Genomic DNA, 144,179 nt, shown 5'->3' with positions numbered 1-144,179 from the left:
AAACACAGATATATAAGAGTGCTTACAGTGTCTGTAAAAAGAAAAACAGTGTGTTAACCTTAGACAGGGAAAAAGAAACATATGAAAAGAAAACAGAAAATAAGAATTAAAAAGTACAAGACAAGTTAATTTAAAAAAAACAAAATATAAACGAATGGAAATCATCTGCAACAGCTGGTACAGTAAAAAAAAAAAGAAATAATATAAGAATAATAAAATAAGAAAAACAGAATAGCATATACAATAATGAAAGAGTTGTAAAATAATAAGTCATGGAGCAGGAGCAGTACACCGGGGGTTCCCAATTATTACACTAGTCAACGACTCTAAGCACAGGCCATCTCTCAACCCAGATCCTAGTAAACTTCCTCAAACATTCGAAATTCACACTGTTAGAAACAAGATCGGTGTTCCACACCGGTCTAATGGGGACATTCAGACCGTCTATCATTTCGTCTCTGGCATCCTTCAAAATCTCGCAGTGCCACAGAATGTGCTCGGCCGACTGGTAAGTATTGCCACAAGCGCAATTGGGGTGGGTGGACAGGGCAAGGCTGTGAAGCCTTCCCCTGAATTCCCCATGTCCTGAAAGGAGCTGCGTAACGTGATGGTCCAGTTTGAGGAAGGCCCCTTCCATTCTGAGTTTAACTGAAGGGAAGAAGGAGAAGGTCCATCTTCCCTTGCTCGACCTATCCCAACGGACCTGCCACTCTTTGAGCGACAGGTCCCTCATCGTTCGGAGCAGTCCTGGGAGAGTTCCTGGTCCACCCGGTGTCAGGACGACACCAAGGTGGTTGGCCGGGGATCCACGGATTAATCGCTGCTTCGTTAACACCTCCCTAATTTCTAGATCGATTGGTAATATACCAGCCAAAATTGGCAAAGCGTCCGAAGCAACGGTTCGATATGCCCCAGATAGTGCCAGCAGGGGAGTGCGCTGACCCCTAGTGAGAGCAAGAAGTATTAAACAGTTATCCAGGCGATGCTCCCAAACAGAGGCGGCATATGCGACTTGCGCAACATATACCCCCTTGTAGAGAGCGTGCAAAGCCGGTCTGCGAAGTCCCCACTCTGCCGTTTAGATTCTTCGAAGCTTCAGAAACAGCGACTGAGCCCTGCAGGATACATCTTTGACATGAGCCAGAAAGGAGGACGATCGATCTAGAGTGACACCTAAATATTTAACGTTATCCACAAATTTGATATTAGTGTCTCCCATACGGATGGTAGGGTTTCTTGTCTTATTGAAAGAACCCTTCATCAGGAGGCCCATAGTCTTCTGGGGAGCGAAGGTCATTTTATTCCTCTCCCCCCATTTAAGGAGGGTGTCCAAACCTTCACCAGCCTTACATTCGACTTCTCTTCTACTGTCCCCAGAGACAAGATACATACTCGTTCCAGACTGGAAGATACTCCCAGTATCGCCCTGATGTAAGACAAACATTCACTGACTAGATCTGAATTGTCAGGCACTTCCCCACTACCTGCAGCCTCACAATATACACCAATCGGGGAAGCCATAGTCTCACTGTCTCCAGATGTCATATTTTCCATGTGATATCGATGATATTTTTAAATGACCTTTCAATGGGTTATCTTTCATTCTCGAGCAGACTCGAGCTGCTGGAGATAATGTATTTGCCAAACGAAAACTACGTGCACACAATATTATGAAATCAATCGACATTTTAGTAATTTTAGATTGTATTTCACTATCAAATAAGAGAAAACTGAGTCAAACGCCGCCTAGCGTTAGTAAGAACCTCAAGGGCACTGTGTTAGATGCTAGGTATTATCAACTTGACAAGTCAGCGCCTGGAGCGGATTGCTCCTATCGCGCCTGTCCAGGACCGGCTCTATCACTATAATGTATAGGTATAAATATGGGTTTATATATTTTTTAAATATTCAACATTTTTGTAAAAAAACGTTTGGTTAACATCTGTGTGTAACGTTTTATGTATTTATTTTTCTTGCCAAGCTGCTTCAATTTTAAACCCATTTTAGACTTATAAAAGTGATGTATGTTGGTCTCCTTCTTTAGCCAACGTTTTGGAGAGTATTACGTGTAATCTGGGTATAACTAAATAGGTATTTAAAAACTTTCTTAAACGATTCTGGGCAGCAAAGTTCATAAACGAAACGAAAGCAACTAAATATTATTGCTACGGTCTTATTATTGTTTCTCTATCTACACAGACCGATTGAGCCACAGCAACGCGTTGTGGAGTACAACTAGTTTACAAATAAATATCACCTATAGTTTATTTCAAAACATGTATGAATTATTCATGACGGGTGAAGCTTTGAAAGATAATTAATTTAGTATAAATGTATATACTGTAATAACATTCAGACGATAGTTGACGATAGACGGAAAGACTGATAAGAACATTGAGCTATGAAGCCAGACTAGCAGTGCACTATGTAGTGTAGTATCAGACCAACTCTGCAGTGGGGCTGGCAGAGGAACTGGTAGAGGAAGGATCAAATTAGACCGAATGCTGCACAAATGGAACAATCACCTTTGACCGGCTCACTCATTTGGAGATTGAAAAGTGCTGAGTAAGATAAAGAAAGGGACGCTTAGATGCTTTGGACTTGTGGAGAGGGAGAAAGGAGTAGGGACCCGACCGAGTGAATCAATACTAGAGTTGGGTAGTGTGGGTTAGGCTCTCGACTAACAAGTTGAAATCCCGGCGTTGGGAGCAGTTGAGACTCTTGTAGGTTTGACATTAAGAACATGTTGGAATAACGGAAGAGTGTGTAAGAGAGGTTGTATGAATGTGAATGAAGCAAAGAGAGTGTTTGATGTAAGACAGTTGGTGTTGTCCACCCTCTCTGCCTGATGGTGAGTTGGATTCTAAGTGAGTTGACTGTTGAATTTCCCGCTAAGGCCGGCTGAGCAGCGGCGCACTTGTCTTGGGGGGGCCGACTTCAAACAATGACAATACATGAAACAGCTTTTACAGGTGATCTTCCAACGAGTCCATTTCAAAAAATTATAAACATTTATAAGAAAGCTTTTATAGAGGTTCTTACGTGCTTGTGAACAAGTCTCTTTCAAAAAGTAACACACGTGTTATCGATAGGTTTTACAGGGGTTCTTACGTAAGTGTGAACAAGTCAATTTAAAAAAATTACAAACATGTATAAGATAGTATTTACAGGGGTTCTTGCATAAGTGTAAACAAGTCTATTGCAAAAGTTAAAAACATTCATAAGATAGCTTTTTCAAGGGTTTTTACGTATTTGTGAATAAGTCAAATTTAAAAATTACAATAATATACAAGATAGCTTTTACAGGGTTTTTTGCGTAACTGTGAACAAGTCAATTTGAAATAATTAAAAACATTTATAAGATAGATTTACCAGGGGTTCGTACGTACGTGTGAACAAAACAATTACAAAAAGTTACAACCATTTATTAGATATATTTAACAGGGGTTCTTACGTACGTGTGAACATGAAAAATTCAAATGGGTTTTTACGTGTGAACGAGACAATTACAAAAGTTACAAACATGTTAATGATAGCGTTTATATGAGTTCTTACGTACGTGTGAATAAGTTAATTTCAAAAAGCTAAAAACATGTATAAGATAACTTCTACAGTGGTACTTACGTACTTGTGAACAAGACAATTACAAAAAAATTAAAACAGGTATAAGATAGCTTATACAGGGGTTATTATGTACGTGTGAACAAGACAATTAAAAAAATTACAAACTTGATATCGATAGCTTTTACAGGAGTTCTTACGTACGTCTGAATAAGTTAATTAAAAGTTACAAACATGTATAAGATAGCTTCTACATGGGTAATTATGTACGTGTGAACAAGACAATTACGAAAAAATTCTAACATATTATCAATAGCTTTAACAGGGTTTCAAACGTAAGTGTCAACAAGTCAAATTCAAAAAAATTACAAACATGTATAAGACAGCTTTTACAAGGTTTTTTGCGAAAGTGTGAACAAGTCAATTTCAAAATGTTAAAAAGATTTATAAGACAGCTTTTACAGAGGTTCTCACGTGCTTTGTGAACAAATCTCTTTCAAAAAGTAACTCACATGCTTACGATAGCTTTTGCAGGGTATCTTACGTAAGTGTGAACAAGTCAATTTTAAAAAATTACAAACATTTAATAGATTTATTTAAGAGGGGTTTTTACGCACGTGTGAACAAGAAAATAACAAAAAGTTACAAACATGTTAACGATATTGTTTACATGAGTTCTACACACAAGTATCAGATAACTTCTACAGTGTACTTACGTAAGGTACTTATGTACTTGTGAACAAGACAATTACAAAAAGTTACAAACGGGTATAAGATAGCTTATACAGGGGTTATTATGTACGTGTGAACAAGACAATTACAAAAAATTACAAGCTTGTTATCGATAGCTTTTAAAGGGGTTCTTACGTTAGTGTGAAAAAGTCAAATTCAAAAAATTACAAACATGTTTAAGATAGCTTTTACAGGGGTTCTTGTTTAAGTGTGAACAAGTCTATTACAAAAATTTAAAAACATTTATAAGATAGCTTTTTCGAGGGTTTTTACGTAGGTACATGTGAACAAGTCAATTTCAATAAGTTAAAAAGATGTATAAGATAGCTTTTACAGGGGTTCTTAGGTACGTGTGAACAAGACGATTACAAAAAGTTACAAGCATTTACACGATAGCTTTTACAGGGGTTCTTACGTAAGTGTGAACAAGTCAATTACAAAAAAAAAACCAAACATGATATCGATAGCCTTTACAGGGTTTCTAACGTAAGTGTGAACAAGAAAATTACAAAAGGGGTTTTTACGTAAGTGTGAACAAGTCAATTACAAAAAAATTCAAACATGTTATCGATAGCTTTTACAGGGGTTCTAACGTTAGTATCAACAAGTCAAATTCAAAGAAATATAAACATTTACAAGATAGCTTTTACGGGGTTTTTGCGTACTCGTGAACAAGACAATTATAAAAAGTTACAAACATATTAACGATAGTGTTTACAGGAGTTCTTACGTTCGTGTGAATAGGTTTATTTTTTAAAGTTACACACATGCATAAGATCTTTTTCGATGGTTTTTACGTAGGTACGTGTGAACAAGTCAATTTCAAAAAGTTAAAAATATGTATAAGATAGCTTCTACAGGGGTTATTATGTACGTGTGGACAATTACAAACATGTTAACGATAGCTTTTACAGGAGTTCTAAAGTACTTGTGAATAAGTTAATTTAAAAAAGTTACAAACATGTATAAGATAGCTTCTACATTGGTTCTTACGTACGTGTGAACAAGACAATTACAAAAAGTTCCAAACATGTTAACGATAGCTTTTACAGTGGTTTTTACGTTCTTGTGAACACGACAATTACAAAAAGTTCCAAACATGTTAACGATATATTTTACAGTAGGTCTTACGTAATTGTGATCAAGACAATTACAAAAAGTTACAAACATCTTAAAGATAACTTTTACAGGGGTTCTTGTGTACGTGTGAACAATACAATTACAAAAAGTTACAAACATTTTAACGATATCTTTTACAGGAGTTCGTACGTACTTGTGATCAAGACAATTACAAAATGTTACAATCATCCAAAATATAGCTTTTACAGGGGTTCTTGTGTACGTGTAAACAAATCAATTTCAAAAAGTAACAAACATGTATAATATAGCTTTTACAGGAGTTCTTGCATATATATTCCTCCTTAAATGTTCCCCATTACTTCACTTATCCCACACTCCCCTCCCCAACCTCTCTCCCACAACTGACGCACTGTCCCAGTCAAGTATACTATCCCTTTCGTTCTTGATAATATGTGTATATAAATGTGTGTACTTCTGTATTTGAAAGCATTACTTTTATAACAGTCCTGATGATGGTACGGCGGTACCGAAACCGGTAAACAGTAAAAATATACCAATATAGTGACTTAAAACCAAGAATTTTCTTTTCATTTATTTAAAATGTCTAATCAAAATATTATGGTTTCTTTTTTAAAAAATATATTATTTATTCATTCAAACGCTCTGATGGGCTTTTATGTGATACATATTTTATAGGATTTACTGCATAATACAGTGCCAACAGAAGGTTTTTTTTATTTAAAAAACAACAACGAAAATAACAATATATAAATTATGTATGTTCGTACATGCATACATTCATTAATATGTGCGTTAAAAACAAAATAAAACTAAAATGGAGTATACGATGTAACCGTAGGAAGTGTCTTTGCTTAGATTCTGTCTGGCAGGTACATTCATATAAATCAATGCCAAAATTCAGGGCTGTCAATTGTAGATTTAATAATTTTAAATAAAAATAATATATCAGTCAAATAACTTCTATCTGATAGTTTGAGAATTCTGGTTTCGGTACGTACGAGTAAGTTAGTATAATTTATAAATTCGATGGAAATATTCATTTGAAATTTATATACCGAAACAGGGATTATTGAGGTATGTTCTTGTTGTAACTATATTTCATGCAGTTGAACACATCTACAATTTCTGCGAAATTATTACCAACTACATGAAATCTAGGTACAAGTGTGGACCTAAATGACTCAGTTCTGATATTGTTGTTGTAATTAGAAAAGAAAATTGATCGAGTAGTTCTAGTTGGTATGTTGTAGGTAATTAGGCTTAATAAATCAGGACTGTCTATAATACCATTAAAAAAATGATATAAGTCAAGTCGGAAACGAGTCTTCTATCTGCGAGTTTTAATTGTTTTAATTTTTTCATTAAGTGGTTGTAATTTATAGTTATCTATTGGCAAACTAAATTTAAATTTAATATATCTTATAAATGTATGTTGATTTTTTTCAATGGAATCGGAATGGATTTTAAAGTGAGAGGACCAGATAGAAAAAGTACTCGTATATTCGACTTGACTCCGAACTAGATAAGAATATAAGGTCTCTGCCATTGCGGAGAATGAGGCCAATCATTTTCAATCCTTTATTTGTCACTGTATTGATTTGAAAGAAAATTAAATTTGGTTAAAGAAATATTGTTAAGAGGTAGCTTACAAGCTAAAAATGTGTATATTCTTGGTATACCTTATATTGTAGGTAATAGGCATTACAATCGCTGGAAAAACGGAGTCTATAAACGATTGATTTTAAACAAAAAACTGGTTTTTATTTATTTTGTGAATAATTTTGACTTTTAGGGTCAAGCAACAGATAATTAACAGTAAAATACAAGCTAAAAATGTGTATATTCTTGGTATACCTTATATTGCAGGTAATAGGCATTCAAATCACCTGATAAATTGAGCCTAGAAACGTTCGATTTCAAGCACATAACTGGTTTTAATTTATTTTGTAAATAATTTTATAAGAAAGCAAAAAAGTTAATCAAGTGAAACTGTCTTAAGATAATCTTAGCTATAATACTGTACTTTTACAAAAGTTGTTTTCTTTACGTGTTCATACATTTCTATTGAAAAAAATAGTAATTTATTTTTTTATTTGTATTCTACTCAAGGGAAACGGTATGAAAACCTTCAAATTATCTAAAACATATTTTTTGGTATTCATAATGTACACTTATTCGTTATAAAGATTAATCAATATAGTGATTTAGCACTAAGCATCTCCTCAATTTAATATTAAAAGATTGATTTAATCTAAAAAATCTGATTACGTGACATTTACTAATGTTTAAATAAAGTTGGTGAAGTTTGCACCAAATTTTGCAAGTTATTTGAATACAATCATAGAGCTTTAGATCATCGGCGAAAAGCAGCATATTATCATCAAAAATAGTAACGATATCATTCATAAACAGTAAAATAGTAACGATATCATTCATAAACAGTAAAATAGTAACGATATCATTCATAAACAGTAAAATAGTAACGATATCATTCATAAACAGTAAAATAGTAACGATATCATTCATAAACAGTAAAATAGTAACGATATCATTCATAAACAGTAAAATAGTGACGATATCATTCATAAACAGTAAAATAGTAACGATATCATTCATAAACAGTAAAATAGTAACGATATCATTCATAAACAGTAAAAAAAAGTATTGGACGTAAATGCGACCCTTGAGGGACACCACTTGTGGCCATGAATTTGTATGAAAGGTTAGAACTGACGCAAATGGGTCGGTAATTTGTATGAAAGGTTAGAACTGACGCAAATGGGTCGGTAATTTGTATGAAAGGTTAGAACTGACGCAAATGGGTCGGTAATTTGTATGAAAGGTTAGAACTGACGCAAATGGGTCGGTAATTTGTATGAAAGGTTAGAACTGACGCAAATGGGTCGGTAATTTGTATGAAAGGTTAGAACTGACGCAAATGGGTCGGTAATTTGTATGAAAGGTTAGAATTGACGCAAATGGGTCGGTAATTTGTATGAAAGGTTAGAACTGACGCAAATGGGTCGGTAATTTGTATAAAAGGTAAGAACTGACGCAAATGGGTCGGTAATTTGTATGAAAGGTTAGAACTGACGCAAATGGGTCGATAATTTGTATGAAAGGTTAGAACTGACGCAAATGGGTCGGTAATTTGTATGAAAGGTTAGAACTGACGCAAATGGGTCGGTAATTTGTATGAAAGGTTAGAACTGACGCAAATGGGTCGGTAATTTGTATGAAAGGTTAGAACTGACGCAAATGGGTCGGTAATTTGTATGAAAGGTTAGAATTGACGCAAATGGGTCGGTAATTTGTATGAAAGGTTAGAACTGACGCAAATGGGTCGGTAATTTGTATAAAAGGTTAGAACTGACGCAAATGGGTCGGTAATTTGTATGAAAGGTTAGAACTGACGCAAATGGGTCGGTAATTTGTATGAAAGGTTAGAACTGACGCAAATGGGTCGGTAATTTGTATGAAAGGTTAGAACTGACGCAAATGGGTCGGTAATTTGTATGAAAGGTTAGAACTGACACAAATGGGTCGGTAATTTGTATGAAAGGTTAGAACTGACGCAAATGGGTCGGTAATTTGTATGAAAGGTTAGAACTGTCGCAAATGGGTGGGTAATTTGTATGAAAGGTTAGAACTGACGCAAATGGGTCGGTAATTTGTATGAAAGGTTAGAACTGACGCAAATGGGTCGGTAATTTGTATGAAAGGTTAGAACTGACGCAAATGGGTCGGTAATTTGTATGAAAGGTTAGAACTGACGCAAACGGGTCGGTAATTTGTATGAAAGGTTAGAACTGACGCAAATGGGTCGGTAATTTGTATGAAAGGTTAGAACTGACGCAAATGGGTCGGTAATTTGTATGAAAGGTTAGAATTGACGCAAATGGGTCGGTAATTTGTATGAAAGGTTAGAACTGACGCAAATGGGTCGGTAATTTGTATGAAAGGTTAGAACTGACGCAAATGGGTCGGTAATTTGTATGAAAGGTTAGAACTGACGCAAATGGGTCGGTAGTTTGTATGAAAGGTTAGAACTGACGCAAATGGGTCGGTAATTTGTATGAAAGGTTAGAACTGACGCAAATGGGTCGGTAATTTGTATGAAAGGTTAGAACTGACGCAAATGGGTCGGTAATTTGTAGTATTGAGTATTTTTAAATACAGATTTTAAATAACAGTTTTTTTTCAATATGTAAATCAGGGAAACAGTTATGTAGAATACAGTGATTGGTTAAATATTCGACATAGTGGTTTTGCTATTGATACACAGTTAATGAATAGCCCTACTTTTTCTGTATGTCAAGTGATTTTATTTTGCGTATAACATCAGAAACATTAATATGAAAAGCAGGAATATGAACTCATTCCTTTGGGTGGAAGGGAGTAATTTGATCATTCGTGTTGTCCTCTTCGTGAACACATTTTTGAAGAAATCAGCAAAGAAGTAAAAAAACTACTATGACTTACCACTGTGATTTTATGACTGCATCTGTAAGTACATGCCGAACACGAAAATGGTTTCTTTCGAATGTGGGATCTTAAATTATTTACCATGAAATATTAGTTTTGTTACTACACCTGTTGGAATAAGTAGGGCGGGAAAACGATTTCTTTCCTGTGAATGATTATTTTGCTTTCTGGTCTTTCTTGCAAGCAATAGACGATTTGGACAAAACGAATTCGGTAATAACAAAATAAACATTTTGAATGGCATAGAGGATATTTGACAGACAACGGCAAGTCAGTTTTCACACAAAACGTGATGAACAAGTTACAATTGTTTTTAAATAAAAAAAAGTGTATGCATTTTAGTTTCCAGAATGGTAAACACCTTGGATTCCACTATTGAACCTGTGAGTTCGAGTTTCGGATGATATACCCTATAATTATTTGTATCGTTGCACCTATAAGCGATCGCTTATTAACAGAAGAAAATAAGTAAACTTCAGTTTGAAAACCAAATTAAACTCAAGTTACGTTCGCAAGTGAAGCTTTTACCTTTTTTTCCTGTAAAATATAAGTGGGATCAGGAAGGATCACTGTTATAGAGGCTACAAAAATGTGGATCTACACATCATACTTAACACCTTGGAAAAATGTGGATCTACATACATCATACTTGAAACCTTGGAAAAATGTGGAACTACACACATCATACTTAAAACCTTGGAAAAATGTGGATCTACACACATCATACTTAAAACCTTGGAAAAATGTGGATCTACACACATCATACTTAAAACCTTGGAAAAATGTGTATCTACACACATCATACTTAAAACCTTGGAAAATGTGGATCTACGCACATCATACTTAAAACCTTGGAAAAATGTGGATCTACACACATCATACTTAAAACCTTGGAAAATGTGGATCTACACACATCATACTTAAAACTTTGGAAAAATGTGGATCTACGCACATCATACTTAAAACCTTGGAAAAATGTGGATCTACACACATCATACTTAAAACCTTGGAAAATGTGGATCTACGCACATCATACTTAAAACCTTGGAAAAATGTGGATCTACACACATCATACTTAAAACCTTGGAAAATGTGGATCTAAACACATCATACTTAAAACCTTGGAAAAATGTGGATCTACACACATCATACTTAAAACCTTGGAAAAATGTGGATCTACACACATCATACTTAAAACCTTGGAAAAATGTGGATCTACACACATCATACTTAAAACCTTGGAAAAATGTGGATGTACACACATCATACTTAAAACCTTGGAAAAATGTGGATCTACACACATCATAATTAAAACCTTGGAAAATGTGGATCTACACACATCATACTTAAAACCTTGGAAAATGTGGATCTACACACATCATTCTTAAAACCTTGGAAAAATGTGGATCTACACACATCATACTTAAAACCTTGGAAAAATGTGGATCTACACACATCATACTTAAAACCTTGGAAAATGTGGATCTACACACATCATACTTAAAACCTTGGAAAAATGTGGATCTACACACATCATACTTAAAACCTTGGAAAATGTGGATCTACACACATCATACTTAAAACCTTGGAAAAATTTGGATCTACACACATCATACTTAAAACCTTGGAAAAATGTGGATCTACACACATCATACTTAAAACCTTGGAAAAATGTGGATCTACGCACATCATACTTAAAACCTTGGAATATGTGGATCTACGCACATCATACTTAAAACCTTGGAAAAATGTGGATCTACACACATCATACTTAAAACCTTGGAAAATGTGGATCTACACACATCATACTTAAAACCTTGGAAAAATGTGGATCTACACACATCATACTTAAAACCTTGGAAAAATGTGGATCTACACACATCATACTTAAAACCTTGGAAAATGTGGATCTATGCACATCATACTTAAAACCTTGGAAAAATGTGGATCTACACACATCACACTTAAAACCTTGGAAAAATGTGAATCTACACACATCATACTTAAAACCTTGGAAAAATGTGGATGTACACACATCATACTTAAAACCTTGGAAAAATGTGGATGTACACACATCATACTTAAAACCTTGGAAAATGTGGATCTACACACATCATACTTAAAACCTTGGAAAAATGTGGATCTACACACATCACACTTAAAACCTTGGAAAATGTGGATCTACACACATCATACTTAAAACCTTGGAAAAATGTGGATGTACATACACACATCATACTTAAACCCTTGGAAAAATGTGGATCTACACACATCATACTTAAAACCTTGGAAAATGTGGATCTACACACATCATACTTAAAACCTTGGAAAAATGTGGATCTACACACATCATACTTAAAACCTTGGAAAAATGTGGATGTACACACATCATACTTAAAACCTTGGAAAAATGTGGATCTACACACATCATAATTAAAACCTTGGAAAATGTGGATCTACACACATCATACTTAAAACCTTGGAAAATGTGGATCTACACACATCATACTTAAAACCTTGGAAAATGTGGATCTACACACATCATACTTAAAACCTTGGAAAAATGTGGATCTACACACATCACACTTAAAACCTTGGAAAATGTGGATCTACACACATCATACTTAAAACCTTGGAAAAATGTGGATGTACCTACACACATCATACTTAAAACCTTGGAAAAATGTGGATCTACACACATCATACTTAAAACCTTGGAAAATGTGGATCTACACACATCATACTTAAAACCTTGGAAAAATGTGGATCTACACACATCATACTTAAAACCTTGGAAATTGTGGATCTACACAAATCATACTTAAAACCTTGGAAAAATGTAGATGTACCTACACACATCATACTTAAAACCTTGGAAAAATGTGGATCTACACACATCATACTTAAAACCTTGGAAAATGTGGATCTAAACACATCATACTTAAAACCTTGGAAAAATGTGGATCTACACACATCATACTTAAAACCTTGGAAAATGTGGATCTACACACATCATACTTAAAACCTTGGAAAATATGGATCTACACACATCATACTTAAAACCTTGGAAAAATGTGGATCTACACACATCATACTTAAAACCTTGGAAAATGTGGATCTACACACATCATACTTAAAACCTTGGAAAATGTGGATCTACACACATCATACTTAAAACCTTGGAAAATGTGGATCTACGCACATCATACTTAAAACCTTGGAATATGTGGATCTACGCACATCATACTTAAAACCTTGGAAAAATGTGGATCTACACACATCATACTTAAAACCTTGGAAAATGTGGATCTACACACATCATACTTAAAACCTTGGAAAAATGTGGATCTACACACATCATACTTAAAACCTTGGAAAAATGTGGATCTACACACATCATACTTAAAACCTTGGAAAATGTGGATCTATGCACATCATACTTAAAACCTTGGAAAAATGTGGATCTACACACATCACACTTAAAACCTTGGAAAAATGTGAATCTACACACATCATACTTAAAACCTTGGAAAAATGTGGATCTACACACATCATACTTAAAACCTTGGAAAAATGTGGATGTACACACATCATACTTAAAACCTTGGAAAAATGTGGTTCTACACACACCATACTTAAAACCTTGGAAAATGTGGATCTACACACATCATACTTAAAACCTTGGAAAAATGTGGATGTACACACATCATACTTAAAACCTTGGAAAAATGTGGATCTACACACATCATACTTAAAACCTTGGAAAATGTGGATCTACACACATCATACTTAAAACCTTGGAAAAATGTGGATCTACACACATCACACTTAAAACCTTGGAAAATGTGGATCTTCACACATCATACTTAAAACCTTGGAAAAATGTGGATGTACCTACACACATCATACTTAAAACCTTGGAAAAATGTGGATCTACACACATCATACTTAAAACCTTGGAAAATGTGGATCTACACACATCATACTTAAAACCTTGGAAAAATGTGGATCTACACACATCATACTTAAAACCTTGGAAAAATGTGGATGTACACACATCATACTTAAAACCTTGGAAAAATGTGGATCTACACACATCATAATTAAAACCTTGGAAAATGTGGATCTACACACATCATACTTAAAACCTTGGAAAATGTGGATCTACACACATCATACTTAAAACCTTGGAAAATGTGGATCTACACACATCATACTTAAAACCTTGGAAAAAACCTTGACCTAAATAATAATGGGGCATATTTAGTAGTGATGGACAAAAATGAAACATTTACATTTACATCTTTTGATCAAAACATCAAAAGAATCGAGCGATTAATCGATTTAATTGCTTAGAGTTCAACGGGAGCAGTAGCTGCGGAAAGAGACAGACTATTGTATTATGTTGAGGTGGGAAGAGGGGAGCGGCACTTGGAAAAAGCATGTTACTTTGGTACGTAAGTATTGCATTTCCAAAAAATGTACTAAACCAGTGTTTTTATACTGGCAATGATGTTTATTGTTTATTTGCAGATAGCAACGAGATGATAGTCATATTATTATTATTATGTAAATGATTACGAATTTTACTTTGACGTTAAATTTATTATATCTACATTTAACTGAATAAATAATACAAATAATGTTCGTACCTACTTCCAATTGAAAGGATATAAACTTGAATATTCCTGCTGGAGGTTTGAAATCTCCTCCCGTTTCTCGTTATTCATTCTTCAATAGAATAAATAATTCAATTATTCCTTTCCCACGGACATAAAAACCTGGCTACTAAAACAATATCGGGCCGATTGAATCTTTCACAAAAAATTACGAACATAACCTTAAAATACATTCAACCTTAAGAATCTTTATAGAGCGCCCTCGAGGTGATTTTTCACAAAAACGGCACTTTAAAAATAACCAATTAATGTTTATTAATAACCTTATCAACTAATTATAAGTCAGAATGATGTTTTTACACTAAATGCACGGACGTCATAAATCCCAACCTAAAATATGTTCACGTACTCGTAGCTTCTTTGGTTGGTAGATAAAATCATAATTAAACATTTGTCAATTAGCAAGGAATAATTGCGTAATCTCAGTTCTCAGTTCCTAGTGGATATCAAATCATATTAGTAACACAATGTACCACGGGAAAAATATCTAATTTGTCAAGCAATCAGCGGCGTAGCTACCTAGGGGCTACGCGGGGCAGTGCCCCGGGGCCCTCGAATCTTTACCAGAAATCTCGATCGAACTGATCGAACTTTTGGAAATTTCTCCCATTTTCAAAATAAATATCACAGGTTGCAACTTGCAACCCCACTTTAATCTAGACAACTCAGTTGAGAGATATTCAAAAGTAATGACTAGGGAATTCCCCTAAATTCTTTCTGTAGGTTGGCAGTGTTGTCAATTTGACGGATGTGTGCGTCATTCCCCAACGACACTTGTAGCGTATTAAAATATGGATAAAAAGAAGAAACCCAGTGGTGCATTTAAACGCAAACAACGCCAAGAAAAAGAAGATAGTAAACAAAAATTGCCCAAAATTGACAAGTTTTTTAGTCAGCCTTCTGCAAGTACATCTGGCCAAAATATTTCTATTGATAGTGACTCAAATAATGTGGTAACTGCAGTGTTGGTTGAGAAGCCTACTGAAGAAGATTCGACAATTATTGCAGTTGGAGATACCTCCGCCGCCGATCTTGTGAACGTGGATGATGTTTGCATGACACACATAAGAGCGGAGGGTTTGGAGGAACCACAGACTAGAGGTGGGTCCTATGAGTACTTTTCGTTACTGGGTACAATGAGTACAAGTACAAAAAATACCGGTGACAAAATACTCAAAAGTTTTTAATATACCGACCTGAGGATTGATTCAGAATAAGTAATTCTAATGAACTCGAAAAATATTCTACGGGAGCTTGATTCCCCGTTTTATTATTTGAAATCCATGGGGGGGGGGTTGTTAATTCGAAAAAATTACCCACATTTTTCCCGTCACTAAATATCAGATCAAATACCAGTCACAAATACTACCCGTCAAGAAAATAACTACTAAAAAATACCCAACAAAAATACTCATCAGAAATACCCATCGAAAATACCTATCAAAAATACCTACTGAAAATACCCATCAAAAATACCCATCGAAAATACCTGTGGGGGCAAGAACTGTCTGCCAGCCTAAAATAATATTTTAATACGGAAACACTGTTTCACGGATGGCAACCCGACGTGAAACAGAGCTCGCTGCCAATTCATTACCGACGAGCATTCCTGTTTCTCTGATCTTCCTTGGCGGTCGACATTTCTTGATTCCTACTAAATCCTTCTGATATTCAAATCGTGTAATAGTGTAACGTGTTAACAATAAACTTAAATTATCAATTACATCTGTTTCACTTTATCACAACCTACACTATACACATTTATTGGCCGTTATACAGGTAAGTACGCCACAATCACCAAATTGGTGACCCTTCGACTCAGAACAATATATCGACTTAGTATTTTAAAATCATTTTGCAACATTCCGTCACTGCCAAGGATCAGAAAAGAGAAACAGCAATCCCGGGCAAGATCAGTAAGTAAAATCCAATTCATATATCTCTTACAAATCAATTTTTTAATATAAATGCTAGTAAATGTCCCGGTAATTTAAGGAAATATACACGTGGTATAGTTCCCATCAATACCCTATTTTGTCAATCAATCCCTAGCTTGAAATGTTTTACTATTTTTATGAAAATTAAGTGCGTGTTAAAATTAATTTCAGTGAGAACGATCCTGAAATCAGGCTGTCAACAACGTGGCTAACCATGGCATCATAATCTTGCGATGAATTACAACCTACCCACTACAACGGCAGCATCTACTCCCCGGACAAGGAAGATGACGCAACAATCCACGTGGACAACCTGCAGTTGAACAAGCCAACCTACCCACATATCTCAATCAAGTAACCTATATCACGATTTCTTATTGCCATTTCGCAAAACAATGAATTGTTCAGCATACCTACATAATCATGTTTTAGATATACATTATTATAGTGATATTAAGGTTATTGTCCAATAATTGCCAAACCTTACTTTGAGGTAATTTAACATCATACTATTTTGTAATAACAAATTTAAATTATTATTGCACTATATAATAATAGCGCCATATTTGCATATCGGTATTTCACAATAGCTTACGTGACGCGGTTTGCGTCTTCTCTAAAATACAATACAAACGCGAACTCGCTAATAACTTGCTAAGATATCCGGTAGATGGAATAGATTCTTACACAGTATTCTCTAGTTTTTTTTTTGGATTTTTTATGTCTTGCATAACGTATTACGTAACATATTATTGGAAATGACCTCATCGGAAGAAACAAACATACCTTCATCGTTTCAAGAACCTGTAACAATTTCTCAAGATAAGTTGAACAATATGGAAGACCAACGCGCAGCACATTCGGAAGCAGATGTACATCATGTATTTTACCTACAAAAACAAATACTAAAGCTGCCCCTTCAAATGAAACAAATCAAACCAGTCATCAATCAGCCGTCTACAATTAGAGAGAAACACAAGCAATAACCCGCGCATCTTCATCGCGCGAAGGACAATATTCCCGGCTCTGCTCATGGACTCCATCGGGACATCATTGTAGCGCCCAGGTCCCGGGAATCATCCCTGGCCAGCCTACATCGGATCTGAACGCCCTGGTTCCAGCAATCTGACCAGCGCTTCATCCATACATCGCGACCACCACGAGGACACGCAACACCCTCACTGGTCCAAACAACTCCCGCTCAATCGCCTGCAAGGTCCACTGTACCTTCGGCCTTTCCGTCAGCACTGGCGTACTTGAAGAACCACGTTCTTCCCCAGTGCCTGATCATCATCGAGTCCGGTCACCAGCGCCCGGCGTCGACACACTGACCCGCGCTTGACCAACAAACCGCAAAGCAAACCATCGCCCGCACCCGGAGAATTCTATATATGTCACATCATCTCTCAGCACGACTACCGCGTATTACCCACAAGCAATAACCAGTTTAAAAGCATCTTTCATGGCAAGTGGTGAGCAAAACTGGATGGAAACCCTCCCACTTATATTACCAGCCTGAGATCTACTGTTCGCGAGGAATTGAAATGTTCGCCAGCCGAACTAACTAATGGAAGACTTCCTTGCGATAATCACACATCTGTTCCAGACCCACCTGAATCAAAGACAACTACAAGATCAGGTCGTCAAGTCCACTTTCCAATAAGATACGGTACATACTAATGCATAAAAGACACAACTTTCTTACATATAAATTTTCTGCAACTCATGATAGAAACATTGATTAAGAATCTACTCTTGCTATCGATTTAAAGATTGAATTCCATATACCAACATTTATATTCTCTAAATTAATGTTACATACATAATATTTAAGTGTACAGGTTCTTGATGAAAACCTGACCTTTATATTATAATTACTTTGCAAATTACCACGTTTTTTACAATTTTATAAAAAACCTTATTACGGTGAATACTTTCATCCTTTAAAACCATGAAGTGATACCATGTAATCGCACAAAGTTACCTAGCTAACTTTTAACTTACCATATTATAGTGCAAACTCATATACATATATTTTCTAGGATAATTATCCATTTCGCTATATGCGACAACTTCTGTATAAATCTTGTTTAGAAATAACTTACCACTATATGTGATGACTCTGTTATAAATATAAATGCTTTTAACCATGTTAAATCAAATGTACTGATCACGCATCTGATGTAACATGTCGTTGAGACCTATATGTATATTTTTTTACAGAATTGAACCATTGTCATTTGTTCGTAAGAAAACATAGCCATTTGATAATATTATCAATACAAACACATTCTACGAACATATGACAGTTGTTTTTTGTTATATTTTTAGTTATCTTGTAACCTCCAAAATAAAGATTTAGATTTATGTACTCACAGCCATGCTATTGCTAAATGTACTTTTACAAAAACATTTAAATATGTATTTTTTTTTTCTTTTTTTACACCTTTTTTTCCATAACACGGATATAAATAATTTTATAATATAGAGACATTAATAGTCGTTTCACTTTGTTCAAAGATTGAAGAAACACTTATGTTCATACTTTATACATTGATATCATGTTCCTATATTATAAGACAAATTTGTAGTTATTTAAATATGTAATAAATAATATTTAGAATAATCAACTTTAAAATAACTCAATAATTGACAACTCATGCTCCGAACACTGTTTGTAGACGCATTATTAAAAATATATACAAATGGAAATAGATTCCTACTTTTTATTTTATAATTAACTTATGCTTAATTTCATAATATGCTCCGACAACACTGTTCGTAGATGCATTACCATATAAAAAGGTTTAGATAAGTTAAATAATAACCACTTGTGTCAAATGTTGTAATACCATTTATTGTTTTCAAACATTAAAGTATTAAATGCACTCTGTTTGCAACTTTTGGTTTTGAAAATAAATACAAAACATACAATTGTCGATGCAGTAAATGCTCCAATTATAAATATAAAATTTTGTCGATGCAGTAAATGCTCCAATTATAAATGTAAACTTTTGTCGATGCAGTAAATGCTCCAAGAAAAACATACAGTTCGTAGATGCAGTACATGCTCCGAACATGTAATTATATCAACACATTTTTAAAAAAGGATTTAACTTTCAAATAATGTTATTACTAGGAATTTGTTCATGACTATGCGTTCACAAACATATAAATGTATTGTTCATAAAGTAACTTCACCATTTAAGAGATATCTTTCTGAACGCATAGGCTTATGTTATTTTGCGATGACGTCACACACCGAATTTGTTTATATTATGTAACCGACGTCATGCAAATTTTGTGATATGTATATATTTTTTCTAGAACCCCTAATTTTTTCTTTTATGTATCGTTGACACTGGGGGGAAGGTATGTGGGGGCAAGAACTGTCTGCCAGCCTAAAATAATATTTTAATACGGAAACACTGTTTCACGGATGGCAACCCGACGTGAAACAGAGCTCGCTGCCAATTCATTACCGACGAGCATTCCTGTTTCTCTGATCTTCCTTGGCGGTCGACATTTCTTGATTCCTACTAAATCCTTCTGATATTCAAATCGTGTAATAGTGTAACGTGTTAACAATAAACTTAAATTATCAATTACATCTGTTTCACTTTATCACAACCTACACTATACACATTTATTGGCCGTTATACAGGTAAGTACACGCCGCACACGCTAGCCAAATACCTATCGAAAATACCTACTGAAAATACCCATCAAAAATACCTACTAAAAATACCCATCAAAAATACCTATTAAAAATACTTGTCAAAAATACCTGGAAAAAGTACCCTATTAAAAATATTTAAGTATTTATTTATTTATTTATTTATTTATTTTAGGAACATTAACAGTCTTAGTAATATAATATACATAAGAGAATAACAAAAAACAGACCAATTATTAATGTTCACAGATATATATAGAAACATAAAACTAACCTGCAAACGATAAACCTATAATATGCCTACCATAAACAGCAATAAATAAAAGTGATTTTAACTATACTTAAATAGACTTGGGTTGGAACGGGAAAGGGGAGGAGAGGGATGAGGAAAAGTTGCCACGCAGGTAATATTAAAATATTAGGTACAATCATTTTAACAGTGGTTAATATGAGTTAGAATGTGATACAATGAAATTCTGTAGTGATAGTAACTAGCAGTGAATATGTCAGCACGAGTGTCTATATTTGCAAATTTATTATTATAGTAGTTACATGTCCTTTGCATAAATTCATTTTGGTTGGAATTGGTATTGCATCTATCAATGTAGAAAAGGGTATTTTGTCTGCTGTATCGAATTGGCGCATGGAAATTTATTTTGTTCAGCAACTCCGGGCAGTCAACTTTAGAGTTAATAATTTTATACAAGAGCATCTGATCAGCGACAATCCTCCTGTTGAGTAGTTTCGTGATTCGAAAATGTTTCTCGATTTCGTCGTAAGAGTTGTATATGTTAAATGATTTAAAATTGAGGAATTTGAGAAATCGTTCCTGAACTCTTTCTAACCTGTTAACATAAACAATATAGCGCGGGTTCCAAACCGGTGAACAGTACTCCAGGTGAGGACGAACATGTGAATTGTAGAGAGTCAGATATGTCTTAGTATTTTTGAAAAATTTGCATGTTCTCAGTACAAAACCTAGACTTTTTGATGCTTTGGTGACAATGTTATCAACGTGTTTATCAAAGGTAAGTTTAGAGTCCAAGAAAACCCCGAGATCACGCACATAGTCTTTATTTGTTAAAATCGATCCAGAAATGGTGTAATCATGCAGTATTTTCACACGGTTACGTGTGAATGTGACTTTGCAACATTTAGAAATATTGATAAAAAGCTTATTTCTGAGACAGTAATCCGTCAGTCGATCAAGATCTGCTTGTAAACGCGCAGAACAGTCCGGGGAGCTTATAGGAAGGTATATCTTCATATCGTCAGCAAATAGTAAAATTTGAGCGTTGTGAAAACATGTCGTAATATCATTAATATAGATAGAGAAAAGCAAAGGACCCAAAATGGACCCCTGAGGCACACCGGAAGTAATGATTTTCCAGACCGAGGAAAATCCACCCACTGTCACAGCCTGGGATCTGTTTGTTACGTATGAGGATAACCAACGAAGGAGATCTCCATGAATACCATGATTAGCAAGTTTTCTAAGCAGAATGTTGTGGTTGATCTTGTCAAAAGCCTTGCTATAGTCGGTATAGATTGTATCAACTTGCACACGTTTATCCATGGAGGCAGACAAGAAGTTTGTAAAAGTTATAAGATTAGTAGCAACAGAGCGACCTGCAAAGAATCCATGCTGAAATTCGTTGATCGAATTCTTTACCACAGGGAATAACTGGTCATGGACTATGTTTTCGAACACCTTTGAAAAAATGCAAAGCTTGGAAATGGGTCTATAATTATCTGCTTCACACTTAGTTCCCGATTTATGAATTGGTGTGATGTAGGCTCTTTTCCATATATCTGGAAATGTACCAGTCTTGATCGATATATTAAACAGTATTGATAGCGGGAGTGACAAATGATTTGCGCACTCGGTAATGAACAGTGGTGGGATACCATCCGGCCCAGCTCCCTTGCTAGAATCGAGCCGTTTTAAATATTTGGACACGAGGTCAGCATCGATAAAAACTGATCCCATCGCACAAACCTGCTTAACTACAGAGTCATCGCAGGAAATCCCCAGAGGGTCAGCCGGTTCGTAGACAGAATGAAAGTAACCAGAAAATAAATCACAGACTGCCTGTCCACCCTCGGCTGTTACATCCTTAAGATTTAATACGCTAGGAATAGATGCTGATAGTTTTTTTGATTTAACATATGACCAGAATGCCTTGGGATCTTTGGCGATATTCTCTTCAGCATTATTAATAAAGTCTTCGTGACACTTTTTTGCCATTTTTTTCTGTCTGGTGCGTAGCCTTGAAAAAGTAATGTAATCGGAAGGGTTCTTGTAGGTTGTATATAGTCTGTGAAATTTCTGCTTTTCACGAATAAGTTTTATTAATGATGAGCTATACCACGGGGGGTAGGAATATTTACCAGTACGCCTCAATGGAACCTTATCAGCGATCAAATTATTAATAATATTGTAAAAATGCGATACTGCAGGATTGACGGAATCGGTAAGGTTAAGTGCGTTCCAATCTTCTTGTGCCAGGCTATCTCTTATGTCATCATAATTAGCCTTGTGGAATGAGGGCCGTTTAATTGAGTTTTCCTTTATGACCGGGGGTTCAACCAACTCAGCAGTGATAATGATGGATTTATGATGAGCATCCTCAGGAACCAACGGATCGTTCGCGGGAGCTACGCGTACCAAAAAATTACAGAGAACGAGATCAAGAATTCTTCCTAATGTATTTTGAATACCATTATATTGGTGGAGGTTACAGTAATTAATATTGTCGATAAATGTTGAGCTTATTGTAGAAGTGTAGTTGCTAGGAATCAGGTTAACCTCACCCACAGGAAGAGTCCAGGTAATATCGGGTAGGTTAAAGTCTCCCATGATAAGAAACTTGCCGTCTGGTTGATTCAAAAGCTTAATACCTAGATCATTCGAGAAGGCGGTGATTCGAGCATTGAAGTTGAAACTTTTTGACAGGTATGTACAACAGAGATGAACGTTAGTGAATCCAGTTGCACGTGGGATGCGAAGAGTAACCCATATGTCCTCATCCGTAGAACACCATGAGTAATTACAAATTGCATTGAGTTCCTTTTTGACAGCCAGGAGCACACCACCACCCATGGTTACACCTTCGATACTTCTGTCGCGTCGGAATACGTTGTATCTTGAGTCAAAAAGCTCACCATCTGAAATAGTATCTGTAAGCCAAGTCTCTGTTATGCCGATAACGTCATAATCACCGCTCGTAACACTACGAAGAAATGTGTCAGTTTTAGTCCTCAGACCGCGTACGTTCTGATGAAAAATACTTAAAGGCAGTGACTCTTTTTCAGTTGAGTGTCAATAACAGAGAATGCGTGAATAGAATGTGAGGTACAATATAGTATTATCTGCAGAAAATAAAATAATAGTAATATCTCTAAGTAATTGTTCGTTACGAAAAGGAGTGGATCCTATAGAAGCATAATACATTGTGAGTAACATGTGCACATTACAGAATTCCGAGTTAAATTATCGAGTGACATTTGAAATATGAAGTACATAATAATATGATGTGTACAGAAAGTGAGAACATCTTGCAGTTGACAGGAGTTGTGAACATGATGATATAATAAGGTAATGTTGTGAGAGTATAATAAATATAATAGTAATGCAGTTGCAACATGAGAGGGAGGGTAGCGGGCGTGTGGAGGGAGAGGAAGGGTAGCGGGCGTGTGGAGGGGGAGGGAGGATAGCGGGCGTGTGGAGGGAGAGGGAGAGGGAAGAGTAAACAATAGTAATAGAATGAGCAGTATTTTCTTATGAAATTTTCTGGAGGTCGTCTTCCCTCCTGACTAAAAAAGCTGGTGAATTATCGTTTTTTCTCACTAAGATCTTACAGTCCTTTACCCATACAAATCTGTAGCCTGCTTCCCGTGCCTTGCTTTTAACTTTGGAGAGCAGAATCTTATTGTTGATTGTTAAGTGGTTGTTAACATAAATTATTGCTTCTGGTCCGGAATATTTCAGGTCGGTACTGGTGATCTTCCTGGCCTTCTTAGATAGTGCAAGAAATTCCTCCTTTCTCCGTTTGCTTGCAAAACGGATGATTATCGGCTTAACCTGGGCGGACTTGGTAGCCACTCGCGTCACTGTGTCCACATCTTCTGGTTGTAGTTCAAAGCCAATCTGTTCGCCTATTTTCTTGGCTATGCAGAGTAAGTTTTCTCCCTTCGTCATTGGCACGTTCTTGATTTCTAGGTTTTTCACACGGGAGAGCTGATCGCGCTCGTCCAGTTCGTATCTGAAGATTTCCATGTTCTTCTTGATGGATGCAACCTCCGAAACTAACTTTTCGACAGTCTCCAGTCTCTTCTCAACCGCCTCCACCCTTTTTTCCGTATCGGACATAGCTGCTAGAGCAAACTCGAGGCTCTTCTTTATGTCAGATATCTCTCCCCACATGGGCTTGATGCGAGTGAGCTCGACATCGATTTTGTTGAGCTTCTCCATTATTTCGGCTAGAGAACTAGCCGGTACCGTTTGTGAGGACGCTGCTGGAGTTACAATTGGAGACCCACTGCGGGCTGCATTACGCGTACACGGCTTCATAATGTTGTTATAGTCGGTTCACTTATGTTGACTGGTCCAAATTGTGTTTATTTTATACACAGATAAACACTGGATATTACAGCAACTGTCACTTGATCGAAAATAGTGTTGATAAGTAGATAAGTTACTCCTGTCAGACTAGCGCCTGTTTGCCGCAATCCGTAGGGCACAGTTCAAAATCAGACACTTTCGGCCAATAGCGAGATAGATGACGACATTTACGACCAATGGCGATATAATGACAACACTTGATCTTAGCGCCTGCGTGTTTAGTCTGTTTACGATCTAAGAAATGTTTTTATAATTTTTGCTTTTTTTTTTAATCACCACACAGGTCACTACACACTTTGTTTCACAAATCTAACTGACTGTAATCGTCGAACACCAAGTGATTTCAATTATTAAAAACGTTGTACTAGATTAACTTGTAAATCCTTATCGTTTAGGCAATTTTAATGCGGAGTGTATTTCGATGTATTCTAGACGGTATGTCTGTATGTACTGTATTTATGTATGTTTATTTAAGTATAAAATACTCATGAGTATTTTGGAACCAGGTATTTTAGAGATCTGTCACAAATACAAAGTATCGCATGGAAATACCCGGTACTTTTACTGGGTACGATAAAAATACGCCTCACACCACAGACCTCAATTTTTCTTATGACTTGGGAAACTTCACGAACAAAATATTAAGTGATAACGAAAAACGTCAAATTCTTGATATGGGGCCTTTACAGCCTTCAGGACCTTTTCCAACAGACATCAACCAGAACAAAAGGTGTTTTTCAAAATCGTACTACTTTTCGTGTTCTAAATATGGGCCAGTTAATCGTTTTTGGTTGTGTTATTCCAAAATACTAGACGCTGCCTTTTGTCAACCCTGCTGGTTATTTGCTTCACAAAGGAATAATGTTTGGTGTACGGGAATTCGAGATTAGAAGCATTTATCAGAAAGAATTAAACAACACAGTTGTTCGAGTGGCCATTTGGAAGCATATGCTGTGTATGAATTTTGGAAAAAAAACGATACTAATACTATCGACAAGAAACTTGAAAATGAAATTCGCAAAGAAGCATCATTTTGGAAAATGATTTTTTTATTTTTATTTATTTTTTATTATTTAACTTTCAAACCTGCTAAACTACTTATGTAGTTTGTCAGCAGGTACATAATGACAACATTTTTGCATAACATGGTACAATGGTAAACAGTATGTAGGTATGTATAATGTTGATGATAAATTAACAATAAATGACAAGTTGGTTAAATTACAGAATTGTATAAATATAAATATGTAAGAAGCATTATAAGCCTCATATAACAACACAAGCACAAATGAATTTAATATGAACAAATGAATATAATCAACAAGTACTTCTATGGTTTTGATATACATAAGATAATACAAATTTATAAAGATTTTCCATTTCCCTAGAATGTGAATTCCAATTAGGAAAAAAAGGTCTTCAGTAGTGCATCAATATAAATCCTCATTATCTAATAGCCATTTCCTTAGATTATATTTGACTTTGGCTGTAAAAACGTTTATATTTTTAATTGACATTCGTAGTTTATTAAATATTCTGCGTACAATAAAGTTTAGGGTTCTTTCACCGTATTTATTGGTACCTACATTTCGGGACCACCAGTCCTTCATTTTGGGTGAATCTTGTATTATGTTTATGGAAACCCGTATTGATTTTCTGAGATCTGTTTTTTGTCACACGAGGAATCTTACTAGCTGTGAGTTGATGACTTTTTCACATACTTTTGATAGGCTTGTTGGTAGGTTTATTGGTCGGTAATTATTTATATCTGTCTTGTTTCCTTTTTTATGTATAGGAATAACGATACCTTGTTTAAGGTTTGAGGGGAAGTGGCCCTGAGTGATACAAAGGTTTATAAAATGTTCTAGGGGCAATGCAATTTCCGTAGACAGCGTTTTCAAGATCTTGGTTGTTGTTGGATCATCAACCCCGGTTGAGTGATTTTTAGGGAATTGATAATTTTGAGAATCTCTTCTTCTGACACCGTTTGGAAATTGAGTCTTCTGTTGGAGTATTGAAGTCCTGCTTCAGTAGGTTGAACATTCCCATAATTTGGTAGACGAGAAGCAAGATTTGAACCAATATTAATAAAGAAATTATTGATGTAATCCGCAACGAGCTTAGGATTTTTTGAGGTGTCAATAATTTTTCCATCAATGCAGAGTTTTTGTATGTCCTGTTTGTCTTTGGCATTTTGAGTATTTGTGGCTTCTCTTAGAATTTGCCATATTTTGTTGGGATCGTTATTGCTTCCTTTGATTTTGTCTCCATAGTAGATTTCTTTTGCCTTTTTAATGACTTCCCAGCACGTATTTCTGTATCTTTTATAGATGTTTAATGAGATTATGTCGTAAGGATTGTCTTTCACTTTTTAGTGAGGTGCATTTCTTCTGCGAATGCAGTTGATGATTGAATGACTTATCCATGATTTCAAGGGTTTAATTTTGTTTGGAATTTTTTTTGACAAAATTGTGGTATTATTACTTAATTAATTTTTCAAAAAGTCAACAAAATGTTTCCATGCATCATCATATTCCATTAGAGGCTCTGAAGGACATATCTGGCAACAAACATCATATTCCATTAGATACTCTGAAGGAAAAATTCCATTAGAGGATCTGAAGGACAGATCTAGCCACAAACATCATATTCCATTAAAGGCTCTGAAGGACAGATCTGTCCACAAATATCATATTCCATTAGAGGATCTGAAGGACAGATCGGGCCACAAACATCATATTCCATTAAAGGCTCTGAAGGACAGATCTGTCCACAAATATCATATTCCATTAGAGGATCTGAAGGACAGATCGGGCCACAAACATCATATTCCATTAAAGGCTCTGAAGGACAGATCTGTCCACAAATATCATATTCCATTAAAGGCTCTGAAGGACAGATCTGGCCACAAATATCATAATATTCTATTAGAGGATCTGAAGGACAGATCGGGCCACAAACATCATATTCCATTAAAGGCTCTGAAGGACAGATCTGTCCACAAATATCATATTCCATTAGAGGATCTGAAGGACAGATCGGGCCACAAACATCATATTCCATTAAAGGCTCTGAAGGACAGATCTGTCCACAAATATCATATTCCATTAGAGGATCTGAAGGACAGATCTGGCCACAAATATTATATTCCATTAGAGGATCTGAAGGACAGATCTGGCCACAAATATCATATTCCATTAAAGGCTCTGAAGGACAGATCTGGCCACAAGTATAAAATTTAAAAAAAAATAAATCTATGAATAGTTTTGCCAAAATCGTATGTCTCCTGTAGGAGACGCGGGGTATCTAGCATGTAAAACTTGTTTAATTTTTTTTATTTGATATTAGTTCACAAATCTAATAAAAGAACATTATTATGAATTTGCAAAACGTTTATTAAAGTTGAGGAACATATTATAAGTATGTTATATTTAAAAAAAAAAGTTTTTAATTAGTTATTCTAGTGAATACCTACCTTCCTAAGCAAAGTTACGTAATACATTTGAAGAGTAAAAATAATGTAAATTTCATGGTACAGTTGGTAACAATTTATTTTATCCTGCAAACATAAAAAACTTTGCATGTTGAACACTGTACGCGGGCTGCATTATTGCTACATCCCGGGGAAGCGACACCGAGTTTTGGTTGGTGGATGCGGGAAAATTGACATGTGAAGTACATGTCAATTTTCATGAGTCATGAGTGAAGTACATGTCAATCCTCAGAGAATCTGGCGGGTGTGGAACAGTAGCTTTGGAACGCTTTGGTGCAGGTTCATGCTCCCATTCGGAATCAGAGTTAGGATCAGGTGCTTGTGAATGATTGTGGATTAGATGCTTTTCGATTTGAACTCTGAAATCTAAATTATCCAAAATTTCCTTCTTCGGGGTTTTCAATGCTATCTGATGTCGTCTGTATTCTATCCGAGATTCAGCTATGGAAAAATCAAATAAATGCATCAATAATCAGACTGTCCATTTTTTAACATGTCAACATCGCCCATGTTTGTGTTGTAGGCTTTCACGAGTGCTGGTCTATTGACCATTATATATCCTTTTGTCGACCACCGGCGACATAGATCGGTAGGAATTTTCCCCTTTTTACTAGAAATCAATGTAACTGGGCGGTTGTCAAACCATTTAATAATAGCTATTTGGCCATCATATCTCACGGACTGGTCAATGGACCCTCGATTTTCTTTTTTCATTTCATTGTCTGTTTTTAATTTGCAGTCTTTTGGAATTCTGTTCACCTGAATAGTACCAGTACCTTAACGTAACGGTCCATGTATAGTATATGGTAACTCCTGGTGGAAGAGTCTCAGAAAGGAGTATAACCGTCTTGCCTCCTATATACAATTTCTCATATTCATTGGATTGAATCTCCTTTACCTTGATAAATAAAAAAATCAAATGGTAGACCATCAGGAGCAGTTACCACCATATTTTTCAAACCACATGAGTTCGGTTTATTTCTCACAAACTGCCTTGCTGATGTGTGGCCCCAAAACGGTATCATCTGTTCATCAATGGATACCACTGATGAGCTGATTTAATTAATGGTTGAACTTTCCAATATTTATTACTTTCCTTTTCTTCTGGCAACGCTAAAGCGTCATCACGTATTTTTAAATTATTTAGGATATTAAAATACCTAATCCTCGTCATGTTATCGGCTATAATTGGAACTCTAGTCTTAGCTGCCCAATACATTCTAATTCTGGGATATTTTAGGTATGACATTATTAAGGTTACCCCAAAAAATGTTTTCATTTCAGCCAGAGAGCAATTCAATGGTCGTCCCCTTTCAGCCAAAAACCGTTGATTTGTATTTGCAAGTCAATATACATATTGTGGGGAATGTACTTACTGAAGTATTCGAATGGAGGCAAATTTACAGCATTGGAAGGCAATTATTCGTACTCTGGTGCTGGAGGAAGCGGAAAAAAATCTTCAGATTTCTTTCAAAATTCACGCCTGTTTTGGGTCGTGGATTCCGTTAAATTAATTTCCTCAATATTGTTGACTAACTATCAGTGGCGGTTCGTGGTCTTTTTAACAGGGGGTTCAGAAATTCAAGAGAAGATAAACATATCTATTTAAAATTTACTTACTGTTGTCCTTCGTCAAATAGTCGAATACGGCAGCAGTCACACAACTTAAATAAAGTTAGTGGGAGGGGTACCTACATAATATTATTGTTTTTAAATCACTTTACACTAGACACAATTATTAGATAATGAGAAAAGTTTTATAGGAATTAAATTATATTTATAATTATTAATAAAGGAAAGATCGTTTACTCCAATTTTAAACCACGATGGGTCGCCTCCAAAAACTAAACAGGGGAAGCAAAATAACCGATTGGTTTCCTCGCAACCACATAACCAAGTACACCTCGCGTACCACTCACGTTTAAAAACTCGAGTGAATTTCTCGGTTTTCGCGGCACAAACCTGGTTTAATGAGAGGTCAGGACGCGGAATCCCTTTATTTTTAATTTCCAACCTTTTTTCATAAGCATTGGCATTATTTTTTATATAGACAACACTGTATTCCGCCATTGTATAAAAAAATTATGACAAAATATTCGCGACAATCAATAAACGCAAACGCATAAATAAACATATACGCAAACGCTTTCAATTTGAAATCCGAAAGAATACTGGAGAAGACAAAACACAAAATTGCATAACTAGCGACGACAATGGGGCGTTTGCCGAAACTTTCGCAAATATAATTAAGGAATATAACGACCTATCTAAAAAAAAAAATACGAAAACAGAAATCAAAATCGGTCTACTTCAATAGGTAGTAGATTTACAAATGCCATAAGCAAACGGTTGGAGAAATGCAGAAACAAGAAAACAAAAATATGTACAAAAATGACTAAAAAGTTAAATACCATAAATATAACATAATAATATAACATAAAAAATAACACTTGCTTCCCTATGGTTCAAAGGTCAAACGTCGGCCAGTCATTCCGCGAAGTTCTCGGGTTTCTTCGGTTACATTCGTCAATGTTCGGAGGTCACGTGATATCATACCGCGTGATCGACGCACACAATTTGTCTTAGTTTTGGAAAGAAAGACCAAATTTTGTATAAGTCACCGTCATAGGGTCTGTACCGGCTAAAATTCTTTTGTATGAAGAGTTTGGCGCGGATTTCAACTCGCACAAACTTGGAATATGTATCGTATTTTTTGGTGGCGCGGGTTTTGAAGGCGAAATTTTAATAGCATGCTATCTATAATGTGCTTATATTATTATGAAACAAGTTTGTTTTATTTTCTCATCTTTTTAATGGGGATTCGCCGCACAAACGCACTTTAGAGAAAACCGCCACTGCTAACTATTCATCATTAGATATCATCACGTCATCCGCAGTAGTTTCATTGCAGTCAGGGTCGTTACTCTCATCATCACTGAGGTCACATTCAGTAATATTTCCATCCACCTCTAAGTTGCCAAAATTAATAAATGCATCAGAATCTGGAAATAGAAAACATTGTATGAATTAGCATACGAAAATGTGTTTAAAAACGTATTATCTGAATTGTTTTCTCAACTAACTTGTAAAAGTTATTAAATATTTATGAAGGAAATGCATGAATAATACCAAATATACCTACATGGAATCTAGATCTGAAAACTTCTATCTGAAAAATTTTGACACTAAGACTCGATATCTCCTCCTGGAGACATACAACTTTGGCCATTTTTACAGACATGAATGACAAAACATTGAAAATCTATCAATTCGATGTTATAAAATAAACATAATAGAACACCAAAAAGTTCACAGAGTAAAAGTTGAGCTGAAAATATAGTAAATATAACAAACTTACCAATTTCTGAACCAGCGAAAAGTCCTTTCCCCAAACCTGCCATTTTTAAACTGTCAAAAAACCGTTGTGTAAACATTTATTTGAAAAATATGTCAATTTAAAACAGTTAATGACATTTATGAGCAACACTGCAAACTCGAAATTAGTTTGCAATTGATATAGACCCTTGGAATCACACCACTTTTATGGACCTTTTTTATGTCGCCCACAGGAGACGCGGGGACTGAGGAGGTTAATTAAGCTAAATATTCTACATGTTTTTCATGAATATTATAACGGATGGATTTCAAGTGGTTGAGTTAAATTCTAACTGGCTTTTCTGACAAGGGTATATAATATTAATACTTTTCTTAAATCTTCATTTATCTAAAACTTCAAAAATCTGATTACGTAACTTGTTTTTCCAATTTCTTATCTTATTTTTTAATATTGCTTATCTTACGTTTAAATTTTATATCTTTGCAACTGTATATATTTATATCATCACGCATTACGCTATTATATAATGTTCGAATATCATTTATATTCTTAGACTTTTTTGAAGGTCATAATAAATAAATAAAAGATAATACTAAAAATATTAACAATTACTTACGAGGTAAAATTTTCAATTCTGATTTTTGAATAAGAGATCATAACAAGTTTGTTCTTATTAATGGTCGAGTGGATTAAAACATTGTCCCGGTAAAAAAGAGACCCTGGGTTCGATTCCCAGTTGAGACTGTTATCTTTCTCATTTTCTGTGTCTTGTTCTGTTTCATGTTCCGCTTAGATTTGTTAGTATTATCTTCTTGTACGTTTCCTCTCCAATATAATATAATGTGCCCATCTGTTTTGGCAGAAGCTATCAGGTTCAATTCCTAATTGCTAATTCATTGAATTCAGCTTTGATTTAGTAAAAAAGAAGAAACATCGACAAAATGACTTTACCTATGTTTTATTTTATTTTGTGAAGTTCAATCACAAATATGAATTATTTTCCGATCATAATCTGAAGAACTTCTTTTGTAACATTATATCTATAATAAAATCATATCCGAAAAGGGGTTCCTAAGTAGGAGAAGTTGCACAGTCCCAATATATCGGGACGGATGGCAAGCCGATTTAAGTTGATCGTTTGTCTGGAGCCAGTGAGACTATGGCATCTTGAATTGGGGCATGTTGTGAGGATGAAGGTATTAGGAAGGATAAGGAGTTGGGGAGGAGGAAGGTGAGGAAGTACCTAACTATTCAGATCTGATCTCCAAATATGGCAAAAGCCATTTCAAGCAACGGTTAAATACTGAATGATGGTCTTACACCAGGGCGATACTGAGAGTATCTTCCACTCTGGAACGTAGATATACCTTGAACGGGATTTGAAACCGCGACCTCCGGATTCATTCTCCACTCGACCGCGAAACGCATTTCTACAAATTATTTTGGTCGTTCCGTTTCCTTTTCAAGATTCTGCCAGAGTTCACATTAGCGTGGATCCTTCTAGGAGATGTCAAAGAGAATTAATTTCTATTGTGGTACCTACTTACCAACCTGAAGACAGTTGATAAAATAATAGTCATTGCGATAGTGACGTTTCCTTTTCAAGATTCTGCCAGAGTTCACATTAGCGTGGATCCTTCTACGAGATGTCAAAGAGAATTAATTTCTATTGTGGTACCCCTACTAACCAACCTGAAGACAGTTGATAAAATAATAGTCATTGCGATAGTGATGTTTTTTGGTCATAATTGTATAAATCTTTTTTTTAAATTGTACAAATGTTATTTGAAATGTTTAAAGGATTATAATTAATGATTAGTACTTATTTACAAAACTTTGATTTTTATTAATTTTTCTATGTTCTCTAATAACCCTAAATTAAAATCCGTTGCGTAGGTTAGAAGAACTAAGCGCACAAACAGGCAGACGCGGATAATAATAAGTAATAAAATTCGAATGCGTATTTCATTTCGTTTCAAAAACAATTTTTAGTTTTCGGTAACGTTCAGAAATATTCCATTTAAGATATTTAGTGTTAAATAAGTGATTTTAAATCAGTTATTTTAGTTCAGCATTTAGACGTCAGCTAGTGTTCACAACCCCTAGCAACGCCGGGTACACGTCAGCTAGTGTTCACAACCCCTAGCAACGCCGGGTACACGTCAGCTAGTGTTCACAACCCCTAGCAACGCCGGGTACACGTCAGCTAGTGTTCACAACCCCTAGCAACGCCGGGTACACGTCAGCTAGTGTTCACAACCCCTAGCAACGCCGGGTACACGTCAGCTAGTGTTCACATCCCCTAGCAACGCCGAGTACACGTCAGCTAGTGTTCACAACCCCTAGCAACGCCGGGTACACGTCAGCTAGTGTTCACAGCCCCTAGCAACGCCGGGTACACGTCAGCTAGTGTTCACAACCCCTAGCAACGCCGGGTACACGTCAGCTAGTGTTCACAACCCCTAGCAACGCCGGGTACACGTCAGCTAGTGTTCAGAACCCCTAGCAACGCCGGGTACACGTCAGCTAGTGTTCACAACCCCTAGCAACGCCGGGTACACGTCAGCTAGTGTTCACAACCCCTAGCAACGCCGGGTACACGTCAGCTAGTGTTCACAACCCCTAGCAACGCCGGGTACACGTCAGCTAGTGTTCACAACCCCTAGCAACGCCGGGTACACGTCAGCTAGTGTTCACAACCCCTAGCAACGCCGGGTACACGTCAGCTAGTGTTCACAACCCCTAGCAACGCCGGGTACACGTCAGCTAGTGTTCACAACCCCTAGCAACGCCGGGTACACGTCAGCTAGTGTTCACATCCCCTAGCAACGCCGAGTACACGTCAGCTAGTGTTCACAACCCCTAGCAACGCCGGGTACACGTCAGCTAGTGTTCACAGCCCCTAGCAACGCCGGGTACACGTCAGCTAGTGTTCACAACCCCTAGCAACGCCGGGTACACGTCAGCTAGTGTTCACAACCCCTAGCAACGCCGGGTACACGTCAGCTAGTGTTCAGAACCCCTAGCAACGCCGGGTACACGTCAGCTAGTGTTCACAACCCCTAGCAACGCCGGGTACACGTCAGCTAGTGTTCACAACCCCTAGCAACGCCGGGTACACGTCAGCTAGTGTTCACAACCCCTAGCAACGCCGGGTACACGTCAGCTAGTGTTCACAACCCCTAGCAACGCCGGGTACACGTCAGCTAGTGTTCACAACCCCTAGCAACGCCGGGTACACGTCAGCTAGTGTTCACATCCCCTAGCAACGCCGGGTACACGTCAGCTAGTGTTCACAACCCCTAGCAACGCCGGGTACACGTCAGCTAGTGTTCACAACCCCTAGCAACGCCGGGTACACGTCAGCTAGTGTTCACAACCCCTAGCAACGCCGGGTACACGTCAGCTAGTGTTCACATCCCCTAGCAACGCCGGGTACACGTCAGCTAGTGTTCACAACCCCTAGCAACGCCGGGTACACGTCAGCTAGTGTTCACAACCCCTAGCAACGCCGGGTACACGTCAGCTAGTGTTCACATCCCCTAGCAACGCCGGGTACACGTCAGCTAGTGTTCACAACCCCTAGCAACGCCGGGTACACGTCAGCTAGTGTTCACAACCCCTAGCAACGCCGGGTACACGTCAGCTAGTGTTCACAACCCCTAGCAACGCCGGGTACACGTCAGCTAGTGTTCACATCCCCTAGTTACGCCGGGTACACGTCAGCTAGTGTTCACATCCCCTAGTTACGCCGGGTACACGTCAGCTAGTGTTCACATCCCCTAGCAACGCCGGGTACACGTCAGATAGTGTTCACATCCCCTAGCAACGCCGGGTACTCGTCAGCTAGTGTTCACAACCCCTAGCAACGCCGGGTACACGTCAGCTAGTGTTCACAACCCCTAGCAACGCCGGGTACACGTCAGCTAGTGTTCACAACCCCTAGCAACGCCGGGTACACGTCAGCTAGTGTTCAGAACCCCTAGCAACGCCGGGTACACGTCAGCTAGTGTTCACAACCCCTAGCAACGCCGGGTACACGTCAGCTAGTGTTCACAACCCCTTGCAACGCCGGGTACACGTCAGCTAGTGTTCACAACCCCTAGCAACGCCGGGTACACGTCAGCTAGTGTTCACAACCCCTAGCAACGCCGGGTACACGTCAGATAGTGTTCACATCCCCTAGCAACGCCGGGTACACGTCAGATAGTGTTCACATCCCCTAGCAACGCCGGGTACTCGTCAGCTAGTGTTCACAACCCCTAGCAACGCCGGGTACACGTCAGCTAGTGTTCACAACCCCTAGCAACGCCGGGTACACGTCAGCTAGTGTTCACAACCCCTAGCAACGCCGGGTACACGTCAGCTAGTGTTCAGAACCCCTAGCAACGCCGGGTACACGTCAGCTAGTGTTCACAACCCCTAGCAACGCCGGGTACACGTCAGCTAGTGTTCACAACCCCTTGCAACGCCGGGTACACGTCAGCTAGTGTTCACAACCCCTAGCAACGCCGGGTACACGTCAGCTAGTGTTCACAACCCCTAGCAACGCCGGGTACACGTCAGCTAGTGTTCACATCCCCTAGCAACGCCGGGTACTCGTCAGCTCGTGTTCACAACCCCTAGCAACACCGGGTACACGTCAGATAGTGTTCACATCCCCTAGCAACGCCGGAGTCCATAATGTTGAATACCAATAATACAAGTATATTTTAAAGGGGATATTATATTATAGAAATATTAATGTTTGGTTGAATTCTTGTTATTTATTTACGGCGGAAGGGTTGATTTTGATTACAAACCGTCATTGAAAAATTAACACTTTGAAATTTAAAATAATTCAAACTACTGATATTAATGTGAATACTCCTAAATGTAAATAATGTATTGGATTTCCTTATCATGTCTTAAAGTCGTTTTTATCTGTTAACATGTTCATGAACTTTGATCCCGACTCTGTTCTTGGATTTACTTAAAAAATACAAACCGCTATCGTAAAACTAATATATTTATATATAATGCTTGCCACAACTAATATCTATATATATAGACAAAGAAGCGATTGACAACTGCTATTGTTTTGTTAGAAGGATATACTTACAATTAAAGCACTTCTCTGGTTCCTTACCATTATTAACAACTGGGGAGAAAGTAAGTATATAAACCCCTAGTGAACAATAGGATGGAGTGACTTTGCAAAAATCAAAAGTCAGTATAATTTTAACAATAAAAACGCCTTATATCATCAATATTGTCGTAAAAATACTTTAACATTTATATAAATATATAAGTTTTTTTCAAAAGAAGCAAACACATTGTGACTTGACATTTTAAATAGTAAAAAGGAAAACACTGTGTTTAAAGTCACTTTATTGAAATTTTTAAAGTCTACCGGTTTCGGTACCTCCGTACCATCATCAGGACTGTTATAAAAATACAATAGTATGTTACCTGTTATTCATGAATTTTAATATGTAACTTGTTGATTTAGGAATGGCTTTGAAAGACTCCAAGAAAATGGAAAATTTAACGTCAAGTTCAATTCTTTTGGAATGAAATCAACTAGAAATTATCCAACATTACTACTAAAGTAGTAAAATTTTATCACGTGTGCCTGTGAAAAAATGGCGCATGTTGCAACCTCCAAAGTATAACCTTTCCTTCAAGTCTAAAGAACTTCAAGAAAAGTAGTGGTGGAAGTAAGGTATATCTTTTTACCTGAAAGTAGTGGTGGGAGTAAGGTATATCGTTTCACCTAAAAAAAACAACAAAGCAAAGCTCATCGACAAATTAATCTCTTGTAACTTCAAAGGTTAGGTTGTATAAAAAATAACGAGAACTAGCCGTTATTCTTTATTATAAAACGACTAGGTAGTTCACGTGTCCTCAGCCAGTCTTCTTCTAATAGAACGACTAGGTAGTTCACGTGGCCTCCGCAAGTCTTCTTCTAATAGAAGACTAGGTAGTTCACGTAGCCTCCGCCAGACTTCTTCTAATAGAACGACTAGGTAGTTAACGTGTCCTCAGCCAGTCTTCTTCTAATAGAACGACTAGGTTGTTCACGTGGCCTCCGCCAGTCTTCTTCTAATAAAACGACTAGGTTGTTCACGTGGCCTCAGACAGTTCTTCTAATAGAACGACTAGGTTGTTCACGTGGCCTCCGCCAGTCTTCTACTAATAGAACGACTAGGTAGTTCACTTGGCCTTCGCCAGTCTTCTTCTAATAGAACGACTAGGTTGTTCACGTGACCTCCGCCAGTAATCTTCTAATAGAACGATTAGATAGTTCACGTGACCTCCGCAAGTCTTCTTCTAATAGAACGTCCAGGTAGTTCACGTGGCCTCCGCCAGTCTTCTTCTAATAGAACGACTACGTAGTTCACGTGGCCTCCGCAAGTCTTCTTCTAATAGAACGACTATGTAGTTCACTTGGCCTCCGCCAGTCTTCTTCTAATAGAACGACTAGGTAGTTCACGTGGCCTTCTAATAGAACGACTAGGTTGTTCACGTGGCCTCCGCCAATCTTCTTCTAATAGAACGACTAGGTAGTTCACGTGGCCTCCGCCAGTTTTCTTCGAATAGAACGACTAGGTAGTTCACGTGGCCTCCGACAGTCTTCTTCTAATAGAACGACTAGGTAGTTCACAGAGCCTCCGCAAGTCTTCTTCTAATAGAACGACTAGGTAGTTCACGTGGCCTCAGCCAGTCTTCTTCTTATTTCAAAGTAATGTGGTCCTTATTTATATAAACATTTTGTTTTATAAATGTAAATGCAAATCAATCAGTTTTATTAATGTTCCTTTTAATCATTAAATTTAAATGAAATAAAGAACCAACAAAGTAAATAGGATGCCTGGGTCGGCTCTGGTGGCACGAGAGCACAAAGCCGTCCCAATATGAGATGCAATCTCCTCCGAGTTTGTCGGCAGTTAATGTATTTTCTACTGATTCCGTGCATTCAGATGTCCGAATACGGAAAACGAATTCGGAAATCGAATACGAAAAACGTATGTATGCGGCCAGCCTAAGATTCAGTTTGTCAGCGCTGAAAAAGACGTCCCAAAGTTGTATGTGAAACAGCAGCTTGCAGGCAGTTCGGCTCGACTATGTATATATATATATATATATCCACAATGTGGCGTAATGTGTCTAAGGCCTAAGGTGTGTGGATTTAAAACCCAATTATCTAATAGAAATATGGCAAACACACGCATTACCTACTTAAACGATTTACAAATAATACAAAATAATGTTTAAAAAAACTCTTCAATTGTATATAATATAGATACGAAAAATATATACCAAGAGTTGGACTTACTGAGTATTGTACGAATATAACACGTAACGCATTTGAATCTACAAAATACAAAATGGAATACAACATAAATGGTGCACTAACACAGTAAAGACTGAAAGTGTTAAGATTAGCATAGGCCATGAGGTTAAACACATTTACAATCTCTTTCACGATAGCCTCAAAACGGAGAATCGAATATACTTTTTAAACTGTTCAATCGGTATGTATTATTGTTTTATTATTTGTATCTGTCAACACCGCGTTGTTTAGCGCTCTATCCTCTCTGCCTACCCCTGCGGAGAAACTGTCTGATGGTATTATAGTCCGTTGCCACGACTGACATAGTAGGACTTGTATGTATGATGGTATTATAGTCCGTTGCCACGACTGACATAGTAGGACATAGTAGGTAGAATAAGGCTAACAAGTACGAGCAAGTAAGCGATCATTGAATATGTAATACAAATGTGGACATCTTTAGCATCCAATCCTAGGAAACACTTCCTGGCAAATAGAGTAGTGGAAGCACGGAACTAACTAATCCATTTCATTCTTCAACCGTTCTCCTCCACATCTCCTTCCCTACCCCACAGCTGTAGGAGTTTGGGAGCAGTTGGGACTCTCAGTGTCACTATTTATATTTGTAAAGTTGCTTGAAATGACTTTATTCTATTTGGTGGCCAGATCTGAATAACCAGGTACTTCACAATCTTTCTCTCCCACATGCCCTTCCCTTCCCCACGGCTGTAGACGTTTGGGAGCAGTCGGGACTCTCAGTGTCACCATTTATATTTGTAAAGTTGCTTGAAATGACTTTATTCTATTTGGTGGCCAGATCTGAATAACCAGGTACTTCACAATCTTTCTCTCCCACATCCCCTTCCCTTCCCCACGGCTGTAGACGTATGGGAGCAGTTGGATCTTTTCTGCGGTACCTCATCACATTAATAAATAAAATAAAATGATAACGAGAAAATGAATTCAACATTTCAGATAGCGTAAGCATTCATTTTTAACCGCTAATTTAATGTAACAGGCCAGCGTTATCATTAAATGTATTTATTTAGTAGGATGTGGGAAACATTAGCAAGTTGCTATCTGAAGTTAAAATGTTATCATTTTCTGCACAAACATTGATTGCAAATAAAGTACAGGGAATCATGATTTATTTACAAATTGCTGAAGTCCCCAGCGTTACCCACGTGGCCTCTTCTTCTAATAGAACGACTAGGTAGTTCACGTGTCCTCAGCCATTTTTCTTCTAATAGAACGACTAGGTAGTTCACGTGTCCTCAGCCATTTTTCTTCTAATAGAACGACTAGGTAGTTCACGTGGCTTCAGCCAGTCTTCTTCAAATAGAACGACTAGGTAGTACACGTGGCCTCAGCCAGTCTTCTTCAAATAGAACGACTAGGTAGTTCACGTGGCCTCCACCAGTCTTCTTATAATAGATCGACTAGGTAGTTCACGTGGCCTCAGCCAGTTCTTCTAATTGAACGACTAGGTAGTTCACATGGCCTCCGCCAGTCTTCTTCTAATAGAACGACTAGGTAGTTCACGTGGCCTCAGCCAGTCTTCTTCTAATAGAACGACTAGGTTTTTTCACGTGGCCTCAGCCAGTCTTCTTCAAATAGAACGACTAGGTAGTTCACGTGGCCTCCACCAGTCTTATAATAGATTGACTAGGTAGTTCACGTGGCCTCAGCCAGTCTTCTTCTAATTGAACGACTAGGTAGTTCACATGGCCTCCGCCAGTCTTCTTCTAATAGAACGACTAGGTAGTTCACGTGGCCTCAGCCAGTCTTATTCTAATAGAACGACTAGGTTTTTTCACGTGGCCTCAGCCAGTCTTCTTCAAATAGAACGACTAGGTAGTTCACGTGGCCTCCACCAGTCTTCTTATAATAGATCGAATAGGTAGTTCACGTGGCCTCAGCCAGTCTTCTTCTAATAGAACGACTAGGTAGTTTACGTGGCCTCAGCCAGTCTTCTTCTAATATAACGACTAGGTTTTTCACGTGGCCTCAGCCAGTTTCTTCAAATAGAACGACTAGGTAGTTCATGTGGCCTCCACCAGTCTTCTTATAATAGATCGACTAGGTAGTTCACGTGGCCCCAGCCAGTCTTCTTATAATAGATCGAATAGGTAGTTCACGTGGCCTCAGCCAGTCTTCTTCTAATTGAACGACTAGGTAGTTCACATGGCCTCAGCCAGTCTTCTTCAAATAGAACGACTAGGTAGTTCACATGGCCTCCGCCAGTCTTCTTCTGATAAAACGACTTGGTAGATCACGCTGGTTTGCTCTCTGTGGAAGCTTTAGAAATCATCACGCTGGTTTTCTCTCGGTGGAAGCTTTAGAAATCATCACGCTGGTTTTCTCTCGGTGGAAGCTTTAGAAATCATCACGCTGGTTTTCTCTCGGTGGAAGCTTTAGAAATCATCACGCTGGTTTGCTCTCGGTGGAAGCTTTAGAAATCATCACGCTGGTTTTCTCTCGGTGGAAGCTTTAGAAATCATCACGCTGGTTTTCTCTCGGTGGAAGCCTAAGCAAAAAGCAATCGAACGATGTTAGCCGGTCGGCCTCCCCTGTGCTAAGAAATTCTCGTTTAATCCAATATTTTGACAAAAATCTCGCTTCGGCCTACTGATAACTTACTGTTAATGCATAGTTCCCTGCAATGTCGCTCGGGCCTAATGTTTTCTTACTGTTAATGCATAGTTCCCTGCAATATCGCTTCGGCCTAATGATTACTTACTGTTAATGCATAGTTCCCTGCTATGTCGTTCCGGCCTAATAATTACTCAGTGTATGCATAGTTCCCTGCAATGTCGCTCCGGCCTAATGATTACTTACTGTTAATGCATTTTAATTATCGATCCACGTCGTTTTTTTTAAATACTTGAATTCATTAAAAACAAAACATGCTCTGTGGTTTTTATAGGAATTCACAACAATTTATCTCATTGTGATAAAATATCTTTTTTTAATTCGAGAAATAATTATAATGATAATACTCAAACAATATAAGTTAACAGATGACGGGATTTCAAAATGCGTTTGCCTTTCAAGTCACGTATTCGTACCATATTAATAGCCTTAATGATAAGATAAGTCATTTCTATCAACTTATTTAAGAAATGCCGGGCGCGTGCAAAATGATAATGTTCCTTTCCTTCATTATTTGTAATATTATCTGCAAAGTTTTATTTCTGACGCAATAAATGGCCGTAAGTCCATAAGCCATATGTTCACATAACTATTAAATGTTTGTTAACCTTTTTCCAGAAACGCTAATTTGATTAACAAACCAATTATTTCGTGAACCGCTGCGATTTCACTATTGAAGTAAAATAAGATAGAAAAGTAAAATATCTATTTACTTAGGAAATCAAATCTCAAATGTGTCCACAATGTAATCTTTAATCAGCTCTACTGTAGAGTTAACAGAGACCACTGAGGAGATAACCGCTACAAGTGTGTCAGTGTGCCGGGAGTAAGGTCGATTTGCCCTTACTTTGTGTAATCTTTAATCGGCTCTACTGTAAAGTTAACAGAGACCACTGAGGAGATAACCGCTACAAGTGTGTCTGTGTGCCGGGAGTAAGGTCGATTTGCCCTTACTTTGTGTAATCTTTAATCAGCTCTACTGTAAAGTTAACAGAGACCACTGAGGAGATAACCGCTACAAGTGTGTCTGTGTGCCGGGAGTAAGGTCGATTTGCCCTTACTTTGTGTAATCTTTAATCAGCTCTACTGTAAAGTTAACAGAGACCACTGAGGAGATAACCGCTACAAGTGTGTCTGTGTGCCGGGAGTAAGGTCGATTTGCCCTTACTTTGTGTAATCTTTAATCAGCTCTACTGTAGAGTTAACAGAGACCACTGAGGAGATAACCGCTACAAGTGTGTCAGTGTGCCGGGAGTAAGGTCGATTTGCCCTTACTTTGTGTAATCTTTAATCGGCTCTACTGTAAAGTTGACAGAGACCACTGAGGAGATAACCGCTACAAGTGTGTCTGTGTGCCGGGAGTAAGGTCGATTTGCCCTTACTTTGTGTAATCTTTAATCGGCTCTACTGTAAAGTTGACAGAGACCACTGAGGAGATAACCGCTACAAGTGTGTCTGTGTGCCGGGAGTAAGGTCGATTTGCCCTTACTTTGTGTAATCTTTAATCGGCTCTACTGTAAAGTTGACAGAGACCACTGAGGAGATAACCGCTACAAGTGTGTCTGTGTGCCGGGAGTAAGGTCGATTTGCCCTTACTTTGTGTAATCTTTAATCGGCTCTACTGTAAAGTTGACAGAGACCACTGAGGAGATAACCGCTACAAGTGTGTCTGTGTGCCGGGAGTAAGGTCGATTTGCCCTTACTTTGTGTAATCTTTAATCGGCTCTACTGTAAAGTTGACAGAGACCACTGAGGAGATAACCGCTACAAGTGTGTCTGTGTGCCGGGAGTAAGGTCGATTTGCCCTTACTTTGTGTAATCTTTAATCGGCTCTACTGTAAAGTTGACAGAGACCACTGAGGAGATAACCGCTACAAGTGTGTCTGTGTGCCGGGAGTAAGGTCGATTTGCCCTTACTTTGTGTAATCTTTAATCGGCTCTACTGTAAAGTTGACAGAGACCACTGAGGAGATAACCGCTACAAGTGTGTCTGTGTGCCGGGAGTAAGGTCGATTTGCCCTTACTTTGTGTAATCTTTAATCGGCTCTACTGTAAAGTTGACAGAGACCACTGAGGAGATAACCGCTACAAGTGTGTCTGTGTGCCGGGAGTAAGGTCGATTTGCCCTTACTTTGTGTAATCTTTAATCGGCTCTACTGTAAAGTTGACAGAGACCACTGAGGAGATAACCGCTACAAGTGTGTCTGTGTGCCGGGAGTAAGGTCGATTTGCCCTTACTTTGTGTAATCTTTAATCGGCTCTACTGTAAAGTTGACAGAGACCACTGAGGAGATAACCGCTACAAGTGTGTCTGTGTGCCGGGAGTAAGGTCGATTTGCCCTTACTTTGTGTAATCTTTAATCGGCTCTACTGTAAAGTTGACAGAGACCACTGAGGAGATAACCGCTACAAGTGTGTCTGTGTGCCGGGAGTAAGGTCGATTTGCCCTTACTTTGTGTAATCTTTAATCGGCTCTACTGTAAAGTTGACAGAGACCACTGAGGAGATAACCGCTACAAGTGTGTCTGTGTGCCGGGAGTAAGGTCGATTTGCCCTTACTTTGTGTAATCTTTAATCGGCTCTACTGTAAAGTTAACAGAGACCACTGAGGAGATAACCGCTACAAGTGTGTCTGTGTGCCGGGAGTAAGGTCGATTTGCCCTTACTTTGTGTAATCTTTAATCAGCTCTACTGTAAAGTTAACAGAGACCACTGAGGAGATAACCGCTACAAGTGTGTCTGTGTGCCGGGAGTAAGGTCGATTTGCCCTTACTTTGTGTAATCTTTAATCAGCTCTACTGTAAAGTTAACAGAGACCACTGAGGAGATAACCGCTACAAGTGTGTCTGTGTGCCGGGAGTAAGGTCGATTTGCCCTTACTTTGTGTAATCTTTAATCGGCTCTACTGTAAAGTTAACAGAGACCACTGAGGAGATAACCGCTACAAGTGTGTCTGTGTGCCGGGAGTAAGGTCGATTTGCCCTTACTTTGTGTAATCTTTAATCGGCTCTACTGTAAAGTTAACAGAGACCACTGAGGAGATAACCGCTACAAGTGTGTCTGTGTGCCGGGAGTAAGGTCGATTTGCCCTTACTTTGTGTAATCTTTAATCAGCTCTACTGTAAAGTTAACAGAGACCACTGAGGAGATAACCGCTACAAGTGTGTCTGTGTGCCGGGAGTAAGGTCGATTTGCCCTTACTTTGTGTAATCTTTAATCAGCTCTACTGTAAAGTTAACAGAGACCACTGAGGAGATAACCGCTACAAGTGTGTCTGTGTGCCGGGAGTAAGGTCGATTTGCCCTTACTTTGTGTAATCTTTAATCAGCTCTACTGTAAAGTTAACAGAGACCACTGAGGAGATAACCGCTACAAGTGTGTCTGTGTGCCGGGAGTAAGGTCGATTTGCCCTTACTTTGTGTAATCTTTAATCAGCTCTACTGTAGAGTTAACAGAGACCACTGAGGAGATAACCGCTACAAGTGTGTCAGTGTGCCGGGAGTAAGGTCGATTTGCCCTTACTTTGTGTAATCTTTAATCGGCTCTACTGTAAAGTTGACAGAGACCACTGAGGAGATAACCGCTACAAGTGTGTCTGTGTGCCGGGAATAAGGTCGATTTGCCCTTACTTTGTGTAATCTTTAATCAGCTCTACTGTAGAGTTAACAGAGACCACTGAGGAGATAACCGCTACAAGTGTGTCAGTGTGCCGGGAGTAAGGTCGATTTGCCCTTACTTTGTGTAATCTTTAATCGGCTCTACTGTAAAGTTGACAGAGACCACTGAGGAGATAACCGCTACAAGTGTGTCTGTGTGCCGGGAGTAAGGTCGATTTGCCCTTACTTTGTGTAATCTTTAATCGCCTCTACTGTAAAGTTGACAGAGACCACTGAGGAGATAACCGCTACAAGTGTGTCTGTGTGCCGGGAGTAAGGTCGATTTGCCCTTACTTTGTGTAATCTTTAATCGGCTCTACTGTAAAGTTGACAGAGACCACTGAGGAGATAACCGCTACAAGTGTGTCTGTGTGCCGGGAGTAAGGTCGATTTGCCCTTACTTTGTGTAATCTTTAATCGGCTCTACTGTAAAGTTGACAGAGACCACTGAGGAGATAACCGCTACAAGTGTGTCTGTGTGCCGGGAGTAAGGTCGATTTGCCCTTACTTTGTGTAATCTTTAATCGGCTCCACTGTAAAGTTGACAGAGACCACTGAGGAGATAACCGCTACAAGTGTGTCTGTGTGCCCTGAGTAAGGTCGATTTTCCCTTACTTTGTGTTATCTTTAATCGGCTCTACTGTAAAGTTGACAGAGACCACTGAGGAGATAACCGCTACAAGTGTGTCTGTGTGCCGGGAGTAAGGTCGATTTGCCCTTACTTTGTGTAATCTTTAATCGGCTCTACTGTAAAGTTGACAGAGACCACTGAGGAGATAACCGCTACAAGTGTGTCTGTGTGCCGGGAGTAAGGTCGATTTGCCCTTACTTTGTGTAATCTTTAATCGGCTCCACTGTAAAGTTGACAGAGACCACTGAGGAGATAACCGCTACAAGTGTGTCTGTGTGCCCTGAGTAAGGTCGATTTTCCCTTACTTTGTGTTATCTTTAATCGGCTCTACTGTAAAGTTGACAGAGACCACTGAGGAGATAACCGCTACAAGTGTGTCTGTGTGCCGGGAGTAAGGTCGATTTGCCCTTACTTTGTGTAATCTTTAATCGGCTCTACTGTAAAGTTGACAGAGACCACTGAGGAGATAACCGCCACAAGTGTGTCAGTGTGCTACGCGCAATGATTCTACGCAATCAATTGCTATGAGCAATGAGTGCTATTGTGGGGTAGGTAATATACCCGTTGTAGGTAATATAAGGTATGGTACATAGATGGAATCAATTTTCACAGTGAACAGCTTCATTTCCTGTGACGGAAACTTCGACGCCAAACTATGCCAGTGAAGATAAAGTATGCTGAACAGTGTGGTAGAGTTTGAGAATCATCATCAGAGATGGGCACTGTTTTTTTACATTAATTAGAGCTTTGGAATCATAATAAATAAAATAGATGTGGATTGATATTAAAGGTTTTTTAATTAATATACCTGAACATACCTGTAGACCAATTCTACACCTGAGCTATATATCTAGATCTAGAACCTAAGATCACTCGATGCGACGATTCGGGTTCTTGGAAACGGGATGGAGACTCCACGGGCCTGAGGAGCCCTCCATCTCCCTCCTCGTGGCATCAGCGTCTGGTCTGGTAGCTCTTTCCTCCCTCTGGCTGGTGTGCGCGTGGACCTTCAACAAGAGCTCGGTGGAATCCCCAAACTCCACAAATAAGCGGACACGAAGATACGGTAGTGCGATGTGTCGTTTATTCAGCCGCTGTGTAGCTCGAACTTAGTCGGATGACTTTAATATCCAGCGGATATGAATGTTACATTGACGGTATCACCGCCCGCCATTATAGCCGGAATTCCGAACTAGAATTTCCCGATAAGACAATTAAATCAGTGCGGTCGCTCCTCGACCGGCTGTAAACTTAACGATCACATGATACTGTTAAATAGCACACCGATCCGTTACACTTTATTAATAAATAATCCACATTTTGGTGACCAGTCGGTAACGTGCCGTGGCCTGTCGGCGCGTTCCCAAAAAGTGACCCGAACGACCAAGTTGGAGTTCAAAACTATTCCCGGAGAAAAGGTGTAACTGTATATAGCCAGTCAATTATAATGAAGTGACTGCAATTTACCCATGGTATTATGAAACATTACTAACTTTAGTTAGGAACATAATTATTTATAAAACAAAAGTAATTATTTTCATAACAAGTGTGCCGGGAGTAAAGTCGATTTGTCTTTATTTTATAATTTGGAATACAATTCTTTATCAATGGTTGCTAAACCTTTTCATTTAAAATAATAATCACCCAGTTTGGGTCAACTATCAAGTATTTGGAACATAAATCCAAAATGAGCTCAGTTGTCCAGAGCACCTGACCGGACATTAGAAGTTGCGGGTCCAAAATGAGCTCAGTTGTCCAGAGCACCTGACCGGACATTAGAAGTTGCGGGTCCAAAATGAGCTCAGTTGTCCAGAGCACCTGACCGGACATTAGAAGTTTCGGGTCCAATTCCCGTCGGCGACATTTCTTTTTACTCGGGAGATATTTTCAATTTGTATGGATATTTCAGGCGAGTAATTATCGCTTATAATCATTTTTTTATCGTTTGTGCTACGCATTAAAAAACCTTGTCTTATAAATATTAGTTTATCATTAAAAAATACCAATCACATAATGTTGGAAAATACATAATCATTTATTATTGTATCAATCAAATAAAAATATAAAGATAATAAATCTACAGAACATTGTGGATTAGATCACATTTTGTGATTCAGTTTGTCAGTTTTCACCTTGGCAAGTCAACTTGCTTGTAGCCATTTTCACGAGTAACGTATTACGTAATAAGTTCATTATTTACCTTTATTTCCATAATCTTATCGTACATATGTTATTGAATATGAAACTTGGATTTAAGTCTGAAAAATAATATAAACAAGCTATGAAAATATAAACACACGGTGAGAATAATATATAACATACAGGTTGTTGGGGGGAAAAGTGCACTAACTTCGGGGGGTGATTCTATATTTTTTTTTTTTTTTTTTTTTTTTTTTTTAAGTACATAAAACAGGCATGGAATGCCCAAGAATTTACATACATGGATATTTAAATACATAATAACAACTTTAAATTTACATACATGGATGTTTAAATACGTAATAACATCAAAAATAGTAACAAAATGAAAAAGCTAAATATGCAGAAGTAAATAACAAATAAGAATGAGTAAAAGGTAAATACAAATATGTTCATAAACGATTTGTTATTGTCCCACCTGTACTGGTGAGACAATGATTAGGTAGGTACAATGTTGCTTCTCATTAAATAAAGGGTTTCATCACAATATCAGCTTAATATGATTAAAGGTAAGGTGAGTTGGGGTAAGAGCACTGTATAAAATGAATAGATGAAGTTTAAAGTAATCCCATACGTCACAGCATTATCCCATCGCATTTAAATTTTTACACAAGGAATATTAACTATTCCTTAATCAAATTGTTTTATCGCAAGAAGTTAATCTGCTGTTTTTATTAGATTTATAAGTATTTAAAAAAAAAAGATCTTGATAGATCCACTTACCCCGGAGGCGGGGTAAGTGGATCTAACTTCAATATTTTGATTTTTGGCTAAATGAATAAAAATGTTTGGTTGCCAATCCAATCAAACGCACTAAACACACAATTTCGCCATTTAAAAATTTTGAATATAGTGGCATATATATCATAAATCAAACATTATTTGGCAGATTGGGGTAAGTGCAACATTTTATGACTAGTGATGGGGCAACGAAAACAAACTTTTTTTTTATGTATTAGTATTATTTTTCACAATAGTTACTAACAATGTAATTATAATAATATGTATTTACTACTAATAATTGAACTTAATATGTTTTTATAGGAACTAATTTTTTGGTTACTAGATTTAAAAAAATTACACAATATGTGGAAATAATAACGCCTTTGCCGAACCTTTTGTTTCCGACATTAAAATGATAAAAAATAAAAATATAACATTTCTTTTACAGGTAAGAGTTTATCTCATACAACATCCCTTATTGAATATTAAAACCATTAAAGGACATTTTGAAAACGAATTCTCCTCTTCTCCCAGTTAAGGGGTTTGGCAAAACAGATATAATATCTGCGTTATAAATATCGGATACGTCATCAACTTTCGGGAATGAAAATACGTTACGATTTTCTCTGGTTAAATGTGAAACCCTTCGTACATATTTGACTGTCTTCTTATATTCATCATTTTTTATAATATCTCCTTTGTAATGTTTGAGGCTCTTCTTCGCTATAAATTTAGTAAGTATCCAATCACCAACTTTTGTCTTAACGTTTAAATTTAGTTGTACATCCAGTTCTTGCAAAATGCCATTAATGTCAATAGACAGAACATCATCTACAGGTACGTTATTTTTATTGTCTTCCACGTCTTCCATTAATATATTTTGGAAATAGTCGCTTTCATCTTCAGAACTAGACTTCCTTAGGCGTTTTTTTTTAGATTTTTTTTTTATTCAATTTTTTATTAATCACTTTAGACTTCTTGCTTGAACAAATTTTCTTCTTCGAATCATTTAGTTTATTTTTTAAACGCTCTACGACATCATCATATGTTATGACCACCGCACCATGTGCAACTTTCGTCTTTTTTACTTTAGCAGGTTCGTATTTTTGTATAGATCTCAGCATAAGCTCTTCAAATGATTGTTTGACCTTTACAGAACACAGAAAATCTGAATTAGCTGTTTTAATTATTCGGTCTTCTAAAATTGTAATCTTCTTCAACGGGTTAAGGGAGTGATTTTTGGTAGTATAAGTAGAAGACTCGGAATACTGAATTGGGTCTTCCAACATGTGATACAAATTGTTCTTTAAAAGGTTTGACTTCTTTAGTAATTTAGTAAAGCTACATTAATTTACTTACAAACATGGGTTATTTTTGTTAATCTTTGTCATATTTCTAATGGTACTAATTAAGCTTGTGTTTCGTTTTTTTTTAAGTAGTATGCACATCACTAGTAACATTTGCGTCCATACAAAAATATCAGGGGGAAGTGGATCTACAGTTTAGTAGCACTTACCCCAGCTTGATAATTTATGGGGGAAGTGAATCTAGTCTCATAAATCACAATTCTTTAAGATATTTATAATGCAAATATATACACATCAAACCTCAATTCAATTATAGAGTACTCACTAATTTGTAACTTCCTAGAACAAGTTTTTGTCAAGTTATAGATAAATGAAGGCAGGGCTCACAACTCGCACGCAGACTAAAACCAACTGCCAAAATTTGAAGCTCTCTAACAACTCTCTGTGTTTATGAAGCAGCTCTATCTATATGTCAGAATGAGGATTTAGCTAATTATATTATATTCTCATAGATGGCAGAACTTGAATATTGTATTCAAAGAAGTTAGAAGGCCTGGATGAACTTCCCCCAAAAATTCACTTACCCCAACTCACCTTAATACATTTTTTTTGAAGTGTTTAAATTGGTCATTAAAAATGTCTATTACATTATTAGAGCCATGTATAATGTTATAGTTTCTTAATGTTCGCGGTACAGGGGAAAAATATCCTGTATTTGTGTGGTAGGCTTTAATATAGAAAATGTCGTTTATCCTCCTTGTTGATTTTCTTGATGGAATATTGATGTTAATTTGGGATAAAATGTTTGGTGTATCAACTGATGCATGTATAATTTTGTGTAGGAGCAGTACATCAGAAAGTTTACGTCTGTCGGTCAGTGAGTGTAGTTTGTAGTGTAAAATTCGGTCATTATAAGTTCCAAATTGATCAGATAAACCTTCACGATAAGCAATTACACGGGTTAGTTTCCTTTGTATGGATTCAATCCTATAATATTATGAATCTCGTAATTGGGAGACCAAATAGTTGATGCATATTCGAGAATACTTCGCACAATTGATTTATATAATGTCAAAGTTAATTCTGTGCTTTTAACAATTTGTAATTCTTAGCGTTAATCCTAATACTTGTGATGCACTTTTTGAAATTGTATCTACATGTTTATTGAAGCTAAGTGACGAGTCGAAAGTCACGCCTAAGTCTTTGATTGAAGTTGTGTTTAGTAAAGGGATATTGTTAATGTGATGTGTTTGAGAATTTATTAATGTTCTTTGTGAATGAAATTACGGCAAATTTGTTTTCATTAAAATATAAATCACATTGAAGAGGAAGATTAGAAGTACCAAAAATTAGACACTTTTTACAAAATTCGAACGTTTTAAGATAGTTTTTAGGATAAAAGAGGTGAATTGTTTATATGGGAAAATAAATATTGTTCAATTTACAAATATTTTAGTATGGGAAAAAGATGAAATTTATAAAAATTTATTTTTCTTTTTTACTTCTACCATCATGTGGAATCACCTCCCGAAGTTAGTGCACTTTACCCCCGGACACCCTGTATAATCGATTCAAATATAAACACACCATCTCGTATGATATTAAGAACCTTTGAAAATATAAACAAACTATGAGAATAATATAAACAAGCCATGAAAATATATAACATAATAACCTAACCTAACCTGACCTATAGTAACGTAACTTAACCTAACCTTTAATAACCTAACCTAACCTAACCTTACCTAACCGGACCTATAATTACCTAAGCTAACCTCACCTATAATAACCTATCCCAAACTTACATTTAAAAACCTATCCTAACCTAACTTAACCTATAATAACCCAACCTAACCTAACCTATAATAACCTAACCTGAACTTACCTTAAAAACGTAACCTAACCTATAGTAAACTAACCCAACCTCACCTATAAAGGTATGCTGTCCCTGTTCTACTGGTATTACAATGGAAGATGTTCCGAGGAACTAGCGTCATCCTGATCCTTTCGGCACCGGTGCATGGTCGGAAAACACGACAAACGCGCGCCCAACATATGTAATTTGTCACATGAGAACGGGTCTTGAATTCAGTTGCTCGGCTGTGGCACGTTTCTTCATGCTCACTGCTTCATCTCCTCTAAAAGATTCAATTCTGTCGACTGAGAGTATCTTCCACTATGCATATTATACGAAAATAAATGTTAAATCTCTGTTAACACATTGTCGTCGTGACACGGCATTTGCCGTTTTTCGCGGACTGTCGGTCAACTGAGTCAACTTTTGTCGAGTGTCGGTTTTTGGCGGTAAACGGCATTATACGGGTTTGTTATCATCGTGAAATAAAACGCCTTGAAGGGTAATTTGCTACCTGGCTGCTAGGCGACAGTCTGTCCACGTTATTTGAGATGCCTTGTCCGGATTGGCTAGTGCACAAATTTAGAGCTTTTATGCAATCTCAATCTCCAGTTTAGTTTGAGTCATTTCACGTATTGGACTATTTTTCATACCGCTCGCACTGTTTTGTTTACTGTTTGGTATTTTATTATTTGAATATATTATCATTGTATAGGACTTTATCCCTACACAAATGTCTTTACAAGCACTTATGGTGTGTGATGGATTATCAACATATGAAGTGTACTGATTCCTTGAAAGAATAAATACTATAATTCATAAGTGGAATGGGCTCTTCAATTCTTCATTAGGCGGAGCAACCGCCAAAGACTCTTTTTTGATAAGAAACAATTAAACTTATGAGTTATTGAGTGTTCGCCTTCGGCCTTAGGTGACACTGTTCAATACGCGATCAGATTTCACACATCCAGCGATTGTAAAATTGCGGGCATGGCAAATGTATATTATTATTTATTATATAACTATATGATATAAATAAACATGTTTTCTTTTACATGGAATTTTCAAATATTGAATATTCAATGCTATTTATTGAATTGATATCAGATTTTTATATTCAGCTTTGAAATGTGGTGTAATTATGATTTAATCAAAGCAATTATAATTTATTTTTGACGATCAAATGTCATCATATATGATTTCTTTGAAAATTTCAATCGAAAATATTATTTGGTTTAGAAATTGTATCAATTTTAAGAAAGCGATATATTTTTGCGCTAATCGCGAAAAATACAAGCGAAAGGCTAGAGTCTATTGTTTGAAGCGCCCGACTACAATGTGTTAAAAATGTATTAAAAACATATTCATATCTCAAATAAACCCAAGTACAAAATATATTATGGTGTAACTCTTGTTGTAATTATAGATATATAATATGTAAAATCTACGCCGTTAAATTGTTAAATACATAATTGGTTTATCAGTAAATATGCATAAACCAACATTATTGTTATCCCTAAATTAAAATAAATCGACTAGACTTTGGTAAAAACACAGTCCTTGAAGGTAGTATGCTTATTGCTTATCTATTGATGCTAGCGGACTTAATCTGATAACAGACTTGACATTGCCTAATATGTGATATACCTACTGTTGAACTTTGTTCTGCGTTTGTTGCGATAACCCGATGCGAGTCGACTAATTCAGGAGAGGCAAACCAGTTATTGTTTATTTTTAGGGTAACTCTCTCGACTAGCGAGCTTCCTCTCAGGTGTAAGACCACCATTCACAATTGAAACGGCTTTGGCCATGTTTGGTGATTAGCCAGGTACTTCCGCGCTTTATTACCTACATCGTCGCTGAAATGATGTCGTTCATACCTGGTTCGTCGCTGGAATGACGTCGTTCATACCTGGTTCGTCGCTGGAATGACGTCGTTCATACCTGGTTCGTCGCTGGAATGACGTCGTTCATACCTGGTTCGTCGCTGGAATGACGTCGTTCATACCTGGTTCCTCACTAGAATGACTTCCAGCTAACCCAACAAATACACATTATATTACATAACCCAACAATTACATGTTAACAAATATATGTAAATAAAAAATAAAAACAGAGGTATTTAATTTATGTAAGGTATTCATTTAAGGTGTAGTGACATTTGTTTAAAAGAAATGTTTTTAGTGATGATTTAAATTTAAGTATGTCGGTTATTTGTTTGATGCTACGTGGAAGGTTGTTATATACTTTAATGGCCATGTAGTGTGGTCCTTTTTGAAATATAGTTTTGTTTGCTTTTGGGATTAATAAGTTTTCTGTGAACCTTGTAGCGTGTTTATGTGTTGAGTTTTTCTGTGGGAACTTTTCTGGAGATGATCGAACTAACAGGCATAACTCCATTATATATTATGTCCATCACTGTCAGAAGTTTGAGATTTTTAAAAATTGGTCTACATGAATCCCGGTGATCAGAGTTTGGCACCTCTTTTGGATGATAAAAACATCTTTGGCGTTTACTGAGTTTCCCCAAAAAACTATTCCGTATTTTATCATTGAGTATACGTATCCATAGTATGCGGTGATTACTGACTCGATGTCTAAGATATTTTTAAGGGTGCCTAGAGCAAAAGAAAAGCTACTGATTTTTGCTACAACTTTAGATACATGTTCTTTCCAGTTGATATTTGCATAATAATAATAATAATAACATAGCATTTATATAGCGCAGTTTTGTGTTGTTTCACTTCAAGTGCGCTTAACTATAATAAACTTAAAAATAAAATTTCCTATTGTGTTCCTTTAAAAAAAAAAAAAATTATAACATAATATGAAATAAAGAATAAACGGTTTACACAAAAGCAGAGAATAAAATTTAACAATAACAGTGCTATTTTAGTAGAGGACAACAATAAAAGACAGTGACAGTGCACGAAAAATAAGAACTTTAAAATTAAAATATTATATAAAACAGGAAAACATTAAAATATTATATAATAGGTGGACATTAAAAATAAAAGTACAATATGGAGGAAACAGAAACCAAACAATTACCGGAAAACTTCAAAACCTGGTTTTTTATAGTATATTAAAAAAGAAGCTTCATGAGAATATAAATGATTTTTATATTATTAAATATGATTTTTTGAATAATTTTGTTTTTAAAACCCGTTTAAATTCAGCCAAATTTAGTATATTGGTAAGGGCTGGGGGAAGTTTATTCCAAATGAGTGGGCCAGCTACACGAAAAGAGCGATCATAGTAAACAGCTCGATTTGACCGAGAAAGTTCGATTAAACGATTGGTAACATCTAGATCTAGACGGTGCAAATTATATTTTACCTTGTCGCTTATTTCGTAAGCTCCCGGTTTATAAGATTTATAACAGTGAAATAGTGTGCAAATCGTAGAGATTTTGTTGTTGAAGTGCAGTATTCTTCTTGGGCTATCGCCCGGCGTGTTTGTCTTCCCGGTATCCACCGGGAAATGCACAAAAAGTGATTTTTATGAAAAATTTGACATTAAGTGTACCTAGGATATTATAATCTGAATAACTAAATATTATGAAGTTTTTTTGTCAATTCGTACAAAAGTAAATTCTAAACAAATTTTAATGTGAATTTTAAATCAGTTTTTTATTTGTGAATTAAGAACAGTTAAATTTTATTAATAAAAAATATCTACTACATACAATTGTCATCTACTAGCTACCGCTACTCGTCAATAGATGGCAATAAGTGCTACATTCTAAAACAGAATACTTTCTGTAGCTACTAGTCAACAGATGGCAATTAAGTGCATAAATTTAAAATAAAAGTAAAATTTAAATTATTCGAATAAAATGAAAGATTAATAAATAATTTTCGTGAGTGTGCAAAAAAAAATATATTTAAATATTTTTTTTTTTCTATATTAATGCATCCGACAAAAAAACGCCCGCTGGACACAACGATGTTTCCTAATACTGAGGAACATGGAGGAAAGTGTGTACAAATTGAGGATTTAGAAGAGGACATATTATCCGATACGTCATCCCATTGCTCGGACAGCAATGAAACAAAGTTTCCAAGCGCCTCTGGAGTGGACGTGCTCAACGAAGCCCAAGCTCATCTGACAGCTCTTCAGGAAGTTTTAGCAGAGAAACAGTCGAAGGTCTCGAAAGAACAGCAGTTGAAGATCTCCAGGAATGTCTCCGAAGTTTTCAGAACAATTTCCCAGCTTTTGTTAGAGCGCGAGACGATGCGTGCTGATTTAGCCACAGTGACTACCCAACTAAAAATGGCGGAAATCAAAATTCGCCATGAAAAAGAAGAAAAAACGCACTTGGAACAGAAAATTACCCAGCTGGAGTCTGACCTCGGACCTGTCATGCGAAGAGTGGCTGTAGCAACGGAGGCCAGCCTTTCTTTTGCTGACATTGTCCGAAAGCAGTCAAATATTGCCCACCAACCCCCGCCAATCACAAAATCTGGACAGCACGTTGGAGCACCAAGGCCCGCAATCTGCATCTTCCCAAAAGACGCAGATGCCACCAAGGACAGCGAGGAAACAAAGAAAAAAATCCAGAACTTAATTCGGCCATATGAATTAGGAGTACGAATTACAGGGATTAGAAAGATTCGGAATAAAGGTGTCTTGCTTAATACAGAAACATTAGCTGAACAGGATAAATTGCTAAAAGCACCGTGTTTTGACAATTCGGGTTCCCTTAAAGCTCGACTTCCCACAAAACGACTCCCGAGAGTAATTTTCTTTAATGTCCCGCGGGAATTGACGGACGATGAATTCTTGAGGATTGCCCTGACGGGTATTCCTAATGTACAAGACATCGAGGGATCTTTATTGACCTGCAAGCTAAGTCACCTGGCCGGCGCTCGCACTGGAACTACCTGTCATCGTGTTTACGAGATGCCCGCAACATTAAGGAAAATGCTGGTGGAACAAGAGAAAGTCTTCGTAAACTGGACTGTGTGTCACGTCAGGGATTTTATTGGACTTACTGTCTGTACTAAGTGCCACATGATAGGGCACTCTTACAAATATTGTAAAGAAACGAAATCTACATGTGGTCACTGTGCTCAACAAAACCACACCCGTGAGTCTTGCCCAAATGACACCGCAAAACCAGTTTGCGCGACATGCACTAAATTTGGTAGACCTGCTGATCACTCAACTGGTGACAGGGATAACTGCCCGGCGTACATAGCGGCCCTCAAGAAAGACCTTGCTACAATAAACTATGGGGTGTAATATACATGAACGAATCGAAAATGAAATGCAAAATATTATTGACATAGACACACTTAATTTTCTCGACGCCTCAAAAGTATCCACGCATTTTAAAGGCAATTACTGCTTGAAAATACTAAATCAAAATATCAGAAGTGTTACCAAAAATATTGATAATTTATTAGTTGCCTTAGAACAAATAAAAATAAATTTTGATGTCATCATCCTTACCGAATGCTGGATTAATGACGACTTCATTGCGCCCAACATACAAGGCTACGATGTTTTCTCATCAAAAAAACCACAAAAACCGTAGTGATGGAGTGATAGTTTACACAAAATATTCTATTTTTGGCTCAATGATTCCCACTACTATATTAGAAGCAAACAGTGTGTGCATACAATGTCTTGATTCTGTTGTCATCATCGCTATCTATCGGTCTCCTTCATATAGTAACATATCAAAATTCCTTATTTCACTGAACGAAAACCTTCAAAAACATAACAAATTCACTAACTGCATCATAGCTGGAGATCTGAACATTAATATAATTGGAGACAGGCACCACCAAGCTGATGACTATGAATGTCTTCTTGCAAGCTACGGTCTTCGTTCTGCTATCAACTTGCCTACCAGAGTCACGCCTATATCGCAAACATGTATAGACCATATTTATGTCAGGACAAAATTTAATATCTTTGCAACTATAATAAATACAACAGTAACTGACCACTTTGCTACAATGATAGCCTTTTCCAAGAAAAATAACGACAAAAACGAAAATCAACAAAAGAAAAGGCAACTGAAATACACAGATTATGACTCTATCAGATCATCTCTTGATTCCATAACCTGGGAAAATATTTTAAATGAAACAGATGTTAATGTAGCAATGAAAATTTTCACCGAACAAATAAATGTGAATGTCAAAAATACACAACCTTCCGAACGCTGGTCCACAAAAATAAAAAAATTAAACCTTGGATCAACGACAACCTGGTGAAATGTTTACATAAGCGCGATAAACTACATAAACAGGCATCAAACTCGCCGAATAACATAAGGCTCCAAAATTACTACAAAAAATACAGGAATATCTGCCGATCGATAGTAAAACGAACCAAAGAAGAATATTATAGACGAAAAATTGAAGAAAACAAAGAAGACCCGAAGGTATTATGGAACGCTGTAAAGGAAATTAACAACACAAATAGGAAACCAGCAGAACAAATCAAACAAATAAAAGTTAATGATACAATAATAAATAACCAGACTGATATTGCTAACACATTAAATAATTACTTTGCAGACATTGGTCAAACATTTGCCGAAAACTATTGAATAAAATGAACACTGATGAACATACACTTGCTGACAAATACAACACGATTGCCCCAGATATCAATACATTTAGAATTAAAACATTACAAACCAAAGACATAATACATCATATAAACAAACTGAGAAACGATTGTGCGACTGGACTCGACAAACTTGACACGAAACTTATAAAAGAAATAAAATATCAAATTGCTCTTCCCTTCACATACATCTGTAATCTCAGTATCACTAGCGGTATATTCCCCAGCCATTTTAAAAGTGCAAACATAGTGCCTATTTTTAAATCTGGAGACAAAAATAATCCCACAAACTACAGGCCTATCTCACTTTTAAATGTGCTCACTAAAGTACTCGAAAATCTAGTAAAAATCCAACTTGTAGACTACTTAGACAAACATAAAATCTTATCAGAAAACCAGTATGGTTTTCGAAAGAATATGGGAGCACAAGATGCAATATTAAAAGTAACAGAGACCATTCTAAAAAATGTTGACCAAAAAAAAAGTTGCATTGCGGTATTTCTGGATCTGAGCAAAGCTTTTGATACAGTGTCCCACAAAATCCTCCTTAAAAAACTGGAAAACATAGGTATTAAAAATTCAGCTTATAACTGGTTCAAATCATATATAACTGACCGCAGCCACTCACTAAAAGTAGACAATATAACAAGCCAAAATAGATACATAACTTACGGAGTTCCCCAAGGAAGTACATTAGGACCCATCCTGTTCTTACTATATATTAATTCCTTATGTCAGCTTGACATAAGTGGAGATATTATATGCTTTGCGGATGACACTGTTCTTGTTTTTACTTCGGATTCTTGGACAAGTGTATATAAAAATGCAACTGAAGGAATAAACAAGATTAAATATTGGTTGGACAATAATCTGCTGACACTTAATATAGATAAAACAAAGTACATGACATTTAGCATAGATCCCAGACGACAACCAAGACTCGATGAAAACTTAACCATTCATGACTGCACATCTAAAAACAACTGCCTATGCAACCCATTAACACGAACCCAGGTAATTAAATACTTAGGCATTTACATTGACAACTATTTCAGATGGACAGAACAAATAAATAAAACAGCGGGCAAAGTTAGAAAACTGATATATTTCTTTAAGAACATACGAAACATAATGCAAACGAAGACTCTAAAAACAATATATTACGCACTAGCCCAATCAATTATCACTCACGGTATGATTGGTTGGGGTGGTGCTGCTAAAACTAATATGGACCCTCTTGTCAAAGCGCAAAAAGCCTTAATTAAAGTTATCACAAAAAAACCTTACAGATTCTCGACAATACAGTTATTTAAGGACTTCACCGTACTGAACATACAGCAACTATACATAAAAATTATAACTCTATATTACCAAAAAGACAAACTTAACCATCATACTATACAACACAATTACGAAACAAGAAACAGACATCAACACATGACCCCGAAGATAAATACCACCTATGGACAAAGACATTTTCATAATCTGGCCCCAAAAATTTTCAATTTAATGGAAAAAGATATTAAAGACCTGGCAACAAGTGTAAATATAAGACACAAAATCCACACATGGATAGTCAACAAAGGCATTGTATACTGCGGACAGATAACATCTACAATACCATAAATTGTGGCACTCCACGCCTGAATTTTTCTCTTCTGTTCTCACTCTTTTTTTTTTTTAACTTCCGATTTAGTTGTCCGGGTTAAGTCTTCCCCAAAGGAAAAACTTAACCCTTCCACTCACTTTTCCACAAATGATCAGCTAGTCAATCAACACTATGTAAGTGCATTATATAAGTAAAATAAATACAAAACAATACAAGAACAACAACACGTCAAATCACCAGATATCAAATGGGAAAAAAAATTCACCGTCTCCAGATATTTTCATATCAGAGGGTTCGGCTCGGTAGAACTTCTAACAGGGCCTATAAATCCTACTGATCCCTCAACATAAATATTTAAAAAATCTTTTGTTATCCTACATGTATTCAAAATGACCGACTTTTGCATCTTTATATATAAATTTTTTGATAGATCTAATACGCCTAAATTTTTAATTAGAGAGCTAGGTATAATGCCAGTAGCCGAAATAACGAATGGTAATATTTTTATAGTCTGAGAATGCCAAATTCTTTTTATTTCATTTCCTAAATCTGTGTATTTTCTTATTTTTTCACTAACAGATTTTTGAATATTACAGGAATTTGGAATAGCAACATCAATGATATAAGTTATTTTTTTAATTTTGTCATGTAAAACTATATCGGGTCTATTATGACTAATCGCTCGGTCTGTTAGTATAGTTTTATCATAATATATTTTATAAAATTCGTTTTTATCATAATATATGTATTTTCATTATTTCTTATGTTTTTCTTTTTCTTTTTAAAATTCTTATCTTTCTAATTATTATATATCTTTTTTTATTTATATTTTATGTATATCTTTTTATCTACATCTTTGATTCTATGTAAATTCGCATTATCTAAAATTAAATCAAACTCCCGCCACCTCAGAACAGGCTCAGCCTAGTGAGGTGGATTATACCAAAAAAAATGTATGTTAATTTATTGGTTAATAAATAATAAAAATAAAAAATAAAAAAAAGATCTGCTGACCTCAGAGTAAGCTGTCTATCGCTTAGGTTTTGTCGGACACATAATTCCGATATATAGGCTGGCGCCATTCCCTGCAATGCTTTGAAGGTCATTAAGCAGATCTTGAACTCTATTCTTTCAGGGCATCGAAGCCAATGAAGACGATCCCTTAGAAGCGGGGTTATAGGACAATGCTTAGATTCACCAAAAATCATTCTCGCCGCAGCATCGAAAACGGACTGGATTCTGTTGAATTGTTTCTTAGGTAGGCCAGCATATGCACTATTACAATAGTCTACTAGTACAACACTATTACAATAGTCTACTAGTACAACACTATTACAATGGTCCATACGTGCATCTAGTTGTATTCCCAGCAGTGAACAAGATTGGGAAGGTTTGATATGATTGTTATCAACATTTATGTTTATAGGTGTAGCTTATACTGGACAAAATTTTAGGAGTTCAGTTTTGTTTGTGTTAAGCGACAGATTTTAGCCAGTTTGCTATTGAATGCTATCTTTTTCTGTTTCGCGGCATCTGACGAAATAAAAATACAATAGCTTTATTAAAATCTCGATAAGACTTCAAAAACTTAATAATTGTTTTTGAACAAGCATACATAAAGCGAGAAGGGTTTGGACAAAATGTTACGAACGGACACGCACTTGAGATCATAAGACTTAGGAGCTGTAGCTCACAGAGCACGGGGTCAATTGTACCGGTACAATCATCACCCGATAAATCGGTACAACTATACCCCAACAGTCATTTCAAATAAATACTTTAAAACCGGACCTGAAGTAACATCGTTTTACGTTTGGGTCACTACTGATCCATGGTACATAGTACAATCCCCGGTCTTCCCTACCTACTTAATTATAAACCATATCATATTTAAATTAACAGGGTTTATTTGTCAAATACGGAATAATACAATTTGCCCACAGTAACGTCACAAAGTAGGTACTATGATATTGATTATGTGAATCCAACACGGCCACCATGTTGAAGCGGAAACAGAACACACAAACAAATTTACAGACAGTACGTCATGTCAGGTTACACATTGTTATTGTTGAAAAAATGAGAAGTTGGTTAAAATTAGGCCAGTTGGTCGTAGTCTCTCTTTTTGTGTAGTGTTATAAAAAAACACTTCTCTGTTTTATTAATAACAATCTCAGGGATTTCTAGTTCAGGTTAGTTACTAAATTATCGTAAACTATTGCATGGAACAAGTGTGCGCTGGAAATTACTGGCTCTGTTTACTCTATCTCCGGCATTACGTTTGTTAGAGGTACCACATATTTAAAAGCGCTTAAAAGTGAACCGATGTGGGACGTTCGGGATTCTTCTCTCGTGTCCATCGCGTGGTTCAACCCTCCAGAGTAAATCTGCATTCAGCCTCACAGCTATGTGTGGGTAATAACCCACACAGCTGACGGCTGCTCGTCTCCTGACTCCCACCTGAAGTCCACGGCTCTCTGCCCGGAAGTGCCGAGTTCTCCCAACTCAAGTGCAGTCCCGCTGTGTGTTCCCGCTTTCCCTCCAGTTTCGTCTCTCCGTCTCTTATTTCCCCCTCGTCCGTAGTTAATCATTTGTTTTAGGGGCATGATTTTTTCATTAGCGCTTATTGCTGTTTATCGTCGATCACCATATAAGGTGATCCTTTTGATTGCACGTGACCAAGGCATGTTTTACACTTTATTGCTATGTGATAGATGTTGCGGTGTATCCTCTATGATTTGTAGTCGTAAGGATGCTTGTTTTACGGAGGATATGGGCAACTCATAACACTAGGGTTTGAACAAAATTATTCAAAAGGTGTATCGGTAATTAATTTATCAACTATTTTAAGTACGTACCGGTGTTATGGAAATTTTCTGATAGCTTTCTTGAATACATCTAATTGAATTTTGATTTTGTTGTCTAGAATGAATGACTGCAAATCTTGTAAATCAACCCACTTTCCGACATCTGATCGAACTGAGACTCGGCAGATAAACTTGTTGTCGATGACAATGCATTCTTTTAACATTTGGTGACACACATACACGCACACACGCGCACACATTTCTCTGAATTGGTTACTAGCCAACCTAAGAGATGGCGCGACTAGGTCGTGGCGTTCGATGCGACCGTGGAGGACCGTAGCGGAAAGTCGAAACTGTTTAACTATATAATAAAAAAATAGATGCCTTTTAGTAAAAAAAACCTTTTCTGATATTACTGGTTAATATTTGAAATTTGAGCTCAAAAACCAATGTTTGCTGATCACTCGAGTTTTATCAATTGATATATTCTTTATTTTGTGCGGCGAAAAAACGCTCATTCGCTCATAAAAGTTAGTATCTCTTGTGTAATTAATGCGGATTCAGTGATATTTAGTTGCTGGCGACGCGTCGTTTTAATTCTTGCTAAAATGATTTTAGTGAAATTTTTATTATTTTTGTGTTTTTGTGGAATCAGTGAAAGTGATAAATTTGAACATGGTATGTATATTACAAAATGTATTTATTCTTATTTTTTAATGATAAACTAATGTTTATAAGACAAGGGTTTTATGCATAGCACAAGGGATAATAAATTATTATAAGCAATAATTAGTCGCCTGTAATATCAATACAAATTGAGTCCAGAGCGTCTGACCGGAAATCAGAAGGCGCGGGTTCAATTCCCGTCGGCGACATTTATTTTTACTCGGGAAATATTTTCAATTTATATTTATATTACAGGCGAATAATTATAGCTTATAATAATTTATTGCATTTATCCTGTTCAACATGCTTAGTAAATTATAGCATAGTAACAAATATATATAATGCATTGAGTACCGGCATAAAGTCATATAATTCTAACTCCCTTTTTATTACGAGAATAAAACGTTGGTTATTTGAAAGGGGACGAACTTTCTACTAAAACTCCTTAAGCTCATAAAACTATTCAAAAAATAATATATATATATATATATATATATAAAATAAGATAAATAACTTACTCTATAAAACCTTCTTTCCAATTTTTTATATGGCACGAATTTTAAACATGTACTTTTGTAGTAGAATACTACAATTTTTAGTTCAACTTTCAGTTCTATTTCAATCAAAATATAATTTTTCTTTATTTCTCACCTAACTTTTAATTTCTATATTTGCATTTAGTTTTATTTATTCTTGTATGTTTTTATCTTAGATTTTCTTATTTTCATATTAATACTTTTTATCTTTCAATTATTATATTTTATTAATGAAGTATTTTATGCATGACACGGGCATTAGCCTATTGTGATAGTCAAAAGAAAATGTACTGCATCATCGTGTAAATATTGTACATGAAATATACAAATTCTTTTGAAAGCTACAGGATTTCTGCGTACTATTAACGAGTAATTTTAATGTTTGCAAGGCCAACACACACCCATATTATAACACCAACTTTATACATTTTATAGCGCCATTTTTGTGATCATCACCTCAAGGGCGTTTTACAAATTTTACTTACCTCCTTATTATAATTTCCGACTTTATGTCCGCGTTAAATCTCCCAATAGGAAAAACTAAAACCTTCCACACACTTTTCCACAAATGAAACAAAAACAAAACGTCAACTCACCAGAGATCAAATGGGAAAATAATTCACCGACTCCAGATATTTTCATATCAGAGGGTTCGGCTCGGTAGAACTTCTAACAGGGCCTATAAATCCTACTGATCCCTCAACATAAATATTTAAAAAATCTTTCGTAATCCTACATGTATTTAAAATGGCTGATTTTTGCAATTTTACATTTAATTTTTTTGATAGATCTAATACGCCTAAACTTTTAATGAGAGAGCTAGGTATAATGCCAGTAGCCGAAATTACAAATAGTAATGTTTTTATAGTCAAATGAATGCCAAATTCTTTTTATCTCCTTTCCTAAATCTGTGTATTTTCTTATTTTTTCATTAACAGATTTTTGAATATTACAGGAATTTGGAATAGCGACATCAATGATATGAGTTTTTTTTTAATTTAGTCATTTAAAACTATATCGGGTCTATTATGACTAATCGTTCGGTCTGTTGGTATAGTTTTATCATAATATATTTTATAAAATTCTTTTTCTAAACATGAATTTGATTCGTATTCATAATATGGTATTATATTACGGCAGTCAATCAAGTTATGTTTAATTACCAAATTTTGGTGAATTATTTTTAAAACTTGATTGTGCCGAAATGTATACTCGGACGGTGCTAATATAGAACATCCCGATATAATATTTTTTTTTTTTTTTTTTATTATTTTTTTTTAGTTAGTTACATTTTTTATATTATAATTTTACTGGTCTTCCATTAAAAGCCTTAGCTTGTGGATGGAAGAAGAGTTAACATTTCACATATTATGTACAAATAAAGTCACGTGTACAGTTAATACAATGCAGTTAATACAGTTAATACATTTCATATAATTATAATTACTATTTACTATAATCATGTATTTCAATATATATGTATGTGTAGGTAATATAGACACATGGCAATCAGACCCGTTAACTAAAATATGTAAACATATATGTATTCAGTAAGAAGAAAAACAAGTAAGATTTTTAGTGTGACATTCTCTAAAATACTTTTTGATGGAGTTCAACAATTGAATTTTGTTCCTAATGCTTCTGATTTCTATTGGTAGTTTATTGAAAAAGAATTTTCCTTAGTGAGTATAATGGTGTTGTGCAAAAGAAGTGTTTAATTTGGGGCACACAAATACATGTTTAAGTCTAGTACGATTTTCAGTTATAAATGCGTATTTATCTTTTTCTTTTATAATTTGTATAATTGAATTTTTTATAAATAAGTTTTTAAATGTTGGAACTTTGAATTCTTCGAATATGCTGTCAGTTGGGAAGTCTGGAGGTTTTTTTAGTATAATTTTTATTATTAGTTTTTGAACAATTTCTATGGGGGTCAGATTAGTTTTGTAAGCTGCTCCCCAACTGATAATGGCATACTGAAGAATAGACTGTACTAATGCGTAGTATATTGAGTATAGGTTTTTCGTTGATAAAAAGTTTCGTATCCGTAAGAATATATGAATTAACTTCCTAACTCTTTTTATTGTATGGTCGATGTGATCTTTCCATTTTAGGTTTTTATCTATGATTATTCCAAGATATGTAATTTTATCCGCTATTTTCAGAAGTGAACATTTTTGTTGGCAGTGATTAGTATCGTGTTGTGCGAGAGAATGATTATGTAAGAATATTTGAAGATTTGGAGGTACAATGTTAGTGTTAATTTCGAAAGGAATGACATATGTTTTATCACTATTTAACGACAAGAGGTTATTGTCAAACCATATTTTTAGATTATTTATGTCTTCTGTAGCTTTTAGATTAATTTTTTCCCAAGTTTTTTCTTTTATTATAAGGACTGTATCATCAGCGTAAGAGATAATTTGGCCATGCAATGGTTGAATAAATATGTCGTTTACATACAAAATGAACAATATTGGTCCAAGCACGGTGCCCTGTGGGATACCAAAATTTGATGTTTCTTGGTCGCTAGTTTGGTCATTTATTTTAACAAATTGTGCACGATTGTTCAAATAACTTTCTATCCATTGGACGGCTTTATCATTGATGTTATTTAATTTCAGTTTTTTGATAAGCTTTGCGTGTGAGATACTATCGAATGCTTTTCTTAGGTCTATGAATATTCCTGCGCATTTATTTCCTTCATCAAGTGCAGAGTATATAAATGATGTTACATTTGCTATTGCATCTTGTGTGCTTTTTGTTTTTAAGAATCCGAATTGATTGGAATGTAATATTTTATTGTTTTCTAGAAAATCAACAACCCTTTTTTTCACAATCTTTTCAAATATTTTTGCTATATTCGATATTAGTGATATCGGTCGATAATTTGAAACATTTTGCGGGTCGCCGGTTTTAAAGATAGGGGATATTATAGATTTTTTATAATTTGTTGGGAATATGCCTTTAGTCAGACTGAGATTGATAAGGTGGTTTAGTGGTTTCAGTAGATACATTTTCATTTCTTTAAGAATTTTCACAGAAATGTGGTCAAAACCTGGAGAGGATCCGTCTTTCATGCTTTCTATTACAAGTTGTATTTCAGTTTCGGTAGTTTTTTTAAAAGTGGATAGTGTATTTTGTTTTTGGGTATTAGTTGTTATAGTTTTTGGTGTGTGTACAGATTTAGTGATTTTATCAGCGAGATTGTTTCCTACTTTAGAGAAGTAAGAATTAAAAATGTTTGCTGTTAGTTTTGGGTCTTTGGATACATCTATGATATTATTTTCATGTTTTAAATATTTTATAGAATTATTTTTTTTCTTATTTTCAATTGCATAATTTACCGTTTTCCAAATAACTTTTAGATTGTTTTCTGAAGTAGAGATTATTTTTTTAAAGTAGTTGTCTTTACTTTTTTTAATTAAAGCTGTTAATTTATTTCTATATTTTTTGAGAACTATCTTAGCATTTTCATCGTGTGGATTTTTAATTGTATTTTTATATAGCCTTTCTTTTTCTCTGATAGATTTTATTAGGCCACAAGTGATCCAAGGTTTTATACGTCTGAATTTTGAATTCGTGTATAATGAGACCTCTGTTGTGGAGGTTTCAATATGATCCATAATTTGTTTTTCAAACATATTTGAGCATTGTTCGACATCGTTAGATTGTAGTATCGTACACCAAGTTTCTGCTTTCAATTTTTTCTCTAAAGTGGCAATATTTGTGGTTTTTTTAATAGTAATTGGAGCCTTAATTTGTGATTTTATTTCATTATCATACAATAATAAGCAAGTGTGGTGGTCAGTAATATTCGTTTGCCAAATCATTGTTTTGATTTTATATAGGTTTTGTAATTTTATGTTTATCCAAATATGATCTAAGCAAGACGATTTTTGTCCGTGCATTTCTCTAGTATTTTTGTTTATGCATGATTTAAAATCTAATTCAGTCATACAATTTAGGAACTCATTTTTGAAAATATTTTCTGATTTTTCGTTAATGTTAATATTAAAATCACCCGCGATAAAACAGGTTTTATTTTTAAGCGGTAGTAATATATTTTTCAGTTGAGTTATAAAATGTGAAATATTTGATTCGTGTGTTCTGTAAATGGCAATTATGTGATAAATATATTTATCGAGTTTAATTTCGATTTGAATACAGTTAGTCAGTAATATTGGGTGTTCTAAAGTCGTGACAATACTGAATTTGGTGTGAACGAATATTGCGATTCCACTATTTTTATTGATATTTATTTTAGTTGGGATGTATGTATAGTTAGGAAGTTGAAAGGCTGGTGACTCATCATTTGTAAATGTCTCTGTTAATATTATACAGTCTGGTTGTAATATTAGATTATTGATTTTAATAATAAATTCATCAAAATTTTGAAACATACTACGAATATTTTGGTGTAATATGAATAGACCGTTAAATTTGTGTGGGAAAAATTCATTACATGTCTCTGTGCTTGCACATTCGTATTCATGGATTTTGTAGAAATTTTCTATTTGGCTAGCTATAAAATCATCCATTTAAAATTAATTTTAATTCATTTAGGGCAATTGATAGCACATACATCCATAAGCTTGCCAAAACTATGAAGAATTAAATTAAAAGAATGACGCTCCGTTATTATAATTATATCGGTATCGTGTCTATTAACGAATAAAATGTACTTATATCTGTTGCGAATGTATAACATGAGCATATAAATAATACATAACATAAGCATATAAATAATATAAAATATAAGCATAAAGAAAAAACAAAACATGAGCTTAAAGAGATTAAAAAACATAAGCATATAAAGAAAATAAAACATAAGCATATAAAGTATACCAGTGATATATGGATTTGGTTGTTGCGGATATTTAACATAAGCGTGAAAAGTATGCATAACATTGGCATAAGTATACAGAGTATGCATATAGTTGTTGCGAGTATATATCACGAGCATATAAAGCATAAGCATATAAAATATAAGTATATAGAGAAAATAAAACATAAGCATAAGCATGTAAAGTACATAGGTGTTATAGGGATTTAGTTGTTGTAAGTATTTTACATAATTATAGCAGGCATATAGTGTAACTATGAATTGAAGATACATAGTACAAGATTTATATTGGTTAATGCTAAAACTAAATGTAGTGTTTGGGTAAAGAGATAAAAGAAAACTAGAGAAATACAAATTAAATAATTTAAATTCCCCTGTAACCATATACCTGTGCCCTTCTGTTTCATATAATAGGTTGAGATTAATAGTTAAAATAGTGATGTTAATGAATTTTGAGTAAAGTAAAAAATATTTTATAAACATAAATACAATAGTTACAGTTCTTTTACAAGTTATTGGGTGTGTGAGATAAGATGTGTTTGTTTTTGTCATTGATAATAATGACTGGTGTTCCAATATCTCTACGGACGTACACTTGCCCTCCACGGGTCCAGGCGAATTTATATAAGTTTTCCCGTGTAGCCTTACGTGCAAGGAACCATAAGTGTTTCGCACGAAACGTCAGGTGTTCCGAGACGTATATGTGAGAGCGAGGTCCTGCAATTCCGACGAGGGTGGTGTTGAGTTTTTCTTCTCTATTGTTAGCTTGTTTGTTGAACTTTTTTATGTCTGACAGGAAAACATCACGGTCAATACTGGTTTTAAATGATATGATTATGGGCCTACATTGGTCTTTAGGTATTTTTTGGGAGATGCGGTAAGCTGCGTCAATCTTGTTCATTTCCACGTTTGAATTAGTAGTTTTTTGGATGTTGAATATGAGGTTATTTAAGTTTTCCCCATTATTTTCCGGGATCCCCCTGATTTCAGCGTTTTTAGACCTATTTAGCCTGTCTATTTGCTCCATTTGGTTTTCTAATACTTCAATTCTTGCTTCGAGGCCGGTGTTCTTTTTCTCAAGCTTGTTATTAGTGTCCTCAAGCTCGTGGACGCGAAGAAGAATGTCTTCATATTGCTTGCTCATCCCCGCTAGAGTGGCAAGAATTTGCGTGTTTTGTTCGAGTAGTTTGGCGAGTAGTTCACTATCAATAAGTGAACTGCCACTGGGTTTGACAGTCGGTGTGACACAAATGCATTGTTTACATTTTATGAGGGCACGCCGCTCCTTAGAGAGGCGACGGTAGGTACTTTCCGTCACACCTCCACATTGCAGATGGAATGTCTCCTTGCAGGTTACGCACACAAAAATAGACTCGTCTGAAAGTGTTGGTTCGGAACATTTTTGACAGGTATTATTCATGTTGATGATGTATGATATGTTGATGATGTTTCACTGTTATTTTATGTTATTTGTAATAGGCAGTAAAAGTTTTGCTATAAGCAGTCACAGTTCTTAGCACAGATAAACACTGGATTGAACTGTCACTGTCAAATGTCACTTGATCGAAAATTAAGAAACTTGTAATCGCTGTAGAATTAATGAATTATAACCAAGTTTGAAGTTTGTACACTAAATGTGACCCAAGGAATCACCTCCAATACATTTAATTTTCAATATGACGGTTTTAAATATAGATTTTATGATTTTATCGGTAGAGCAAATATCGTGGTATACACAGTTTATTGTTGTATTGTTATATGTTCTATATTTTCCGGAAAATCCAAACATTTTCTACATAAATCATCATTTTGATTTGTATCTTTGATTATATGCTTCTTACAATTTTTATTATTAACGACTCTATCCTGAATGGCAAGCATAAATCCTTCTATTTCTGCCCTCAACTCTCCAATACTCAACCATTTGTTTGAAGAAAATTTATCAACATACTTTTGATTGAGATGACCAGGAATTTAATAATTCCTGGTTGGGATTTATAAAAATGTTGGCATTCTCGTCGTATAAATTTAAAGGTGTAATGTTTCTATCTGCCTTGCAAATTATTTTGTGCATTTCTGAGCTATGAGCTTTCCTATGGAAAAAAAAATATTTGCATTTCTACCTGATAATGTTTCAAAGAAGTTATTTTGACTATTCCTCTACCTCCTAAATTTCTAGGTAAATTAATTCGTTCTATAACTGAATTTGGATGATGGTAATTAAATTTTGTTAGCGTAGTTCTAATTAATCGTTCTAAGTTATCTAAATCTGTATTGGACTATTTAATTATGAAAAATGAGTACGTTAATAGAGGTATTGCCCAAGTATTTATTGCTTTTACTAAATTTTTAGCAGATAGATTGCATTTTAAAAATTTCCTGATCCTAGTTTTAAATTTAATCCAAATATCATTTTTAATACTAGTATGGTCTAATCTATTTGATTGTGGGTATCCTAAATACTTATAAAAAAATAAAGTAATGTAATAAATTCCTAAATACTTCGTTATTGATGCTCTGACTTGTAGTTACTTTCTATGTACATTTTCTATTTTACATTGTCTTTGCCCTTCACATTCATGTACTCTCCATTCACTGTCATCTATGTTTTCTTATTCGTGTCAATATTATGGTTTTAATGGACATATTGTCCGTAAATTAATGAATAAATAAATAAACAAACCTCATCCCCTTTCATACTAGTAATTTGGAAATTTATAAATATACTCTCATCCCCGTCAAGTTTTTAACTACCTCGATCATTTTCTCTAAATTATGTTCAGAATTCTAAAATAATTTTATATCATCGAAAAATAATAAATGCGAAATTGTACTACTCTCCCTTGTATTACCCTTAACTTTTATTCCAAACTTGCTTTTAATTAACATTTTAGATGGAGGATTCATTGCTAAGCAAAACCAAAGAGGACTCAATGAGTCTCCTTCAAAAATCCCTATTTTAATTGAAATGCCCGGTATTACTTTTTCTTGACTTTTAAATTGAAAAGTAAATTGGTATTCCAAAAGGACATAATATTTTCCAAAAAGCTAATAATAATAGGGTTAATTGTCTATATATATTTAATACTTCGATCAGCCACGAGTGCGGGACACTATCGAAAGCCTTTTGGTAGTCTATATAGTATTATATAGGGGATTATTGAAGAATAAAAGACAGTTGACTCAGACCTATGACGTTTATTGACACTCTGCACATTAGTTCTTATCTCCCACGTGACGCATCAGGACTGCCAACATAGCAATACATAATATCATCCTTTCCTACTAACATTTTTTTAATTTTTTTTTTTCAAAAAATTTAGGGTTAATCAAAATTTTCAGTCCTTTTTTAAAAACTAATTTATAATTGTACGCGGACAATATTATAGACCATCTTATGAGACGTGATTCAGCTAAAACGGGGACTTTTGGCAAATATCTTTGGCTATTATAGCCAATTGCACAAGGAAGCCCTTGCTATTATTTTTGGAATCAAGAAATTACATAAATATTTAATTGGTCGTCATTTTACTATATATACTGATCTTTATTTGCCAAAAGTCCCCGTTTTAGCTGAATTACGTCTCATAAGATGATCTATAATATTGTCCGCGTACAATTATAAATTAGTTTTTAAAAAAGGACTGAAAATTCCTCAAGCTGATGTAATGTCACGTTTGCCAAGTGAACAACAATTTAATGTAGAGGAATGTAATTTTGTATACATGTCAACACCCTTAATTCCATTTCAGAAGTTGAAAGTCATTCTGCAAAAGATGAAATATTATGTAAAGTCATGAAGTATGTTTCAATCGGTTGGATTGAAAACTTGTCAAGTCCAGAAATTAAAAACAATTTCAAGTTCAGAAATTTACTGTCGGTCTTATATTTGGTGACAGAATTGTAATACCAGAATCTCGTCTAAAGTCTTAAATTTAATACATTATGGTCATCATGATATAGTCAAATCAGTTCTTATGTTTGGAGGTTAGGTATGAATCAAGATATTATTTATAAATGTGTCAGTCGGTACAAAAAGCTAACAGTGCGTCATAATTGGCCTATCGCTGAAAGTCCATGGGAAAGAGTCCATTTGGATTGTTCAGTCATTTGTTCTTTTTTTTTAAATAGTTTGATATTACTTGGTCGCAATTACTTTTGCTCTTTCTTCCTAACAATCTGTTTATTTCGTCCCACGTTTTTTTAGAGTCGGCAAAGTAATTTTAAAATTTTGAGTTGAAGAATTTTAATTTGCATGCACTGATTAATTTTGTAACTTTGTTTCGATTACATTTGTACTCTCTTTCATAAAATTTATTTGTAGGATTATTTTTCCATCTTTTGTAAAGTGTATCTTTTAATTTGATTTTTGATAATAAATCTTCATTTATCCATTCATTTATGGCATTAGGTCTGATTTGAGGTTTATACAGTACTTTTTTCATAGATTTCATTAAATTTATTTTTAATTTTATTATACAGAGTAACGCAATCCACTTCTTTCAAAAGAATATTCCAATTATATTTTTTTTATTTGTTTATCAACACGTCTTTGAGACAGAATTGTGATTTTTTCATTTTGTTCAATGTTTTTGACGTCATGGTATTGTAAATTTAGTCCCGTCATAAAATGATCAGCAATTCTCGAATCAATTACACACGCGGACAAGTTATATTTATTAGATCTAACATATATGTGGTCAATACAGGATTTGGTTATTTGACCAGCAACGATTGCTTCTCTAGTCGTATCATTAATACATTTTGTTAAGTAATTACTGGTAAGTATATTTTCATAAGCTATTATATTTGAATCACTTTGATTTAGTATGTTAAGATTAATATCCCCAAAAAATATTATATTATCATTAAAGTTTACATTATTGCAAAAAAAATAAGAAATTTCATTTAAGAATCCCTTTTTATTGAGGTTAGGTGGTCTATAAATTGCTAAAATATAAAAATTACATTTATTAGGTAATGTCAATATTCCAAACACATTTTCAAAGTGAATGGTTTCAACTATTTTTTGTTTAAAATGTAAATGTTCCCTTATATACAGCAATATTCCACCTCCTTGTTTATTTTTTCTGCAATAATAATACGATTTATATCCTGGAATATCATATAATTTAATAAGTTCCTCGTTAATTGCAGTTTCGCAAAGCATAATTACATCTATGTCTTTCAAACAGTTTTTCAAATAGGCATGAAGAATATCCCAATACTTGTTTAGTGATCTTATATTTATTTGGACACAGGTTAGGTTAGTATTGCATTTATTAATATTTTGTGCGTGAATCCAACATTCTAAATTGCTTACACGGGTAAATTCTACATCAGTATCATTTTCAATATAGTTGAAAGCCATTTAAAAATATAATATTATATTATATTATACTCGTAACATTCAGTATAATGGTTGGAAGTTGAAATATAGCATCTATCAATAATGTACAAAATAATAATGATGTACAAAATATACTTGAATATTGTAGGCTTGTAAAAAATAAATTGAAAAATAGATTTTAATTTTGTGCATCTTATAAAGAAAAATATCGAACTGTTTGTAATAATAGTATAATCCTCGTATATTTTAATATTATGGTTGTTGGGTTTAGTATTATTTGATACTATTTCCCGAGAAGCTATGTACAACCTAGTATTGAGTAATACAAAACAAATTTGAATAATATCGGCGTGTAAGTAGAATATATAAAAAGAGATATGTTTCAATAATAATACGAGAGAATACTGCTGTAGAGTTATGTGCAAAATACTACTACAAAATAAACTTCAAGAATATGGATTTGTTAGAAATGTCAATGTTATGACATCCTGATGAAGAAAACATTAAAACATTACGATTTTCAATAATCGATTTTTTGGTGTGCAATTTCAAGCATTTTTTTATAAAACTTACAATTAATCTTGTCATTTGCTCGGTGATTTGATGGAAAGTCAGTGATGTCAGTTTATTTTTTAGGTTATGTTGTTCACAGTTCAGACATTTGGGTGCTTGGCTTATATTAATACAAGCCGTATGTGTGTGAGGGCCTCCACAATAGCTGCAGCTAGCTGCGTCCTTTTCTTTCCCAAGGCATCTACTTGATGTGTGTCCAAAGCGTAAGCAATGGAAACATTGTACCAGCGGGTTTGCATCTTCGGCGTAAATTCTTTGTTTTTCGATATTTATTTTTTCTTTTTGTATTATAGTTCTTCGGATGTCCTTGTCTACCTCTACAATGAAGTTCATCGTGTCGTTGTATTTATTTTTAACAACATTTATGAGTGATTTGATATCTGTAGTGTGTGTAAAAACTTTAAGATATTCGTTTTGTTCAAATAGGTCATCAGTAAAATCTTCAGTGTTGTAGTCATTGAAGATGCCTTTGAATATAAGTGTAGGTTTTTTTTCATAAGTTCTTTTGCTTCTACATCCTGTAATTCTTTGGAGATTTCTTTTTGCAGCATCAGTGCGTCCTCTTTCTTAAAGCATTTTATGATTAATCTGTTTTGAGAAATTTTTTTAATGCTGTCAATATTAATCCTTAATTTTCCGTTTTTAATTTTTTCTTGGATTCGTTTTTGGAGTTTTTCATTTGTTTCTTTATTATTTTGATTCGGGGTAAGCATTAGGGAAAATTCGTTTTTTCGATTTAAGTATCGTTTTTTATCTACTGATTGGTCATACGACTCAAGTTTGACATTGTTTTCAGTCATTTCAATGGCGACGTGACCCATCAGTGCCAATATTGTATTCACTTTTAAAGTAATTAAGTTTTGTTGATCCTTGGTAAATTTTTTTGTTGGATCTTGTACTGCCTCCAACAGGTCTTGAATTGCCGTCTTGCATGATTCCATAAATTGGTGGTTATTTGTGTGCGTCATGTTTACCCTAATTTACACTGTGTTGTTTATTTCGTTGAGTTGTGTGTTATTGTCACAATCACTGACTTAAAAGGTTCCAAATACTTATTAGTTTGCGATTCAGATTCAAAGTGGATAGAATGTTTTTATATGAAAAATACTAAGGACGGGTTGTTTCGGAGAATCTGAACAATTCATCAAATTTCAACGTTCATTATCAAGTTCTGTGAAAGACTTATTCAAGTTCTGTTTTTATATCATTGTAGGCTAGTTGCTTAACAAAACTGAAATAAAAACAGAACTTAAAAAAATCTTTCGCAGAACTTGAAAATTAACGTTGAAATTTGATGAATTGTTCAGATTCTCCGAAACAACCCGTCCTAAATATTCGGATTTGTTATCAAAATTAAGTGAAGTTTTTTCCAGATTTGCGTTTCCGAAAACTATTGTTTGTGATAACGGTCCTCCATTTTCATGTAAAGAATTTTCTATTTTTTGTATAGAAAAATCTATTAAATTATTATTTTCTCCATCGTATAATCCCGAGTCAAATGGATTAGCAGAACGATCTGTTCAAACATTCAAAAAGATTTTAATTAAATTTATGTTTTCAAAAAATTATTAATTTTTGTCACCAGCTCAACGTCTAATAGATTGTTTGTATACTTATCCCTACTTCTGTGACGGGTTTGTCACCAGCTCAACGTCTAATAGATTGTTTGTATACTTATCCCTACTTCTGTGACGGGTTTGTCTCCTATGGCTAAAATATGTTCGTATGAGCCACGTACACCTCTTCATATTTTTTCATAAGAAAATAATGTAAATAAAAGTAAGCAATCAAGAAAAAATGCATTGAAACAGTATGAGGAAAATGATAATGTATTGGTATACTTAAGGCGTCTGAAAGGTCCTATGAAAAGGGTTCAGGGAACTATTAAGGTAAAATTAAGTGCATGGGTGTATTTAATTCATTTAATCGGAGGAAAGGAAAAAAGTTCCACGTTAACCAAATAAAAAAAGTTGTACAAAGTTTAAATCAAATTATGAAAATCCCGATAAATGGTATGACTTGGGAAGTCAAGAAAATTAAAGTGTTAGTGATCTTTTACCCAGCACTAGTAGGGAAAACTGATATAATGACTAGGGCTGGCAGATTGGTGAAACCCCCTGTCAGATTTAGTCATAGTGATTTTGTTTGAGTTTTTTTTGGTCATTGTAAATTGTTTGAAAAAAAAAAAATTTAAAAAAATGAAAGTAGGAAAGGATGATATGTATTGCTATGTTGGCAGTCCTGATGCGTCACGTGGGAGATAATAACCAATGTGTAATAGGTCTGAGTCAACAGTCTTTTATTTTTTAATAATCCCCGATATAACTTTTTTTTTCCTCATTATTTTGAAGAGCTGTTACAATCTCGTTACAAGTTAACTCTTCAATATTTTTCGGATGAACTGTTTCTTTTAAAAATTTATATTTCTCCGCACCAATAATCATACAAAGATATCCAATTTTCTCTTTGTCCGTAATATGAATTAATTTTAAATAAATTTGAACACGTTCTAAGAACATTCCGAAAGTTTCACAACTCGACTCGTATTGCGGCACAGGTAAAGTACTCTTAGACATGTTGAAATGATTAATATTACTTGTTTTTAATTTAACTCGTCGCCAATGTTATATCGGGGATTATTAAAGAATAAAAGACTGTTGACTCAGACCTATGACGTTTATTGACACTCCGCTCATTGGTTATTATCTCCCACGTGACGCATCAGGAATGCCAACATAGCAATACATATCACCATGGAGACAACATTATTTATCAAACACAATGTCATGTTTAACAAATGCCTGTGTAAATGTGTGATAATGATTCTAATATTCGACTTCACAAACTGATGGATCAGCTATCAACACTTCACAACAAATTAATATCTCCAATGAATTCATTCAAAAATGCAATATAAGAATACATAGAAAATATTACCTGACGCCAAAAATCGAAGTCACCATTAAATTTTTTAACTAACTAACTAACCATCACGCCGTTTCCCCGCAGGGCTAGGCTGAGAGGACGGACCGCCAAACAACTCGGTCTTGGCACATACTTCTTGCCTCATTCACATTCATACATACTCTTCTATTATTCTGACTCTTGACATGGCCCGACTCAAGTATCTGGTACACTTGGTCGTTCCGTGTCTTCCTCGGGCGTCCCCGACTTCTGCTACCATTCACATTTGCATCGTATATTCTTCTTACACTCCTTTCTTCGCTCATTCGCTCTACATGCCCAAACCATCTAAGCGTCCCTTTCTTGATCTTACTCGTTACGCTTACATCAGCCTTGTACTCTTTGCGGATCTCCGCATTTCTCACACGATCGTACATGGTGTTACACACATACGCCTCAGGAATCTCATTAATTTTTCAGCTGGTGAAATAGCATTCCGAAAACGAGTATCATTATTTTTAATTAGCGGTCCAATCCTTTCCAATATGTATTAGAAGTCAGTTGGATAAAATTAAAGAATTGTTGTTGATCCTCAATTCTTAATTCTGCCGTTAAACGAACGAAAGTCCCATCAGTACTTCTTTTTTGAAGCCAATCCCTAATTTTGTTTGACTATATTGTGCATATTATCGCAGCGGCAATCCGTTGTGTGCGGAAATGGGTATTGTATTATATGGGGATCCATGATCTAACCGTAAATAAACAAATCGCTGTCATCAAATATTACCAGAGATGTGCTTTATTTCAAATGGAAATGCAAAATGTAAAATGGGTATTTTCCATTTTGCATTTTAAATGCTTTTCTAAAAACTATTTTGCATTTTGCATTTTAAATGCTTTTCTCAATGCATTTTCCATTTTAAATGCTTTTTTGCCACATTCTTCCTACTTTCTCCACTCATCTTTTTTTCATAAGCCCCAAATATCAGTCGGTCCTCAACCTCGCTATGAGAGATAATTTACATTTGTCAAGTTGCTCCCTGGTAGGAGCCCTGGCAATTGAGTGATACCATTACAAAAAATACTGATTCAAATACTGAACATAGGGCCATGACGCTGTAATATTAAATGTTAGATAGCAGTTTCTATGTTTTTACTTTGGCAACATTAGTCCCGCGCAAATCTTTTGTGGTTTCATAATCTGTAGTCGTGGTATTTTTGGATTTACCATCATGTAATATGTTTGTTCTACATTGATGTCCATTTTTAAATGACAAAATTGTTTAAAAATTCTATTCATTTTGATTGTTTGACCTGAGAAACCATTTTGCATTTTCAATTCATTTTGAAAATAGGTATTTTGCATTTTGCATTTGAAATGCATTTCTAAAAACCATTTTGCATTTTCAAATGGAAATGTTTTGACCCATTTCCATTTTGCATTTCTAATGGTTTTGGGTACCCATTTTGCACATCTCTGAATATTACTAACTGACAGTTGTCAAAGTCGGCGGCAACGCGTTGTTGTCAGGAAGCCATCTTACCAAACATAGAATTACTGGTGTAGCGGTTTCTGTGAGAAGTTCGTAAATTAAACTTGTAAACAACTTCCGTGAGCATTATTTACGATAAGTTGGATGCATATGTAAGCACTCCTGTGAGTAACTTATCAAAAATTTGCGAAAGTCCTAAATTTTACTTACAACTGTAAACCCAGCCTTATAGGGTACTTGAGGTACTCACTTTCTACCGTATTTTTTTTAATTTTTTTTTTTATGTGACACCTCACAAGAGTGTCCCTGCCTTTGGAGTGCACAGACAGGGGAACTATGTCACCACCCGGTTGGGCGGCGTTGTGAGGCGGAGTAAGGTAGGGGCTGTGGTAAGGGATTTGTTAATGCGGGCCTTGAAGAGGCTCGGATTATAGGAGGGAGGAAAAACAGATGCCGGTAGCTCGTTCCACATACTAGCCGACTTACACAAAAACGAGTCGTAAAAACGGCTCGTTCTCATGAAGCCAACGTCAACCGTGAACGGGTGTTCAGTTCGTGTCCGTCGAGTTTCGCGCACGTGCACCGGTGCATCAGGAATCAATGCTGCTAGTTCATTGGAGCAGGCTCCATTGAAATACCTGTAGAACAGACACAGCATGCCTACATTGCGTCTATGCATTAGAAAAGGCAATCAGTATAAACACTATTAGCCTGTGAAGCGGTCCAATTTGTTTCCGAGTTCAGTGTTTATTGAGGATTTTGAAATAATTGAAGCAATTGAAGATGCAGAAGCACACGAGAGGGCGGCAGGAACGAGAACACCGCGACTTCTAAGAGCTCGCGTTAATGTTTTGGAAGTATTGGGCGGTATTAATTTCAAATCACGATTTCCATTCACGAAAAATGCTGTTCATCCAATTCATGACCAAATTAAAAATAAAATCTCTCAAAGGACCACCCGGTATGTTATTTTATATAAATATATCACGAAATTGTTATATTTACATCATATTTTAACAAAATTAACACCAGTTCATTGCGTTTTACGTTTCTAAAATCATTATGTACCCAAATAAATACTGACATTTAATTTGATCGTTAAAAATTAAATCTTTGCACACATTTATATCTGATTCCATGTTCCAGTACTGTTTATCTAAAGAATTTATTTGATTTTTAGATATAGACCAACCTGTAATACAGTAATTTTTAAATTTAGCTGAGTCGTCCATAGTTATTTTTTTTAATTTCTTCTAATTAGTGTGGTGTTACTGCCATAAGGATGATTCTAGTGTTTACATGTAAATTAATATCGTTTTCAAAAGTTAACGTTGACAGTGCTTACCTTGACAGTGTGTCTGCATTCTGCGATCTATAGATATTATTGTCTTTTTTTTTTTTTTTTTTTATATATTTACTCCACACAGGAGGCCCTGAAGAAAATAATTTCCCTCAGGGCCTATGTCATCTTTGGGGATGCTGTGTGGAGGGTCTTTTTGTGGAGAGGAAGGAGTGAACATGGGTCTTGAAGAGTCCCATGTTGTAGGAGGGAGGAAACACAGAGGCCGACAGTTCGTTCCACAGCCGAGCTGTTGAACTTAAGAACGAATCGTAGAAGCGACCCGTTCTCATGTGACAAGTGTCAACTGTGTACAAATGTTGGGCGCGCGTTTGGCGTGTATCCCGACTACGCACCGGTGCCGAAGGGATCAATGACGCTAATTCCTCAGAGCATCTTCCATTGTAATACCGATAGAACAAGGACAGCATACCTACCTGACGCCTGTGCTCTAAAGATTGCAGTCCGTTTGTTAAGATTGTGGAATCTATCAAACGGACCGCCCGTTTCTGCACAGAGTCAAGGGTTTTTTTCAGGTATTTTGGGGCTCCAGACCAGAGATGGCTGCCAAATTCGACAGTAGGGCGCACTTGCGATTTGTACAGGGTGAGCAGTTGTGTACTATTAAAGTATCTGCGGGCCCTGTACAGTACGCCCAGCTTCTGAGAGGCCAACTTTACTCTAGCTTCGATGGAGCCCCCGTACCTGAGCTGGTCACTTATAGTTACACCAAGCATATCAATGGAAGGCCTGTTCGGAAGATTGCTTCCGTTGAAGGAGACTAGATTATCATTTGGATCCCTTTTAGACGTAATCAGACAGGATTGGGTCTTTGAAACATTAAATTCGACGAGATTATTTTTACCCCAGGAGGAAATACTCTCGAGATAACCGTCCATTCTCTGCTTCAAAGCCCTCCGAGCCGTTGGAGTTTGTGTGCCCTTTGGGGGCTTGTCAAACAAAAAGCTATCATGAACTGTACTGTCATCCGCGTAACAATGAATCGGTGCACATGTCAAAAGGTCATTGATGTGCAACAAAAACAAAGTCGGAGACAGAACCGATCCCTGTGGGAAGCCAGCATTTATGGAGTGCGAGGAAGAGGTGAAACCGTCAGCAACCGCCTGAATCGACCTATCCCTTAAAAAGTCAGCAATCCACGTACACAGGGATGCGGGAAGTCCGTAAGAATGCAATTTGTTGACAAGTCCTCGGTGCCAGACCCGGTCAAAGGCCTTGGATATGTCTAGTGCGACCGTTTGGGTCTCACCGTGACGTTCCAGGCACCGCCCCCAAACATGCGTCACATACGCGAGAAGATCACCGCACGAGCGGTTCCGCCGGAATCCGTATTGACGGTCGTTGATAATTTTGTTCTTCTCGAGGTATGTGAGCAGTTTGTCGTTGATCACACGTTCCATCACTTTGGACAGAACTGATGTGATCGCTATGGGGCGGTAGTTGGCCGGGTTGGAGCGGTCACCTTTCTTGGGGATAGGGTGAATTACCGCTTTTTTCCAACCAGAGGGCACAGTGCCACACTTCAGGGACATTTTGAAGAGCTTTGTCAAAACTGGAACTATTTCCGCAGCACACCTCTGCAATACCAGGGCAGGTATTCCATCAGGTCCACTAGCTTTGTTAACATCGAGCCCCCGTATGACGTGGAGTACATCCCGATGCCGGATCCTCAGCTTTTTCATATAGAAGCCGCAGTGAGGAACCAACGGCGGAACAGCACCCCCGTCGTCGAGGGTCGAGTTTTCCGCAAACATTTTCCCTAAAAGGTTTGCCTTTTCGGTGGCGGTGTTTGCTAGTGAGCCGTCAGGTCTGGTAAGAGGTGGCAAACTGGGTTTGCAAAAATTTCGACCTATTGAGCCCGCAAGCGACCAGAATGCTCTGCTGCCATGCGGGCAGGCAGCCAGCTTTTTGCTGATCTGCAGGTCGTGTTCGAATTTTGACCTATTGATGATTCTCTTGCATTCCTTTGCCGATTTGTTGTATGCTGATCTGCTTTCGGGCGTTCGAGATGTGTTGTAGGCTCGGTAAGCCGCGTTTTTTCGTCGAACTGCTTCGGAGCATTGTCGACTGAACCACGGCTTTGAGCCCACACCAGTTTCTTTAGTAGTCGATTGTATGAAGCCATCCATCGCCGAATTGATGACTTCACCAATCTCCTGGGCACATCTTGAAGGGAATGTGAGACCATGTAATCTGGCTGGGTATGTCATATAACGAATTTTTAAATAATGTAAATGGTTTATGATCGGTTTGAGAATATAAATATTAATTAAATTTATGACATCCACATACTATTGCAAATAATACTTTTTTAATTCGTGCATATCTAATCTAAGTATTTGCTACTGGTCTTTTGTCTTGCCTAATGACCATACCTACTGCTGATTTTATCCAGTCAACAGATAATGGTTTGTGTTTATCGCAATGTGCATTGGATTGTGATACTGTAGTGAAGATGTCGATGTACTAGTATCGGTGCGCGCGTCCTACGTGAAAGGCTATGATTGAAGATGACGTATTTATGTTTCCAGATTGCGGGTTGGAGGATACACACGCGACTGCAATGATAAGGGGGGGACAGAGGGTGAGAGCAAATGAGTTTCCTTGGCAGGTGGCCATATTCCAAAAGATAGGAGAAAACTTCATCCAGATATGTGGTGGCACTCTAGTGCGGAGCAGGCTAGTGATCAGCGGTGAGTTTTTAGACAATCTATTTTATTTTTAAATATATATTTACATGATGCCTAGTTTAACAAATGATTGTACAAGTTACGAATCGTTGCAGGCAGCTGTAAAGATCACCTGTGGGTGGTAGAAATTATAAAGGGGATTTTCCTATTGAATCTCTCTTCTAAGAGGTAAACTAACCATAGATTTAAAAAGAAATTTCAACATAGAAACAATAGTTACCGACAGTAGCGTTGGCAGTAGGGTTGCCAGACGTCCTTTATTTTAAAGGACGTCCTCTATTTCAGACCCAAAAATTGATCTTGTCCTCTGATTTAAAATCTTCAATAGAGGACAATACTTTGTCATCATGGTATCAAAACTACAGATACCTAATATTAACCTTGATGCATTGTATGAAGAGGACGAAAATTATAGACGATAAGAAGTGTGAAAATGTTCTTGAAATTTGGATTCAGATTCTCAAATCTACGGATGAAAACAAGAATCTGCTAAAAATAATACAATACGTATTTTTCATCCCCGTTTCTAATGCCCAAGCCGAAAGGATTTTTTCCTTGTGTACGATACGTGGACCAAAAACCGAAATAAGATAAATATTGATACTGTAAAAGCAGAACTACAAATAAAGTCGAACTTCAACATGAAATGCAAACAATTTCATTATAGAAAACGAAGAAGCTCTTAGAGCAGCCAAAAGTAATACCAAGTTTTAACTTTATTTATTACTTTAAATGCAAAATGACTAATTAAGGTCGCACTACTTACTTGGCTTCGATTAACATTGTGCATATTGTTTTTTATTAATAAATGTAACTACTATATTATAATAAAACAAATAAAAAACTTTATTCCACTTAATTTTATTTTGACCGTAACCGGTTTCAGCTCGTCAAAGCCATCTTCAGACTGGTACACAAAATTCTTAGTCTACGGTTTATATACACAACATATGGGGGAGAGGGGAGAGGGGTAGTTTATAGGGTTTTAACTACCCCTCTCCCCTCTCCCCCATATGTTGTGTATATAAACCGTAGACTAAGAATTTTGTGTACCAGTCTGAAGATGGCTTTGACGAGCTGAAACCGGTTACGGTCAAAATAAAATTAAGTGGAATAAAGTTTTTTATTTGTTTTATTATAATATATTATAATGGAATTCCACCACGAATTATCGGTCTCAAAAATAGAAATATAAAAAATGTAACTACTGATACCATAACAGCATTTTATTAAAAAAATATATTGATGTCCTTTATTTTCATCCTATGTCCTTTATTTAATCGTATCAAATCCTCTAATTCATAAAACGGGAGCTGGCAACCCTAGTTGGTAGTCAGTCTTGGAAACTCATCAGGAACAGATTAGCGAATGGTCTGCCAGAGCTCTCTGAATTATCCCACAAACTGATCCAATATAGTTGTCTTGGCAGGCGGAACAATTGTGTAGTCCTTCCTTCTGAGCTATTAATACATATGTTATATACGGTATAGACATGTTTTTTTAATTAATTATAAAAAAATTACATTTTTATATTTAGTATCAACCTTTTAATAACTTATTTCTATGACATTAAGTACACTTTACCCTTCATCTAAAACTTACTCTTTACAGTATTTAAGGATAACCTACGAAAAGCAGCAAGGCTTTTAGCTTCTTTAACATCTGTGGGTAGTTCATTCTAAATATTAAATCCTCTAAAACAGAGATTATTTTGGGTTCCCCACAAATTTGTGTCACATAAATAAATGAAAATGTAGGAACCTTAAAAGCTTGTTTATTCTTTTTGGTTTTCAGCTGCTCACTGCTTTTCTTATGAAACTTATAACCATCGGGTTAATGTGAGTAATTATCGGGTGGTTGCAGGGAGTCTCTCTTCTTCATGGACTGTACGAAGGCCAGGCAAACAGCAAAAGAGGGTTGGTTACTAAAACACACACTTTCATAAATAACAAATGTTTTTTTTCCTTATTTATGAAGAATCAGTTTAACCCTGCAAGCCTCTGAAGGACATTACTAGCCACAAGCATCATATTCCATAGAGCCTCTGAAGGACATTACTAGCCACAAGCATCATATTCCATAGACCCTCTCAAGGACATTACTAGCCACAAGCATCATATTCTATAGAGCCTCTGAAGGACATTACTAGCCACAAGCATCATATTCCATAGAGCCTCTGTAGATCAGATCTGAACAGGCATTTAAAAAGTATTTGTTATTTTTTGTTAGTCGTCGTAAAAGAGAAATTAATATTCTTCTTAGTTATAGTAAAATTAAATCTAGGTTAAAGATAAAATAACATTAAAGAAAAGATTAAATCTTAAAAGTCCCTACACAAAAGGAATGTGTTTTCTTAAGGCGATGCACTACCTCGTGTAATATTTTAAATTGAGCCCCTATCAATAAAAACCCTTACGTAGATGGCGATAAGGTTTAAATTCCCGTTTAACACCATCCGCCTGTTTTGATTTATGCAAGAAAAAAACATGGCCAAAAAGTGCCCTGTGTTTTGTTTTGTGGATGTTCAGTCATAAATATTTAATTTATTTCCAATCTTTTTATAAATAACTTCATTTTCCACATTATACAATAAAATCGTAACCGAAAATAGGTTCGTAAGTAGGAGATTTTGAACTTTAAAACAGTTTTCATATGCCTATACATTGTTTTTTTCTGGGCTTATAAATAGACTTATATAAAAAAATACCCGATTATTTCAAAGGTCAAGATGTATTCTACTCGCAGTATTTAATTAAAGCATCTGAAACAGTTCTAGGCGACCAAATTTTCAAACCAAAAACACATGATTTTGCATTACTACGTATGGCATCGCCTTAATATGGAATTCTTTCAAAATTAAATTCCAATAAAAACAAATCTGTTTGTTTTTTATCAACATTTTAATGTTTGATATTAAAATGTTATTATTAAGAAAGATCAATGTTTATTTCACACGCAAATATCTGAAAGACAATGTTATCTGGTTTCTAAAAAAGTATTTGTTTTTACAACTTCAAAAGTGAGAAATAAATCTGGACGCTTGTTGGAGCTGGAGGTTGTCCGCCATTATCAATTAATTGAGATCCGAGAAACAATTTGAGAAATGAGTAAACAGTTTGCAATAGAACTATAAAGTATAAAGTATTCTACATATATTAAAAATACCTCAGAAGCATTTTGAAATTCAATACGAAACTTAACTCTCATCCCATAGAACCGATGGGACATAGAGAATTTTGATGATTTAACGAAATTAACACCTTTTATGATTGAAAAAAATTTTGAGTGATTTGAACGTTATTTTTTTATTCAACCAGCTTGGACATATTCATGGTTTTAGTGGAAGCAACTAATTTTAATTTAGATGTTGAAATTGATGAACAGAGATATGTGAATCTACTTACTTTTTTTTTTTTTTGTTTTTTTTTTTTACTTTATTTATTTTCATTTCTTTACACATATTATACATATTAATAGATAGTATATAATAACATAATATATAATACCAAATAGTATACACAAGAAATTAAAACCCACTAAGGCACTGCCTGAGTGTGGGTAATATAAAACGATACTATATTTCAAGTACCTAAAGTATAATTTACATTAGTAGAAAAAGTTTTTCTTTGTTTATAGTTATTATAAAAAGTAAAGAGAAAACATTATGTACAATAGTTTATAAATTTTCAGCAAGTGAGTTGTAGAAAGGATCAATAAATTTATATAAAAGCGTTTCAATATCTGCGTCAATCAGCCATAATTTTACCTCTTTAATATATTCTATCTTTTTATTTATCATTTGAGTTTGTAGTGGTAGAAGGTTAAATGTACGAGGACAATGAAACTGCTTTGTGTCTGCATTAATTTAGTATTGGTTTGGGGGGTGTAAAATATATTATTTGTTCTTTTGCTCATTCTGTTTTCATTTATTTTTAAATTATTTTTGTTTTTAAAAAAATATTTCATAGTTTGTAATATAAATAATTTACGAATGTTAAATAATTTAGATTCCTTGTATAATAGGTCGTTCGAGAATGTTTTATTTTTGTAATATATGACTTTAATTATGTGTTTTTGAATTATTTGTAGAGGCTTAATAAATGTATCAAGTGCACCACCCCATCCTATTATGTCATAAGTGATTGCAGATTGCACCAGGGAGAAGTAGATCATTTTCAATTTTTCAATTATTCTAAATACTATTAAATATTGTGCGTCACTCAATATTCAACAGAATTTAAACAGCGTTTCAGCCAGTTTCTGTTCAAAATTGATTTGTGTTTCACAATGATTTTTTTTTATCCATTATCAATATAAAAACATATCAATTTTTTTAGGTGCTTGTTGTTCGTTTGGCGGAGCGGTACGGAGGATATGGCCGAAACCTTCAGGATGACATCGCCCTCGTGCATCTCCAGAAGGGTTTCACCTTCTCCAGCGTAGTGCGTGCAGTCTGCTTGAATCTGGTAGACAGAGAACTGCACAATACGCAGACTAGCCCAGGCAGTGTGGGGAAGGTAATAAATCTACAACTGGAATTTTCGCATAACTAGAACTATGCATTCTGAAGAGAGGACTGATTTTAATGTCCACCAGCTTTAATTATTATCGCATTCAGAACAAGTGAATGGTTTTCAGCATTTTACTTAAAATACGTTCAACACAAAGATGATTTTGTATTTATTTAACTTTTAAACTAACATAAAAAGGTATTTGACACACTGTAAAAGTTAACCTTTTTCGCATTCTGGATGTCATATATTTCTTTATGTAGGTACGTAAATTACCAATACAATTGGTCCAATGATAGTCCATTGCAGAATTCCTTAATATTATGTATTTTTAAATATTATTGCACGTAATTAATTAACCTGTTTACCCATTATTTAAGAACGAAAGAAGTGAATGATAGTAATTGTCCCTGCAGGTGGCGGGCTGGGGGCTGACGGAAACGGGTCAGTTGTCCGACAGCCTCAACTTCCTGAAGGTCCCTGTGGTGGGGGATCTAGAGTGCACGAAGCAGCTTACCAACACATCCTTCTCATATTCTAGATACATCACGACAGACAAGATATGTGCGGGACTCACTAACGGTAAGTAACGCGCTTCAGTAACATCTATAATCCCTGTCTAACCGATACTTTATTACTGAATACAATTCCAGGATCAGCCGGTGCGAGCTGGTGTTACTACTGCAGAACACACCTGAAGATCCCCCGCGCTGGTACCTGGGTACAGTTCTGAGACGACTTCTTACGATCTCAAGAATCCCTGTCTGACCTACACTTTGATCACCATGTAATTCCATTCCAGGATCAGCCACGTGCCCGGGAGACAGCGGGGGCGGACTGGTGTTCCCGCTGCAGAACACACCTGAAGATCCCCCGCGCTGGTACCTGGGTACAGTTCTGAGACGACTTCTTACGATCTCAAGAATCCCTGTCTGACCTACACTTTGATCACCATGTAATTCCATTCCAGGATCAGCCACGTGCCCGGGAGACAGCGGGGGCGGACTGGTGTTCCCGCTGCAGAAAACACCTGAAGATCCCCCGCGCTGGTACCTGGGTACAGTTCTGAGACGACTTCTTACGATCTCAAGAATCCCTGTCTGACCTACACTTTGATCACAATGTAATTCCATTCCAGGATCAGCCACGTGCCCGGGAGACAGCGGGGGCGGACTGGTGTTCCCGCTGCAGAACACACCTGAAGATCCCCCGCGCTGGTACCTGGGTGCAGTTTTGAGCAATGCGCCGACTTCTTACAATCTGGATAATGCTTGCCGGATTAACGTGCTCGCCCTTTATACCAGTGTATTTAAGCACCGTGTATGGCTGTCCAGTAATATGGAGGACCTTCAACCGCAAGGTAAATCTAACTTCACACAACTAACCCATTATTAGATCGCGACCTTCTTATTATAACATTTAACAAGTTACAGCGTTGGAAGACTTTGGGAGGCGGCTCTAAATAGAAAGTCATGGCACATTTATGATTTTAAGTTTTTATGCCGTGTTGGGCTAACTCCTTCTTGGTACATTGTTGATTTGGAATTAACATAGAATCCACACATAAGATTTAAAAAAGTAGAAAAGAGAATATTTATTTAGAGAGGGACAAGCAAAATACATGAGATATAAATTCCCACTTCTGTGGCCTCGGAAAGTACAATATGGGTAGTCAAGTAGGTGAATTTTATAAATATCTAAAGAAACGGAATAATTTCCAATTCTCATTGAAATATGTCAATATTTTTTATGAAAATTTTTTTAAATTGTTGGAACCACAGTTTTGATAGGATCTCATTTGTACAGATGCATTGGAGAAACAGATAAAAATAAAGGTTTTTTTTTCGGTTGGTGTGCCTTCAATTCCATTATTTATTTATTTTATTTATGTGATTTTCAACTGTTTAAAGTTTTATTTTTATTGTTAACGTCTAAAATCATTTTGTAATATAAAATTGTATACTATACATATGTAACACAAATTAAGTTGGTTTAATTAATATTATCTAATGTAAAGTAAAGTGACTTGTTGCCACAACATGGCTCAAGCTAGCGTAGCAACTTGGAAACATCTGTACCTCCCTATAATATTATCTCATATAAAGTAAAGTGACTAGTTGCCTTAGTTGTCACATTGCATCTTCTTCTGGTGAGCAGACAAATGAAGCTGCCGTCGCTGTTTGACGGCCTCCGTGGTTGAGTGGTTACAATTCCGGATAATTACGGCTTCCATTTCCCTTTGGTTGTCATGATTTGTGTTAACACTATGATTGAAGATTTTCACTAATCGGTTGTTGAGTTTGGAGTGATAATTCAATTATTTCCCTATCCCTGAATAACAGTTGTATGTTTTGGTTCTTGCAGAAGGTTGCAGACTAAAGGAGTCCGTCGGTGTTTGCAAGATTTACTCTGACTGCCCGAGAGCCAAAGAACAGGCAGCAAATGGAATTCTACCGCAGGTATAATAATATGTATTACCCGGGAATATAATACGAGGATGGCTGATAAAACCCGATATCAATACGATATTGACAAATTCCGTCGTCTGTGGTCAGTTAGTGATATTTGCGTTGGCACTGATTCCAGCTGGCCTCCAAGGTGTCAGATAACCTGTCATTATACAAAAAATATTGTATAATTTCGTTCTTTACGCAAAATAACTGACTTATTAATCAATGGAGGTGAACTACCGAAGCTCTCAGGCAGCTTATAAGCAGCCGATCCACGAATTACGGGAAATAAACGAAGCTATCGAAAATGCGGCGTAATTCGTGTTTCGGCTTGCGCAAACTTCGCCGTACTTATACGCACCCTTAGAATTGAAAGTATACACAATCCTTAATTGATTCATCTAAGACACGATCAATTGATTCCGTTCCTGATTGGAGAAACGAAAGTTGTCAGTTATGACTAAAGACCTCAATTAATTCTCAGATTAGTAATGCCAATTCATGAACAGGTCCGCTAGTGTTGCTATTTCTTATTTATTTCGTGTCAATATCGGTTTGGCTATCGATAGCGCAACCGTGCTAGGAATATCGGTATACAATTGTAGGAAGTTGAGCTAATAGATTCGATATTGTCAAGTTATCAATTCGATCGTGTTAGAAAATGAGTTAGGACCTATAAATGTTCTCCCTATAAATGTCATTAGGTGCAAACATGTAAACAGTGCGAGTGCCATCAGTGCAACCAACATATTAATAACGGTTGTACGCATTATTTTTATTTTACGGGCAATTTTATTTCAGTTTACGGGCAACACGAATACTATGTGTCAACTTGACAGGCGGGAATGTCAAGCGTAAACAAACATCGTGATTTTGACAACTGTCATAATAATATTACACTTTGAAAGTTTCTAAAATTTTGTTATGCAATCAATACTATACAGTGCTTATAAGTGCATCTATTAAATAATTGCCCCGCGGGAGGGCAATATATTCATAGCTTTCGTAATTCGCTAATTTATTATCATTGTATATTCAATACTTGGGGTTTAATAAGTAAACATTACAAAATGTCGACCGTAATAGACAACATCAATGGTAAATCGAAGGGTGAATTGTCTTCGGACCTTCTATCCAGGAATATAACACCGGACAGTACATTGGATGAAATGCGGACTCAAGCCAGAAGGCATAGCAAAAACATTAAGATTTCACAAGTTATAGAGCATCACGAGGGGAATGTTAACCCAGACAATGACAGCGAATTTGGGACAAATTACATAAAATATACAAAAGTTATTTATAACGAATCACATCCTTCCTCATCTTCATCCTCAAGTACTATTAATGATCGGAAGATTAAATTTGATGGAAATTTAAAAAAAAATGCAGAACTAGGAATGTCAGTCATGTTGATTTAGTAAGATGTTTTCCTGATATTTTAGAGGGTTTGGCCTTATTATGGTTTAGGTCCATTTATACTCCCGAGTTAACTTGGATTGAATTATCTACATTACTTATTATTATTATGTAATGAGCAGGCAGCATTCTGCTGATGCGCTCATATCTGATTTCACAACAAGTTTGACAGTAATTGAGTACTAAAACAATTCGAAACAAATAATAGACAGATAGAATTAAAGTCACAACTTTTTTCTATGAAACAACCTGCCGGTATGTCTGCTTTCGAATTTACGTTGAGAATGCAGAAGCATAACAACATGCTTGATTCTAAATTACCTACCTCTGAACTATTACAATTATGTATGAGGGCATTATTACCTACGTATATCAACCTTCTTGCGTCTCGGGACTTCAACTCTTTTTCAGAATTAACCGAAGAATACCAAAATCTAGGAGATAAAATTTGAATAGAAAAAACTTCTTGAACGTGTGGAGTCAAGAACTGTCAACCAACCTAAATGATATTTTTGCATACAGAAACACTGATTTGGGAATGGCAACCCGAATAGCAGAGCTCGCTACTAATTCGTTACCGACCAACATTCCTGTTTCTCCGGTCTACCTTGGCAGTCGACATTTCTTGATTCCTACTAAATCCTTCTGATATTAATTTCGTGTTATAGTGTAACGTGTTTTCATTAAACTTAAATTATCAACTACATCTTTTTACTTTATCACAACCTACACTATACACATTAATTGGCTGCTATAAAGGTAAGTATAATAGCGCCAAAAACGCTGATATTCCTGTCACGGCTTTTCACCCGGTGACTGCCACTGGATCTCTCGATATTATTTCATGTACGCTGATATTCCTGTCACGGCTTTTCACCCGGTGACTGCCACGATCTCCCGATATTATTTCATGTACGCTGATATTACTGTCACGGCTTTTCATCCGGTGACTGCCACGATCTCCCGATATTATTTCATGTACGCTGATATTACTGTCACGGCTTTTCATCCGGTGACTGCCACGATCTCCCGATATTATTTCATGTACGCTGATATTACTGTCACGGCTTTTCACCCGGTGACTGCCACTGGATCTCCCGATATTATTTCATGTACGCTGATATTACTGTCACGGCTTTTCATCCGGTGACTGCCACGATCTCCCGATATTATTTCATGTACGCTGATATTACTGTCACGGCTTTTCATCCGGTGACTGCCACGATCTCCCGATATTATTTCATGTACGCTGATATTACTGTCACGGCTTTTCATCCGGTGACTGCCACGATCTCCCGATATTATTTCATGTACGCTGATATTACTGTCACGGCTTTTCATTCGGTGACTGCCACGATCTCCCGATATTATTTCATGTACGCTGATATTACTGTCACGGCTTTTCACCCGGTGACTGCCACTGGATCTCCCGATATTATTTCATGTACGCTGATATTCCTGTCACGGCTTTTCACCCGGTGACTGCCACGATCTCCCGATATTATTTCATGTACGCTGATATTACTGTCACGGCTTTTCATCCGGTGACTGCCACGATCTCCCGATATTATTTCATGTACATGTACGCTGATATTCCTATCACGGCTTTTCACCCGGTGACTGCCACGATCTCCCGATATTATTTCATGTACGCTGATATTCCTGTCACGGCTTTTCACCCGGTGACTGCCACTGGATCTCCCGATATTATTTCATGTACGCTGATATTTCTGTCACGGCTTTTCACCCGGTGACTGCCACTAGATCTCCCGATATTATTTTTCCAAGAGATCGGCTATTTTTGGAATCGGTTCCTTTTGGCTTTCATAAATGTCCAAAATTTGAGCTGTACTTGTGAACAAAAAATGTATCTACAGAGAAATTTTAAATACTGTCGAACTTGATAATAACAATCACGGCTATAGCGAGTTCACGGCTATAGCGAGTTCAAGGCTATAGCGAGTTCACGGCTATAGCGAGTTCACGGCTTTAGCAAGTTCACGGCTATAGCGAGTTCACGGCTATAATGAACAATTACAAAACAATATTTTAGTACAGGCTTATCTTCATATAATAGTTGACTGTTATAACCAGGTCGATTTACTGATATACCGAGCAAATAATTTTGTCAACACGATTTCTGAGTACATGAGTAGGTCGTTGGGTCTGAACAAAATATACATGACAACAATTATTCTTGAAGTAAGTAGTAACACTCGTTCATTTCTCTCAGTACATTTGCAGTGTTATTCTTGCAGGTTTGCTCTCTCTCATCGATAAACTTGTCGACTTCCGCTTCACGCTTATTACCCAAAAAATTATAGATAGCACATGGTTTCAACTTAATTACTGACTGTAAGAAAAACTTTTTGTTTGAAGGTTAGGAAATTATTAAAATAACCCAAACTTACAACCACAGGGCAGGCATAAGGAACTAGAAAGAATAAACAAGACATATTTACACACAAGTGACGTGTATCCGGCGTTACTCGTGGTTATTAATAAGGCCGTCTTAAGCCGTGACGGGGCGAGTGGGAGCCCCTTTTGAAAGTTGCTAGCCTACAGGGTAAACAACAAACCTACAGGGTAAACAACAAACCTACAGGGTAAACAACAAACTCACAGGGTAAACAACACACCTAGATTGTAAACAAGAAACCTACAGGGTAAACAACAAACCTACAGGGTAAACAACACACCTAGAGGACAAACAACAAACCTAGAGGGTGAATAACAAACATACAGGGTAAACAACAAACCTACAGGATAAAAAACACACCTAAAAGATAAACAACAAACCTACAGGGTAAACAACAAACCTACGGGGTAAACAACACACCTAGAGGACAAACAACAAACCTAGAGGGTAAACAACAAACCTACAGGGTAAACAACACACCTAGAGGACAAACAACAAACCTAGAGGGTAAATAACAAACCTACAGGGTAAACAACAAACCTACAGGGTAAACAACAAACCATTTCTTTCTACTATTTTATTGAAGAGGTTCATGCAAGACAGTGCTATGCCACCTAATCGTGAAGAGGTTCATGCAAGACGAACCTTTATGCGATCCTTTAAAAGTTTTAAATAATGTTAATACATTAGTAATTAAATAGCCACATGTGAATTGTGAATTAACACTATTGCCTTACGAAAACATTCTTTTGGATACGTCTTGGTATATTTTTTTTAAATATAGATCACCTTCATAGATATAAAAATGGCTCATGGAATGAAAAAATAATCATTCACGTGATGCTACTAAAATAACAATAAATTAGCTTTTTCAATGGTTGCATCCTTTTCAATACATTTGAAGTGCTCCACAAGGATCCCAAAAGCTTAGCTCTTAGAACATCTTGCTTGTAGTATCCCACAACCAAGTCTTCAGGAATCTTTAAATGTTCGGTCACAAACAACAAAGCACGACGGTTCCCCAGGCAGACGGAGTTGGTCCAACCGCTCAATACGCTGCAGGCGATCCAACTTGGTTGGCGGTTCGCTGGTTGGATGCTTGGGCGTTGAACAACCGTTCAACTTGAAAGCCACGCCCTCTTATCTTACCTTTATCCTTACGAAGAAACCATTGCTTTAATATTTTGATAAAACTTTTATTTATTTGTCAATAATTTAAAATAACGCCACAAAGTGTAGTAAAAGTATTATTAGTATTTTAATTTGTTTTTTGTTCTACTGTTGAGTTTTGGCGCAAATAACCGTCTGTCCTGATAAACCGACTGTGTACGTTATAATACAAGTGTCCCTTTTCTCAGCTCTGCTCGCCCTCTAGTCCAAAGATCTGCTGTGTGGAGTCTGTGGAGTCTGTGAAGTTAGTGGAGACCTGCCCGCCTCTGCCCCGTTCTACTGTCAGCCAGCGGAAGACTGGTTCAAAGGCCAACGACTGTAAGTTGCATTGCTCTGTATTCATTCTGGCTCTAATAATAATGCACACACTTGAGATGACTTATTGCCTCCATCATATTATTATGTATCGTGTCACAAAAGCAAGTCCAAGCTGGCCAACATTATCATCACCATCTCCCTCCTCTAGTGAAGCTATGCTGGGCATGTGACAGATGACTGCTGGAATCTCAGTTTCATCGAGTGGCGTCCGTGGTTATGAAAGAGAAGCAGAGGTCGCTCGCAGATGAGATGGGCTGGCGATTTGACGAGAAATTCAGGCTCCATACGTAAAAGATCCGCCATAAATCGAAAAATCTGATTATATTTGAGGGGCGACTATTTGCAAAGCTGGACGCTGGAGGCTGGAAGCTTATAAAGAAGAAGAAGTTACAAATGCAACAATTTAAGGTACCGCTGCCCCAGCAACAGTGGGGTCAGTGGTTCCAGGAATTCGCTCTGGAAGACACACACAGATACATACGTACTCCATTTGCCCATCCCGAGTGTAAGTTGTCTCATGATAGGCAAGTTGAGCCATGGTAGGCAAGTTGTGCCATGGTAGGCAAGTTGTGCCATGGTAGGCAAGTTGTGCCATGGTAGGCAAGTTGACCCTTTCTCGTACATAATTTTGTTTAATTTTATGTAAAATTAAATAATGCTAAGTTTACATGATCAGCAGTTAGAGGGATGAATAGAATGGTACTTGTGTAGATATGGAGGCATGATGCGTGTCTTCGGCAATTAGCTAATCATCACCGCATCAACTTAACACCATTTAATAATAAAAAAATAATTAATCGAACAAAGAAAATTGCCATTGGATTAGGTAAGTCGTTTAAAATATTATTATTATTATTACAAATAATGTTTTCTCGTTGCTTGCAGACTGCGTGGGTCTGGCGGAGACTCTGCACCCATGCCAGCGGAACGGGTCCACCTGGAGCAGGGGTGACTTGTGTGGACCAAGGCCGGAGGATCATAAGTCGCACTATTCGATGGAGCCCCTCACTAAAACTAGCCCCTCGGAGGTCCAGAAATATGTGAGTAATATACTTTTACAAATAGTAGAAGATTATATTGAGCACCAGACCGAAAACCACGGGACAAATAATAATCTCTAAAGTCAATACAACAACGGCACAACACCATTACACATACTCATCCATTAAATAATCCCTAAAGTCAATACAACAACGGCACAACACCATTACACATACTCAGCCATTAAATAATCCCTAAAGTCAATACAACAACGGCACAACACCATTACACATACTCAGACATTAAATAATCCCTAAAGTCAATACAACAACGGCACAACACCATTACACATACTCATCCATTAAATAATCCCTAAAGTCAATACAACAACGGCACAACACCATTACACATACTCATCCATTAAATAATCCCTAAAGTCAATACAACAACGGCACAACACCATTACACATACTCAGCCATTAAATAATCCCTAAAGTCAATACAACAACGGCACAACACCATTACACATACTCATCCATTAAATAATCCCTAAAGTCAATACAACAACGGCACAACACCATTACACATACTCATCCATTAAATAATCCCTAAAGTCAATACAACAACGGCACAACACCATTACACATACTCAGCCATTAAATAATCCCTAAAGTCAATACAACAACGGCACAACACCATTACACATACTCAGACATTAAATAATCCCTAAAGTCAATACAACAACGGCACAACACCATTACACATACTCATCCATTAAATAATCCCTAAAGTCAATACAACAACGGCACAACACCATTACACATACTCATCCATTAAATAATCCCTAAAGTCAATACAACAACGGCACAACACCATTACACATACTCAGCCATTAAATAATCCCTAAAGTCAATACAACAACGGCACAACACCATTACACATACTCAGCCATTAAATAATCCCTAAAGTCAATACAACAACGGCACAACACCATTACACATACTCAGACATTAAATAATCCCTAAAGTCAATACAACAACGGCACAACACCATTACACATACTCATCCATTAAATAATCCCTAAAGTCAATACAACAACGGCACAACACCATTACACATACTCATCCATTAAATAATCCCTAAAGTCAATACAACAACGGCACAACACCATTACACATACTCAGACATTAAATAATCCCTAAAGTCAATACAACAACGGCACAACACCATTACACATACTCATCCATTAAATAATCCCTAAAGTCAATACAACAACGGCACAACACCATTACACATACTCAGCCATTAAATAATCCCTAAAGTCAATACAACAACGGCACATCATTACACATACTCATCCATTAAATAATCCCTAAAGTCAATACAACAACGGCACAACACCATTACACATACTCAGCCATTAAATAATCCCTAAAGTCAATACAACAACGGCACAACACCATTACACATACTCAGACATTAAATAATCCCTAAAGTCAATACAACAACGGCACAACACCATTACACATACTCAGCCATTAAATGTTTAAACAAACTCCCTAAAGAAAACAAGCTGAAAAGAATAATATTTTTTTATGAATTAACATAAAATACTTTACCTCAAATTTATTGGTTGTGTGATGTCACATCTATTGGTTGTGTGATGTCACATCTATTGGTTGTGTGATGTCACATCTATTGGTTGTGTGATGTCACATCTATTGGTTGTGTGATGTCACATCTATTGGTTGTGTGATGTCACATCTATTGGTTGTGTGATGTCATATTTATTGTAAACATTGAAAAAAAACAGTTAAAGTAAATGTATACTAGCCCGTTAATTATTAAGAAACCACATTTGGTATCACACATCATATGCCGTTATGAATGCAGGTAACCAATATTGTACCAGAGCGACCATACTTTATTAAAAGTTAAATATCTCTCTTCCTTTCATGCCAACATTTGTGATTTTTTTTATTTCTGAAAGAAAACGAAATGATGTTCCTTATTGCTTTAAATATTTACACTTGATTCAAAAGAAATAATAACCCAACCTATCGTATCCTAACCCAACCTAACCTAACCTATATTAACCTAACCTATAATAACCCTACCTAACCTTAAAACTTTTTATTTTTAAAAAAATAATGTTAAGCGTGGCCAGCGATCCCAAATAATGGCGGAAATGGGTAAAGGTAAATTAAGTAAATTACAGGGTGTATCGGCACGTATCCGACAAACTTAAACCAGCGATTCCTGAGCAAATATGGAGTAAAAAATGTTATTGCCACTTTGCGGTCCGGTAACGTTTTTTTATTATTCATATTTTCACCACATGTCACCGCTGTTTTATCCTTAGTCAAAGTTTGAAAGCAACGTCGCGTCTCAACTCAACACGCGTACGTACGTACCTACATTGGCGCGCTTTTACTATCAAAACGAAATGGCAAGGCATCATTCGTCTCATTTTTAACTACTATTATTTAGTGTGTTTCAACTAACTGCTAATAACTGCTGTTGAACACGAGAAACAATGCCGTCAATAAGGGTCCCATTCGAGAAAATTGATTTTTTTTAACCGCTGTATCTTTGAAAACAATTTGAATGGTGTTTTTTTTATAGTACTCACCAGGATTATTACTCATTCTATAGATTTTATATAAGATTCGAGTTAGATTATTTTTGATAAAATATACTTTCACACAAAAGACGCGAATATAAGAAGATGGTAAAGACTTGAATAATAGTTTTTTTACACATACACATTGGACCCTTACAAAGAGATTGATGTATACTATTCATATAATATTATAGGATAGCAATGCCTTTCCCTCCATTCAATTAGGACCAGCGTAATGGGTAGAAATACCCTTCACGCACAATGTTTGATAATATCAATATTATGTGTAGATGAATGACATTGTGAGAATTTTACCAATAAATAATAAATGAAAATGCTGACATGTAGGTTATGTTATAATATTTTTTACTGGAGCATTTGTTCGAAATGACTGCCAATTTTATCAATGCAATCGTATAGTCTTTTGAATGTTTAAGTTGGCATGGTTTGCTTTCATTTCTGCAGCGGCTCCCATCAGACATGATGACAGGCGAACTCCCAAAACAACACTGACTACTTGGGAATGTCACGGGACTTGAGACAGAATATGTGTGAAAGAGGTGACAGTAGCGAGGAGGGATGTCGCTTATTTCACCCATTTACTCTGGACAGTGACGGAGTGTGCTTTTTTGTTTTTAATTATAAAAAAAAGTTACCGGAAGTGCCCATAACATTTTTACTCCAAATGTGCTAAGGAATAGCTGGTTAAAGTTTTTCGGTTTTTTTGTTTTACTATACATATAAGTTCATATCAGATTAGAGATTTGTTGGCTAATTTTACAATCATTTATTATTAATTATATTTAGATTTTTGCGTTTCTAGCTTCCGATTGTGTTTCTTGTTTTCTATTGTTAGGTTGGCAGTGCCTACAGTGCCTACAAACAAACGTGAATTATGCGCAAACTTCATATCGGTGTTCTGTCAAAATGGTGCGTCAGTTGGCATAATTTTCGCGTAAATTATTATTTACTTAAATAATATTAAATATCAATATTTTTCAAAATCGTAAATGCAAAAAGTTGTTGCTTATAATCATTAAGTTGAATCAAATGTTTGAATTTTTTTAAATGCGTATTGAAAACGGTAGTTGTAGGTAAAGAAAAAATACAGTGTGTGGCAAGCCTACGCACGACGGAAAATGAAACTTTTAGTATTCTTCTCTCTCTCTTTTCATTTCATTCTCTCTTTTTTTCTGTCTTTTGACATATTTATAAGTAGCATGTGATAAAAAAAAATTAAAAGTTATAAAAATATGGGATTCGAACCCGGGTCCTGCATAACGAGTGTCGAACGCTCTGCCTCTAGACCGCGAGGAGAGGTATCTCGCGCGACGAGAACCGCGTATACATCGTTTTCAAACACGGCAAATGAATAATATCACATAACGTCTCGTTAACGCTTTATATAGGGTCGAATCGAAGATATATCGGCAGTGTGAAGTCATATCTGTCGTTTTTCAAAATATTTCCGTATATTTGTCCGTTTTGGAAAAGATTTATCGTGTTTTAACAGTCTCATACCCGTATGGAGTCTGAATTTGCGGCTGTGTTTTTTACTAAAAAATCTTATCACGCACGTCTGCGAGGGTAATTAGTCGCGTTATCGGCCTTGATTAGTAATTTTAATGATTCAAAATAAAAATAATTAATCAAAATACCGAGCGACTCTACCGGCTCGATTTGTAAGCTTTATTTCGACCAAAATATCATTTAGTCAAAATATCTAAAAGTCGCAGCACGAGAACATTTTATCACTTTTCCTCGTATTAAAAAAATCACAAAAAGAAAAAAAAATAGTTAAAGCGGGGATCGAACCTCGGTTCTTCATGACGAGAGTCGGGCGCTCTGCCTCTAGACCGCGAAGCTGAGTTTGAAGAGTGACCTTAACTAGGTATATAATATTAGCTAGGCTCCTATAGCGAAATGATCACGGTTTTTCGTGACGGTCATGAGTCGCTTTTACTCCGATCCTGGAAAATGCATAACGCGCGTAAAGAAGTTTAACTTCAATAACTGATAATTTCATCTAGTTTACAAACTCTGTACTAAATTTAAAATATCTCGGAAATATTCCTAAAATTAATGACAATTTCAGTGTCGCTTGGGACTTATTTTTGAACATATTTAAAATACTGAACGGCTAGTGGATCCCCCTCGATACTTCGCTATTGCTAATATCTTTCTGGGGCGCCTCCGACTTGTTCCACCATTCACTACTGTATTTGAACATATTTAAAATACTGAACGGCTAGTGGATCCCCCTCAATACTTCGCTATTGCTAATATCTTTCTGGGGCGCCTCCGACTTGTTCCACCATTCACTACTGTATTTGAACATATTTAAAATACTGAACGGCTAGTGGATCCCCCTCAATACTTCGCTATTGCTAATATCTTTCTGGGGCGCCTCCGACTTGTTCCACCATTCACTACTGTATTTGAACATATTTAAAATACTGAACGGCTAGTGGATCCCCCTCGATACTTCGCTATTGTAAATGTCTTTCTGGGGCGCCTCCGACTTGTTCCACCATTCACTACTGTATTTGAACATATTTAAAATACTGAACGGCTAGTGGATCCCCCTCGATACTTCGCTATTGTAAATGTCTTTCTGGGGCGCCTCCGACTTGTTCCACCATTCACTACTTTATTTGAACATATTTAAAATACTGAACGGCTAGTGGATCCCCCTCAATACTTCGCTATTGCTAATATCTTTCTGGGGCGCCTCCGACTTGTTCCACCATTCACTACTGTATTTGAACATATTTAAAATACTGAACGGCTAGTGGATCCCCCTCAATACTTCGCTATTGCTAATATCTTTCTGGGGCGCCTCCGACTTGTTCCACCATTCACTACTGTATTTGAACATATTTAAAATACTGAACGGCTAGTGGATCCCCCTCGATACTTCGCTATTGTAAATGTCTTTCTGGGGCGCCTCCGACTTGTTCCACCATTCACTACTGTATTTGAACATATTTAAAATACTGAACGGCTAGTGGATCCCCCTCAATACTTCGCTATTGCTAATATCTTTCTGGGGCGCCTCCGACTTGTTCCACCATTCACTACTGTATTTGAACATATTTAAAATACTGAACGGCTAGTGGATCCCCCTCGATACTTCGCTATTGTAAATGTCTTTCTGGGGCGCCTCCGACTTCTTCCACCATTCACTACTGTATACCATAATGTTATTGTTGAAAAACTACATTACATCGACTGTAATTAGACTATTTAACTCATTCCGGTGCAGAAATATTGCATTAAGTTTCCCTCGGGCGTCACCGACTTCTTCTAACATTTAAACATCTCCAAACACTCCTGGCAGAATGGAGCTATTGTTCAATACTTGTTTGCACTTGTCTAGTTCATGCGTCGCACGCCTCTAGAAGTCAGGACGGAACTATTGGATTGCCTTCACAGATTGGATTCACTGAGTAAAGAGTTTTTCAGTTGTTAAACAAGTATTTTGTAGACTTCATTGAAAATAAACGTTTTTTTACACGGTAATATTATTCTCAATAAATAGTAATTTCTGTTATAGTCCAGTCAAGATGTACATCCGTGCTTGCAAAAGGTCCAGTCATTCTGAATTTTTTATATGTTGTTAGGACCTAAACCAGTATTAAAAAAAAAATTTTGCAACTTCGAAAGTGCTGTGCGAGCGGCGGTGGACCTAAAAAACCAGGAAATTTTCGGATTTTTTTCAGTTTTTGCTCAATATCTCAGTAAAGGAAGGGTCTGACCTGTGTAATTTTTAGGCATACTTTTAAAGTAGACTAAATTTGCTATAATTTGAGACCAAAACAAGCTATATAAAGCCATTGGTTTTAAAGATACAGTTCTTCAAAAATAGGCAATTTTTTCCAAAAAGTGAAATTTTTTCGAAATGGTCACTTATTTTGTAAAATAATTTCTAAAATACGTATCTCACGTCAAATATTGTAAGGAATAAAGTTGTTGTAAATTTAACAAGCTTTTATTTGAGACTAGATTGATATCTGTAGACTAAATGGTTCTCTCAAAAATGGCAGATAACCAAAAACAGTCATAAGTGGGTTTTGGGTGAAATGCAAATAAACTGTTCTCGCGTCTTTTTATGGTTTTATTGTGCTGTGAAGTAAATCCATTAATCATCGTGGGTTTATTCTAGGGTTATAATATAATTACGACTATTTCAAATTTCAAGTACCCATTAGTACCTATAACCATGGGTACCCATATGAATGGGCACGCATATTCACGAGCTGTTCGAGCCCACATTTTGGCAAACCTCACACTGGCCAGCATTGATTTTTATGAGGTTGACATAACTTCTGAGGAGCGAGACGAGACTGAAAAATTTCTGCGAGACACTGAAAGGTCTCTCACTATATCAGCAGAAGAAATTGATACCTACCAAATACTAAAGGCAAAATTTAAAAGTGCCTTGGAGAAAATTAAAGCGAATGGTCCAACATCACAGTTGTGGGTCCAATACTTTCGTATGACCACTTTGATAAAACTATTCATCCAGGCAGAGCGTGCTGGTGATTGGAACCTTCATTTGTACACTGTCCACAAGATGCTCCCTTTTTTCCACGCAGCTGGACAGTTTTTGTATGCTAAAAGCGCGCACCTCTATCTTCAGGATATGATGGCTCTATAAGATCGGATGGATAAAAGTGAATACGACATGTTCACAAAAGGATCCTTCACCATTTGCCGGTCTGACGAGTTTTGGTCTGGGTTGTGGTCAGACCTAACAATTGAGCAGAAGCTGATGCGATCCATGAAAACCTACGGTGGGTTGACCCAAGGAAGAGGAATCTCCGAAAGTGTTCTGGCAAGGTGGACAACAGGAATGGTGTTTATGTTGAACATTTGTGAAGAACTGGAAAGTTTTTACAGCTTATCATGTCATACTAGAGAGCAGCATGTAGACATGAGACCTTCTCGAATCATCCGAGATAATAGTGATGTGAAAAAACTAAAAAACTGGTTTGCTCTCCACCCTCCATTTCCCAAAACTGACAGTTTCATTTCTATCAGTAGTGGTTTACTGGCAGGTCCTGAAATTAATTGCCACACAGCCCAGAGAGTTGGAACGGAAGGAGTAATGAAAATTGTGGGGAAAATGTACGACAAGGTAGTAATAAAACGGAAAAATAAAGTTACCACGCTGGCATCGATCACCTCAACCGTTAAACTGTCGGACAAAAACAGAAGAGTGGCTGTGGATCCGCTCACAATTTTTCAGCGAGTGTGTATTGCAAAGAAATCTGAACAGGATTTACAGGATGACTTCAAGTATGAGTTGGCCCCGTTCCCGATGTCTCTGTTCAATGAACAAGGGATGCGCAAGGGCACAAAATCTACTCTGTACTCTGCCTTCACTCCTCTTTCCAGCCACACGCCGATAGATGCCAGCACTCACGTCATTTTGGATGTTGGCTACCTCTTGCACAAGGTCGTGTGGCAGCGGAAAAGCACGGTTCGAGCACTTTTGGCGCGTTATACCACCTACGTCCGAAACCACTTTGGGAAGAACGTCTCCATCGTTTTTGACGGCTACCCCGAAGATGCTACCAAAAAAAAACACCAAAACAGCGGAACGACTCCGGCGCTACGCAGCTCATTCCAGCTACGAATTGAATTTCGATGAATCCACAGTAATTCGAATTGCTCAAGAGCATGTTTTGGGCAATGAAAACAATAAGAGACGCCATATAACTCTTCTCTGTGACGCCTTTCAGAAGGAGGGAGTAGAAGTGGCTGTTGCCGAAGAAGATGCTGATCGAGAGATCGTCATGATGGCGTTATCAAAAAGAGCAGATGCCGATCGGGTCGTCATAGTGGGAGAAGATGTCGACCTGCTTGTTCTTCTCAATGGTTAAGGCGCTGAAGAGACAAACGTCTATCTTCAGAAGAGCACGAAGGGTGAAGCTGGTTGCTGTCACTACTCTACGACCTCCTACAACAACCAGGACTCCCGACAATTACCAGGAACGGTAATATTTACCCACGCGTTTGCCGGGTGCGATACCACCTCAGCACCGTTTGGCCAAGGAAAGACCAAAATCAGCACACTTCTGAGCAAGAGTGAACCACTTGCTGACCAAGTGGAGGTCTTCCTTCGGCCAGACTCTACCCCACAAGCCGTGAGTGAAGCAGGCATCAAGTGCTTCGTGGCTCTATATGGGGGTGACATCGCGAGGGATACTTTGGATTTCCTGAGGTAAAAGACGTTTGTCACTTCAACAAATATAAACCTCGCCCGTTTGCCACCGACGGAAGATGCTGCAGGCCACCATGCAGCAAGGTGCTACCTCCAAGTGCAGAAGTGGCGGGGAGTCAACTTGAATCCCACTGAATGGGGGTGGAAGCTGTCTTCTCAATGACTCAGCCCCATCCCCACCACGATGGATCCCGCACCTCCTGCCCTTTTGCGAAAAAATTCGTGAAAAAAAGGATGCTCTGGGAGCTGCTCGTGTAGAAAAGCTGGGCTCCACTGCTCAGTCCTCTGTCAGTCATGCGGTGGCAAATTTTGCATTAACGTCCCGGATGTGGAGCTGAAATACTCGGACGATGAAGATGACCCGACTACAGACTGGGCGCCTCTCCCAGCTAAGATAAAAAGAAAGACTTGATTTGGCAACCAAGACACAATACCTACATGATTTATATTAGTTTTATTTTTTGTGTACATGTAATTTGTCCTTATAGTAGGTACCATGATGTTTGTACAAGCATTAAAACAATGTTTGAAGATGACGTAATTCCCGATAAATGTAATATCTTTTCTTTTTTTCATCAAAAATCTGTTAACTGTTTGCTAAATAAAACCATAAAAAGAAGTGAGAACAGTTTATTTGCATTTCACCCAAAATCCACTTATGACTGTTTTTGGTTATCTGCCATTTTTGAGAGAACCGTTAAGTCTACAGATATTAATCTAGTTTCAAATGAAAGCTAATTAAATTTACAACAACTTTATTTCCAATAATATTTGACGTGGGATGCGTATTTTAGAAGTTATTTTACAAAATAAGTGACTATTTCGAAAAAATTTCACTTATTGGAAAAAATTGCCTATTTTTGAAGAACTGCATCTTGAAAACCAATGGCTGTGTATGGCTTGCTTTAGTCTGAAATTATAGCAAATTTAGTCTACTTTAAAAGTATGCATACCAACTACACCGGTCAGACCCTTCCTTTACTGAGATATTGAGCAAAAACTGAAAAAAATCCGAAAATTTCTTGGTTTTTTAGGTCCACCGCCGCTCGCACAGCACTTCCGAAGTTGCAAATTTTTTTTTTTAATACTGGTTTAGGTCCTAACAACATATAAAAAATTCAGAATGACTGGACCTTTTGCAAGCACAGCCCCCTTTTCATGTTTAACTTGACTGGACTATTATGACTCCGGTTCAATGAGCTCTAAAACTTTTGCTTTGAATTTAAGTGTGACTTTCAATGTTGTTTCTTTGGAAAAATCAGACTAGAAATAAATTAGGTACCTACCAATACTATAATTTTTTTACCAGAAAATTATTTAATTGCCATTTTAAAAATTTGAACTGATCTGTTGAGATTTCATACCATTCCCTTCGATATATTCTACTTAGATGAGACACGAAGCCAAAAATTGGTCCACTTTTGTACAAACCAATTAGTCCAATTTTACCTGCAACGACAGGAAATTACTGAATTCGGTCCCTCGCACTGCTACTTGTGTAATAGTGGAACAAATTTCAAATGATATATTACTACCCAATAGTACCTCTACGACTATCCCGTGATTTTTCATTATAAACTTTGCTCTGGTTATAAACCAAAATGTTTTTGATTTTTTATTAATAACTTTTTAATAAAATATGAAACGAATTATTATAACACAGATATTATATAAGATTGTTTTTTCCAGGGATTGGTGCCTGGCGGATGGGTGGGGTTCTCAGTGTTCATAGTAAGTGAGCGCTGGCTGCTTACCAAGACAACAGACTGGAACAGTGTGCTTGGGTAAGTTCCAGTAGTAAGTTGCAGCGTGCTTGTGCTTGTAGCGCGGACTGATTATTCTCAGTAACGGAACTTATATTCCCCTGGCTAATACTATTAGTACTGCGGAGCTAATATTATTTACACTCTAACAGCCTTTAGTATGTAATCATTTGTTTTCTTTAAAGTTAACACAACTGATATACAACCGTTAATCATACGTAAATGGATGTTTATAGTTGTGTAAAATTTAAAACATTTAAAATTTAGACTGGAATATACAAAAATTGTTTATCTTATTGTTTCAAGTAGACATTTCTGAAATATATTGCTTTAAGAAGACATGTCTGTAATATTTTGTTTCAAGAAGACATGTCGGTAAAATATATTGTTTTAAGAAGACATGTCAGCATTATATTGCTTCAAGGACACATGTCTGTAACATATTATTTCAAGATGACATGTCTGGAATATATTGTTTCAAGAAGGCATGTCTGAAATATATTGTTGCAAGAAGACATGTTGGTAATAGTTTGTTACATTAACTCCACACCGGGAGACCTTCAAAAAAACATTTTCCCTCACAACCTGTGTCATCTTTGGAGATGCTGTGTGGAAAGTCTTTTGATGAGAGGAAAGAGTGGGCATGGGTCTTGAATAGACCCGTGTTGTAGGAGGGAGGAAACACAGAAGGTTTCACAGCCGAGCTATTCAACTCCAAGAACAAGTCGTATAAACGACCAGTTCTCATGTAACAGATGTCAACAGTGTACAAATGTTGGCCGCGCCTTTGACGTGTTTTCCGACCACAGATATTATTTTAAATAATTGTTCATTACGTATTTACTGCGGAGTAAATAAACAAAATAATTTAATAGTATTTGTTTGACAGTTCCGTTAATTGTTCATTACGAATTTACTGCGGAAAAAATAGACAAAATATTTAGATAGTATCTGTTTGACAGTTCCGTTTATTGTTCATTAAGTAGTAAAATTCTAATGTTTTAAGGAAGTTTTAGTTAAAATTTTGACTGCTTCTAAGTTTTGATAAATACATACTCGCAAAATTACAGTAAAAACAATGGATTCTCACGCATACACAAACCCAGTAACTCAGTATACCCAGTAGACAATTTTACATGAACAAGTAGATTTGGTATTAATTATTGCATTCTCAGCTTCCGTTGATAATTGTAATTCTTTAAGTGAGTCGATATTATTCCTTCTGACCTGCTGTTAAAACTTTTTCAGGGCATTTTTCAAAGATTTAAATGATAAATGACAGATTCACTTCTCCCTCGGAATGATAAAAACACCGTGATATGTGTTGACATTTGATGGCAAATGATTTAATTATTTATAATAATAGATATCATGATTGTATTATCTACATAATATCTTACATCAACAAAATATTGTCTAAAACTATAGATTTATGATGTAAATGTGGGTTTTATTGCGTATCACTGTTTTATTTACTATGGTTGTATGTCTACATTAATTACGACAATAACTCTGCCATTAACTCAATTCAAACAAGCACAAGTACCGATATATTTTTTGATTCTCTCCCTCTATTTAAGAAAAACTTTTTTAGCACACTGAATTCGCCCACATAACACATACAACCACACACAGACACACACACACACACACACACACACACGCACCCTCACACATACACACACACCCTCACACACACATGCACACGTACACACACACACAAACACTCACACACACTTCTCTCCTTCCCCAGCACACTAATTAACTTAACTTAAAAATGTAACTTAACCGTAAATGTATAATATACCTCCTATGTCAGCGACATGTCATTGGTACCAATTATTGTACTAACTTTTATAATTTTGTAACTATTGTCATCTATGTAATTATGTACTGTTTGTTTCTGCAATAAACAAAAATAAAATAAAATAAAATTACCAAGCCTGGGAATGGCATACGAAGGGTAGTTTTAGATGTGTTGGTTGTTTTCTGTCAAATCACATCATTTTGCCTATCATAAACCTTTAGTGAATCTTACAAAATATGGTCTTATATTTTTCAACGGCTAATTTAATCAGAGTGAAATTGAAACTTGTATAAATCGATGACTTTTATTAAACTTTCTACAATTTTTAGGCAGACAAATTTAGTTTGTTTTTTTATAAACCGTTGTCAGTTACTAATTCCGATGGAATGTTAATAATACTGTTGATTGAACGTTGATTGATTGCAGGTGGGATATGAAATATGCTGAGGATATCATCCCCCCTCCAGAGGTGGTGTTCACCGTTACAAGGGTCGTGCTCCATCCCCAGTACCTCCCCGGGACCGCTGGAAGGAAAGGAACTAATGACATAGCTCTTCTAGAAATGGACCGGCCGTAAGCATCAAACATTAATAATAAATGACTTATTATCAATTTTCAAATTTAATTTCCATTATTATTGAACTCCGTAGTAGAGTTCGCGGGTTCGAATCTCGGAGATAGCATTTTTTGGTTGAAAAATATTGTGTATAATTTTATAATTATATTATTTTTATAGTTTTACAAAACTTATCAAATTAGCGACACATTCCATAACAATAGATACTCTCAGTATCGCCCCGGTAGCCGTGTTTGATGATCAGATCTGAATAGCCAGGTACTTACTGCCCCCCCCACCGCCTTCCTCTCCCTTAATCCCTTTGGCATTATGTGGATGCCATAGTCCCACTGGCTCTGGGCAGTTGTGACCCTCGTGAGGTAATGTCACAAGACCAATTACAAATTAGCGACACATTCCATCACAATAGATACTCTCAGTATCGCCCCGGTAGCCGTGTTTGATGATCAGATCTGAATAGCCAGGTACTTACTGCCCCCCCCACCGCCTTCCTCTCCCTTAATCCCTTTGGCATTATGTGGATGCCATAGTCCCACTGGCTCTGGGCAGTTGTGACCCTCGTGAGGTAATGTCACAAGACCAATTACAAATTAGCGACACATTCCATCACAATAGATACTCTCAGTATCGCCCCGGTAGCCGTGTTTGATGATCAGATCTGAATAGCCAGGTACTTACTGCCCCCCCACCGCCTTCCTCTCCCTTAATCCCTTTGGCATTATGTGGATGCCATAGTCCCACTGGCTCTGGGCAGTTGTGACCCTCGTGAGGTAATGTCACAAGACCAATTACAAATTAGCGACACATTCCATCACAATAGATACTCTCAGTATCGCCCCGGTAGCCGTGTTTGATGATCAGATCTGAATAGCCAGGTACTTACTGCCCCCCCCACCGCCTTCCTCTCCCTTAATCCCTTTGGCATTATGTGGATGCCATAGTCCCACTGGCTCTGGGCAGTTGTGACCCTCGTGAGGTAATGTCACAAGACCAATTACAAATTAGCGACACATTCCATCACAATAGATACTCTCAGTATCGCCCCGGTAGCCGTGTTTGATGATCAGATCTGAATAGCCAGGTACTTACTGCCCCCCCCACCGCCTTCCTCTCCCTTAATCCCTTTGGCATTATGTGGATGCCACAGTCCCACTGGCTCTGGGCAGTTGTGACCCTCGTGAGGTAATGTCACAAGACCAATTACAAATTAGCGACACATTCCATCACAATAGATACTCTCAGTATCGCCCCGGTAGCCGTGTTTGATGATCAGATCTGAATAGCCAGATACTTACTGCCCCCCCCACCGCCTTCCTCTCCCTTAATCCCTTTGGCATTATGTGGATGCCATAGTCCCACTGGCTCTGGGCAGTTGTGACCCTCGTGAGGTAATGTCACAAGACCAATTACAAATTAGCGACACATTCCATCACAATAGATACTCTCAGTATCGCCCCGGTAGCCGTGTTTGATGATCAGATCTGAATAGCCAGGTACTTACTGCCCCCCCCACCGCCTTCCTCTCCCTTAATCCCTTTGGCATTATGTGGATGCCACAGTCCCACTGGCTCTGGGCAGTTGTGACCCTCGTGAGGTAATGTCACAAGACCAATTACAAATTAGCGACACATTCCATCACAATAGATACTCTCAGTATCGCCCCGGTAGCCGTGTTTGATGATCAGATCTGAATAGCCAGGTACTTACTGCCCCCCCCACCGCCTTCCTCTCCCTTAATCCCTTTGGCATTATGTGGATGCCATAGTCCCACTGGCTCTGGGCAGTTGTGACCCTCGTGAGGTAATGTCACAAGACCAATTACAAATTAGCGACACATTCCATCACAATAGATACTCTCAGTATCGCCCCGGTAGCCGTGTTTGATGATCAGATCTGAATAGCCAGGTACTTACTGCCCCCCCCACCGCCTTCCTCTCCCTTAATCCCTTTGGCATTATGTGGATGCCACAGTCCCACTGGCTCTGGGCAGTTGTGACCCTCGTGAGGTAATGTCACAAGACCAATTACAAATTAGCGACACATTCCATCACAATAGATACTCTCAGTATCGCCCCGGTAGCCGTGTTTGATGATCAGATCTGAATAGCCAGGTACTTACTGCCCCCCCCACCGCCTTCCTCTCCCTTAATCCCTTTGGCATTATGTGGATGCCATAGTCCCACTGGCTCTGGGCAGTTGTGACCCTCGTGAGGTAATGTCACAAGACCAATTACAAATTAGCGACACATTCCATCACAATAGATACTCTCAGTATCGCCCCGGTAGCCGTGTTTGATGATCAGATCTGAATAGCCAGGTACTTACTGCCCCCCCCACCGCCTTCCTCTCCCTTAATCCCTTTGGCATTATGTGGATGCCATAGTCCCACTGGCTCTGGGCAGTTGTGACCCTCGTGAGGTAATGTCACAAGACCAATTACAAATTAGCGACACATTCCATCACAATAGATACTCTCAGTATCGCCCCGGTAGCCGTGTTTGATGATCAGATCTGAATAGCCAGGTACTTACTGCCCCCCCCCCCCCCCCACCGCCTTCCTCTCCCTTAATCCCTTTGGCATTATGTGGATGCCATAGTCCCACTGGCTCTGGGCAGTTGTGACCCTCGTGAGGTAATGTCACAAGACCAATTACAAATTAGCGACACATTCCATCACAATAGATACTCTCAGTATCGCCCCGGTAGCCGTGTTTGATGATCAGATCTGAATAGCCAGGTACTTACTGCCCCCCCCCCACCGCCTTCCTCTCCCTTAATCCCTTTGGCATTATGTGGATGCCATAGTCCCACTGGCTCTGGGCAGTTGTGACCCTCGTGAGGTAATGTCACAAGACCAATTACAAATTAGCGACACATTCCATCACAATAGATACTCTCAGTATCGCCCCGGTAGCCGTGTTTGATGATCAGATCTGAATAGCCAGGTACTTACTGCCCCCCCCCCACCGCCTTCCTCTCCCTTAATCCCTTTGGCATTATGTGGATGCCATAGTCCCACTGGCTCTGGGCAGTTGTGACCCTCGTGAGGTAATGTCACAAGACCAATTACAAATTAGCGACACATTCCATCACAATAGATACTCTCAGTATCGCCCCGGTAGCCGTGTTTGATGATCAGATCTGAATAGCCAGGTACTTACTGCCCCCCCCACCGCCTTCCTCTCCCTTAATCCCTTTGGCATTATGTGGATGCCATAGTCCCACTGGCTCTGGGCAGTTGTGACCCTCGTGAGGTAATGTCACAAGACCAATTACAAATTAGCGACACATTCCATCACAATAGATACTCTCAGTATCGCCCCGGTAGCCGTGTTTGATGATCAGATCTGAATAGCCAGGTACTTACTGCCCCCCCCACCGCCTTCCTCTCCCTTAATCCCTTTGGCATTATGTGGATGCCACAGTCCCACTGGCTCTGGGCAGTTGTGACCCTCGTGAGGTAATGTCACAAGACCAATTACAAATTAGCGACACATTCCATCACAATAGATACTCTCAGTATCGCCCCGGTAGCCGTGTTTGATGATCAGATCTGAATAGCCAGGTACTTACTGCCCCCCCCACCGCCTTCCTCTCCCTTAATCCCTTTGGCATTATGTGGATGCCATAGTCCCACTGGCTCTGGGCAGTTGTGACCCTCGTGAGGTAATGTCACAAGACCAATTACAAATTAGCGACACATTCCATCACAATAGATACTCTCAGTATCGCCCCGGTAGCCGTGTTTGATGATCAGATCTGAATAGCCAGGTACTTACTGCCCCCCCCACCGCCTTCCTCTCCCTTAATCCCTTTGGCATTATGTGGATGCCATAGTCCCACTGGCTCTGGGCAGTTGTGACCCTCGTGAGGTAATGTCACAAGACCAATTACAAATTAGCGACACATTCCATCACAATAGATACTCTCAGTATCGCCCCGGTAGCCGTGTTTGATGATCAGATCTGAATAGCCAGGTACTTACTGCCCCCCCCACCGCCTTCCTCTCCCTTAATCCCTTTGGCATTATGTGGATGCCATAGTCCCACTGGCTCTGGGCAGTTGTGACCCTCGTGAGGTAATGTCACAAGACCAATTACAAATTAGCGACACATTCCATCACAATAGATACTCTCAGTATCGCCCCGGTAGCCGTGTTTGATGATCAGATCTGAATAGCCAGGTACTTACTGCCCCCCCCACCGCCTTCCTCTCCCTTAATCCCTTTGGCATTATGTGGATGCCATAGTCCCACTGGCTCTGGGCAGTTGTGACCCTCGTGAGGTAATGTCACAAGACCAATTACAAATTAGCGACACATTCCATCACAATAGATACTCTCAGTATCGCCCCGGTAGCCGTGTTTGATGATCAGATCTGAATAGCCAGGTACTTACTGCCCCCCCCACCGCCTTCCTCTCCCTTAATCCCTTTGGCATTATGTGGATGCCATAGTCCCACTGGCTCTGGGCAGTTGTGACCCTCGTGAGGTAATGTCACAAGACCAATTACAAATTAGCGACACATTCCATCACAATAGATACTCTCAGTATCGCCCCGGTAGCCGTGTTTGATGATCAGATCTGAATAGCCAGGTACTTACTGCCCCCCCCACCGCCTTCCTCTCCCTTAATCCCTTTGGCATTATGTGGATGCCATAGTCCCACTGGCTCTGGGCAGTTGTGACCCTCGTGAGGTAATGTCACAAGACCAATTACAAATTAGCGACACATTCCATCACAATAGATACTCTCAGTATCGCCCCGGTAGCCGTGTTTGATGATCAGATCTGAATAGCCAGGTACTTACTGCCCCCCCCACCGCCTTCCTCTCCCTTAATCCCTTTGGCATTATGTGGATGCCATAGTCCCACTGGCTCTGGGCAGTTGTGACCCTCGTGAGGTAATGTCACAAGACCAATTACAAATTAGCGACACATTCCATCACAATAGATACTCTCAGTATCGCCCCGGTAGCCGTGTTTGATGATCAGATCTGAATAGCCAGGTACTTACTGCCCCCCCCCACCGCCTTCCTCTCCCTTAATCCCTTTGGCATTATGTGGATGCCATAGTCCCACTGGCTCTGGGCAGTTGTGACCCTCGTGAGGTAATGTCTCAAGACCAATTACAAATTTCCTGGTATCAAAACATTTTCATTAAATTTGTCCTACCTAAAATAATGTTACAATGGTAGTAAAGGTACAAATAAAATGGTGATCGGGTATATCATCAAAATGACAATTCAACACACAATAGGTTACATAGGTAACTATTAAACCTAGTTTTTGTTTCATCACTTGAATGAATGAATCTTTATCACTTTTTAAAGGTAATGTAATAAGTAAAAATAATGATAGATAGAGTAACTCTGTGATGGTGTTTCAGGGTCCTCTTCAGCAGGAACTATCGGCCGGTCTGTCTACACACGCCGCAGGACTCTGTGGAAGGGCTGACACTATCTGTGTGGGACCCGTGGGGTTTTAAGGTAAGTTAACCATAATGCCCGGGCAATGAGCTTGCAGAGGTCGCTGATATTTTCGTTTTAAATCTAGACACATTCAAAGCCAAATTAGTTCAGCACTTTTAGTTCATGTAAATAACGAGTAGGTAATCATTATTATTCACAATATCCTTTTCAATCATTTTTTGTTTTATTACACTCATATAAATTTCAAGTGCTTTTTTCAAGTTAGCGAGAAATTTAACAAGTGTTTTTGAATTTCATGTTTTTTTTTATTATTTTTTTAACATTAGCTCAATACAGGAGGCCCTGAGCAAAACAATCTTTGGGGATGCTGTGGGGGGGAGGCTTTTTAAGGAAAGGAATCATAGAAAGTTCTGGGAAGGAAAAAAGGTATGAGGGTTGGGTAGGAATCAATATGTCCAGGAGGAAGGGATGTATGCATCCATCCCTCCCACTGCGGAACAAGGCGATGGGTCCACAGGGTCCGGCTGGAGAGGTCAAAAGGTCTCCCTCAACTAGTCTCTCTCAATCTGACCCGCCAAACGCAAAGACCTAGACTAATCTCACCCCATGAACCCGGGCACCCCTGCTAAGTCACCAAACGTAGCGAACCACTGGCATTGGTTATCCAATAAATGGTTCCCGGTAAATAATATAAATATTACATACACTCTCCTGATAAAGCTGACGCTTGTGCTTAGGACAGGAGAACTTATATATTACACGTGTATATTATTGTGTAAAGTTAACTAAACGAAGTTTAAAGTGAAGGTAGATAGTTAAGTTAAGTGATGTGCATGTTTTCAAGCTTTATGGGTCTGACTTATAAACGTGTTTTAAAACTAACACAACTGTTATACAACCATTCATATATGGCAATCTGTTAAAATTTAAAAAACGTTTATTAGTACGGCGATAAGTATGTAAATTAGTGGCCTCCAGCATCTCTTCAGTGCGAAAGTAAATACACAATATTTAGTTGTTATTGTTTCTGTGTATATTCACAGCATTCAGCGACCCTTCTTCCCCAAGAGGAGTGCAGCAGACTGTACCCTCGCGGCAGTAGAGGAGCACCTGGCGGAGTTACAGACGGACACATGTGCACCAGCATCAACAGTACGGGGTGTTATGTAAGTAGCAATGACGCAACTATTCATTAATTCAATGCACTGCTCGATGGGCCTTGCGGGCTATTCTGTGATTTGATTAAATCATTCATTTATTAAATTTAAATATCCCTTTAGTTCCCATTTCTTATTAAATTAAATGATTAACACACAAAGGGATCTTGTTGTATTGGTTCATTCAATCGCAAATGTTAAAATGATATTACAATAATACTAAATAGAATATTTGTTTATTTTTGTAAATTAAATGTTTTCTTTAGGTAGGTACTTACTCTTTTTATACACGGTGTCCGGAAAATCGTAGCACAAGTGGGAAGTTTGTGATTCAAAATAATACTTTGCGTTAATTTTGTGGCACAACAGTTTTTGATTTAAGATTTCGTTTTTGAGTAAATCGAGTCTAAAGATGGATTTTTTAGGTCTAATTTGAAAAAAAAGGTTCCTTAGGGGGTTAATATCAGCTGTTATAAAATGCACTTAAGCGTACAGCCTGCTCTAATATCAGCTGTTATAAAATGCACTTAAGCGTACAGCCTGCTCTAATATCAGCTGTTATAAAATGCACTTAAGCGTACAGCCTGCTCTAATATCAGCTGTTATAAAATGCACTTAAGCGTACAGCCTGCTCTAATATCAGCTGTTATAAAATGCACTTAAGCGTACAGCCTGCTCTAATATCAGCTGTTATAAAATGCACTTAAGCGTACAGCCTGCTCTAATATCAGCTGTTATAAAATGCACTTAAGCGTACAGCCTGCTCTAATATCAGCTGTTATAAAATGCACTTAAGCGTACAGCCTGCTCTAATATCAGCTGTTATAAAATGCACTTAAGCGTACAGCCTGCTCTAATATCAGCTGTTATAAAATGCACTTAAGCGTACAGCCTGCGCTAATATCAGCTGTTATAAAATGCACTTAAGCGTACAGCCTGCTCTAATATCAGCTGTTATAAAATGCACTTAAGCGTACAGCCTGCTCTAATATCAGCTGTTATAAAATGCACTTAAGCGTACAGCCTGCTCTAATATCAGCTGTTATAAAATGCACTTAAGCGTACAGCCTGCGCTAATATCAGCTGTTATAAAATGCACTTAAGCGTACAGCCTGCTCTAATATCAGCTGTTATAAAATGCACTTAAGCGTACAGCCTGCTCTAATATCAGCTGTTATAAAATGCACTTAAGCGTACAGCCTGCTCTAATATCAGCTGTTATAAAATGCACTTAAGCGTACAGCCTGCGCTAATATCAGCTGTTATAAAATGCACTTAAGCGTACAGCCTGCTCTAATATCAGCTGTTATAAAATGCACTTAAGCGTACAGCCTGCTCTAATATCAGCTGTTATAAAATGCACTTAAGCGTACAGCCTGCTCTAATATCAGCTGTTATAAAATGCACTTAAGCGTACAGCCTGCTCTAATATCAGCTGTTATAAAATGCACTTAAGCGTACAGCCTGCTCTAATATCAGCTGTTATAAAATGCACTTAAGCGTACAGCCTGCTCTAATATCAGCTGTTATAAAATGCACTTAAGCGTACAGCCTGCTCTAATATCAGCTGTTATAAAATGCACTTAAGCGTACAGCCTGCTCTAATATCAGCTGTTATAAAATGCACTTAAGCGTACAGCCTGCTCTAATATCAGCTGTTATAAAATGCACTTAAGCGTACAGCCTGCTCTAATATCAGCTGTTATAAAATGCACTTAAGCGTACAGCCTGCTCTAATATCAGCTGTTATAAAATGCACTTAAGCGTACAGCCTGCTCTAATATCAGCTGTTATAAAATGCACTTAAGCGTACAGCCTGCTCTAATATCAGCTGTTATAAAATGCACTTAAGCGTACAGCCTGCTCTAATATCAGCTGTTATAAAATGCACTTAAGCGTACAGCCTGCTCTAATATCAGCTGTTATAAAATGCACTTAAGCGTACAGCCTGCTCTAATATCAGCTGTTATAAAATGCACTTAAGCGTACAGCCTGCTCTAATATCAGCTGTTATAAAATGCACTTAAGCGTACAGCCTGCTCTAATATCAGCTGTTATAAAATGCACTTAAGCGTACAGCCTGCTCTAATATCAGCTGTTATAAAATGCACTTAAGCGTACAGCCTGCTCTAATATCAGCTGTTATAAAATGCACTTAAGCGTACAGCCTGCTCTAATATCAGCTGTTATAAAATGCACTTAAGCGTACAGCCTGCTCTAATATCAGCTGTTATAAAATGCACTTAAGCGTACAGCCTGCTCTAATATCAGCTGTTATAAAATGCACTTAAGCGTACAGCCTGCTCTAATATCAGCTGTTATAAAATGCACTTAAGCGTACAGCCTGCTCTAATATCAGCTGTTATAAAATGCACTTAAGCGTACAGCCTGCTCTAATATCAGCTGTTATAAAATGCACTTAAGCGCACTTAAGCGTACAGCCTGCTCTAATATCAGCTGTTATAAAATGCACTTAAGCTTACAGCCTGCTCTAATATCAGCTGTTGTAAAATGCACTTAAGCGTACAGCCTGCTCTAATATCAGCTGTTGTAAAATGCACTTAAGCGTACAGCCTGCTCTAATATCAGCTGTTATAAAATGCACTTAAGCTTACAGCCTGCTCTAATATCAGCTGTTGTAAAATGCACTTAAGCGTACAGCCTGCTCTAATATCAGCTGTTATAAAATGCACTTAAGCTTACAGCCTGCTCTAATATCAGCTGTTGTAAAATGCACTTAAGCGTACAGCCTGCTCTAATATCAGCTGTTATAAAATGCACTTAAGCGTACAGCCTGCTCTAATAATATTATATTATAATTTTTACTGGTCTTCCATTAAAAGCCTTAGCTTGTGGATGGAAGAAGAGTTAACATTTCACATATTATGTACAAATAAAGTCACGTGTACAGTTAATACAATGCAGTTAATACAGTTAATACATTTTATATAATTATAATTACCATTTACTATAATCATGTATTTCAATATATATGTATGTGTAGGTAATATAGACACATGGCAATCAGACCCGTTAACTAAAATATGTAAACATATATGTATTCAGTAAGAAAAAAAACAAGTAAGATTTTTAGTGTGACATTCTCTAAAATACTTTTTGATGGAGTTCAACAATTGAATTTTGTTCCTAATGCTTCTGATTTCTATTGGTAGGTTATTGAAAAAGAATTTTCCTTGGTGAGTATAATGGTGTTGTGCAAAAGAAGTGTTTAATTTGGGGCACACAAATACATGTTTAAGTCTAGTACGATTTTCAGTTATGAATGCGTATTTATCTTTTTCTTTTATAATTTGTATAATTGAATTTTTTATAAATAAGTTTTTAAATGTTGGAACTTTGAATTCTTCGAATATGCTGTCAGTTGGGAAGTCTGGAGGTTTTTTTAGTATAATTTTTATTATTAGTTTTTGAACAATTTCTATGGGGGTCAGATTAGTTTTGTAAGCTGCTCCCCAACTGATAATGGCATACTGAAGAATAGACTGTACTAATGCGTAGTATATTGAGTATAGGTTTTTCTTAGGTTAAGAGTTAGGAATTAACTTCCTAACTCTTTTTATTGTATGGTCGATGTGATCTTTCCATTTTAGGTTTTTATCTATGATTATTCCAAGATATGTAATTTTATCCGCTATTTTCAGAAGTGAACATTTTTGTTGGCAGTGATTAGTATCGTGTTGTGCGAGAGAATGATTATATAAGAATATTTGAAGATTTGGAGGTACAATGTTAGTGTTAATTTCGAAAGGAATGACATATGTTTTATCACTATTTAACGACAAGAGGTTATTGTCAAACCATATTTTTAGATTATTTATGTCTTCTGTAGCTTTTAGATTAATTTTTTTCCAAGTTTTTTCTTTTATTATAAGGACTGTATCATCAGCGTAAGAGATAATTTGGCCATGCAATGGTTGAATAAATATGTCGTTTACATACAAAATGAATAATATTGGTCCAAGCACGGTGCCCTGTGGGATACCAAAATTTGATGTTTCTTGGTCGGTAGTTTGGTCATTTATTTTAACAAATTGTGCACGATTGTTCAAATAACTTTCTATCCATTGGACGGCTTTATCATTGATGTTATTTAATTTCAGTTTTTTGATAAGCTTTGCGTGTGAGATACTATCGAATGCTTTTCTTAGGTCTATGAATATTCCTGCGCATTTATTTCCTTCATCAAGTGCAGAGTATATAAATGATGTTACATTTGCTATTGCATCTTGTGTGCTTTTTGTTTTTAAGAATCCGAATTGATTGGAATGTAATATTTTATTGTTTTCTAGAAAATCAACAACCCTTTTTTTCACAATCTTTTCAATTTTTCAATTTTTTTCACAATCTTTTCAAAGGGGTATAATAGTTTTATACCCCTTTGGTTGCCGAAAATAAAACATAATGGCTTCTCTAGATGATGTAGATTTACAAGTTTCCCGCTTGTACGTGCGTGTTTCCGGACACCGTGCATCTAATTTATCTAGAGCACACATTTGAATGTATTTGTTTGAAACACCCTCCCACAGTCCCCTCTTACCCCGAAGTAACCCCACAGTACCGCACAAATATAATGTAATGATTACATTATTTTTAATTTAAATCTCCATTTTATCAAATTACAGACTTACATAAATTAAAGTGATTTAAAAAATATAAGGGCCAGTTGTTCAAAGTTAATATTCAAGTTCTGCAAAGGTTCTATCCATGTTCTATTATTATATACTTATTGACCAGTTGCTTCACAAAACTAAATTAGTAACAGAACTTGGATAGAACCTTCGCAAAACTAGAAAATTAACTTTGAAATTTGATGAATCGTTCAAATTCTGTGTAACAACCCGTCCTAAGTGTGTATTTTATAATCATTGTTTCATATTTAAGCCATATTTAGTTCAACCGTCACGTTGTTTGACAATGTCACTAATATTGGCTAAGATTGACTGATTTATTAATCAACTTATTAACAACATTATGATTTATTAACAACAAAGAAGACACAATGACTAATAAAATGATCAAATGCATTGAAAAAAAATTTAATGAATTAACCAGTCAACTTATGAAATCTTTTAATGAACAAATAAAAGAACTTAAGAAGTCCGTTGAATTTTGTTGCCAGAAACTAGACGAATATGAAGAAAAAAACAAAAATAAAGAAATATTGATTAAACAACTCCAGGTAGAAAATAAAGAAATTAAACTACAAATTAATAAAATGGAGCAAAATGAAATAATAAACAACGTCGAAATACAGGGTGTTCCTTTTAAGGAAAATTAAAATATTAAAAAAGTGTTTAATAAAATACTAGAAACACTCAAATGCGATATAGAAACTATTAAAGTGGCAAATATTTACAGAATCAAAAATAAAAACCCGAACAAAAATCCTCCCATAGTAGTTTCTCTACAAAACAAAGATAGTAAAGACGTAATCATAACACATAAAAAAATATATGGTATTTTAAATGCAAAAAACATAAATTTTGAAGAAAACAGCACAATATATATTAACGAACAACTGACCCAACACAATAAACACCTACTTTACCTAGCTAAATCGTCAAGGCTTGGGTATAAATTTATTTGGGCAAAGAACGGAAAAATTTGGATGAGAAAAAATGAAAAATCTCCAATCATACTAATAAGAAGCTCAGAAGACATCCCCTCCGAATAAATAATAATAACACCACATAGCAAACACCAATCAACCTTTAACATGGCTGAAGAAAACCACATACATGAAAATTATAAATGTACCAACCCATATGAACTAAATCTACTTTTTAAAAATGTTAATTTCTCTATCTTAAACATGAATATTAGAAGTTTACGGAAACACTTCGATGAGCTCTGTATCCTTATTAATAACCTAGATTTTTCTCCTAGCATAATTGTTTTGACCGAAACGCAAATGAAAAATGTTATTCCATATAACTTATCAGATTATACCACAATTTCCTCTGCCTGTAAGCATACTGGTCATGATGGAGTCACTGTCTTCTTTCATAATACTCTGAAAAATGTTGCCACTGAATTTATTGAATTTAAGTCAGCCAATGCAATAAAATTAACCTTTTTTCAAAACAACTATAAATATCATGTACTAGCCATATACAGATCTCCATCATTAAATGATCTTTTATTTGTAAAAGAATTAAAATCTTTTGTTAGAAATCTTGACAGAAACAATTTTACTTTTGCCATTTTGACAGGTGACATTAATATAAATATTAATGATAACAATATAAATGTAAATTGTCAAAATGAGTATCTAGATTGTTTATCAAGCTCTGGATATATGTCATATATTAGCTCACCAACTAGAGTAACCTTAAGTAACTCTGCATGTTTAGACCACATATTTGTCAAGTCGCACAAGGCGACCAATATTATCTCTTCAATTCTTGAAACTAATATCACAGATCATTACCCGACCTTTTATGGACACCATTTCAAAAATACACCTTTAAACCAAAATTCTGTAACTCTAGAAAAAGTAGACATTGATTATAAAACTTTAAACTCTTTACTTCAGTCAGAAAACTGGGAAAATGTTATATCAATAGAAAACTCACATTTAGCATTAGAGAATTTCTATAATACTCTTAGAGATTATATTCTAAAAAGTGAAAGTAAAATAGTTGTCACTAACAGAAAATATTAAAAAATTAAACCTTGGATTACAGTTGGATTAATTATATCAATTAAACAAAGGGATAAATTATATAGAGAAATGATAAAATATCAAATGGATTGCCAAAATAATAATCTCAGAACAATGCCTTATCTGAAAACAAAATATCTAATGTACCGAAACTTACTAAATAGACTGATACGAAACTGCAAAAAGAAATACTATTGCGAACAAATTGAAAATGCTAAAAATAATACTAAAAAAACTTGGAATATTATAAATGAAATTGCCAACAAAAAAATTATGTCTTCAAATATTGTAAATGAGGTTAAAATAAATAATGAAATAATAACTAACAAATCGACCATTGCAGAATGTTTTAATAACTTCTTTACAAATATAGTAGACGAGGTACTTCAATCTTCCGGCATTAATGTTAATCATGATTGTATGGAGACATCTCCTCAATTAGACTCTAATAAAGATTCAATTAACTCAATAGAATATTTTTCTCCTATTACATTTAATGAAATTGAAAAATATATTGATAACCTAAAACCATCCAACTCTAAGGGAAATGATGGCCTATCATGTGATACATTAAAAAAAATAAAACAACATGTATTAACGCCATTACAACATATCTTTAATATATGCCTCAAAGATGGTCATTTTCCAGAACAGTTTAAAATCTCCACTATAATACCTATTCATAAATCTGGGGATACGCATAAATTAGACAATTACAGACCAATATCCCTTGTTTCAAACCTATCAAAAATATTCGAAAAATGCATCAAATTTAGAGTCATTGAACACTTAGAAAAATATAAAATTCTATCGAAAAACCAATACGGCTTTCGTAAAGATCTAAGCACTGAGGATGCCATATATGAATTGACAAAAAATATTTATACATCTATCGATAAAAAAAAGAAATGTCTTGCCATATTCCTAGATTTAAGAAAAGCTTTCGACACCGTTAATCATAATTTACTCATTAAAAAAATAACTCAACTGGGCTTCAAAAAACACACACTAAAATTACTATCAAACTATCTTAAAGACAGAACACAAAAAACAAAAATTGGGAATAATTATAGTTCAGAAACACAGATAAAAAACGGAGTTCCGCAGGGAACTGTTCTTGGCCCGATTTTATTCGTAATTTATATTAATGATTTATGTAATTTTGTAATCCCTGGTAAAATTGTTTCTTACGCCGATGACACGGCAATAATAGTGGATGGTAATAATTGGACAGAAACTTTTTCGAATGCAACTGTATGTATTTCACTTGTTTCAAAATGGTTAAAATACAACAAACTTGTCTTAAACTACAGCAAAACATTTTACTTACCTTTTTATAAAAACATCAAAAACAAACCAAAAGACAACCTTAAAATTAGAATCCATAAAACAACTTGCAATCAAGAAATGTGCTTCCTGTGCAACGAACTCGCTAATGTCAAAAATATAAAATATTTAGGAGTATCAATAGATATTAATCTTAATTGGAAATCTCATATTAATCAAACCACTTCTAAACTAAGATATCTAACCTACATATTTTATAGACTCAAGGAAATATTAAACGCTGAAAAATTGAAAATGATCTACTTCTCCCTGGTGCAATCTGCAATCACTTATGGCATAATAGGATGGGGTGGTGCACCTGATACATTTATTAAGCCTCTACAAATAATTCAAAAACACATAATTAAAGTCATATATAACAAAAATAAAACATTTTCGACCGACCTATTATACAAGGAATCTAAATTATTTAACATTCGTAAATTATTTATATTACAAACTATGAAATATCTATTTAAAAACAAAAACAATTTCAAAATAAATGAAAACAGAATGAGCAAAAGAACAAATAATATATTTTACACCCCCCAAACCAATACTAAATTAATGCAGACGCATAGCAGTTTCATTGGTCCTCGTACATTTAACCTTCTACCACTACAAACTCAAATGATAAATAAAAAGATAGAATATACTAAAGAGGTAAAATTATGGCTGATTGACGCAGATATTGAAACGCTTTTACTATAAATTTATTTATCCTTTCTACAACTCACTTGCTGAAACTTCATAAATTATTGTACACAATGTTTTTCTCTTTACTTTTTATAATAACTATAAACAAAAAAAAAAACTTTTTCTACTAATGTATATTATACTTTAGGTACTTGAAATATAGTAATCGTTTTATATTACCCACACTCAGGCAGTCAGTGCCTTAGTGGGTTTTCATTTCTTTTGTAAACTATTTGGTATTATATATTATGTTATTTTATACTATCTATTAATATGTATAATATGTGTAAAGAAATGAAAATAAATAAAGTTAAAAAAAAAAAAATAAAAAAAAAAAAAACTGTGAAGATTACTATTTTTACAAACTGTTTATAACAGATAATACAGAACAAGTTTTTTTTAACCAAAATCAGTAAATTAGACCAAGTATAAATATGCTAAAATATTAAACAAATCTTTGATTGTTGAGAATGACTCCCGTGTGAATTACTGCGTACTTACTGACCACGGGCAGAATACCTCCCATTACCTTGTGGGCGGCTGTTGTGCCGCGCTGTCCACTAATGCCACCGAGCTTTTCACTGCAAAAAAGGGATATTCCTGCTTATATTCCGCATTGACTGACTCTAATGTGTGCATTGCAGATCTCCTATGGACCCTACCTCACAGCCAGCAACGGTGGCAGAGTGGCCTGCACCCGGCTGCTGGTGGGGCTTACCTTGGGTAACAAGATGAAGGGAGACAACTGCCAGCATTTGCACCTCCGCATGTCCCACTACACCCCCTGGGTGGAGAGTGTGGTGTGGCCATAAGCTGCGTCTGCCCGTCTGACCATCAACTGTTCCTCCGCGTGGCCCACTACACCCCCTGTGTGGAGAGTGTGGTGTGGCCATAAGCTGCGTCTGCCCGTCTGACCATCAACTGTTCCTCCGCATGTCCCACTACACCCCCTGGGTGGAGAGTGTGGTGTGGCCATAAGCTGCGTCTGCCCGTCTGACCATCAACTGTTCCTCCGCATGTCCCACTACACCCCCTGGGTGGAGAGTGTGGTGTGGCCATAAGCTGCGTCTGCCCGTCTGACCATCAACTGTTCCTCCGCATGTCCCACTACACCCCCTGGGTGGAGAGTGTGGTGTGGCCATAAGCTGCGTCTGCCCGTCTGACCATCAACTGTTCTCCCACATGGCCCACTACACCCCCTGGGTGGAGAGTGTGGTGTGGCCATAAGCTGCGTCTGCCCGTCTGACCATCAACTGTTCCTCCGCATGTCCCACTACACCCCCTGGGTGGAGAGTGTGGTGTGGCCATAAGCTGCGTCTGCCCGTCTGACCATCAACTGTTCCTCCGCGTGGCCCACTACACCCCCTGGGTGGAGAGTGTGGTGTGGCCATAAGCTGCGTCTGCCCGTCTGACCATCAACTGTTCCTCCGCATGTCCCACTACACCCCCTGGGTGGAGAGTGTGGTGTGGCCATAAGCTGCGTCTGCCCGTCTGACCATCAACTGTTCTCCCACATGGCCCACTACACCCCCTGGGTGGAGAGTGTGGTGTGGCCATAAGCTGCGTCTGCCCGTCTGACCATCAACTGTTCCTCCGCATGTCCCACTACACCCCCTGGGTGGAGAGTGTGGTGTGGCCATAAGCTGCGTCTGCCCGTCTGACCATCAACTGTTCCTCCGCGTGGCCCACTACACCCCCTGGGTGGAGAGTGTGGTGTGGCCATAAGCTGCGTCTGCCCGTCTGACCATCAACTGTTCCTCCGCATGTCCCACTACACCCCCTGGGTGGAGAGTGTGGTGTGGCCATAAGCTGCGTCTGCCCGTCTGATCATCAACTGTTCTCCCACATGGCCCACTACACCCCTTGGGTGGAGAGTGTGGTGTGGCCATAAGCTGCGTCTGCCCGTCTGACCATCAACTGTTCCTCCGCATGTCCCACTACACCCCCTGGGTGGAGAGTGTGGTGTGGCCATAAGCTGCGTCTGCCCGTCTGACCATCAACTGTTCCTCCGCGTGGCCCACTACACCCCCTGGGTGGAGAGTGTGGTGTGGCCATAAGCTGCGTCTGCCCGTCTGACCATCAACTGTTCCTCCGCATGTCCCACTACACCCCCTGGGTGGAGAGTGTGGTGTGGCCATAAGCTGCGTCTGCCCGTCTGACCATCAACTGTTCTCCCACATGGCCCACTACACCCCCTGGGTGGAGAGTGTGGTGTGGCCATAAGCTGCGTCTGCCCGTCTGACCATCAACTGTTCCTCCGCATGTCCCACTACACCCCCTGGGTGGAGAGTGTGGTGTGGCCATAAGCTGCGTCTGCCCGTCTGACCATCAACTGTTCCTCCGCGTGGCCCACTACACCCCCTGGGTGGAGAGTGTGGTGTGGCCATAAGCTGCGTCTGCCCGTCTGACCATCAACTGTTCCTCCGCATGTCCCACTACACCCCCTGGGTGGAGAGTGTGGTGTGGCCATAAGCTGCGTCTGCCCGTCTGACCATCAACTGTTCTCCCACATGGCCCACTACACCCCCTGGGTGGAGAGTGTGGTGTGGCCATAAGCTGCGTCTGCCCGTCTGACCATCAACTGTTCCTCCGCATGTCCCACTACACCCCCTGGGTGGAGAGTGTGGTGTGGCCATAAGCTGCGTCTGCCCGTCTGACCATCAACTGTTCCTCCGCGTGGCCCACTACACCCCCTGGGTGGAGAGTGTGGTGTGGCCATAAGCTGCGTCTGCCCCTCTGACCATCAACTGTTCCTCCGCGTGGCCCACTACACCCCCTGGGTGGAGAGTGTGGTGTGGCCATAAGCTGCGTCTGCCCGTCTGACCATCAACTGTTCCTCCGCATGTCCCACTACACCCCCTGGGTGGAGAGTGTGGTGTGGCCATAAGCTGCGTCTGCCCGTCTGACCATCAACTGTTCCTCCGCATGTCCCACTACACCCCCTGGGTGGAGAGTGTGGTGTGGCCATAAGCTGCGTCTGCCCGTCTGACCATCAACTGTTCCTCCGCATGTCCCACTACACCCCCTGGGTGGAGAGTGTGGTGTGGCCATAAGCTGCGTCTGCCCGTCTGACCATCAACTGTTCCTCCGCATGTCCCACTACACCCCCTGGGTGGAGAGTGTGGTGTGGCCATCAGCTCAAAAATCCAGATGTTCCTTTTCTTTATTTTCTTTTAATATAATACACCATATAATAATTTTTTGTGTATTCATTTTTTTTTCAATATATTAATATTTTTTGACTAAGAAAATATATTTGCAATTACTATGAATGTTTATAGCGTTATGTAATAGTTCTAAATACTTAATATTTAGTTATGTTATAGCGTACACCTTTAAAAAATCACGGGATAGTCTGAATTCTTGACCAATAATATCCATTTTTGTAAATATCAATTAAAATAATTTTCTGTTAATATATTTTATTAGAAGAATATTATATAACTTAAATCGCTTGTCTGAATTCTTCACACAATCAGTTCCAATTTATAAATCCTGTTGACAAACTTCTTAATTGCAGTTTAACTGTAATAAGTGTTTGATTATGTACCCTCTCTGCAATGTGTGTTTGTGTTGCTGTGGCTCAATCTGTCTGTGGAGATAGAGAAACAATAGCGCCTGTTGCTTTTACGTCCAACAGATTGCACTGTTTTTCAGATAAATATTTTGCCCAACAGATGGCGCTGCTTTTTTTTTTTAAATATTTTTAAAATAAATGTGACGGGAGTTCATTCACCTGGGTCTTATGACTGCTTTACACCCTCCTTTTTTTCATAAAGTTTGTCGATTCCTAAAAAATGGAGGTGTTCTGTTTTGGTAGTTGGTACCGTTAGTGGTATATCTACGTTGGTAACGTTTTTTGTACAGTTTAAGATGTCAGACATTATTTGATTTCTGTCATCTCTCATCGTTTTACCTAACTATATCACGTAATGTTTATTCAGAATGAGATTTTTTAATTTTTCTTGTATGTTTTCTTACAAAATATGTTTTTGTATCTAGTAAAAACCTTTTAGAATAACTTGGATGTACAAATTATTTGTATGGCTTTTAGGCACATTTTAAACTCCATTTTTCATCTAACACTTATTCTTTATAGTATTTATGCATAACCCACGAAAAGCTGCAAGGCTTTTAGCTTCTTTAACATCAATCGATAGTTCATTGAATATCTTGAATCCTTTAAAATAGAGATTATTTTGGTTTCCCGACAAATTTGTAAAGTTTGAAATCTCCACAGCTTCTCGTGGGGTATTCAGGTATTTAGAAATTAAAATTTACATTCTTAAACATGTATTTCCGGGGCATCTTATCTTAGAGCTTAAATATGAAGGTATTGTAAATTATACGCTGTCTCACACTTAACATACCTAGTTGTTTCTGCATATTCATTACCTTAGAAAACCTGCTAAAATTCAATTCTGCTCACATGCATCTATTTTGAGTTATTTTCAATTTTTTTTTATCTTTGTTATTTATTTTCTTGTGCAAACATACAAAGATAAAAAATGAAAATAACACAAAATAGAGGCATGCGAGCTTTAGGTTTTTAGGAAATAATACACGAGAACTTTACATACGAATAAAGAATATCTATGTGTGTTAACTTCTGTTGTAAATACTTTTATTAATGAATGAATCGAGACAGGGTTGTGACAGCTATTGCTTTGGCAACTGCGCTGCTGTGTTTTGGTGCTTTCACCTCATACATAATACGAATATCATATCAATCAAGATACCTATTAAAATCATTATGATAAAGGTTCAAACGATGAACGGGTAAACAAAAACATTGATTAGATAACGACCAAACACAAACCAATCCCAAGAGAAATTTTATATCTTCCCTAATTGCAACTATCTGTATGAAATCGTAGGTGTGAAAATAATGTTTTTTTATAAATTTAATTTAGATTAAATTTGATAATATTATTATTAAGTTCTGCAAGTGTTTTAGTTTTTAATTATTGTGACAGCAGTTTCGGCTTACAAGGCCATTTTCAAACTGTGGTTAGTCCACATTGAGACGACGTATTTATACTATTTCAAATGTAAATTTTTAAGGTGCATTCATTGATTTATTACTGTTTAAACCGATGACATGATCTATTGTTGGTTAAACCAATCTATGTTTTCCCCACAGTAAATGGTAATGAGTTCTTAATTATTTATACTCAATAACAGTGGCATATATGAATTAAAATGTGACCACGCCGATTGTAACGCCACTTACATCGGACAAACGGGGAGGGCATTCTCAACTAGATTCAAAGAACATATACGATGTTATAATAATAAAAACACATCCTCAAAATTCGCAGAACATCTCTTGGTGAATAATCATACCCCACTTAACAACAAGGGTCCTAAACCATTGCATATAGAAAAAAAGGGCATTAGATTAAATTTACTTGAACAATTAGAAATCAATAAACGAACGAATGACCCAAATTTAACACTAATTAATAAAGTACGGAAAATAATTTACTCACCACTTCTCAGTATTTTCACAAAACCCAAGCAGTATAATGCACCCAAATAATTCATAGCAATAAATTCATTAGAAAATAATTAAGAACTCATTACCATTTACTGAGGGGAAAACATAGATTGGTTTAACCAACAATAGATCATGTCATCGGTTTAAACAATAATAAATCAATGTATGCACCTTAAAAATTTACATTTGAAATAGTATAAATACGTCGTCTCAATGTGGACTAACCACAGTTTGAAAATGGCCTTGTAAGCCGAAACAGCTGTCACAATAATAAAAAACTAAAACACTTGCAGAACTTAATAATAATATTATCAAATTTAATCTAAATTAAATTTATAAAAAAATTAAATGGAGTTCTACGAATTAAACACAAAAACAATAAATAGTGAAAATAATGGTTGAATAGTGTGAAGTTAATCATTTGTGTCCCGATATGGAGTTAGAGATGAAAAGGTGGATGGTGTAAAGATAGCTTTAGATTATTTGTTTAATTAATGTAAAACTCGACCATTTCGTGTCATCCAGGGTGGTAGATACTCTCAGTATCGCCATGGTAAAGATTATTTTTTCCACCGTTTTTAATCCAAACATTTAAGCTGTGTTTTATTTAGTGGTCAGATCTATATCAGACAATCCAGTTCTTCCCAACCTTTCGTCCTCCTGACAAATAATCATTTATTTATTATTATCTTTTTGTTAATCCTTATATTTATGTAATTATGCTATGCTCTTGTTATTGACGAAAAAATATTTATAATTGTGTTTTTATCAAAAAATATGTTGTGTTATTTGTTGAGCGATGTACAATAAAACTAAGGTATATAAAAAAATATTTTTTGTTGTTATTATTAGGGTTTACAAATCCCGCACCTTTTTCAAATCGGAATCCCGCAGGATTTCATCTAAGGGCTATTACATACATATGTTTGTTATCATTTCATATCAATTATCCCTGATACAAGTATATAATATTGAAATGGTTCCATAGTAAGTATTTGAAGAACACTTTGGATGTTAAAAAACGAGTATGGGTCACCCATGACGTAGAAACGAGATTAAAAGTGAGCGGACAGTTTTCTAGTAGATTCCCTAAATAAAAGGAATTTGGTTCCAAAATTTTTACATTTGGAGTAAAAATATGTTATTTCGACTTTTTTTAATGTTTGAAATTAAAATAGTCCAATTTATAAAATTTATACATCAAAGCATATTTAAAATATAAAAAACTTAGAGGCAAGTTTATATTGTTTCTTAAAATAGTATTTGTTTTTACGACATCTTCAAGAAGAAATATATAGCACATTTAAAATACCTCAGAAATATTCAAGTTTATACAACAGACAAGCAACACCCGTCTGGCCGTGTAAACAATGTGTATAATTATTTCTATTTACTAATTTATGTCAGTTTCTATATTAGTAAGGTTTTCACATACACGGTCGTTAATAAATTAAATTAAATTTTCAAAAAACTACATTTTGTAGTAAAACCGTTTGTTACTGCCATCTATTGGCTAAATGACGGAACTATTTACTAAACTTCGATATACCTTATTACCTACATTTAGTAATAAGACCGTTTGTTACTGTCATCTATTGGCTAAATGACGGAACTATTTACTAAACTTCGATATACCTTATTACCTACATTTAGTAATAAGACCGTTTGTTACTGTCATCTATTGGCTAAATGACGGAACTATTTACTAAACTTCGATATACCTTATTACCTACATTTAGTAATAAGACCGTTTGTTACTGTCATCTATTGGCTAAATGACGGAACTATTTACTAAACTTCGATATACCTTATTACCTACATTTAGTAATAAGACCGTTTGTTACTGTCATCTATTGGCTAAATGACGGAACTATTTACTAAACTTCGATATACCTTATTACCTACATATTAATACTTCTATTACATTCACAGATGTCACTGCTGATTCAATTTATATATTTAATATTTTTCTTCTGGAGAGAATAAATTATTTAGTATTTATAGTTTTTTTTTATCATTTTTATGCTTTACATTCCGTTTCTTTTGAGTTTTATTTAAAAGTTTCCACTAATTCCAGATTATTAGAAGAGTTGGCAGATTTTATTGACCTTCAAAAGGCTTTTGATACAATTGACCATGAAATACTATTTTAAAAATTTAAAAAACATGGAATAACACAAACAACTCTAAATCTACTTAAAAGTTACTTAACTGGAAGAGAGCAGTATGTACAAATTGGTAAAAAAGTAGCAAAACTCTATAAATCAAATACGGTGTCCCTCAAGGAAGCGTATTGGGTCCAATACTATTTCTCATTTATATTAATGACAATGACCTTCCTTATGAGTCTTACCATTGAAGGAGACATGATGAGCTTTGTAGATGACACTGTCATTATATTCTATGAACAAAATTGGGTAAGCACACATAAAAAAAGCGGAGCAAGGTCTGACTGTACTCCAAAACTGGGTAAAAGCAAACTCCCTTACACTAAATGTGAGTTAAACTAAATATCTAACATTCTCTAAGAACAAACGAGGTCAACCAACGAATGAGCATACACTCAAATTACATGAATGTCTAAACAAATATCCGCAATGTTCTTGCCCGCATTTAGTCCAAACTAAAACAATTAAATATCTTGGGATCGTAATTGACGACAAACTTCATTGGGATGCACACATCGAAGGAACCTCAAAAAAGCTAACAAAACTCATAATATATTTCTTCAAAAAATTACGAAATATCTTGTCAACTACAGATCTAAAGACAGTATATTATGCTCTATGCTACTCTCTATTGGAATATGGAATAATAGGATGGGGCTCAGCATCATCAAACCATCTTAAACAACTAAAGAAAACTCTTATCATAAAGACCATATTAAAGCTCCCCGTAAGGACGCCAACTACTGATATTTTTAATCCGTTTGATGTTCCAAGTTTACAAAAAATCTATGCTAAAAATATTCTAGTTCATCACCTAAAAAATAAAGCAGAGGCAAACCCCTCTCACGATCATAAAACCAGAGCCAAGCAAACAGACATACTAAATATTCATAAATGTAATTCTACCTTTGGACAAAGAAGCTCTGAATTTTTAGCAATAAAATTATTTAATAAACTCCCTCTCAACATCAAACAAAGGAAAACGAAAAATAACTACATTAAGGACATCAAATCTTGGCTTAAGGAAATATCGGAAGAAGAACTAGCTAATATATTAAAAACATCATCTTAGTCGCTGAAAACGTATACTAACATATATAGTCCCCCTCAGTACAGGATCTCCTAGTGAGGAGGACTTCAATGATCTGTTTTAATTTTTTTTTTTTTTTCATGTGCCATACAAAAATGTACCCAATTATTTAACTAAGTATAAATTAAAAAATAAAAGTAACTAAATAAAACTAAAATAGTATGTAATGTACACCTCATCGCCCAGAAATATAATGGAGGGTAATAATGTGGATTCTTCAGGCGATGTCTTCAATTTATCACTTAATAAAAACAAATGACTGCCCCAGCACTTCACTTTTGTAGAAAACGTATTGGTTTGTAAAATACCCTAAAAGGGTATTAAAAATAAATAGAAAGTCTATACCAGAAATATTAAACTTGATTTTTTAAATGTTGTTCCAGACTTAGATAAAAAATGTATATTTTACAAAAAATATATATTGTAATCAATTTAAGAAACCACAAAAGTAATTTTCCAAACCTAAATTAATTACCAAATCGGACTTTGTTTAATTGAATATATAAATGGGACATGCTAAAACACACACTTCCTTTTGATCCAAATAATTTACTAAACATATATACAGGTTCTACAGTTGTATATAACTAACTAAATAAACATATATACAGGTTCGACAGTTGTATATAACTAACTAAATAAACATATATACAGGTTCGACAGTTGTATATAACTAACTAAATAAACATATATCCAAGTTCGACAGTGGTATTTATCTGACTTCATTAAGTCATTTGCCATTGGTTTGTTTCTATTGGTTTCAGGTTACACCCGCTCCATATCACAGAGTTTCCATTGGTTTCTGGTTGCACCCCCTCCATATCACAGAATTTCTCTTGGTTTCAGGTTGCACCCCCTCCATATCATAGAGTTTCCCTTGGTTTCTGGTTGCACCCCCTCCATATCACAGAGTTTCCCTTGGTTTCAGGTTGCACCCCCTCCATATCACAGAGTTTCCCTTGGTTTCAGGTTACACCCCCTCCATATCACAGAGTTTCCCTTGGTTTCAGCTTGCACTCCCTCCATATCACAGAGTTTCCCTTGGTTTCAGGTTGCACCCCCTCCATATCACAGAGTTTCCCTTGGTTTCAGGTTGTACCCCCTCCATATCACAGAGTTTCCCTTGGTTTCAGCTTGCACTCCCTCCATATCACAGAGTTTCCCTTGGTATCAGGTTGCACACCCTCAATATTACAGAGTTTCCCTTGGTTTCAGGTTGCACCCCCTCCATATTACAAAGAACCCAGTAAAGTATGTTTTACGGCAACTTGATCGCGAAATAATGGAATGTTTGTATACGGTATGGTGAAGTTAGAGGTTCTAGATTAGAAAGGTACTTTCGTCAATTCCTTGTGAATTACGACGATTTGAAAATACATTTCATACGATTAAATTTATTTTTTTAAATCCTACAAAATGTGATAATCGATAAAAGATGGGTGGATTCATTGGTTATAATATAGATCATTTTGGGACGGGTTGTTTCGGAAAATTTGAACAATTCATCAAATTTAAACGTTCATTTTCGGGTTCTGTGAAAGACTTATTCAAGTTCTGTTTTTTATATCATTGTAGGCTAGTTGCTCAAAAAAACTGAAATAAAAACAGAACTTGAAAAAATCTTTCACAGAACTTGAAAATGAACGTTGAAATTTGATGAAGTATCCTTTGGGGACCTCCAAACAGAATTGGAATTGATTGTTTGAAGGAATCCGACAGACAATAAACTCAAATATATTATATAAACAGAAAATAATTTAATGTGCCATTTTTAAACTGGATCTGATTGTCAATAATTTATCTGGTCTGTCCCTAATAAAATTGGTTCCCACGGCCCGGACACACTCGAAAGGGGACCATTTTACGAAAACTATCACACGACCCAAATAAGAAATAATATGTATTAAAAAAAAAAAACTGGAAATTATTTTCGATGGGTAGGTAGGTATGTACTTATATTTTTTTGGTTTTCTAATCTTGGGGTGAAATAAACGGTAATAGTTGCATCCCATGTCACGGGAAACAACGTCATAATATGTATATAGGAAGTCTTCATATGCAAAACTTCGTTTTAAAACTCGCAAAGTAGTGGACTGATATCGCTCAAAGATTGTTCTTATTAGTGTCAGGACTGATTAGAGAGTGATTTGAATGGTACAACAAGTCGGGGACGCCCGAGGAATACTTTAATCAATATCACTTTTTTTTATATTAACTCCACACAGAAGAAAATAATTTCCCTCAGGGCCTATGTCATCTTTGGGGATGCTGTGTGGAGGGTCTTTTTGTGGAGAGGAAGGAGTGAACATGGGTCTTGAAGAGTCCCATGTTGTAGGAGGGAGGAAACACAGAGGCCGGCAGTTCGTTCCACAGCCGAGCTGTTGAACTTAAGAACGAATCGTAGAAGCGACCCGTTCTCATGTGACAAGTGTCAATCAAGTGTATCCCGACTACGCACCGGTGCCGAAGGGATCAATGACGCTAGTTCCTCAGAGCATCTTCCATTGTAATACCGATAGAACAGGGACAGCATACCTACCTGACGCCGGTGCTCTAAAGATTGCAGTCCGTTTGTTAAGATTGGGGAATCTATCAAACGGACCGCCCGTTTCTGCACAGAGTCAAGGGTTTTTTTCAGGTATTTAGGGGCTCCGGACCAGAGATGGCTGCCAAATTCGACAGTAGGGCGCACTTGCGATTTGTACAGGGTCAGCAGTTGTGTAACTCCAGTGGCCAACTTTACTCTGGCTTCAATGGAGCCCCCGTACCTGAGCTGGTCACTTATAGTTACACCAAGCATATCAATGGAAGGCCTGTTCGGAAGATTACTTCCGTTGAAGGAGACTAAAATTTGAGATTTAAAGTCGATGTAATTTAGTTTTTTTACAGTTATATTGTGATATACAGAAGTGAGTGGTGAACGTAGTCGGATACGCTCGAATAAATACAATAGCAATAGTGAAGCATCGCGGGCACTGGTATATTATAATAAACTTAGAGTTTTCTAAATAGTTTTCTAAGGACCTTGCGTCCATAAAAGTAAAAGCATTCTGATTGCCGGTCATCTGCAATACCAAACCCGCCAAATAATTCAATAAGAACTAGTATTGCTCATTACAATCATTGCTTATTACATTTGTTCACTTGAAAACAATCAACTATATATTTGTAGTTAGTGCTCGTGTTAGCTAGTAATAGACTAGGTGGGGTCGACACATATGTAGTTAGTGCTCGTCTTAGCTAGTAATAGACTAGGTGGGGTCGACACATATGTAGTTAGTGCTCGTCTTAGCTAGTAATAGACTAGGTGGGGTCGACACATATTGTATCTTCATCTATTGACTAATATCAAATAAATATTATTATTTTTCAATGACAAACTATTTTTATTACGTTATACAATAAAAGCATAACCGAATTTTGAAACTATAACGCAGTTTTTATAGGCCTGATTGGGCTCATGAAAAGGCTTTCGATCATTTCAAAGGCCAAGCTGTGTTCTACTTTATTACTGATTGGGCTCATGATCGATCATTTCAAAGGCCAAGCTGTGTTCTACTTAATTACTGATTGGGCTCATGATAGATCATTTCAAAGGCCAAGCTGAGCTGTGTTCTACTTAATTACTGATTGGGCTCATGATCGATCATTTCAAAGGCCAAGCTGTGTTCTACGTAATTACTGATTGGGCTCATGATAGATCATTTCAAAGGCCAAGCTGTGTTCTACTTAATTACTGATTGGGCTCATGATCGATCATTTAGAAGGCCAAGCTGTGTTCTACTTAATTACTGGTTGGGCTCATGATCGATCGTTTCAAAGGTTAGTCTGTTTTCTACTTAATCACTGATTGGGCTCATGATCGATCATTTCAAAAGCCAAGCTGTGTTCTACTTAATTACTGATTGGGCTCATGATCGATCATTTCAAAGTCCAAGCTATATTCTATTTAATTACTGATTGGGCTCATGATAGATCATTTCAAAAGCCAAGCTGTGTTCCACTTAATTACTGATTTGGCTCTTGATCGATTATTTCAAAGGCCAAGCTGTGTTCTACTTAATTACTGATTGGGCTCATGATCGATCATTTCAAAAGCCAAGCTGTGTTCTTCTTAATTAGTAGTATTTAATGAATAAAACAAATTATATTTACACACCCGCGACCTCCGGAATCCCAGTCGAGAGTCTTGCCCCTCGACCACGGAGGATGTCAGAGTGGTCTAACTAAAAAAACTTCCCTTTCAGCAGATGAAAGTCGCAAACCGTCGATCGCATTCTCACGATCCATATTCTCTGGATATCCCTTCTCACTATAAATGAGTTGTTTGCCAGTCTGTCTACTGTGTACAGTCTACAGCAGTGAACACCGACCTTTTTAAACAGAGAGCCAACTTTATATGTATTCACATTTCGCAGGATACTTATTGACATTGGATTCACACAGGAGGCCCCGTGGAAAGTTATAGCCGGTATCTTTGGGGATGCTATGTAGGGGGTATTTTTAACGAAAACACAAAGAGAAAACATTCCAATATATAACATATTGCTAATTTATTAAAAATCTCTTAAAATTATTCGTATTATTGTTAAAAACGGACTTTTAACGAATGATTTGACAGATTTTCTAATAAGTACGGAACACGTGGTATAACAAGATAAACGCAGCTGCATGAACACGTGTTCCAATATATTATTATGAAAGTTTTTTTACCAATTTGCAAGTCGTCGCGTTTTTAAGAGGTTTTTAATAAATCAGCAACACTAATTTTTATCCGTGAAGATACGATCGGTGGATAGGAATCTGTGGGTCAGTGTGTCCATTAGTGGACAACTGGTCTCTAGCGATCTGGCCTACCACGCAGCAGGATCCGCCGCCAATACCCGGTCGCCCCTGCTAAGTCACCAAACGTAGATAACTAATAGGGGTGACATAGCCACGTACTTCCCAGCCTTTCTCTTTCTTCCCACTACCTTCAGCCTCACAATATACCCAATTGAGGATGCCATAGTCTCACTAGCTCTAGACGTTTGGGAGCAGTTGGGACTCTTGTGTTGTATTCACATAATATTATTATTACTAAGATTATCCGTGACAGCTTCCTCTGGTCCACGGTTTTCGTTCTTATGCAATAATCCACAAAATAAAATAAAATAATAGTGATTTTTGTACCTATTGCCTGTATACGTGGTGATTCTTTTTCTTATTTCGTATGGTGGGGGGGTCAGAAGAGGACATCTAGGTCTGCGAGCCATTCTAGGGCCTCAGGCGTCGCCATGTGAACTTCATAAATCCCGCCGGGGAATGAATGGAGCCGGCATTCGCTGACCACACGTTCGGTGGTCTGCACCGCACCACATTCACACATCGCCGACTCTTTAAGGCCCCACCTGTGCATCATGTGATGGCGGACCAGGTTGAGAACCCAGGCTGTCTCTCGGTGGGGTCCTGTATGAGATGGGCATTTCCCACGTTGGCCGTTTGCCACTCAAGTTTCCACCTATCTTCTGGGGTGAGAGATAGCTCATACTGGAGCACAGTTGAGAAAACAGGGCAATGGATGCTGTTCACAGTCACATCCCCAGCTAGTTCCAGCTACCTCATTAACTAAGTTAAGACTTATCCTAGTTTCTTTACCCACTGTTGCCGGTAGTTCAAGCTCCTGTCCAAAGTCAAGTCTATCTTCAAGATAGCCGGGGTGGGGGCATGGTAAATATTTTTTCCATCAAACTGAACAAGCTAAGATGGAAAGCTGTAAATATTCTTCCATAGCCTTTAGGTCAGAATTGAGGATACCTTCTGCTGCCTTAACCCTTTCATCCCCAGGTGTTGATTCAAATTAACATGAACTTTGTGAATTTTTTACCGTAACGGTAGCGATTTAGAAAAGCCATGTTTTTGGTTTTCTTATAGCTTGTAATCTTTTCTGTTGCATCTATTTTTTTCCGCTCGGTTGAAATCCTTATTCCTGCCACAACAACAATAAATATTTTAATGAAATAAAACAATATTTTTTGTTTAAAACAACGAATTTTTATTAATTTTAAGACCGACCGGTTTCGCTTCACTCGAGCATCGTCAGGGTACAAAATTAAACTAATCAATAATAGAAAATGTGTCATTATATATACATACAGAGGGAGAGAGAAAGTAAAACCAAAATGAAACAACAATATATTTAAAGAGAACGAATAGTGTATATAAATATTATAATAATAGAGAATAGGCATTAATAATTGTAAGGTGATTAAAGGATACTGGGAATTTTGCAGTTTACAGGGAATATTCCCAGTATTGGGCTTTTTGACAAATCTAATTGATTATTCAGAATTAAACTTTTGGTTTTAATGGCTTTCTTTATTTCTAGTGCTTCTCGGTTATTCAATTTGTTACTATGGTCTTTTTTATGGAGAATCTTAGCACCGGTGCTTTTATTGAAGGTATGATCTTTTTCAATAAGATGATTGGCAAACTCTGAAAAGCCATTGCTATTTAGGCATCTAAGATGTTATTTAATCATAATGTTGACATTGCGCGTTGTCTTCCCGATATAAAATGCTGGACAATTATTACAATTTAATTAATAAATTCCTGCATGACTAAGTGTGTCATCTTTATCTTTAGAATTGACTAAAAATTTACCTAAATTTTTGTTGGTATAAAACGCCGGTTTGACTTCAGAAGGAAGGTCAACTATACTGCAGGAAGAAAAATTATTAATGAATAGAATACGGCGTTTACGTTAGTTTTATAGAATTTCTGCCGTCATTGATTACTTAATTTAATGTGAGATATTAATATTTTCTACTGAAATTACAAATATTTTAACGCATTAAGATGTGTTCTATAATAATCACATCAGTTCAATTCACTGTTCATAGTCATTTGCCAGAATATTGTAAATGAATTTCAATGTTCATTCAAATTAACGCTGGTAGTGACGGACATGTTTTCGACTAGTATGGCGAATTTTTAAAGATTTATTATCCTAGATTATTTCTTTATTTCATTGAATTTGAGTTAAAGTGTTATTTGTTTGTACCTTAGATATTATCACTACATTGTAAATGTGCATTTTTGGTATGAAACAGTTATTTGTATTTATTTATTTATTACACGCCCTAGTGGGCTTTTCTTTAAAAAAATACAAGCATTTTGTATCAGAGTAAACAATAAAGAAGAATGTAAACATAATGGCAAAAATGAATCCTCACGCATAATTGAACAAAATAAAATAGTAGAAGCGGAGAAGTTATATGGGTACATAGGTCTATTTGTGTCTAGAAGAATAAAAGTGATAGAATATACAACATTTATACTGATTAGTTTTCAAATGAAATATATCACCCAGATCAGAATATTTGTTTCCGAGATTGTGAAGTCTCGGAATCGGAGAATTTTGGTAAGCTAGTGTCCTGGTGTTATTGAAGTAAAAAGGTAAGAAATGTCGGCATGATTTTTTGGGAACATGGATATTGATACATTGAAGTAATTCGGGAAAGTCAATTTTAAAATGTAGTATTCTTTGTAACAGTATTAAATCTGTGCTTATTCTTCTTTCTGAAAGTTTCAATAGAGACATTTTATCCAAGAGGTAATTGTAATTTATGTTTTGTATAGGAATATGCAATTTATAATTTATAAACCTTAGAAACTTCCGTTGAATCTTTTCAATGTTATCTGAATGAAATTGAAAAATGGAGACTATAACGTAGAGTTATACTCAAGTTGGCATCTGACAAGGGTTTTATATAACATAATAAATGTTCCTAATTTATTGAAATCTTTTGCAGCTCTCCAAACAGATTACTTTTGTGTTATGTTTATTTTACCTTACTATTTAAAAAAATACCCTCTGACGTTCAATTTTAATCCAAATTAACATGAATAATTTCAAAAAAATTAAAAACCAAAAAAAAATAATAATTTTCTAAGGTATTATCAAGCAATACATATTTCATATATGTGGATACAATAATGCGGGTGTGAAAGGGTTTAATGGTTTTGGCTCTAGTGGGCTTTGCGAAAAGGGCTCGCGGATCTAGGGTTGCTTATCACTGGTATACAGATGACTAACTGGATTCAGGTCCTGAACTCCTGCCGGGGTTAGAAAGGAGACCCACCTCCCTATAAAGTTTACAAGACGTGAAATGACAGTACCCGGTCTAACAATGCCTTGGCACGAGACTCTGCAGCTGGCGTAAACAGATGTAAGTCAATGGGGTCGCTTTTTAAATTGTTGCTTTTTCGTTACTTTATAAATTCATTTAAGGCGATGCCATACGTAGTAATGCAAAATCATGTGTTTTTGGATTGAAGATGCTTTAATTGAATACTGCGAGTAGAATACATCTTGGCCTTTGAAATAATCAAGTATTTTTATAAGCCCAGAATAAAATAATGTAACTGCCTATAAAAATTGCTTAAAAGTTCATAATCTCCTACTTACGAACCCATTTTCGGTTATGATTTTTTTGTATAATGTGGCAAATTAAGTTATTTATAAAATGATCGAAAATTTTTTTAAATATTTATGTCTGAAAATCCACAAAATAAAATAAAAGGCACTTTTTGGCCATGTTTTTTTCCTGCATAAATCAAAACAGGCGGATGGTGTTAAGCGGGAATTTAAACCTTATCCCTAGCAAATCTAATACCTAGTAGGAATGTTTATGCGACATACGACAGTAACAACGGGGGTTTGCTCGACGCACACATTTCAATTATTTCTGATGAACGTATTACTAAAACCTCAAATGTTTCTAGAGGCATTTTTTATCATTAATGTTTCTAATTTCTTCTGGTAATTTATTAAAGATTTTTTTTCCTTGGTGGGTATAATTTATTTATTTTGTAAGAAACAAACAGCTTTTATATAATATGCAGTGATAGATATAAATATACATGTTAACTGAAGTCAAGCCACAGAAGTTTCTTATGTTAAAGTGCATTAGAAATGAAGTTTTAGTTTCTTAAAATTAATTTGGTGTTAAAGGAAGGGGAGAGGAAGAGGAAAATAGGAAGAGGATAGGAGATGCTGCCGATACATTCCATACTCTCATATTAATAATCGATCGTACGCATTACTTCATATCGATATTTCTTTAGGTTATTACCAAAAATGTCAATGCTGTAAATTTTTTTATTATATTGTGCACATATACGAGGAATTGGGGAATTTTTTCGAATGTTTGTTCTACACGAGGGTAGATAAAATAAATCAGATTGTCGGGTTGATCTAGACGGAATATGAAAATTTATAAAATTTGTAAGTTCTGGTGAGTCCAGACCATTATTTAGGATTTTAAATAATAAGATTTGATCAAAAATTAGACGTCGTGTTTGGAGGGAGTTAAAATTATGAAATTTAATGGATTCGGTATAATTTGAGAAGTGTAAGTTTAGTTTATAATCTATATGTTCTTTCTATTCTTTCAATATGGGCTTGGTATAAAGGAGTCCAGATCGGTGTACAGTGTTCCAGGTGCGGGCGAATATATGAGGTGTAAAGGGAATATAGAGTGTTTATGTTGTGGAAGGGTTTTGCTATGCGAATTATAAATCCCAGCATTTTGGTGCTGGGCAAAAGAAGTGTGTAGTTTAGGGCATGCAAATATATATATTTGCAAATTCTCGCACATTTCGGAACACCTCCGAAATCTTCACTGGCTGAAGTGTCTTGAAAGAATCCAGTACAAGCTATGCTACATGGTGTTAAAGAGATCAAAGAAATGGCGCCACACTATATTTCTGAGCTATGCATTCCGGTAAATACTGATCTAAGGAAGTAAACTCTTAGATTAGCGACATCATCAGCAATTGGAAGGTTGAAAGAGCCTAAGCGAAATCTGAACACTAAGTTTGGTGATCGTGCATTCGGAGTATCTGGCGCTAAGGCTTGGAATAAACTTATACTTAACCTATGGAATTGAGATGTATAACCAGCCCAACAGAGTTTAGATTCAAACTAAAAACTCACTTTTCAGACACTAATTTCCATAAATCCTTCATTCTATCCAAATATACCGTGTTGATTGTTGATTCACACATAAATTCCCGAACGATTCCGTTCAACTATACTTGATAAAGTCAAAATGCTAATGACTTGCCTACCAATGGACAATGGACAATATCAGCGGGAACATAACACGTCAATCGGCTTAATTGTTGGCAGATGAATCATTTAAACGTGTTAAAGATCGACGATTCATTTCATCCGCTCACTTCTAAACTACGTAACGGATTTTGATAGGGATTTCAATATCTTTTAGAGAATTTCTTCCGGAAGGTTTATGTATATAAAACATATATATTATATTTATAAAAAGTAGAGAAAAGTCGAGCAACGCTGGGAACATGTCAGCTGATCTATATTTATAAAAATTCTGCCGGCGTATGTTTGTGATCGAAAAACTCGAAAAGCAGTCGACCGATATCGTTGAAAACTTCAACGTTTGTTCTTATTGGTGCCAGAA

At 36.6% G+C, this 144,179-nt stretch overlaps 2 protein-coding genes across 2 annotated transcripts; one reads left to right on the top strand and one right to left on the bottom strand.

Annotated features, from left to right (window-relative positions):
• Nucleotides 1-23,952: 23,952 nt before the first annotated feature.
• LOC149409008 (uncharacterized) lies at nucleotides 23,953-24,645 on the bottom strand. Its single transcript, XM_089650247.1, has one exon. It carries the CDS (start codon nucleotides 24,643-24,645, stop codon nucleotides 23,953-23,955), a length of 693 nt encoding a protein of 230 aa, XP_089506373.1.
• Nucleotides 24,646-63,511: 38,866 nt separating this feature from the next.
• LOC149409007 (uncharacterized) lies at nucleotides 63,512-134,573 on the top strand. Its single transcript, XM_089650246.1, has 17 exons — nucleotides 63,512-63,645; nucleotides 83,227-83,388; nucleotides 85,180-85,301; nucleotides 87,723-87,902; nucleotides 88,313-88,478; nucleotides 88,699-88,826; nucleotides 88,867-88,945; nucleotides 89,035-89,256; nucleotides 90,261-90,355; nucleotides 95,543-95,672; nucleotides 96,558-96,712; nucleotides 107,195-107,289; nucleotides 109,502-109,648; nucleotides 115,040-115,139; nucleotides 116,126-116,248; nucleotides 125,591-125,734; nucleotides 134,469-134,573. Exons 1-17 carry the CDS (start codon nucleotides 63,576-63,578, stop codon nucleotides 134,571-134,573), a joined length of 2,223 nt encoding a protein of 740 aa, XP_089506372.1. The 5' UTR covers nucleotides 63,512-63,575.
• Nucleotides 134,574-144,179: the final 9,606 nt, after the last annotated feature.

Source organism: Hesperophylax consimilis, unplaced genomic scaffold (genome assembly GCF_061612785.1).
Source record: "Hesperophylax consimilis isolate HC1 unplaced genomic scaffold, BYU_Hcon_1.0 scaffold_39, whole genome shotgun sequence".
NCBI lineage: Eukaryota > Metazoa > Arthropoda > Insecta > Trichoptera > Limnephilidae > Hesperophylax > Hesperophylax consimilis.
This window is presented reverse-complemented; position numbering and strand designations above follow the sequence as displayed.

What these genes read in the sequence shown, in the direction of transcription:
- LOC149409008 (XM_089650247.1), bottom strand. Translation starts at nt 24,645, where the DNA reads ATGGAGAAGCTCAACAAAATCGATGTCGAGCTCACTCGCATCAAGCCC.
- LOC149409007 (XM_089650246.1), top strand. Translation starts at nt 63,576, where the DNA reads ATGATTTTAGTGAAATTTTTATTATTTTTGTGTTTTTGTGGAATCAGT. An exon ending in GCCCAGGCAGTGTGGGGAAG is followed by an intron (nt 87,903 to 88,312) that starts GTAATAAATCTA and finishes TTGTCCCTGCAG; the next exon opens with GTGGCGGGCTGGGGGCTGAC. An exon ending in GGAGGACCTTCAACCGCAAG is followed by an intron (nt 89,257 to 90,260) that starts GTAAATCTAACT and finishes TGGTTCTTGCAG; the next exon opens with AAGGTTGCAGACTAAAGGAG.